The sequence below is a fragment of the Periophthalmus magnuspinnatus genome, chromosome 11 (assembly GCF_009829125.3).
Source record: "Periophthalmus magnuspinnatus isolate fPerMag1 chromosome 11, fPerMag1.2.pri, whole genome shotgun sequence".
NCBI classification, from domain to species: domain Eukaryota; kingdom Metazoa; phylum Chordata; class Actinopteri; order Gobiiformes; family Gobiidae; genus Periophthalmus; species Periophthalmus magnuspinnatus.
Window position 1 is genome coordinate 30559846 of NC_047136.2, and position 144179 is coordinate 30704024.

General features: G+C 42.0%; 2 protein-coding genes across 2 annotated transcripts; both read left to right on the plus strand.

The window, feature by feature from the left end:
• Nucleotides 1-2229: 2229 nt before the first annotated feature.
• hivep1 (HIVEP zinc finger 1) lies at nucleotides 2230-108851 on the plus strand. Its single transcript, XM_033991494.2, has 9 exons — nucleotides 2230-2339; nucleotides 5065-5196; nucleotides 66714-66767; nucleotides 76961-82518; nucleotides 86400-86533; nucleotides 88129-88304; nucleotides 99074-99175; nucleotides 104298-104830; nucleotides 107333-108851. The coding sequence occupies exons 2-9, from the start codon at nucleotides 5157-5159 to the stop codon at nucleotides 108335-108337; spliced, it is 7602 nt and encodes a 2533-aa protein (XP_033847385.1). The 5' UTR covers nucleotides 2230-2339; nucleotides 5065-5156; the 3' UTR covers nucleotides 108338-108851.
• A 7259-nt stretch (nucleotides 108852-116110) lies between these two features.
• edn1 (endothelin 1) lies at nucleotides 116111-125272 on the plus strand. The gene is made up of 5 exons (XM_055225352.1): nucleotides 116111-116284; nucleotides 117123-117276; nucleotides 118981-119130; nucleotides 120769-120888; nucleotides 124583-125272. The coding sequence occupies exons 1-5, from the start codon at nucleotides 116224-116226 to the stop codon at nucleotides 124689-124691; spliced, it is 594 nt and encodes a 197-aa protein (XP_055081327.1). The 5' UTR covers nucleotides 116111-116223; the 3' UTR covers nucleotides 124692-125272.
• The last annotated feature ends 18907 nt before the right edge of the window (nucleotides 125273-144179 follow it).

The window sequence follows — 144179 nt, forward strand, 5'->3', positions numbered from 1 at the left end:
AAACCTCGCATAAAAGCCGTTTAACTTTTCTGCTAGTTGTTTGTTGTCCACGGCGGGAGGGGCTTTGGGCCTGTAGTTGGTGATTGTGATTGCCTGTACAGCTGATTGTGTTGTGATACAAGGGAGACACGGAGAGCATGGGAAGGAACGAGAACGTCGAAAAAATATACTTATAATTTTCAAAACAATAAAAAGTAAAGTGATCTAAACATGTTATGTGTTAGCAATAAATACCTAAGAGGCGATCAGATAGTTGTAATGTTTATAACATTACTTTTCTAGTGAAATGTCAATCAACTAGATACATATGTTATTGGTATGCACAGAATGTTCCACAGTATGGCATTAACTATACAAACCAAGTGATGCTCCTCGGGCCGAGTTGCTGTTCAGATCTAAGGAGAGGCAAGCTCACTCACAGTAACAATACATGTTCTACAAAGTATTCTTTTAAAGAACTAAAACAAGGCACACTGATGAGCAATCTCACACCAAGAAGGTTCTCGATTTGACTTCCGTGTCCGTACATGCTAGATGAATTTAATTCCATACTATTCCAGGTAAAGCAATTAATAACATCTCCATGGAGAGAAACAGTGCAGACCGTCCGCCAAAAAGTTATATAGTGCTCCTTTAACTGTTCTGTGCAGTGTCATAGCATAATTTATAAAGCACTAAGTATTGCATGTTGCTATATTCATGTTATGTGTGTGTTGAGTTTGTACCATAGCGGAGTCTTATATTTGACTGTGTTCATTGTTCTGTTTTCATGGAGCTATTCTGAGCTGAGAGCAGGTAAGTCAGAGGACTCCCTCCTCACCAGAATTACTACAAAACTACAAGAAGATAAAGAGAGGCTAAAACATCAACTTAAAGGTCTTATATAAGGCAAAATTGACTCTTGTGATCTCTAAGCCATATTATAGTGGTGTTATCTCACCAAAAACATACCTGGAATTATTTTGTTCATTCACTCCCTCTCCTTCTCTCCCTCCCTCTCTCTCCCTCTCTTCCTCCCTGTCTCTCCCTCCCTCTCTCTCTCCTTCTCCCTCTCTCTTCCCTCCCTCTCTCTCAGAGAATCACAGAATGGACTAAATGTATCATGTATTTATTCAGTTTTTTGTGGTTAAAAATATCTTGGAAAAATATGCATTCTTATTGTGAGTGTGTGGCCTCTCCCCAGATCAGACCTGTAAATTGGCCTGGTGGTGTCACTGGCTTGTCTCTCTGGAGAATTATAGCCTAGTTGGCCTAAACGCTGTGGAATATTTTTGACCTCTCGCCCACTTTCAACTTTAGAAAAAACGTGCATACGAAAACACAACAGAACAGATCAGGCCCTTTAAACACGATATATTTTGTAAAAGTGAAATCAGAGAAGAATTGATGTCGTCCCACAGAGTTTGGCCCGTGTACCCGCGGAAAGCGCTCCTGCTGCGGCTGTAAACGCGGGGAAGCCCAGGCTCTCTGCTGAGGGCCACAATGTGACCTGAACCAGGAACCTCCGGGAAAACCGTCAGCACAGAGCCGAGAGGAGAGGGAGGCGAGGGGGGAGAGCGACAGGCGGAGAGAAGGGAAACGGAGCAGCGACAAGAAGAAACGTGTGCTCATGTGAATGGTCTGTTCTGGGTATGATTATGTGATCATATGAAACATCTTTGCATATGTTAGTAGTACTCAGTTACATTTATTTGAGTATACTTTGGATAGAAATTGTACTTTCCAGAGTACGTTTCTAGCAGTATACTTTTACTTCTACTTGAGTAATGTTTGTATTGAAGTAACAGTACTCTTAGTTGAGTAAATGTTCCGGTATTACCACTGTGAGTTAGTCTACACACTTGTAGATTACTCACAGTTTTAAGTCTTGAGTAATTTCTTGGAGCACTACTTTGTACTTCTAATTGTGTAATATTAATTTGAAGGTACGTTACTCTTACAGTACTTGTGTAGTTTTGGCTACTCTACCAACCTCTGGTTACAACACAGATCTCTTTGGCATCCACCTTGACACACGTTTAGTTATTTCCTGTTAGTGAATCTGATCAAATGTGCGGATGTAATGCTTAGTTTACCTTCTCAACAGTAATAACATTATTATGAGCGGTGTAAGGTTGTTGACCTCAGAGTCACTCTATGGTCGTTTGTCGCGCTCCCCCCTTTCTACACTGTGGCCGCTGTAGCTGGAGGCGGAGACGGGACCCCCGCTGACGTCAGTGACTGTTTCCTGCAATAGAAAGTGAGGCAGCGCAAAACAACGAGAGAAAACCCAGAGCTCCGAGCACGTCCTGGGCACAAATACGGCCTTTAAACCCCTGGCAGCGGATCAAAGTGCACCCGTGAGTACCAAAAACACGCATTTACGTCTTTAAGCACGGGATTACCTGTCTGTTTCCGTCATTTTGCGTCAGTGTGGCTGCAGCGGACGTGCGTGAGCCGTCGTGTGCTCGCCCTGCACTTTTAGCTCGCTCTAAACTTCCCTTTCGTCAGAGGTGAGAGCTATTTTCACACAAACACACGGCTCAGCTCGCTTGGGTTCGCCCTCTTCTCTCCCACTCGCCTCTCCCGCAGCCAGTAGGGCTAAAGCCTAACTCGGTGTGACCCTGGCGTGTTTAGTGCGGAATGACATTGCTAACAGTGTGGTAAATAAACAGCGGACCGTAGGAGGAGACTAGAAACACATCTCTATGCTTTCAGAATAGACTTGAGTCAGACCACAGCTATTGCAGCGACTGAGGGGTTTTCCCTGGCTCCTCCCTCGGTGATTCGCAGGGCGTTCACGTGTAGCAACAGGCTCAAAATACGCTATTCCCATATTATTCCCGTATTGTTTTTGTTGCTTTTAACTAGCTTTTGTTAATCCTAATTACGCATGTCTGTTTATTACATTCGAACTATTATGAGCATAATTTTAACACGTTTGCATACCATTACCATTAAGAGTAAACGTCCAACACCCTACACTTTTTACATAATATCCAGTTTCAGCGACATCTACAGCTATTTGGCAATTTTCCACGTTTGGATGCGCTCTCACTCCATTGGCACGCTGTTTAAGGCAGGGTGTTTCCTCAAAAAGCGCTTGGCATCTTGACTGAGGACCTGTACGTAGCCAATTCTTTTCTTTTCCTGTTGCTTCTGCGCCTCAATAGAACCTAAATCACCTAAACGAGCCTGGTGAGACCGTCTTTACGCATACGTCTTGGTGCACGTTGCCAAATTTCGCGTCGCTAATTTTGTTTTTGTGGAAAATATGAGCCGTGGGGATGATGTCATTGCTGTAGCACCACGGGAGAGTGTCCACGACCAAGCAGTTGTAGTAAGAGTTATGTAATATTGGAAAAGAGGGAACAATGATTGCCCATTAAGGCATTCACAGTACGTTAATGTGTACATACGATGCGTTATTATGCGTGTGTCTGGTGGCTACGATTTTATGATGCAACGGTAAGAAAGAAAGAAAGAAAGAAAGGATTTTTTTTTTTAATTATTATTTTTTTTTTTTATCAATGAACAGTGGTGCATGCGTAATTTGCTGTTGTCTATTTTCACGCAAAGTGAACTAGGGCTTTTGTCTCTCTGTTGTAGCGTTTCCCAAACAATCATTTGCATGTTTGGCTGGTAAATATTAACAAAAACCACAAACAGAAATCCCCACAGAAGTTGTGTGGTCTTATTAGCATGTAGTTTCGGATCTGCTTGTGACTTGGGCGTAAAGGGATAGTTGTGGTTATGTGAAGGGGAGACAGAGCAGCGTTAACCCGGTAACATTGCGCTTATTGTCGGGGAAGGAGCGATAACATCAGCATTCAGGACCAGGTCACAGCTTCTGCAGCAGTAACACATGCAGCATCTATCATTCTGCTCAAAAAGCAACATTTTCTTTTAGATATGACATATTTTTCATACAGATTTTGCTTACATAATCCAAATTGAATGATAATAAATACATACATACATAAATACAAAATCTATAGTGCAGCTCTCATGGTTAATAACAGCTCCATGACACGTTTATTGATTAGAATGTTGTTTGTTTACACTTTGTTCTCTACCTTTGTTGTGTAGTAGTGAAATTCAAATGCATTGTTCCTGGTGACTATACCTGCGGTGGGGTTGGATACAATCTGGACAATGGACTCTCTATCGTTCATTCACTATTTGGCATTTAGAATCTGTGCTTAGCTTGTGACCACTCTGCCACAGTAACACTGGGAGGACATGCACATTCTACTCAGAGAGATTAGGAGTCTAACCCCCGGCCTCCTCACTGAGAGGAGGAGTCAGGATAACCACTCTGCCACAGTAGAGTCAAGAACAGCTGGGAGGTTTCATAATGAGTAAAGGGGAATACTGCTGCTCTTATGTCTGGACATGTTTCTTTTACATTTAAAACTATGATGAAATTAAGCAATTGTGTGTTTCCAGTGTAAAATATATGGTATTATCACCTCTGTTAAAGGTCCTATATTACACTGACTCTTGTAGCTTTAAGCCATGTTCTAATGCTGTTACCTCATCAAAAACAGACCTGGAGTTGTGTTTTGTTTCATTCACACATGTTTGCGTAACTCTTAATCACTAGTCTGTCTACATCTCTAAAGCTCAAAATGCTCTGTTCCACCTTGTGATGTCATTTAGTGGTAGTTTTCAAGTTAACAGCTACTTTTTACCTTTTGTTCAGAAGAAATGGGTAAATCCAGGGCTAAAATCATACAAATGATTCTAGTGACATTGTACGGACTTTAAAAACACAGTGGAGCACTTCATGTATTACCACATGACATCACAAGGTGGGACAGAGTGTTTTCTGTTTGAGAGAAGAACTTAGCCTAAATATGCAGGGTTTGTGTGTTAAAAATGCGTGAACAAAACACAGCTCAAGGTAAGCTTTTGATAAGGAAACAACATTATAACATAGATCAGAAAATTGCTTAGCATGGGTCCTTTAAATGATATAACTGTCTGCCTAACTGTGGCTAAGTGGTTATCCTTTCTTCTCCTCTCAGTAAGGAGGTTGTGGGTTAGATTTCCTGTATTACTCACTGATTTTCCCTGCTACAGATGTTTCCTGACTTGAGTCCAGGACTGAACTTGATGCGAGGCCCTTCCTATAACTTTCCTATGATGCACCTGTGAACCAGAGGGGCAGAAAGATGCCGCGAACCAAGCAAAACAACCCCAAAAATCTCAAAGGTAAGAGACACTTTCCATTATGGCTGCACCATATAGAAAAGATTGTACTATATTGTGCAGCACAATATTTGTATTTTTTTTTTTTTTTACTGTTTATTTTCATAGCTTTCACAATAAAGAATAAATACATACATGCATACATATATTAATAATAAAACAAATATAGTAACGAAAGAGAAAATAGAACAAATATATATATATACATACATATATATATATATATATATATATATATATATATATATATATATATATATATATATATATATATATATATATATATATATATATATATATATATACATACAAGTAAATGCATCTACACATATAGAGACACATAAATGCACATATCCACATGTTAAGAAAACAGACCAAAAAAAAACAAAACACAGACACACACACAAGGGGGACGCTGTCATTACCAAACAGGAGCCAAAAATTAGTGACACATTAATAATCAATTACGTGGGCTGCTCATTGATGGAGAGCTACGTTTGAGAGAGGAGTATAGTTTATACCATCATTTTTACCATAAAATTGCTGTACTTTCATAGGACAGACAAGTAACAAATTATGGAGTTACAAGAGGCACTATACTGTATTATTGCACCATTATTTTACTTATTAACATAATTGATAATCTGGTACACTTCACATTTGCTTCACAAAACCACAGGAGATATGTTGGGTGTTTACTTTTTAGTTCATACCTATCTGTGATATTGTCTGCCATTCTGGGCTGAAAAAGTCACTTAGGGGTGACCAGGCTTTAACAAAAGAGTCCAAGTTTCCTTCAATCACACTGTAGGCAAAATTGGATCCACACATGGAGTATAGTGAGATGTGCAGCATACTTAATAATGTTGAGTGTTTTTGTTTTTCGAGTATGGTTGTTTATATCTAATATACAAGCCTTAGAGTCCATTGGTAGTTTTTGTCCAAGCTATTTTTCAGCTTCCTGAAGACCAGAATGAAAGAATAACTGGACATGACCACATTAGATTAAAATAGATTCCTTCTTCTTTTTTTTTACATTTTAGACAGAATTTAGTGCATGTGTCATATTTGCTTCAAGTTACAGTACAATATTTGTATTAATGCAATATTTCAGATTTAGTTAAATCTATAGTATGCAACTTTCTGGAGATGTAATATCACCTGCATGATTTCATAGAATATTCTCCATGAAGATAGATTGGTTTTATGCCAAACACAATTTCCATAGAAACAAGGAGGAGGAGGCCCTTCTCCAAACCAAATAAGAGTCAGGTTTGTGGAGATGCAAGTCGTTTGTGGAGATGCAAGTCCTCTCCGAGTAAGGACATATGTTTTTTTCAATGTTTGTTGGTGCAATAAACACCATTATTCGTCATTATTGAGGCAGGCATAATAAATAAGTAAAATAAACATGAACAGAATCAATAATAAGGCCATTTTAGCACTTAAAATAATCAATCAAATCTGCCTATAGTCACAGATCCACTTGTCTGTCTGGTGGAAAACCTTGGTGCTATTGTGATATTTGTTTTGTTTTGATATCAGTTAGGCCTGTCATGATAACACATTTTGAAGCACATATATTGGTACAGAGATATACTGTGATAAATGATATTATGATTATATAATATTGAAACTACTTAATAACACTGACACAACACCAGTAATACAGGTTAATCCCAGTAAACCAATTTTAAATAGACAGTATCATTAAAAGGCCTGAGCTGCTTCTAGTAAATAACAGGTCTAACTATTATTGGTCAATAATTAGCCATACACATATCAAATGCAATTAAAGACACAACATGAATATACTTAAATTTCCACCACACTTTCTCCCTTTTGATTATTCATTAATCATACTTCATAAACAATCATCACAAACAGGACATGCACAGAAACATTCATTGTTGGAGATGAAGTCAGTTCCATTATTGTTGACTGAGATGGAGGGAAATTCAACAGTTCATTGTTATGTTCAGTTCAGTCTGTCCTTATCCAACATGATTTGTAGTCAGAACAATGAATGCTGTTTTAACATGATGGTGGCGGTGTTCAGTTAAATCTTTCCCTTTGCCTGCCCTCTGTCCCTTTGTCCTCCCTCTGACCACACATGACTGTACTCTCCGTCCGCACGCAGCTTGGCATCTCTCTGGCCACATCTCGTCTCTGGAGTTGTCCTTCAGCCCATGTGTCGATTTCAGGGCTGTGGTTGGGAACACGAGGATCAGGTTTAGTTCTTTTGAGTCACATGAAAAGAAGTGAATGGCTAAACTTTTCTGAAGTTTTCCTCCAGTGACAGTTGAAACAGAAGGGTGGATTTAATGATGCAGGTCTGGTTCTATCCAGGAGAAGACCATGTGTCCTCCTGCTGCAAGAGAACACTTAAATTGCTGTTCTGAAAGAAACATTTTGTGAAGCCCAAAACTGTTATTGGTTAGTTGTTAGTGTTGTTAGTGTTGTTAGTGTGTGATTATTTCATAGGAATGTAAAGAAAAAGAAGAGAAATTATGCAGCATCCACATCTCCTGTAACAAAAAAATTAACAAAATCGCAGGCGCTTAGTCATCAAGGATGGTCAAGTCAGCTTGGATTTGTGATCACTACTAGCTTTGATTAGGCCTTCATTTTGTTTTTAAGAGAGCTCTTTACAATTTTTGGGAATTCGTGGAAGAATTCGGTTTCTTCTTTCTACAATTGAGGAGGGTTTTTTGGTACCAGCTGGACTTTTCTTAGGACATGTTTGTCATTAAATTCACTGCAGTAATGAAGCAAAAAAACACAAAATGTTTCAAAAAAGAAATGTAAAGAAACAAAGAAATGTAGAAAATGAGTGGATCAGTTGAAACTGCACCCTGTCATTTTCTTGTTGATACGGTTTACAATGGTTTAGCTGTTACACACACTTTCTTATGTTGCATAATTCACACCACACAGTTTGGCTGATCAGGTCTAAGGACACACTTCTTGTGTCACGCGCTGTACTTAACCATTTTCTTTCTTTTTTTTCAGATTTTTTTTTCAGTTTTTGTTTTGTTTTTAATTTTTTTTAAACTTTTTTTTCCTCTTTACTGTTTTTTTTCACACTCAACATTGTGAGTGAATTAGAGTATAGTGTTTACATATGTAAATTTACATTTGTCTTCTATTTGTCTAGAATTTGTCATTCTATTGTCTCATATACATATACAAAACAAAGTACATTAAATACATCTTTTAAATGATACCGATAAACAGAAAGCTGAAACCCATTATCATATGAGCCAGTGCACTCTATCCTTTCACTTCATTTTTTATCACTCTTGTTCTGGTTTTAGTCCTGGTTTTAGTCCTGGTTTTAGTGCTGGTTTTAGTTCCAGTTTTAGTTGCAGTTTTGGTATCAGTTTTAGTCCCGGTTTTGGTCCCAATTTTGGTCCTGGTTTTGGTCCTGGTTTTAGTCCTTGTTTTAGTCCTGGTTTTAGTCCTGGTTTTAGTTTTGGATTTAGTTTTTGGATTTAGTTTTGGAATAGTCTTGTTATAATCCCAGTATAGTCCTCACTCCTTTAGGTGGTAGTTCAGTAGTGATTTAAGTAGTGATTTAAGTCCAGATTTATTAGTGGTATAAGTCCTGGTTTAGTAGTGGTTTAATGCTGGTTTAGTCCTGGTTTAATCTTGGTTTAGCCCTGGCTCAGTCTTTGTGTAGAAAGCTGAAACCCATTATCATATGAGCCAGTGCACTCTATCCTTTCACTTCATTTTTTACCACTCTTGTCCTGGTTTTAGTCCTGGTTTTAGTCCTGGTTTTAGTCCTGGTTTTAGTCCTGGTTTTAGTGCTGGTTTTAGTTCCGGTTTTAGTTGCAGTTTTGGTATCAGTTTTAGTCCCGGTTTTGGTCCCAATTTTGGTCCTGGTTTTGGTCCTGGTTTTACTCCTGGTTTTAGTTTTGGATTTAGTTTTTGGATTTAGTTTTGGAATAGTCTTGTTATAACCCCAGTATAGTCCTCACTCCTTTAGGTGGTAGTTTAGTAGTGATTTAAGTAGTGATTTAAGTCCAGATTTATTAGTGGTATAAGTCCTGGTTTAGTAGTGGTTTAATGCTGGTTTAGTCCTGGTTTAATCTTGGTTTAGCCCTGGCTCAGTCTTTGTGTAGCCTTGGTTTATTTAAAAACCTTGCCATTATTACGAAACACACATTGAGGCTCGAGAGCGAGCACCTGGTGGCCGGGCCTTCCCAGCCCAAGGGAGCGACGTGGGGCTGTCCTCCACCCGTAGGAGGATCCGTAAGGGGCCAGTGCAGAGAAATCTGGGCAGCAATCGAAGGCGGGGGCCTCGACGACTGGATCTCCGGAGATCTCCGGAGTACTATCAAGCCTTGTTGGCTTGTGGAACTCCTGAGGCAGCTAATGAGTACTGGTGGGCCAAGAGTGGCCTCATGTGGTCACGGAGGCAAAAACTCAGGGTTGGGAGGAGTTCAGGGAGGCCTTGGAGAAGGGCTATTCCACAGCTTCAATGAAATTCTGACAAACCGTCCGACGCCTCAGGAGGGGGAAGCAGTGCTTCACCAACACTGTTTACACTGCGGGAGGAGAGCTGCTGACCTCGACTGGGGATGTTGTCGCGCGGTGGAAGGAATACTTTGAGGATCTCCTCAATCCCACTCTCACGTGTCCGGTCCCTTTATGACCAGAGGAGAAGCTGTGTTCGCATAACTGGCAGTAAGTCAGATCTTTTCCCAGTGCATGTTGGACTCCTTCAAGGCAGCCCTTTGTCACTGGTTCTGTTCATTATACTTATGGACAGAATTTCTAGGGGCAGCCAGGGGTCGGAGGGGGTCTGGTTTGGGAACCATAGGATCTCATCTCTGCTGTTTGCAGATGATGTTGTCCTGATGGCTTCATTGAGTCATGATCTGCAGGAGGCACTGGGGTTGTTTGCAGCCGAATGTGGAGCGGCTGAGATGAGAATCAGCTCCTCCAAATCAGAGGCCATAGTTCTCGACCAGAAAAAGGTGGCTTGCCCTCTCCGGGTGGGTGGTGAGTCTCTGCCTCAAGTGGAGGCATACAAGTATTTTGGGGTCTTGTCCATGAGTGAGGAAAAGATGGAGTGTGAGATTGACAGGCAGATTGATGCAGCGTCTGCAGTGATGCGGTTGCTGTATCGGTCTGTAGTGGTAAAAAAGAAGCTGAGCCGAAAGGCAAAGCTCTCAATTTACTGGTCAAGCTACGTTCCTACCTTCACCTATGGTCATGAGCGCTGGGTCATGACCGAAAGGACAAGTTCGTGGATACAAGTGGCCAAAATGGGTTTCCTCCGCAGGGTGGCTGGGCGGTCCCATAGGGATAGGGTGAGGAGCTTGGTCACTTTGGAGGAGCTTAGAGTGGAGCGGCTGCTCCTACACGTCAATAGGAGTCAGCTGAGGTGGCTTGGGCATCTGCTCAGGATGCCTCGTGGATGCCTCCCTAGGGAGGTGTTCCGGGCATGTCCCACCAGAAGGAGGCCCCCGGGGAAGACCCAGGACACGCTGGAGGGACTATGTCTCTCAACTGGCCTTCGAACGGCTTGGGATCCCACCAGAGGAGCTGGAGGACGTGTGTGGGGTGAGCAAAGTCTGGGAGTCCCTGCTTAGACTGCTGTCCCTGCGACCCAACCCCGGATAAGCAGAAGAAAATGGATGGATGGAGATTGAGGTTTTGTACATCATATCTTGAATAATTTTCCTGTATCAGTCAGGTTTATTATGTGTCTGTCTTGACTTATGTATTTCATTTTGACATTTCGCATAGAATGGAGTTGTTAAATAGCTAAATAGTTTTTCATATTTGGCAGCCAGAGACTTGTGAAAGCTTTGACAACAGGAACACTTCCACCTCCATTTTCGACTGGTTGATGCTTAACTTTCCACTCTCTCCTCTGCTCCTGTAGTGTTCCTGTAATTAATCTTTTGTGAATGAACAATATGTGTGTGGACAGCTGTTGTTTGGGTATCGACACTGGAAAGACATTTACTAGACATCTAAAATATAAAAGAGAGGTTTTGGAATATCTAATTGTGATTTTTTTTGTATTTCAACTGTGATTGTGATGGTTTTTGTTTTTTGCACATTTTTACCCGTCCCATGCCTTTCAGAACATTGTCTAAACTACAGGCTTAGCTGCGTGGGAGGACATCTGACACACAGGGAAGGCATCCTACACAGAGAGACACTTCAGGACATTCAGTTTGTAGAGGTTTAAACTACAGGGTTAGCAGCTTTTACACAGAATAATGTTACATAAATATGTTTTTGTGAATTGCCAATTGTAACCATTAGAAGGTCTAAGACTATAATGGGTAATACCACAACTATTGAGTATTGAGTACATTGCTTAAGAAAAATATTGAAATACTCAGAAAAAGAATCAATAATAATTCATCAATAATTATAATTAAAACAAACAAACAAACAAAAGAAAAACACAAAACTTTTAATACATAAAAATACTTACAGTGCAATCTTTGAACATGTTTATAAGATATTTCAGTTGTTTTTAAAGTGGATTTGACAGATATGATCTGTTGTGTTCAATAAATTTTTCTAATCATTTCTTGGTTTGGTGGGATGGTGCCTGTGTTAAAAAAAAAAAAAAGAAAAAAAAAAAAAATATATATATATATATATATATATATATATATATATATATATATATATATATATATATATATATATATATATATATAATCATAATTTGTTATCAATTAAGTCGCAGTTTGTGAAGAAAAGTAGCAAACAAAAAGTTGGAAAATACATGAAGTAATGCTAAGATCTCAAACTGAATTCCTCTGCATTTTTATGGAATTGATGACATAGGCAGAGACAATTTAAAGAAAAATGCCATCCAACAGATTAAACACTGATTCAGCAAAATTCAGGTCTTTTCAGGTTTGTATTTATCAAATCATAACCATTGTGTAATTTAAGCTAGTTTTGGTCCTTGTGACAGGTATGTTACCTAGCAATCATAATGTAATAAGTAAATTATAAGTAAATAACTAAATAAAGTAAATTATAACTTTCACCAAAATTACAAAACTAGAAAAGACTAGGCGAGACGTTTTTGTAAAATCATATATCTAAGGATGGTACCGTATTTTCCGGATTATAAGTCGAACTTTTTTCATAGTTTGGCTGGGGGTGCAACTTATACTCAGGTGCAAATTATTAAAATATATACACATGTGGACAAATTTGTTGGTAACCATCAGTTAATGAAATAAAAACTCACAATGGTCACAGAAATAACTTGAATCTGACAAAAGAAAAAAAAAAAATCTATGAAATTTAACCACTGAAAGTCAGACATTGCTTTTTAAATATACTTCAACAGAATTATTTAAAAAAATAAACTCCTGAAACAGGCCTGGACAGAAATGATGGTATCCTTAACTTAATATTTTGTTGCACAACTTTTTGAGGCAATCACTGCAATCAGACGATTCCTGTAACTGTCAATGAGACATCTGCACCTCTGAGCAGGTATTTTGGCCCATTCCTCATGAGCAAACTGCTCCAGTTGTCTCAGGTTTGAAGGGTGCCTTTTTCAGACGGCATGTTTCAGCTCCTCCCAAAGATGCTCAATAGGATTTAGGTCAGGGTTCATAGAAGGCCACTTTAGAATAGTCCAAAGTTTTCCTCTTAGCCATTCTTGGGTGTTTTTAGCTGTGTCTTTTGGGTCATTGTCCTGTTGCAAGACCCATGACCTGCAACTGAGACCAAGCTTTCTGACACTAGCCATCACATTTCTCTCTAGAATCCATTGATAGTCTTGAGATTTCATTGTACCCTGCACAGATTCAAGACACCCTGTGCCAGATGCAGCAACGCAACCCCAGATCAGTCTCCTCCATGTTTCACAGTAGGGGCAGTGTTCTTTTCTTGATATGCTTCATTTTTCTATCTGTGAACATAGAGCTGATGTGTTCCATTTTTGTCTCATCTATCCATAGGACATTCTCCCAGAAGCTTTGTGGCTTGTCAACATGTAGTTTGGCAAATTCCAATCTGGCTTTTTTATGATTTGTTTTCAATAATGGTGTCCTCCTTGGTCGTCTCCCGTTAAGTCCACTTTGGCTCAAACAACGGATGGTGTGATCTGACACTGATGTTCCTTGAGTTTGACGTTCACCTTTAATGTCTTTAGAAGTTTTTCTGGCCTCTTTTGTCACCATTCGTATTATCCATCTCTTTGATCTGCCATCAATTTTCCTCCTGCAGCCATGTCCAGGGAGGTTGGCTACAGTTCCATGGATCTTAAATTTCTGAATATGTGCAACTGTAGTCACAGGAACATCAAGCTGCTTGGAGATGGTCTTATAGCCTTTACCTTTAACATGCTTGTCTATAGTTTTCTTTCTAATCTCCTGAGACAACTCTTTCCTTTGCTTCCTCTGGTCCATGTTGAGTGTGGTGCACACCATGTCACCAAACAGCACAGTGACGACCTGTAACCCTATATATAGGCCCACTGACTGATTACAAGACTGTAGACACCCGTGATGCTAATTAGTGGACAAACCTTGGATTAACATGTCCCTTTGGTCACATTATTTTCAGTCTTTTCTAGGGGTACCATCATTTTTGTCCAGGCCTGTTTCATGAGGTTTTTTGTTTTGTTTTATTCTGTTGAAGCATGGTTGAAAAGCAATGACTTTCACAGGTTAAATTTCATAGAATTTTTATTTATTATTTCTTTTGTCAGATCTAAGTTATTACTGTGACCATTGTGAGTTTTTCTTTCATTAACTGAGGGGTACCAACAATTTTGTCCACGTGTGTAATTTCACCTCTTCATTATTGTCACACTGACATCTGTGCGAGGGGACTCTAGGCTTGTGTACCAGTATCTACTATTCCTGTACCATTGAACATTTAAAATTTCAAAATTACGGTAATTTAAAAGACATCTTAGAAAGACTGAACAAAAATGCCTCTAAAAGAAAATGGTATTCTGCTGAGTCTGATGACAGCCACGCAGAAGAGGAAGCGGTGCTTCCTTTATCTCCGGAGTTGGTGGAGTTGTTTAGAAGCGACACCAAGGATGAAGAATTCAATGGATTTAGTGATTTGGAGTGAGATCCAGAGTAAACTTGTTAGCTTGTTTTTTATGCTTTAGTTATCTGATTAACTGTTAGTATCTTATGTTAATGTATCAGACACGCATGTATTCAGTTCGCTGTCTGAGTCTTTGCTGAATAAATATAAATGTGTTATGTTAGTGTGCTGTACTGCTATTCAGCCTGTTGTTCTCTATTTTATTGTTATCATTATAACTTGCCTTTAAAGATAAAATGTCTGTTCAGTGGGACTTGTATATGTTTTTTTCTTCGTTTTTATCATTCATTTTTTGGCTGGTGTGACTTATATTGTGGAGCGACGTAGTCCAGAAACAAAGGTAACTATTTTTTAGAGAAATTAGTAATCTGATCTGTCACATGCATTTTAATTTGAACCCCAACAGAAGCAAGCATGTTTTAGCACATGTCTGATGAACTTATCTACCAAATTTTGTCATTGTTGCCTTAAGATCCATCTTGGAGCAACTGGACAAATTAAGTCTTAACTTGGTGTAAATTAGACTTTGCTAGGCTTAGGTTGGCACAGGCTAACTTGACCTAACCCAAGTTCAGAGCTGAGGACATGACTTTAGAAACCACTAATCTAACACAAGCATCACAGTGACCTTTTTTTTTTTTTTTTTTTTTTATAGTTCAGCCATTTCTTCTTTGTCTCGATTCCATCTTACTATATGAGTCAACAACTTTGAAAATAAATCTACTTCCAGAATTTGAGACATTGCAGTTGTGAATAGATCTGCGATTGTTTTTAGGTCAGCGGCTTTTATGCAGAATAACACCCGATGGGGACACAGGGACGGCATCTGACACACAGGGACTTCAGAAGGCTTGTAGCTGTCTAAACTACAGGATTAGCAGCTTTTACTCAGAATAAGACCCATGGAGAGACAGGGAGGGCATCTCTAACATACAAGGCTGGGATCTGACACACAGGGACATCTCTGAACATGTTTGTAGAGGTCTGAACTTATCTATTATCCGGTTTTATTCTGTGTAAAAGTGTATATATATATATATATATATATATATATATATATATAAATAAATAAATAAATATATATATATATATTTATTTATTTATTTATTTATTTATTTATTTATTTATTTATTTATTTATTTATTTATTTATTTATTTATTTATTTATTTATTTATTTATTTATTTATTTATTTATTTATTTATTTAGATGAAATTATGATTGCAGATTGTGATTTGCAAATTGCAACTTATTCTGTTTTATGAGCATTTGAGCGGTCTGAACAAAATCATCTTGTGTCTCTGTTTTAAGCTTTCCAGTTTATTCAAATGTCCCAAATCCATTTATGGCAACTGAAAAATAAAGATGTAAATATGTAAACTTGAAGTGAGCAGCGTATATACAAAACTGACCAGGACAGCGCAAAGTCATAGATTGTGTTGACATTTAATGTGTGTGGGTCTGAGCAGGTGCAGCTTTGTGGTTTTCAAGCCAAACTGCATATGTTCCTTTATATGTCTCCATCAGATTTCACCTAAAGGTTTATGTTTGGTATAGTGCTGTCACAATATGAAGGAATTGGCTTGATACTCACTTCCGATTCTGATACCACGACAATAAATAAAAAATGCTCTTTCTTTAGACAGTAGAATGTGATTTTTAACAGTAAATCTTTCTTTTATTTTGCCATGGGGTCTCATGGGTTACTTTATCCCTCTGTCATCCAGGTAGATTCAATAGTGGTCCATGGGCGTATACCATAGACTGTGTAATAGGAGTAGACTATGGCAGTGTGACATAACCCGTAGCGTTTGGTAGCAACCAAATGAATCTCGGGACTCATCCTGGTGTGTTCCATGTCAGTCAAGGCTACTTTATTTTCTTGGGAGTGAGTTTATTTCATGAGCAGTAGATGTGATTAGAGCTAATATTAAAGCAGACCTATTCAGCAAAATTGACTTTTTGAGCTTTTAAACATGCTTTACTTTCTTCCCCTCACCATGTACTCACCTGAAGTTGTATTTGAAGTGATTCATGCATGTTTGAGCAATCTTTAATCACTTATCTTCAAGTAGCCATATTTCCAATAATCTAATTTTCACCGCCACCAGTACACACCCACTGCTCTCTGCTTACTGATTACTTCGACCTCCAAGTTTATTTTTGTAACCTGTGATACACATAGTATACACTCACCTAAAGGATTATTAGGAACACCTGTTCAATTTCTCCTTAATGCAATTATCTAATCAACCAATCACATGGCAGTTGCTTCAATGCATTTAGGGGTGTGGTCCTGGTCAAGACAATCTCCTGAACTCCAAACTGAATGTCAGAATGGGAAAGAAAGGTGATTTAAGCAATTTTGAGCGTGGCATGGTTATTGGTGCCAGACGGGCCGGTCTGAGTATTTCACAATCTGCTCAGTTACTGGGATTTTCATGCACAACCATTTCTAGGGTTTACAAAGAATGGTGTGAAAAGGGAAAAACATCCAGTATGTAGCAGTCGTGTGTGCGAAAATGCCTTGTTGATGCTAGAGGTCAGAGGAGAATGGGCCGAGTGATTCAAGCTGATAGAAGGGCAACGTTATCTGAAATAACCACTCGTTACAACCAAGGAATGCAGCAAATCTGCAACAACACGCACAACTTTGAGGCGGATGGGCTACAACAGCAGAAGACCCCACCGGGTACCACTCATCTCCACTACAAATAGGACAAAGAGGCTACAGTTTGCACAAGCTCACCAAAATTGGACAGTTGAAGACTGGAAAAATTTTGCCTGGTCTGATGAGTCTCGATTTCTGTTGAGGCATTCAAATGGTAGAGTCAGAATTTGGCATAAACAGAATGAGAACATGGATCCATCATGCCTTGTTACCACTGTGCAGGCTGGTAGTGGTGGTGTAATGGTGTGGGGGATGTTTTCTTGGCGCACTTTAGGTCCCTTAGTGCCAATTGGGCATTGTTTAAATGCCACAGGCTACGTGAACATTGTTTCTGACCATGTCCATCCCTTCATGACCACCATGTACCCATCCTCTGATGGCTACTTCCAGCAGGATAATGCACCATGTCATAAAGCTCGAATCATTTCAAATTGGTTTCTTGAACATGACAATGAGTTCACTGTACTACAATGGCCCCCACAGTCACCAGATCTCAACCCGATAGAGCATCTTTGGGATGTGTGGAACGGGAGCTTCGTGCCCTGGATGTGCATTCCACAAATCTCCATCAACTGCAAGATGCTATCCTATCAATATGGGCCAACATTTCTAAAGAATGCTTTCAGCACCTCGTTGAATCAATGCCATGTAGAATTAAGGCAGTTCTGAAGAAAACTGTGAGCTTTTATGGAGTTCCTATTGACCTCATGGAGACTAGCAGTTATAGCAGCTAATCTGGAAATCCTAGCGTGAAACCAAAGACCCAGTTAGGAGTGAGTCTGTGGAAGGTGCATGCCACCAGTGGCTTTGGGACAGGCGTTTAGCAACAAGGCTGTTAATCAAGATGCTGATAACGTAAGTGGGAGTGACCTCAGGAAAGAAGGGGCCTGACTGGGGTTTTATTAACGTTCAAATCTTAATCTAGGGACAAAATAGTGAACAAAAAATACCACGATCATGTAGAGAGGGTTTATATGAACGTTGTAAGGTCAGAATGGCGAACCTGACAACAGCAGTTACAGAGAGATGGGCGACATTTTGTGGAGTGAAATGGAGCCAGAGTTGATGGAGCCGAAAGCCCACTCATGCTTCCTATTTGAAACACGGTGGCTGGCAGGTTAGCTATGTCCATTTATATCTATGTTGTATACCGTTGAAACCAGAAGTTTACATACACTACATAAAAAGACACATGCGCTTTTTTGTCTGACATGAAACATGAACTTTTCCTGTTTCAGGTCAATTAGGAAATAATAAAAAAAAAAAAAAAAATATCTATATTTGCTAAATACTAGAATAATGAATGAGAATGATTTCTTTTTTTTTGACAATTTTTCATTACTTTCTTCAACGTCTACTTTACATATAGCAAGATTACTACGACTTTTAACAATTTGGGAACACCCAAATGATGATGTCAAGGCTTTGGAAGCTTCTGGTTTATTGACAACATTTGAGTTAATTAGAGACACACCTGTGGATGTATTTGAAGGCACACCTGAAACACACTGCTTCTTTGTGTAACATCATGCGAAAGTCAAAAGAAATCTGCCAAGATATCAGGAAGAGAATTGTGGCACAAATCTGGTGCAATTTCCAAATGCCTGAAGGTGTCACATTCATCTGTTCAGTATAAACACCATGGGAATGTCCAGCCATCATACTGCTCAGGAAAGAAACAGGTTCTGTGTCCCAGAGAGGAACGAGCTCTGGTCTGAAACAAAGAACAAAAGGAAAAGGCCTTGTGAAGATGCTGCTGAAGCTGGTAAGAATGTGTCATTATCCACAGAGTACTGTACCGACATGGACTGTAAGGCCACTCTGCAGGAAGAAGCCATTACTCCAAAAGAAACATAAAAAACCCAGATTACAATTTTTAAATGCACACAGGGACAAACCTGACAGACCTTAATTTTTGGAGACATGTCTTGCGGTCTGATGAAACTAAAAACTGAACTGTTTGGCCATAATGAGCATTGTTAGGTTTGGAGGGAAAAAAATGGAAGCTTGCAAGCCTAAAAACACCATCCCAACTGTGAAATATGGGGTGGCATCATCACTTGGTGGTTTTGCTGCAGGAAGGACTGGTCCACTTCACAAAATAAATGGCGTTATGAGGAAAGAACATTATGTGGAAATACTGAAGCAACATCTCAAGACATCAGCCAGGAAGTTAAAGCTTGGGTTCAAATGGGTCTTCTATTTGAGCCCAAGCTCAATGGACAGTGACCCGAAGCATACTGCCAAACTGGTTACAAAGTGGCTTAAGGATAACAAAGTCAATGTTTTGGACTGGCCATCGCAAAGTCCTGATCTCAGTCCTATTGAAAATGTATGGGCAGACCTGAAAAAGCCTGTGCGAGCCAGGTGGCCTACAAAAATGGCAGGAATTTTGGCCCATTTCTCCTGACGCAACTGGTGTAACTGAGCCAACTATTGTGAGAAGCTTGTGGAATGATATCCAGAACGTTTGACCCTAGTCATACATTTAAAGGCAATGGTACAAAATACTAATGAAATGTACTGTATGTAGACTTCTGACTTTGAAGAGAGTCATGAAAAACTGTTTAAAAAAATGTATTCTCATTACTCTGGCATTTCCTGTCTAACCTAAAACAGGAAAAGTTTAGCCTGATTTCATGTCATACAGTGAGAAAAAAAAGCGTATATGTCTTTTTATATAGTGTATGTAAACTTCTGGTTTCAACTGTACTAGTACTGTGGTCTTATACTTGTTCTGATACAGCTTAAGTTCTTTCTAAAGCTATTCAGGAAAGATTCATTTCTGTCCTATGACTGCGACTTTTTTAAGTATCACCCCAGAAACAATTTAATAGTTTTAATATTTGTGGCAGGAGTGATCATGTGACCCATCGTTTAAAATATCATCTTATGTTTAATGACCCTCTTTAACCCTCGCCCCCTCTTCCTCTCTCCGCTCTCTCTTTTTCTTCTCACCTTTCTCCACACTCTCACTCACAGGATTATAAATGTAGCCTGCTGTTTCCAGAAGAGTCTGAATGAAACACCACCTTTTTAGTTTTTCATTCATAAAACCCTCAGTCCAGTTTAATGTTTTACAAATTACATTAAACTCAGTATTTCTGGCTGTTCCTTTATAAACATAAAAAGGGACTCCTCTCTCATCCTGTCCCCTCTCCTTCCCTCCCTCTCACACTCTCTCCTCCCACTGTGGCTCTGTCTTCTGCCTTTGTAAACACATAGGGAACTACTTGCTTCCTCTCCCTCCTTTCTCTCTCCCTCTCTCTCTCTGTCACTCCCTCCCTCTCTCCTTTCCCTCTCTCTTTCCGGCTCTTCCCATGTAAACACAGAGAGGGGAACTTCTGTGGCATCAGGCTCTGGTTCAGCCCTTTAGCTTTGAGCAACAGTTGCTACAACAAACCACATGTTCAAACCGATCCTAAGGCTAATGCTCACCTCACCCTCTGCAAAGTAGTTTTGGCTCTCCAGTTTGAGTAATTTATTTAAATTGGATCAATTGAAATTGGATCAGTCTTCAGCTTGACCATATATATTTATCTTAAATGCCAGAGTCTACGGTTGCAGTCTTAATTTTCCGTTTATTTAATTCATCCATACATTTTCTTCTGCTTTATCCGGGGCCGGGTCACAGAGGCATCAGTTTCAGCAGGGAGGCCCTGACTTCCCGGATCTCCACACACACTTCCTCCATCTCTTCCGGGAGGATCCTGAGGCATTCCCAGGCCATCCGAGAGACATATTATCTCCAGTGTGTCCTGGGTCTTCCCTGGGGCCTCCTCCCGGTGGGACGTGCCCAGAACACCTCCCTAGGGAGACGTCCAGGAGGCATCTGGAATAGATGCCCGAGCCATCTCAACTGGCTCCTCTTGACGTGAAGGAGCATTGGCTCTACTCCGAGCTCCTCCCATGTGACTGAGCTCCTCACCATATCTCTAAGGAAGCGCCCAGCCACCCTGTGGAGGAAACTTATTCCGACCGCTTGTATCTGCGATCTTGTCCTTTCGGTCATTATCCAGAGCTTATGACCATAGGTGAGGGTAGGAACATAGATTGACCAGTAAATCGAGAGCTTGCCTTTTGACTCAGGTCCTTCTTTACCACAACGGTCTGATACAGTGAACGGATCACTGCGGAAGCTGCACTGATCCGCTTGTCAATCTCACACTCCATCCGTCCCTCACTTGTGAACAAGACCCTGAGATACTTGAACTTTTCTACTTGAGGCAAGGATTTTCCACCCACCCGGAGAGAGCAAACCACCTTTTTCCGGTCGAGAACCATGGCCTCGGATTTGGAGGAGCTGATTCTCATCCCAGCCGCTTCACACTCGGCTGCAAACCGCCCCAGTGCCTGCTGCAGGTCCTGGCTCGAAGAAGCCATCAGGACAACATCATCTGCAAACAGCAGAGATGAAATCCTGTGGTTCCCAAACCAGGCCCCCTCCGGCCCCTGGCTGCGCCTAGAAATTCTGTCCATAAATATAATGAACAGAACCGGTGACAAAGGGCAGCCCTGGCGGAGTCCAACATGCACCGGGAACAGGTCTGATTTACTGCCGGCAATGCGAACACAGCTCCTGCTCCGGTCATACAGGGACCGGACGGCCCTTAGCAAAGAGCCCCGGACCCCATACTCCCAGAGCACCCCCCAAAGGACACCACGAGGGACACGGTCGAATGCCTTCTCCAGATCCACAAAACACATGTGGACTGGTTGGGCATACTCCCATGAGCCCTCGAGGACCCGATGAAGAGTATAGAGCTGGTCCAGTGTTCCACGACCAGGACGAAAACCACACTGCTCCTCCTGAATCCGAGGTTCGACTATCGGTCGGATTCTCCTCTCCAGTACCCTGGAATAGACCTTACCAGGAAGGCTGAGGAGTGTGATTCCCCTGTAATTGGAACACACCCTCCGGTCCCCCTTCTTATACAGAGGGACCACCACCCCGGTCTGCCATTCCACAGGCACTGTCCCCGATATATATATATATATATATATATATATATATATATATATATATATATATATATATATATATATATATATATATATATATATATATATATATATATATATATATATATATCTCCTTTGTACTGTACAGGTGATGTATTTGTGGCACAACTTTTTGTGGGTGTGGAAAACCTGACCAGAAGGAAATCTAACTTTATGAATGGACTATAAAAAAAAAAAAAAAAAAAAGGAAAATCTTCTACAGTAAAGTGCTGGACAGGTGAGGGTGCCGTTTGCAGCCAAGTTGCCATAGAAACAGGAGAAAGAAGTTTACACTGGGGTTTAATGGTGCTGAGATTTTTCAAGTGCATATGACAGGTTTTTATGTTTTTTCTAATTCTGACTTGGTTTGTTGGGATAGTGCCTGTGCTAAATTTTTTTTGACAAAGTTTAAAGTATACTTTATTTTCGACTCACTATCCAACAGACATTACACAGAGGACTGAGATTGCGCTCCACCTGACTCCAAATGTGCAATTTAACTAAAAACACACACGTGCGCACACATACACACTCATGACATAAAGTGTACACATTCATCAACAGTAAATAGACGTGAACAAACAGGCAAGCATATACAAGAAGGAAGCTTGAGGTAGATAATATGCCATATAAAAGGTGCAAAAGTTATTGAGGTAGAATAAGATGTGCAATATGTAAATGCAAAAAATGAAAGTGCAATTGCAATTGTAAAGTGCAAGAGTGCTGAGCTGCCTGAAGATTATTGTATGTGAGATTGATTTGGATATCACTAACAATAACAAATGTTCATGTTATCTTCTTCAGTGTGTTGATCAGCCTGATGGCTTGTGGAAAGAAGCTGTTTCTGAGTCTTTTTGTGTGGCACCACATGCTGCAGTACCACTTGCCGGATGGTAGGAGGGAGAACAGTTTGTGTGCTGGATGGGTGGTGTCCTTGATGATGCTGATGGCTCTCTTGGAGCAGTGTGATGCATATAAGTCCTGGATGGCTGGTAGAGGTGATCTGATGATTCAATGAAAAGTACAAAACTCAGCGTTATAGGAAGTAACGCTGAGTTGTAAACCCTGCGTCCCTCTGCGTCTGTCATCAATTTACACACAAGACATTTTTCTGATAATTTAAAGCTACATTTAACTAAATAAATATGATTATACTAATAAGTAAATGTAAACATAACTATTTAATTTAGACAAGCTTTTGATCCCTTAACATTAAAGTTGCTAGGTAACATTTAGAATTACCTCTGTGAATGGCGTACCTGCTGTCTGTTTCCAACCAAGAAGTCAATTAATAAACTTCACCAGATTTGAAAGAAAAAAAAAAAAAAAAAAAAACACAACTAGACAAAATGGGAGTAATTTTAAGTATGTTTTAGTGAAAAAATTATCTGGCCTGTTATATGCATTTTCAAGTCTTGTTTGAGTCCAGATTACATTAAAATTTCCCATGTTGCAGTGCTGTAGAATCGTCTTTTTTGCTTTTCATACTATAAGAATTTCTTTTGCATATTTACATATATAATTTATTTATTATTTATATAATAAATAATAATAATTTGTCTCCCCAGACACCTGCATGCTCCTGCTCCCTAATCCTCCTCTTCTTTTCCTCCTCCTCCTCGCTGTCTCTCTCTCTTCCTCTCTCTCTTCCCCCTCTCCTCTCAGTGACGTCTCTGGCTGTTTTTCTGCAGATGTAAAAATGTTGTGGGCACATTCAGCTTAAAAAAAAAACTCCCTCTGTGGGCTCTTCTCTCTTTCCCTCACTTTCTCTCCCCTTTCATTCTTCTCTCTATTTCTCTAACCTCTTACCTCTCTTCCTCGTCCTCCTACCCCTTTCTCTCTTCTTTCCCTCCTTCACTCTCCCACTATCTCCTTTTCCCTGTTTTCATACTCAGCTTCCATCCTTGTCTCTCCTTCTCTCCTGCCCCATCCCTCCTCCTTTCTCTCTCTCTTTCTCTCCTTTCATCCTCTTCTCTCATTTCTAGCCTTATCAACCTTGCTCTCAACACCCATCCGTCTCCTCTCTCTCACTCTCTCTTTCTCTCCTGTCTTTCATTCCTTCTCCCTCTCTCCTCCTTGCTCTCTCACCTCTCTCTCTCCCTCCCTCCTCCTCTCTTCTTTGCGTGGGCTGCATGCTTCCATCACAGCTCAGACCACCCAATCAGTGCTCCCCGTCGCCTCCTGTTGTACCAAACCGTCCAATGAGCTTGTGTCTTTGGGGTCACATGACTTTGGGGGTGAGGATGACTAAAGCTGCTCACCACGACGCAGAGCAGGCTTCCCTTTGCCACTATTTATAACAGTCTTGGAGTCCACGTGCGGTGATGTCAGAAGGGACAGTCTGCATTATACGAAGAACCAATAAGAACACTAATAAAACTAAATATTTTACAAACAATGGTATAAAGAGTAGAGCAGCACAGTTTTGGAAAATATTGTCATTAGATATTCAATACAAGTTTAAAAAGTAAGTTTCTGTTAAACATGCACAACACCAGGAGCATTAAAGGCCCCATATATCTGATACCCCCCATATATTTCAGCAAAATGTGTCTTACCTCAGTACAGATACACTGCCTGGCCAAAAAAATAGTCACCACCTGGATTTAACTAAGCAAATACATACAAGCCTATAGGTATGAGTCAGATCTAGGTTCAGCAACAGTATATGCTCAAAGAATGAGGCCAGCTGACTACCTGAATATACTGAACGACCAGGCTATTCCATCAATGGATTTTTTTCTTCCCTATGGCACGGGCATATTCCAAGATGACAATGTCAGGATTCATCGGGCTCAAATTGTGAAAGAGTGGTTCAGGGAGCATGAGACATAATTTTCACACATGGATTGGCCACCACAGAGTCCAGACCTTTACCCTATTGAGAATCTTTGGGATGTGCTGAAGAAGGCTTTGTGCAGCGGTCAGACTCTACCGTCATCAATGCAAGATCTTGGTGAAAAAAATTATGCGACACTGGATGGAAATAAATCTTGTGACATTGCAGAAACAATGCCACAGCAAATGCTTGCCGTAATCAAAGCTAAAGGTGGTCCAACGAAATATTAGTGTGTGTGACCCTTTTTTTTCTGTGGCGACTTTTTTTGGCCAGGCAGTGTATATTGTATACACAGATCTTGTGGTCAAAATAACACATCTGTGTACTGCATCTAATTATTGTCAGAGAATCAGAACTTTGGCAGTTAGCATGCCAGTTATTGTTAGCTTTACCGTCCTAGGAAAACTGCTCTAGCCTCAGAAAGTTGTGAAAAGTGCTTATAAAGTCAAGATCAATCCTTAGGATGGTCAGAATGAATAAGGTGAGAAGTAACTTTAAGAATGCTTTAAATTAACAAGTTCTGTTTTTCACATTTTCAAGACAATAAAGATCGGGTACAGTTGAACATTTGAGAGAAGACTGAAATATGACTTGATAACCTAATACAAGAATCCAATGTATTTCAGAGCACGTCTGTAAAAATCGAAACTACAGATACAGCAAGATTTTGTCAATAAAAAAGGAAGTAACGAAGGGAGCAAGACAGAGGAGGGTGAGAGGAGAGTGAGGGGGAATAGAAAGAGAAGATACAGAAATAAATGATAGTGAGAGAAAGAAAAGAGAGGGAGACTGTTGCATAAGAGTGGGTACTTCTGCCTCTGTTGCGATGGGAAATGGGAATTGCAGGAGAGACCTAAACTGGTGAGATAATAGTTAACTTAAATTATACAGGGAGGGCCTTTGTTACACGAGGAGGGCATCTGATACACAAGAACATTTCAGAACATATTTTTAGAGGTCTAAACTACACAGGGAAACACACAGAGGGTTAGTTCTCAAAGAGAACACTATAAAAACTGGAACCTTTGTGAATTGCTCATTGTAATAATAATAATAATAAAAAAAAAAAAAATACAATTTCAAATCTTGCCTCTGAAATTTCCCATAAATTTCAAATCTTGCCTCTGTAATTCCCCATAAAAGAACTGTGTGTAACCTGTGCTCTATGAACTGAACCAGGTTTGCCAGTGCCATAACTTGCAGCTAGAGGACATATTTAGGTTTAAACCAGCTGGATTTCAGCATTGAAACTAGCAACCCAAATTAGAGGCTCACGTCAAGCTCATTCTGCTTTCTGATTAGTCTTGTCACGATACAAAATTTCAATATCAATTTTCTGACAAAAGTAATAATAAATAAAAATGATATGAAATTTAACCAATGAAAGACAGACTTTGCTTTTCAAACATACTTCAACAGAATTATAAAAAAAATAAATAAACCAAACAGGTCTGGACAGAAATGATGGTACCCTTAACTTAATATTTTGTTGCACATCCTTTTGAGGCAATCACTGCAATCAAACGATTCTTGTAACTGTCAATGAGACTTCTGCACCTCTCAGTAGGTATTTTGGCCCACTCCTCATGAGCAAACTGCTCTAGTTGTCTAAGGTCTGAACAGTGCCTTTTCCAGACGGCATGTTTCAGTTCCTTCCAAAGATGCTCAATAGGATTTAGGTCAGGGCTCATAGAAGGCCACTTTAGAATAGTCCAAAGTTTTCCTCTTAACCATTCTTGGGTGTTTTTAGCTGTGTGTTTTGGGTCATTGTCCTGTTGCAAGACCCTTGACCTGCAACTGAGACCAAGCTTTCTGACACGGGCCATCACATTTCTCTCTAGAATCTCTTGATAGTCTTGAGATTTCATTTTACCCTGCACAGATTCAAGACACTCTGTTCCAGATGCAGCACAGCAGCCCCAGAACATAACAGAGCCTCCTCTATGTTTCACAGTAGGGACAGTGTGCTGTTCTTGATATGCTTCATTTTTCCATCTGTGAATGTAGAGCTTGGTGCCTTGGTTCCATTTTTGTCTTATCTGTCCGTAGGATATTCTCCCAGAAGCTTTGTGGCTTGTCAACATGTAGTTTGGCAAATTCCAATCTGGCTTTTTTATGATTTGTCTTCAACAATGGTGTCCTCCTTGGTCATCTCCCATTAAGTCCACTTTGGCTCAAATAACAACAGATGATGGGATCTGACACTGTGTTGTAATGCAGGCAGAGTGCACCAAGAGATGGAGGACTCGGGGAAAGGTTTACATTGTTTATTTACAATAAGTAATAAATTGAACAATAATGCGTCTATTCGTCTATGCGTCTATGCGTCTATGAGTCTATGCGCGTCGCCATCTTCGATGGCGGCGCGCATAGATGCAGCGGCCCGGAGCTCCTATTGTTTTGCACTTTTTGTGGTGCTGTGTATCATCTCACACAGTCTTGGCATACTTCAGTACAGCAGAGATGAGCTACTACATCTGAGCTATGGAGATCTTCAACTGACACCCGAGTATCGTCAAGCAACCCCCGGGGCTACCCGCAGCAGCAGGCCGGAGGAGGAAGCGCTGTGAGCGGAGGCAGAAGAGAGGCAAACGGGGGGGCGTGTGGGCTCGGCTAAAGGCTAGCCCCTTCAAACCACCGCTTCCGACCATATTTCTCTCCAATGCTCGTTCAATCCGTCATAAACTGGATGAAATAAGACTGCAGATCGCTACTCGACGGACTTTTAACACCTGTTCGTGTATGATTTTCTCCGAAACCTGGCTGGACAGCTCCATTCCCGAAGCGGCTATTGAGCTAGCGGGCCGCACCGCCTACAGAGCCGACAGGACCGCGGACTCTGGTAAGAAGAACGGCGGGGGACTGTGCATCTATATTAACAACTCCTGGTGCACGAACACAACGGTAATGGATAAACTGTGTAGTACAGAGACAGAACTGTTGCTGTTAAAGTGCCGTCCATTCTATCTCCTTCGGGAATTCTCTTGCGTTTACATCTGCGCTGTTTACATTCCACCAGATGCTAATGCTAAGTTGGTGTTAGCACAAGTGAGCAGCAGCATCAACAACAGCCTGGTAGCACACCCGGACAGTGTTTTTATTGTGGCTGGGGACTTCAACCATGCGGACTTAAAATCTGTACTGCACAAATTCCACCGAAATGTGAAGTGTGCTACCAGAGGAGATAGAACTTTGGACCAGGTGTATACTAATGTTGCGGACGCATACAGAGCCCAGGCCTATCCCCACCTGGGTCTGTCAGACCATCTCTCTATTTTGCTGCACCCAAGGTATACACCAAAGATCAAGAGCACCGGGACTACAATCAGAACCGTGAGAATATGGCCGCAGGATGCTATTCCTATGCTCCAAGACTGCTTCCACCACACAGACTGGGAAGTATTCAAAGAGCAGGACACCGTCAATCGTGTTGCACTGGACAGTTTCACCTCCACTGTCTTGGATTACATATGTTTCTGTGTGGACAATATAACAAGCTGGAAACAATTCCGTGTGTTTCCCAATACTCCACCCTGGATGACACACGGAGTTCAACAACTCATCCGAGCTAGGAATATTGCTTTCAAATCCGGGGACCAGGAGGCATATAGGGCTGCCAGGACTAACTTGAGGAGTGGCATCAACACTGCCAAACGACATCACAGAAGGCGCATCGAGGCCAGGTTTGAGAACACCACAAACCCAAGGCAGGTTTGGGAGGGCATCAGGGCTATTACAGACTACAAGAGGAAACCACCACCACCCTCAGCTGACAGTCCTACTCTGGCTGAGGGCTTAAACCTCTTATGCCCGTTTTGACAGGAATAACACCGACCCTGTCCTGTCCCCTCTCCCCTCGACTGACCCTGCTCCAGTCCTGAGCACTCATGAGGTGAGACGTGTGTTCCGCAGCATCAACACCAGGAAGGCGGCCGGGCCAGATGGAGTACTGGGCCGGGTGCTAAAAGACTGTGACCTCACTGTCCTGTTCTCTGGTTCCAGCCTGTTTCAAAGCAGCAACCATTGTCCCCATCCCAAAACAGTCAAATGTCACATGTCTGAACGACTACAGACCTGTGGCACTCACCTTCCATTACCGCCAAATGCCTGGAGAGACTGGTCATAAAACACATCAAAGCTGTTTTGCCACCATCCCTGGATCCATACCAGTTCGCATACAGAGAGAATCGGTCAACCGAGGACGCCATAGCCATGGTGCTGCACACACTACTGGAGCACCTGGAGCACAAGAACACCTACGCTCGGCTCCTCTTTGTAGACTACAGTTCGGCTTTTAACACCATCCGGCCATACAAACTTCGGTCCAAACTCCACCAACTGGGACTCAACTCCTCTCTGTGCAACTGGACTGTGGATTTTCTGAGTAATCGTACACAGAGTGTTAGAGTGGGCAAGAACACCTCCCCCAGCCTTGTTGTCAACACCGGGGCCCCTCAAGGATGTGTTCTGAGCCCTCTGCTATACACTCTCTTCACCCATGACTGTCTTTCCTCCTCCGCGTCCAACCTCATCGTTAAGTTCGCTGATGACACCACAGTGCTCGGCCTCATATCCAACAATGATGAGGTTAACTACAGGAGGGAGGTGCAACACCTAGAGTCATGGTGCCACCACAATAACCTGCTTTTAAACACTAAAAAGACCAAGGAGATTGTTGTGGATTTCCGCAGGAGAAGTCACAACAACCACCTACTCTCCTCATTGGCTCCGAAGTGGTGGAGAGGGTGAGCAGTTTTAAATTTCTGGGGGTAACCGTGACTGAGGACCTGTCCTGGGGTGATCACATCACCACAGCTGTACGGAAGGCCCAACAGCGCCTCTACTACCTGAGGAAACTGAGGAGTGCCCACATTCCCAGACCTCTGATGTTGAACTTTTATAACTGTGCCATCAGTAGTGTTCTGACATGTGGATTTTTAGTGTGGTTCTCCAGCTGCACTAAGGCCGACCAGCAGGCACTCCAGCAGGTGGTGAAAGCAGCCGGCAGAATCATCGGAACCACCCTTCCAGAAATCAGCACCATCTACTCCACTCGCTGTCTGAGAAGGGTGCACAACATCCTGCGGGATCAACATCACCTTGCGGGATCAACATCTTTTTCACCTGCTGCCCTCAGGGAGAAGGTACAGGTCCATACAAGCCAGAACATCCAGACTGGCCAACAGTCTGTATCCACAGGCTGTGAGGCTCCTGAACTCTGCCCCTCTCCCCTCTCCCCTCTCGGCCCCTCTCTGCCCCCGTCTCACGGACAAAAAACACATTCATCTCTCAATAACACTGAACTGGTTGCATTGTTGCATTTTGTCATTATTCTCAAGTCCCTGTCTGTATGTCCCTGTTTCTATGCACCTTATTGACACCATCATGCTGCTACAAGACTCATGTTGTACTGTCTCATGTTGTACTGAAGCCACACTGGGTCAATGTTACACTGGGGTTTAAGGGTATTTATTTTATTTTTCTTATGGATTGCACTTTATGGGATGCTCCAAACACAATTTCGTTGTTCTTTTTGTGACAATGACTACAATAAACTGAATTGAATTGAATTGAATTGAATGAAGGTAGATCTGGCGATGAGCGGTGGGCGAGGTGCAGGCCAGGATCCTGGGGCGGAACGTGGAGTGGGAAGGAGACGACGGTGCGGACAGTACAGGAGCAGGGAGCAGAGTGCGAGCCAGGGTCCGGGGTTGTGGAGTGCAGGGCCGGAAACAAGGCGAGCAGAGCCAGAACGAGGAGCAGGGTGAGAGGCATGGTCCAGTGACGTGGAGTGCAGAGGCGAGACAAGACAGACTGTACCAGGGCTGGGTAGCAGGATCGAAGCAGAGCCTGGAGCGAGGGCGCTGGGACGGTCCAGGGAGCAAGATCTGTAGGGTAGCACAAAATCCAATAAGCGAGGTAACAGCGAGCAAAAACACAAAAAGCAAGGACAAGCAAGATAATCACGTTGACACACGGACGATCTGGCTGGTCCTGGCTCCTCTTGTCCCGTGGCAGGTGGCGTTGATTGCGCTGATGACTTACAGGTGTGCACGGGAGGAGCCAGGAGCTCCGCCCAGCTCCAGCTCAGCCAGCAACACAGGAGGCAAAACAGGGTGCAGGAATAACATGGCTCATGACACACTGATGTTCCTTGAGCTTGAAGTCCACCTTTAATCTCTTTAGAAGTTTTTCTGGGCTCTTTTGTCACCATTCGTATTATCCGTCTCTTTGATTTGTCATATGTTTTCCTCCTGCGGCCACATCCAGGGAGGTTGGCTACAGTCCCATGGATCTTAAATTTCTGAATAATATGTGCAAGTGCAGTCACAGGAACATCAAGCTACTTGGAGATGGTCTTATAGCCTTTACCTTTAACATGCTTGTCTATAATTTTCTTTCTAATCTCCTAAAACAATTCTTTCCTTTGCTTCCTCTGGTCCATGTTGAATGTGGTACACACCATGTCACCAAACAGCACAGTGACGACCTATAACCCTATATATAGACCCATGGACTGATTACACGATTGTAGACACCTGTGATGCTAATTAGTGGACACACCTTGGATTAACATGTCCCTTTGGTCACATTATTTTCAGTCTTTTCTAGGGGTACCATCATTTTTGTCCGGGCCTGTTTCATGAGTTTAATAATTCTGTTGAAGGATGGCTGAAAAGCAATATCTGACTTTCACTGGTTAAATTTCATATATTTTTTTATTTATTATTACTTTTGTCAGATTCAAGTTGTTTCTGTGACCATTGTGAGTTTTTCTTTCATTAACCAACGGGTACCAACAATTTTGTCCACATGTGTATGGCCTTCCCCATCATCCCTGTACAGCAGAATCTGTTTATACAACCTGTCGCGACCCACACCCTCAATCACTAAATACACTATAAAAATACATCAATATATGCAGCTTTATTTTAGCAAAAATATGCTTGAAAACAGACATGAGAGTGAATCATTTAGCTTCATTTTAGTATGGATTGGTATTTGATTTTCAATGCGTTTGACAATATATTTCTGATTGAATAATCGTCTTGAGAACGGAAAAAAACAAATTCTAACAAAAATAAATGTTAAATCCTGTCCAATGTTTTTGTAATAAAGAATAAACCAGCATTGCAATAGTTATCAGAAGCCAAATAAGTGAAGCGGTGGGAACTTTTGTGTCGGTTTGAGCGAGTCAGTCTCATAAACTAGGTTTAGTTTTGAGCCCGGCTGTTTGACGTCTGAGTAATTCACAGGTGTGTTCAGGTGTGTTCAGGTGTCTGTCTCATGCATTAAAAAAAAAAAAAAAAAAACATGCACCACTGTTATCTGTTATTCATCAGTTATTCCTGAATGTTCCGTAGAAAACACTGTGTCGGTCTGCATGATTAAGGTTTGGTTTGTCCCATCTCTGTTTTCCATCTCTTTTTCTCACGCTACTGATGCTGATATAAATGTTAGAAATGTGTTACTGCAACATTCAAAGTGTCTACTGATGTGCCTCGAGCAAGGCAAAGTCTTTCTCATGTCTGCAATCAAGCATCAGGCATTCTTGGACCTCATTGGACCTGTCCTATTACATAATTCTCCTTCCTCTATCTCCCTCTCTCTCTCCTTCCCTCCCCCTTTCTCTCCCTATCTTACTGTCTCCTTCTCTTCTATCTATCTCTTTCTCCCTTCCCTCTTGACGTCCCTTTCTCCTTCTCTCCTGCTCCCTCTTACCCCCTCATCTTTGTCTCTCTCTGTCACCCTCATCCTCCGTCATCTCTCCCCTTCCCTCCCCCTTTATCTCATTCTCTTTCTTTTTGTAACTCCCCCCATTGCCTCCCTGTCACTGCTGTCGTTCTGTCTTACACTGTACCATTATTAGCATGACAATTTGCTTGTGCGCCAGATAGGATCACTGACAATGCTAACGGACGGAGGGATATTTTTAGCTCATGTTACAAGTAGGTTAGCCACTAATCTGGCCTGCTGACGCTACCTTCTTTAATGGTGGAACGTACGTTAGAGGAATGGGGGTGTGGGGTGGGGTTTCCCTGAGTTCAAAATGGGAGGAGGCATAAACCAGGAGGGAGAGGAGGAGGAGATGAGGAGGAGGCGAATGCTTGCTTACAGTACAGAAGTGAAATTAGCTCGCACAGTGAAAGACGTCTAGGGTTGTATGTTGTTTTGAATGTAGTTTAGTGACTGAGGAGAAGTTGAACGTAGGTAGGCGGTAGGAAACAAAGCTAGGACCTAGGAAAGGAGACATTTCTTGGATAAGTATTCTCCGGGGGATATTTATTGAACAACCAAACCAGATCAGCTTGGAGAGATAGAACTGTGAATGGTGAGGACAATTCTTTTAATTTTTTACCAAGTTACCTTTGTAAGAACATTTTCACGCCATCGCAGTGATTGATTTTGATTACAGTTATTTTTATATCAATGTTTTTACTACATTACATTGTTGCATGCTAGAACTGGTTGGATAAAATTTTCAAATATATATAATTTTTTTTACTTTATACCATCGCATCAAATTCTTGTGACTAATTCTAATTATTACAAAAAAAACAACTTTGTATAATGTTTTTTTTTTTTTTTTTTTGGGGGGGGGGGCATTGTAGATTTAATGTGAATATATATATATATATATATATATATATATATATATATATATATATATATATATATATATATATATATATAAATTCTTAGGAATTGAAAATCATCAGTCGGTGCTCCATGTGGATATTACAGTTGGGTGAAGTGTCTTGCACAACCACAGTGTGCGCAGTATGTTTGAGTTGGAATCGAGCCACTGACTTTTGCCTTGCCTCGAAAGGTCCCTGGTATGGCATTTAGCTTTTCTAAAAAAAAAAATACTGTTTTTATTGCTCAAAAATGCATTGAAAAACATGCATTCTTACTGTGTGGTCATGTCTCCATAGATCTGGTCTGTAACTTGGCTTTATGGCATTGTCATCTCAGTGGAGATGGATAATTTGACTGTCCTTCTGTGTAACATTCCCTGCAAAGCTATGACATCTCCGTGGTGACGGGCAAGTGTAAGTAAATTTGCTCATTGCTCTTTTAAGTTTTTCTGTTAAGTCCAGACTAATATCCCTGTGTATTTTTTACACAGAAGGATATCAGTCTGGTCACCACTCCCTCTGTCACGTCTTGAGCCAGAACCAAACATGATTCAATCAGCTTTGTTTACTTCAGTGACACATGTGAAACAAATCACTTCAGGTTAAAGAAGACATATTGTTCTTGTGTCTGCTGTATACTTGTAAACTACGACCCCCATATATCATTATGTTATAATTTGCACATTTTACATCACCATATTCATCTGAAACAACTTAATAAATTTAACGAGTCTGCTGACTTACAAATCTTCAAGAGGGTAAATGAGAAGGAAGCAACTATAACATGGTGAAAAGACTCTGAAAAGTCCATTTTGCAGAATAGGTCTGATTTAAGGTGTCTTAGATGGGTTTTGCTTACCCTAATTTTCCAGTTTCCTCTTTGGAAAATCCTCTACTTTTCTGAAAGCTCCTCTGGTTCCACTCGCTGTGAATGGACTAATTTGGAAATAACAAGATTTGGAATCATTTTTGAGTTTGTGTGAATGAAAGGTGGAGCTGCAGATGGAAAAGTCAGGTGGAGACAGAGGTAAAGCTTGTATTGTCTTTTGTGGTGGGTCAGAGAGAAGATAGAGGACATTTTGGATGTGGAGACGGATATATATGCTTATATTTGTTTTTTGGTGTGTTAGGGAGATGATCGACATCTTGGGTGGAGACAGCGGGCATATGTTTGCATATTCTGGGGGGGTGTTAGAAATTGAATAGTGGACATTTTAGGCAGGTGGAGGTGTCTGTATATTTGTATTTTCTGCTGTGGTGCGTTAGACAGAGTATATTGAACATTCTGGGCTGGTGGAGACATTGTATTGAGCTTGTATTATGTAAAGCGCCCACAGCCGTTGGTGGAGGGACTGCAGAGAAGCTGAGGGGGCGGCAACCAAGCAAACTCAATTTCAAACAGAGACACAGTCACTACTGCATCCAATTGTTAGGCCGTACTTACAATATTTATTATGACTTGTGCTTTCACAAAACAAAAATTTCAAACTTGATTTTGATTCTAAGGAATAGACTCAATACTTAACACCAATTGCAGTACCTCAATGATGAAATGAAAAAAATAACAAAACAAAAAAAAACACTCTTTCTTTAGACAATGGAATGTGGTTTTCAACATTAAATGGTAGTACTTTTTTTTCTATTCCCATGTGTCTTTTATGTGTGTAATCCTTCAGTGTCCGGTAGTTTCATAGGGGTCCATGAGTGTATACTTGTCTATGTGTCTTATACTTGTGAAAGATACAGCTCAAGATCATATAAAGATATTCAGGAAAGGTTCATTTGTTTCCCATGAATGTGACTTTTTTGTATCAATACCTACTCGAATAAGTATCTAGTTTTGATACTAGTTTTAGTATCAATTAGTATTTGATTTTCAATACTTTCAATAACCCTACTATAAGAGAAACAGGTTTGCTCAAACATGCATGAATCACTCAAAAATATAACTTTGGGTAAAGCTAATGATGAGGGATAACCATTATAACGTATTATTATAAATTTCAATAGTAGGATTACCTTATAGAAAAACAGAAGTGTCCACTCTCACCTTTTTTGCTGAAAATCAAACTCCTAAACAGGACTATGCACATTCACATCGTTCACAGGCTCTTGAAAATGTTTAAATTTCTTTAGTATTATTTCTTGAGTTCTTAAAAATTTTTGCTAGTGTTTGCTAGTGTGTGCATTGTCTCCCCATGGTAAATGCTGAACATTCCACCTTAGAGATAGATACAGAACTCCCCCAGTGTGATGTCACTGCAAAGTAGCAACATATTCTACAATTCTACTTTAAACCAGTGATTGTTCAATATTTTAACTTTTTTAGCTTTTGTCTTTAAAGATGTAAAAAAATGTATAAAATGATTGTTTGTCATGGATAGACTCCACACATTTACATTATAAAGGTAACTTTTCTGGAGAGGGATCCATCACCTGCTTTTTTCCAAGGTATTTTGTTGCCTGGAAATAAATTGAGAAGAAAAGTACAAAAACACAGGAAGTAGCAGTGAGTTCGGGAAAATGGAGTACAGCTAATTATGTCATCAACTGTCATCAATTCTACCCAAAATGTAAAGACAATTTACGCACAAAGAAAGCATTTTCTGTGTACACACAGTGTAAACCTTCATTTAACAAAATAAAGATGCTGTTGTTAAATCGTATTAGTCTAGTCAAAACAATTCTGTAATTTAGACAAGTTTTGACCCTTGTTTACATTATGGTTGCTTGGTAACAGTTTTGGATTTACCTCCACATATGTCATATTTGCTGCTAATGTCCAAACAGGAAGTCAAAATATAAACTTCACCAAAAAACTAGGCCAGATTTTAAGCAAAATCATGAATGTAACTATGTTAAATATCCTATATTATGCAAAATTTACTCTTGAGGTTTAAACTATTTTATAATGTTAATGTTGTCAAAACCAGACCTGGAGTTGTGGTTTGTTTCATTCCCATGTTTTAGTAACCCTTTAGTATTAGTCTGTCTGTACACCTCTAAATCTCAAAATGATCCGTTCTACCTTGTGATGTCATGTAGTGGTAGTTACCTTTTACCTTTAGTTCAGTAGAGATTGGCAATTATGGGCAATTACGGAATCATCCAAATGATTCTAGTGAAGGTGTATGGAGTTTAAAAACACAGTGGGGCACTTCCTGTATTACCACGTGATAACAGCACAAGGTGGAACAGAGTGTTTTCTGTTTAAGAGAAGAACTCATCTATGTGTGAGTCAGTTAGATTAAAACTGCAGAGGACCCATAAATTAACCAGGCTTAGTTAAGCCAGGCTGTTGTAGTCGGAGTAGTTAGCTGTGTTCAGCGTCGCGCTGCTATCTCAGTGCATAATTACAGGTTGTGGCTCGCTAATATGTGGAGGACGTGCACATTGGGTTCTGTTGACTCATTCAGCTCTTTTTAAAAAAAAAGTGTGTTTGACTATAGAACACGCTGTCGTCACCTTCAAAATACAGTGGCTTGCAAAAGTATTCATACCCCTGGAACTTTTTCAAATTTTGTCAAGTCACAACCACAAATGTATTTATTTATTTTTTTATTTGCATTTTATGCGAATAACTAGCACAAATGGTACATAAGTCTGAAATAGTGTCATGAAGCCCGTATGTTCTGTCTCCCTGTGTGCTCTCCCCCTCCCCTACCTGTCTGAATCCGGAGCTGGGCGGAGTTCCTACTCCTCCCGTGCACACCTGGAGTGCATTAGCACAATCATCACCACCTGCTGTCGAGTATATGAGGGTTCGGCAGATGACACTCGGAGCCAGACCATCCGCGTGTAAACATTCCTGCTCCCTCGCTCGCTCCTGCTCCTGACCCTGCGCTCCAGCTCTGGTACAGTCCACCCCTCGTCTTCGCCTCCTGTCCTGTCTTGGTCTCCGGCCTGCTTCTCGTCTCCTGCCCTGGTCCTCGCTCTCTGGATTACTCCTACTTGGTTCCCCCTGGTCTCGTCTCCGGTCCTGTCCCGCTCCGGCCCTGGCTGTCTCCGTGTCTGCTCCAGACTTGGCTTGGCTAGCTCTGTTCCTGAGTCCGATCCTGTCTTCGTCTGGTCCTGGTGTTCCTCGTTTCTGCTCAACACTCCGCACGCCTGGTTCGCCTCCCGTGTGTTTGATGAACTATTGACTCATATTATTTCACAAACTGTTAATAAACACTGTAAAATTGCCCTGAGTCTGCAATCCTTGGTCCGCTCCTGTACCTGCCGTTACGACAAATAGAAAGAAAATTATACATAATTTCTTGATTTAAAAAAATAAAAAAACAACTGAAAAGTGCAGCGTGGATAGCGGGGATGGCGTGTGAGTAGTGTTTTGCTTTTAGGCCAAAAAGTTAGATTTTGGTCTCATCAGACCAGAGCACCTTCTGCCACATGTTTGCTTTGTCCTCCAAATAACTTCTAATGAACTGTAAATGAGACTTCTTATGGATGGTTTCCAACAATGTCTTTCTTCTTGCCACTCTTCTATAAAGACCAGATTTGTGTAGTGCATGACTAATAGTTGTCCTGTGAACAGATTCCCCCACCTGAGCTGTGGATCTCTGCAGCTCTTCCAGAGTCACCATGAGCCTCCTGGCTTCATCTCTGATCAGTGCTCTTCTTGTTCGTTCTGTAAGTTTTGGTGGACGACGATGTCTGGGTAGGTTTGCAGTTGTGCCATACTCTTTCCATTTCTGGATGATGGATTGAACAGTGCTCACTGAGATGTTCAACGCTTGACAAATCTTTTTACATCCAAGCCCCGCTTTAAACTTCACCACAACTTTTTCTCTGGCCTGTTTGGGGTGCTCCTTTGACTTAATTTTGTGGTTTGCTCCCCAACACTCTCTTAACAAGCTTCTGTGGCTTTTTAGTCATTAGATCAACATTCAATCTTTCCAAAATCATCAGGCAACTTCTGAAATCAATTGTTTGCATTCAAGAAAAAGGGGGCTGAATGCTTTTGCATGCTGCTCTTTTAAGTTTTTTTATTTTTTAAATTGGAAATCTTGTAAATATTTCCTTCCACTTCAAACTTAAAATGCTAAGAAAATGTATTTGAATTTGTGGTTGTGATGTGACAATATGTGAAAAAGTTCCAGGGGTATGAATACTTTTGCAAGCCATTGTACATCCAGTCCTCTGCCATCAACATACACCCAATTTTATGAGTACAGTGGTCCCTGGTTTATGGCGGGTGTTGCATTCCAAAAATAACCCGCAACAGGTGAAATCCGTGAAGTAATCGGCTATATTTTTTACAATTATTATATGTTTTAAGGCTGTAAAACCCCTCACCACACACTTTATACACTTTTCTCAGACAGGCATTGACATTTTCTAACATTTCTCTCTTGTAATTAATAGTGACTCACAGTTATTTCACAGTTCCTCTGACCGTGCCTTGTCGTCCTGGTGTAGTGTTGATCGAACATTTATGTAAATTTGACTCAAAACATTCTGTGCGGGTTGAAGCCTGGTTTTGTGTTGTCCATTGCTGTTACTCGTGTATTTTTATTGAAGAGAAAATAACTTCCACTGGACTCCGATGTAAAAACAGAGTTACAAAATTTAAATTCAGTGTTTCAAAATCCTTTTTTACAGAGGTAATCAAACCAAGTCATTCTCAAAAATAAACAATACTACAGTAAGAAAACCATTTGACTTCGTCTTTATGCGCTGCCTCAACTCTTTCCTCGTATGTGCTATCGCTCTTAAAGTGATGGTAACATTTTTACGTAAAACTTAAATAATAAAAGTTCTAAGATATTTTAACATCAACATTGACACAATAAAATAAATGTAGCTTATGTATATAAATCAAATATCAAATCTTTCAAGATGAAATTATTCATATAACAATAAAACAGCATTTTTAACAAAATATCAACAAAAATTTACATGCTTTATTATATATAAATTAAACTTGGCTCCCACGCATTCTGTGCTGTGCAGGAGGGGCGGCACGGAGGAGATTGACGGTGGTCTGCAGTCGGCCGGCTGGGACGCAGAGCACCATGCACATTCATACACAGGAAAAAAGCGTGTAGAATTGCACTGGAAAAATCCATGAAACAGCGAGATCGCGAAGGGTGAACCACAATATAGCAAGAGACCACTGTACACCCAATTTTATGAGTATATCCAAGTATTTGACGGGTTAAAATGAAAATCATAATTTAAATTCAAATGTTAGTCCTACTTAGGCCCGAGCCTGGGACTCCGTCCCGGCAAGGGACTCATTAAAACCGCGTCCGGAGCATGGAAAATGGCAAAAATCAAGTAGTAAACACGCCCCGACATGGCAGTGAGTGGTGTCAAAAATTAGAACTTGACGAGCTCTAATTGTCACAAAAGACCCCGAGAAATAATAATGAAACTCAAACTTTGATTTTGAAATGACGAATAATACAAAGGATATAAAAAAACTGAAGACGGATCAGAAAGATCTCTCTATTAAAGTTGAAAATGTGTCAAAAACACTAATTGACAAGTACAGCATCCTCGAAGAGGCGATTGCTCTCCAAGAAGACAGAAGTAGGAGAGATAATATACGAATTAAAAACTTACCCGAATCACAGGGAGAAGTTAACGTGCTGTCCTACATGTGCGCCACTCTGCCCAAATGGTTCCCTTCACTTGCCGATGAGAGGATTGAGATAATGTGAGCCCACAGAATTGGTCCCGAACGCTCTCCTGGTGCCCCCCCGCGTACGGTCATCATGAAATTTCTCCGCTTCACGGACCGGGACAAGATCCTCAAAGCTGTACGGGAATCTCCAGTGACGGTGAATGGAAAAAGCATCCGTTTTAGGGCGGACTACAGTAGTTTCACTGCGAAACGAAGACGTGCATTCGCTGGAATCATGGAAGAAGCCAAAAAACAAGGTTTCAATGCTTTCCTCCTTTATCCGGCTAACTTAAAATTATCTAAAGGATCTGAGTCCGTTTTCTTCACAAACATCAAAGATGCGGAGAAATACTTGGCCTCTTAACTTCTACTATGGGACATTGGAACTGAACAAGGAACAGTGTTTTTTCACCACGGATGGACATGAAAATGGACCTTAAAGTGAAGGTACTAGATTTAATTTTGATCTTTAGATGGACAAACATATATATATAAATATATTATTTATTTATTTTTATTTATTTATTTATTTTTTTAGAAAAAGGAAGATATGTAAATATACTAATAGTAACGGGAATGGGGCGGATTTCCTTATGTAGCCACCTTCTCACATAATCAGGTGAATATATTAGTTTAGGGAGGGGAACCCACGTTACGTGAGGTTTCAGCTTTTTTCTTTTCTTTTTCTTTGATGTTTTTCTATTCTTTTGAGCTCATGGTGATACAGGGCGGGAGTTTTGGGATTTCCATATGTTATGATTACTATGTATTTTTATTGCATGTTAAAGAACAAACTGAAATAACATGACAACTTGTGTTAATATATGTACTTGGAATACTAAAGGTTTAAATGCCCCTATCAAACGTACAGCATGTTTAGATCACCTTTTAAGACAGTGTTGACATCGCCTTTATACAAGAATCCCATTTGCAAAAGGCAGATGTTAATAGATTCTCAAATCAACACTATTTTATTGCTGCATCTTCTTCATCAGAATCAAAAACCTGTGGAACATTGATAGTAATTAAACGTAATCTAAATTTAACAATTACAAATAGTTATGGCAGCTCTGATGGGCGTATTGCATATATAAAGGCTAATATTTTAGGACGAGATTATGCCTTAATCTCAATATACGCACCAAACCATTATGATCCAAATTTTTATGGGAAAATAATAGAAATTTTATCAGGTTTACAAGAATATGCAGTAATTATTGGTGCTGATATGAATGCTGTTTTAGATGTAACCCTTGATAGTTCAAGGGGATAGTTCGCTCACAGTACGCACAAAAAATGGCATCTAATGCTTTTGGCAACTTGTTATCTGATTTTTCTTTACAAGATTTATATCGTTTATTTAACCCAAATTTAAGACAATATACCTTTTTCTCAAATAGGCATAAAACGTATTCTAGAATAGATTATTTATTAGCTAATCCTTCTTCCTTTTTGAAAATACACAAGGTTCAAATCATTCCAAATGGCCTATCTGACCATTCAATGGTCATTGCCAAATTGTCTCCAAATAATATTCCATTAAAAGCCACTAGATGGCGTCTCAATATCACTTTACTTAAAAACTTAGATTATTGTGATTACATAAGAATACAAATTAAACAATTTTTATTTTTTAATTCAGCCCCTGAAGTTGACCCACGGACATTATGGTACGCTCTTAAGGGTTGCATTCGTAATGCCACGATTTCTTACTCATCATATATTAATAAGATAAAGTTAGAAAAAATAAAACGATATGAGCACATTTTACAAGTATTAGAACAAAAACAACATCGAGTGGGATTCTCTGATAACAGAGCAGAAATTATTGAGGTTGTTAAATCAAAGTTATACACACTTCTTCGAGCCAGAGCTGAATTTGACATTCATAGAGCTAGACAAAACCATTTTTTTAACGGTACCAGAAATAATTCACTTCTTGCTATGAAATTGAATAAATCCATAAAACACAGTAATATAACCACTATTAAAGCAAACAATGAAACATTAACAAATCCTAAAGATATAAATAATGAGTTCTACTCTTTTTATCAAACACTATATTCATCCACAATTGAGTTAAATAAAGCAGGATGTAAAAAATTTCTACATGACTTAAGATTAACCTCATTATCACAAAAAGAAAATACAAATCTTAATAGTAAAATTTCATTGAATGAGCTTCATGCTGCTCTAAATAGCATGAAACAAGGTAAATCTCCAGGTTGGGATGGTATCCCTCCAGAATTTTATCTTACATTTTGGAATGATTTAGGACTTTTGTTCTTAAAAATGATTTGGACCTCAATTGAGAAAGGTTCCTTCATTAATGATGCGAATCAAGCAATAACCACTCTTTTACCTAAACCAAATAAAGATCAAACTCTATGTAGTAATTATAGGCCTTTATCACTTCTTAATACTGATGTTAAAGTTTATGCCCGAATCGCATTGACCCATATATGTCAAAATTGATTAATTGTGACCAAACTGGTTTTATCAAAAATCGATTGGCATCTGATAACATAAGACGATTACTTCATATTATCCACGCCGCCACTGATTTCCCATCTGACTGTGTTATTTTATCTCTTGATGCTGAAAAAGCTTTTGATCATCTTGAATGGGAGTATCTCTGGATGGTTATGGATTATTTTAAATTAGGACATACTTTCATCAATATGGTAAAATTACTATACACGGATCCTTCAGCTGTGCTGATAAGTGGAAGTATTACGTCATCTTCTCTTCGTATATCTCGATCATGTCGTCAAGGGTGCCCTTTAAGTCCTTTTCTTTTTGCCTTGTCTTTAGAACCCTTAGCTCAAAAAATAAGACAAAATAACTTTATCTGTCCTATAAGTTTTAATAATACTAATCATTACATCTCTCTATATTGTGACATTTTATTATATATAGATAAAGCATCGACCTCTATCCCACATATACTTGAGACATTTAAAGAGTTTGTTTCACATTCTGGATATAAGATAAATTGGTTAAAATCGGCTTTACTTCCTCTTAATTCATATTCCAAACTTGTATCACTTCCGTCTATAATTCCGAGAGTGGAGCATTTCAAATATTTGGGTGTGGAAATCTATCCATCACTAAATGTAATTGCTTCTACAAACTTTATAAATATTTTAAACCAGGTAACTCTTGACTTACAACGATGGGATAATTTCCCATCGAATTTCTATTATTAAAACAGATATATTACCACGTATACTTTTTTATTTTGCAATGCTTCCCCTCTCTCCACCGCCCAGGTATTTTGAAAGGCTTCACTCTCTGATTTCAAAATATCTATGGAAAGGAAATCGACCACGTGTCTCTTTACCTACGTTACAGCGGCACAAATCTTCAGGAGGCCTTTCAGTGCCCAATTTCAAATACTATTACTGGTCTTTTGTTTTACGTCCACTGTCTTCATGGTTCTGCCCAACGAGTAACACTGCATGGAAATGCATAGAAGAAAATCTAGTTCACCCTCATAGATTAAAGGACCTAATTTACTCTGCTATCCCACTTAAACGAGCAAAGACTCGTTTTGGCCCAATAATTACTAATTTACTAGCAGTCTGGAGATACGTGGAAAAATAATCTAAAAGCATACAAAAATGGCATAAGAACAGTCCACTTTTCCACAACTATTCATTACTATCTGGGGCCAAACCATTTGCTTTTTCACAATGGGAAGAGAAAGGGATTCATGTATTAGGAGACATGTTTGGTGATTCTGGGCTTTTCCCTTTTAGTGATCTACGTGCCGGCTTTAACCTGCCAGCATCTTCTTTTTTTGTGTACCTGCAGTTGAGATCCTCCATGAAAGCCTATGGGGTTCCATGGACTGAACCCCTTACCACACACAAATTACACCATATATTAAATAGAAAAAAGAGCTTTGTTACACAAATATATAATTTATTATTGATTGCAAATTATAAACCATTGAAAATTGAAACGTGTGGAGTAAGGATTTGGATGCAGCAATGGAGAATGACAACTGAAAAAGAATATGGAATACAGTTACTTACTCATCAAAAAATCCAAACCATTAGGTACTACACTTCAATTTTTTACATAGAACTTATTTAACCCCTAAAAAGAGACACCTGATGAAGCTCACTTCTTCTCCATATTGTGATAAATGTTCAGAGAATGTGATTGGTACTTTTATCCACATGTTTTGGGATTGTAAAGACGTCAATATTTTTTGGAAAACTGTACATTCCTATTTAGTTAAAATGTTAAACAAAGATTTTTGTTTTACCCCACTTATCTTTTTGATTAATGATTTTTTGAAGTTATCAAATTGGTCCTTTTTTCACAAAAAGATTTTACTGGCAGGGTTGACAGCAGCGAAAAAACTGCTGGCCCTTCGCTGGCAAACATCTAACAACTTGACTCTTAGTCACTGGATCAATACCTTTCGCTATATCATCAACATGGAACTATCAGTAGCTAAAATGCATGGAGCCAAAACAAAAACTATCTCATTATGGAGTAAAACCTTATTGGAGCTGGATAATCTTAAATAATCTTAAATAATCAAGACTGTGTAGGATATCACCATGAGCTCGGGATGTTTTGTTTTTGTTTTTGTTTTTTTTTTGGGGGGGGGGGGGGATATTGTGTTCTTGTTGTTATTATGTAAACAATAAAAAAAAAAATTGATCACAAAAAAAACTTTGATTTTCATGGGGCCAATGGGAGCCCGACTTGGAAAAAAGTCAACGTAAAAATCTGAAACTCACATCAAAAATAGGACATGTCGAGACATGACAAAAATGATATTATGGCCCCGCCCTAAAATCTACAGGAAGTCGGCCATATTGGATCAAACCCGGGAATGACAAAAGTGCATACCCTCGCATTCAGGACATTTTACGCACAGTTTTCATCACAAACACTTCAAATTTTGCCAAATCCCTCTAAACCCATGTGTGATTAAAGATTATCAATTACATTTTGATTATGACTTTGGGTGTGGTCAGGGTGAATTTTCAACAAAATCGCAAATTTTGGAATAATTAAAAAAAAAAATTTCTCTTTCACACATTTTTTCTTGGGAAAACGCTAATACAGCGTTTATGCACATTTGGGAGCTGAACGCAATGATATGCAAATAAAGGCACTCTCTTACAAAATTGCTCTCTAGCGCCCTCTTCAATTTTCATTTTCAAAAATTCATAGAAGACAATCGATTTGTTTTGGTGTTTTGAAAAAAATTCACAGGGGCCTTATTTGTGATGAGGCACAATGTGAGAAAGTCACATAACTGTAGCTGTTATGGTTTAGGAGAAAAATAATGGGTGGAAAAAAAATGTCTATTATTATTATTATACGTGCCGGATTGAAGCCACTTTTGACCCCCTGAACGTTAACGAAAAGTAAATTTTTTTAGACCCAAAATTCAAGGTTGGTGAAAAATGTATTATTTTGATATTCAAAAAAATTTATGTTTCAAAATGACTGAATAGCGATCCAATATGGCCGAGTTCCTGTACATTTTAGGGCGGGGCCATAATATCATTTTTGTCATGTCCCGACATGTACTGTTTTTTGATGTGAGTTTCGGATTTTTATGTCGACTTTTTTCCGAGTCGGGCTCCCATTGGCCCCATGAAAATCAAAGTTTGAGGTGGCGCTACCAAGTCGTCTTTCGTTATTTTTTCTCGGGGTCTTTTGTGACAATTAGAGCTCGTCGAGTTCTAATTTTTGACACCACTCACTGCCATGTCGGGGCGTGTTTACTACTTGATTTTTGCCATTTTCCATGCTCCGGACGCGGTTTTAATGAGTCCCTTGCCGGGACGGAGTCCCAGGCTCGGGCCTAATTATAATAATAATAATTACCTTACAGCGCCTTCTCTGTTTTATCCAAATTATTTTATTTTATAACAAGTATTCCTAAGTTTAGTATCCATTTTTATAAACATATATTTATTTTAAAAAAGTCAGCTAGAGAGAAGCCCGACCCGACCCGACCCGAACGTAATGATTGACATTTTAGGCCCGAACCGGCCCGAAATTCGGGTCGGGCTCTGACTCGGGCTTGGGCTTAAGATCTTACCTCTACTTCACATCAAATGCAACTTGACCTCTGACAACATGCCTAAGATCCACCCTGAGACCAAAGCGTTAATTATCAAGAGGCTGAAGACCAGATGCACTGCTGAGGTGGCTGACGCCTTCAATGTGTCTCAGCGTGAAGTACAAAGAATAAGAAAAAGATCTGAAAAGACTGGAGATGTTTTTGACAAGTCCGGCAAACCCCCCGGCAGACACCTCGGGGGGACCGTCTGTTGATTCGAAAATCCGAGACCAGCCCCTTTTCCACTGCAGCAGAGCTCCACCAGGCCTGGTCACCTCAAGTCCCTGTGTCAACCAGAACAGTTTGTAGAATTCTGTCTCGAAATGGCCTCCATGGTCGATTCAGTTCACAGAAACCAGCACTAAACAAAAGGCAATTAAAAAACCGTGTGGCATTTGCCAAGGCCCACAGCCTGCTAAAAGGATGGACACTGGAAAATTGGCAGAAGGTGGATTTCTCAGATGAATCCACGGTTGAATTACATCACAGCCGCCGCAAATATTGTAGGAGACCTACTGGAGCGCGCATGGATCCAAGATTCACCCAGAAAACAGTTAAATTTGGTGGCGGAAAAACCATCGTCTGGGGTTACATCCAGTATGGGGGTGTGCGAGACATTTGCAGGGTGAAGGCAATATCAATAGCCTAAAATATCAAGAAGTACCTCTTACATTCCCAACCATAAAAGGGGTCAAATTTTGCAGCCGGATGGTGCTCCATCGCATACTTCTATCTCTACATCAAAGTTCCTCAAGGCAAAGAAGATCAAGGTGCTCCAGGACTGGCCAGCCGAGTCACCAGACATGAACATCATTGAGCATGTCTGGGGTAGAATGAAAGTGGAAGCATGGAAGGCAAAACCAAAGAATCTTGATGAACTCTGGGGGGCATGTAAGACTGCTTACTTTGCTATTCCTGATGACTTCATCAACAAATTGTATGAATCATTGTCGAACCGTGTGGATGCAGTCCTTCAAGCTCATGGAAGTCATAAAAGATATTAAATATGGATCTCACAGCACCACTACTTAATTCACTGACATTATGCAACATATTTTTGTATTTGAAGTAAATTATTTGTTCAATTTTCTGTAGGCGACAAAACGTTTGTCTTGCCAAAATCTGACCTTTCTGTGTTCATTAAATGATCAAAGACCAATCGATTAATTTAAAGTCAGGTTATAAGCTTTTGTTTCTACAAAATGGATAAGCGACAAGACTTTTGTCAGAGACTGTCTGGAACCTACCTGGATGACTGAGGGATTACACAGGTATAAGACCACATGGGAATATAACACACTTTATTATTGTCTAAATAAAGAGTGTTTTATTATTATTTTGGCATCAGAATTGTATTGAGTATCGACTCTGTTTTTTAGTATTGAAATTGAGTTTGTAATTAGTATTATCACAATACAAAATTGCTTTTAATGTTTGATTTTATGTTGTAAATTTTGTGATATTTTATTCTTGTATGTATTGTGAAGCGTCTGAGTATCTTGAAAAGCGCTATATAAATACAATTTATTATTATTCTTTTTTTTTTTTATCTGGTCCACTTTCTTAATGTTATACGTTGAAAAATACATGCATTTTTACTGTGAGTCAGCTCACCCCTACAGATCTGAGTTAAAACTAGACCTGGTGATTGGTCATGAGATGAGATGGATACATTTAATGCCATACTTTGGAACATTCTAGACAACGTGAAAGGTGAATCTTTAAAGTCTGTAGTAAATGATGATGTAAAAGCTGCTAACCCTGTAGTTTAGACCTCTACAAACATGTTCTGAAATCTCCCTGTGTGTCAGATGCCCTCTTTGTATCAGATGTCCTCCTTTTGTGTCAGATGCCTTCCCTGTGTGTGTCAGATGCCCTCCCTGTGTGTCAGATGCCCTCCCTGTGTGTCAGATGCCCTCCCTGTGTTTGTCAGATGTCCTCTCTGTGTGTCAGATGCCCTCCCAGTGTGTGTCACATGTCCTTCCTGTGTCTGTCAGATGCCCTCCTTGTGAGTCAGATGCCATCTCTGTGTGTCAGATGCCCTCCCTGTGTGTCTCTATGGGGTCTTATGCTGTGTAAAAGCAGAAGCATTAACATTTGAATGAAGACAATGTGTGAACTATAAACTGAACTGGTATTTTTAAAAAACAGAACCACAAATGTATGTGTGAGGCAGGTGTGGGCTCACTTTAGGTTTTGATTTTGATACATTTCCTGTAAATTTATGTTGCAGTGCCACCTTGTGTGATTGGCCAATCAACCATGCCTTTGTGAATACTGTTTGCAGTTGAGATATGTTTTGGAAATAGTTTAGACCTGGTTTAGACCTGGTTTAGTCCTGGTTTAGTCCTAGTTTAGTCCTGGTATAGACCTGGCTTAGGCCTCGTTTAATACAGGTCTTTTTGGGTATTCCCTGACTACAGTAGAATTGTAGCTGAGGTGCTTCATTACTGGTTTAGTCTTGGGGTTAGTACTGTTAGTTCTGGCTTAGACCTGATTTTGACCTGGCTTAGTCCTGGATTTGTCTTGGGGTAGACCTGGTTAAGACTTGGTTTGGTCTTGGTTTAGGTTTGGTTTAGTCCTGGTTTATTGCAGGACTTGTCGGGTGGTCTCTGGTTTTAGTCTGTATCAGATATGCTTTAGTCCTGGTTTAGTTCTGGTTCAGACCTGGTTCAGACCTGGTTCAGACCTGGTTCAGACCTGGCTCAGACCTGGTTCAGACCCGGTTCAGACCCAGTTCAGACCTGGTTCAGACCTGGTTCAGACCTGGTTCAGACCTGGTTCAGACCTGGTTCAGACCTGGTTCAGACCTGGTTCAATGCTTGATTAGCTCCAGTTTTATTTTAGTGATTTACACTGACACCTGTTGTGTTTCCTATGTTGTGCTGCAGTCTCCTACCTCCTCTCCCTCCCTCTCTTCTCTCTCCTCCACAGCACTCTTACTGTTGTGTCCTTTCCTCCCTCTTTCTCTCTCCGGTTCTGTTCCCCTCCCTTTTTTCTCTGCTCTGCAGCACCCTTCCCGTATTCATTCTTCACTCATCTCCCACGCAGAGCCATAATCACTGTCCTCCATGGCTGCCGCTCTGCATACTGCCTCCTGTCTCTCTCTCTCCTCTCTGTGACTCTATCAAGTCCCTCTCTCTCTGTGTGTCTCTGTTTCTCTCTGTCTCTCTCTGTGTCTCTGTTTCTCTCTCTCTGTCTCTCTCTCTCCCACCTCTCCGTCTCTCTCTGTCACCTCTTTGTCTTTCTCTCTCCCACCTATCTCTCTCTCTGTCTCCTTCTCCCACCTCTCTCTCTCTCTCTTTCCCACCTCTCTCTCTATCTCTCTCTCTTTGTCTCTCTCTCTCTCACACACGTTTCTGTCTCTCTCTTTCTCCCTTCTCTCTCTCTCTCAAACTACAAGATAATATATATTATAATAATATGTATAATATATATCCAATACATGGAACGGTGCATAGATTTTAGCGAAAAAATACACTAAAATCACATGGTTGTATTTATTGCATTGAAAAATATGTGTCCTTCCTGTGAGTGGGCCTGCAATCTGCACAAAGTACAAACAGCACCTTTAAAACCCACTGCATAGGAATTCATGGCAAAAAAATGAACAAAACTAAAAACTTTACTGTGTTTTTTTTTATTACACTAAAATATCTTGATGGATGTGTCCTTGATGTGAGCGGACCTCCCTCTACACAGGTCTGACTCATAAATTGGCCGTGTGGAGGGAATGCCACCTGTTTGGTTCCATGGAAATGTTCTTACATTACTGGATCCTTTCACAGAATGGCACAAAATGTATCTATCTCCAGACTGAACTTTCTGTCTAAAATCTTGCACACGCATTAAGTATTTGATGATAAACAAATGAATAAATACATCAGTAAATACATAAGTTGTTATGGCCATGCTCAGTATTTGAAATAACTATACAAAAATTAAAGGGCCGATATTATGGTATTTTTGATCTCTCTCAACAAAAACAGACGTGGAGTTGTGTTTTGTTTCATTCACATGTTTAACACACAAACCCTGCAGATTTAGGCTGAGTTCTTCTCTCAAACTGAAAACACGCTGTACCACATTTTTATTGCAAACAGGAAGTGCTCCACTGTGTTTTTTTACTCCATACACCTTCACAAGAATAATTTGGATAATTTCAGCCCTAGAATACCCAATCTCTATTGAACAAAAGGTAAAAGGAGCTGTTAACCTGAAAAGCACTGCTTCATGATATCACAAGGTAGAACAGATCATTTTAACTTTGGAGACATAGATAGACTAATAATCCAGTATATGTGAATGAACACATTAACACAACTCCAGGTCTGTTTTTAATGAGGTAACAACATGGGTGACAAGAATACCATCCATCCATCCATTTTCTTCCGCTTATCTGGGGCCGGGTCGCGGGGGCAGCAGTCTAAGCAGGGACTCCCTGACTTCCCTCACCCCGGACACGTCCTCCAGCTCTTCCAGTGGGACCCCAAGGCGAGAGATATCGTCCCTTCAGCGTGTCCTGGGTTTTCCCTGGGGCCTCCTCCCGGTGGGACATGCCCCTAGGGAGGCATCCAGGGGGCATCCTGAGCAGATGCCCGAGCCACCTCAACTGGTTCCTCGCGACGTGTAGGAGCAGCGGCTCTACTCCGAGCTCCTCCCGTGTGACCAAGCTTCACCCTATCCCTAAGGGTGCGCCCGGCCACCCTACGGAGGAAACCCATTTCAGCCGCTTGTATCTGCGACCTTGTCCTTTTGGTCATTACCCAGAGCTCATGACCATAGGTGAGGGTAGGAACGTAGATTGGCCGGTAAATCGAGAGCTTTGCCTTTAGACTCAGCTCCTTCTTTACCACAACGGACCGATACAGCGACCGCATCACTGCAGACGCTGCACCGATCCGCCTGTCAATCTCACGCTCCATCCTTCCCTAACTCGTGAACAACACCCCGAGATACTTAAACTCCTCCACTTGAGGCAGAGACTCGCCACCCACCTGGAGATGGCAAACCACCTTTTTCCGGTCGAGAACCATGGCCTCGGATTTGGAGGAGCTGATTCTCATCCCAGCTGCTTCACACTCGGCTGCAAACCGCCCCAGTGCCTGCTGCAGGTCCTGGCTCGAAGAAGCCGTCAGGATATCATCATCTGCAAAAAGCAAAGATGAAATCCTGTAGTTCCCAAACCAGACCCCTCCAGCCCTTGGCTGCGCCTAGAAATTCTGTCCATAAATATAATGAACAGAATCGGTGACAAAGGGCAGCCCTGGCGGAGTCCAACATGCACCGGGAACAGGTCTGACTTACTGCCGGCAATGTGAACACAGCTCCTGCTCCGGTCATACAGGGACCGGACAGCCCTTAGCAAAGAGCCCCGGACCCCATACTCCCAGAGCACCCCTCAAAGGACACCATGAGGGACACAGTCGAATGCCTTCTCCAGATCCACAAAACACATGTGGACTGGTTGGGCAAACTCCCATGAACCCTCGAGGACCCGATGGAGAGTATAGAGCTGGTCCAGTGTTCCGTGACCAGGACGAAAACCACACTGCTCCTCTTGAATCCGAGGTTCGACTATCGGTCGGATTCTCCTGGAGTAGACCTTACCGGGAAGGCTGAGGAGTGTGATTCCCCTGTAATTGGAACACACCCTCCTGTCCCCCTTCTTATAAAGAGGGACCACCACCCCGGTCTGCCATTCCACAGGCACTGTCCCCGACCGCCATGCGATGTTGCAGAGACATGTCAACCAAGACAGCCCAACAACATCTGGAGACTTGAGGTACTCAGGACGGATCTCGTCCACCCTGGAGCTTGCCAACCACCTCGGTGACTTCAGCCAAGGTGATGGACGAGCCCCAGTTTCTGCTTCCTCCTCAGAAGATGTGACAGTGGGATTGAGGAGAACCTCAAAGTATTCCTTCCACCGCCCGACAACATCTCCAGTCGAGGTCAGCAGCTCTCCACCCGCACTTTAAACAGTGTTGGTGAAGAACTGCTTCCCCCTCCTGAGGCGTCAGACGGTTTGCCAGAATCTCTTTGAGGCCGTCCGATTGTCCTCCTCCATGGCCTCCCTGAACTCCTCCCAACCCCGAGTTTTTGCCTCTGTGACTGCCCGAGCCGCGGCACGCTTGGCCCGCCGGTACTCATCAGCTGCCTCAGGAGTCCCACGAGCCAACAAGGCTCGATAGGACTCCTTCTTCAGCCTGACGCCCACCACCGGGTTCGGGGATTGCCGCCGCGACAAGCACCGCAGAGCTTACGACCACAACTACGAGCAGCCGCATCGACAATAGAGGTGGAGAACATGGCCCACTCAGAGTCCATGTCCCCAGCCTCCCCCGGGATCAGGGAGAAGTTCTCCCGGAGGTGTGAGTTGAAGACCCCTATGATAGAGGGCTCCGCCAGACGTTCCCAGCAGACCCTCACGATGCGCTTGGGCCTGCCAGGTCTGTCCGGCTTCCTCCTCCGCCAGTGGATCCAACTCACCACCAAGTGGTGATCAGTTGACAGCTCAGCCCCTCTCTTCACCCGAGTGTCCAAGATCGATCATCGACCTTTGACCTAGAGAGTCCTGGTGCCACGTGCACCAATGGACACCCTTGTGCTCGAACATGGTGTTTGTTATGGACTAGCACAGAAGTCCAATAACAGAACACCGCTCGGGTTCAAATCGGGGAGGCCATTCCTCCCAATCATGCCCCTCCAAGTGTCACTGTCATTACCCACATGGGCATTGAAGTCCCCCAGGAGAACAACGGAGACCCCGGTTGGTGCACTGTCTAGTACCCCTCCCAGGGACTCTCGGTAACGCCAGTCCTGTTTGCCATGGGTGACCCTACCAGGGGCATGAAGCCCCCGACAACATAGCTCCCAGGATCATTCGGGTGCTCAAACCCATCCACCACGTTAAGGTGGCGGTTCGGGGAGGGGTGACAAGAATACTTTTTTTTTTTTTTTTTTGTAATATAGGACCGTTATGCAGTCCTTTTAAAACCAGGAATTGATTGTCCTTGTTATCTTGATGTGACAACAATTGAAAGAAAAGTTAAACTGAGATGATGTTGTTGTTAGCTAAACCCAGCCTGTTGCTAACTGCTAGCAGTCCTCTCCATCTGAAGCAGTGATGAGCTGCATATGTCCCATTACCAAACTGCTACCGTCGTCCGTTTGGGCTCAAGCCGGACGCAGTGGGATTGTGGGAAATGTGTTAGTGTAGTGGTGGCTAACAGTTTGACAGATTTAGTGCCGGCGTGTAGCTAGTGTTGTATCCACAGGCAGATGGTTCAGTGACAGGAGCCAAAATGGCCACCGCATTGCCTCTGTTGTAATAATATAGATAATAATATAATAATATAGACTGTTAAGATTTGGGGTTTCTTAAAGGGTCCATATCATACTATTTTGTGTACCATGTTGTTTCCTCATTACAAACAGACCTGGAGTTGTGTTTTGTTTCATTCACACACATATTTGGGCTGATTTCTTCTCTCAAATAGAAAACACTCTCCATAGACCTGGGATTGCCAAGGTGTCCCTGGGATTGACAATCTCTACTGAACTAAAGGTAAAAGGAGCTGTTATCTTGAAAACTACTACTTCATGACATCACAAGGTGGAACAGAGCATTTTGAGCTTTGGAGTTGTAGATGGACTAATATTTCAGGATTACTTAAACATGTGTGAATGAAACAAAACACACATTAGTTTACACTTGTTTTTATTTGATTGTAAGCAAAGGACACATCAGTTTATATCTGCTTATATCCAGGCCAATCAATTAATCGAGACACAATGGAGAGTCAGTGATGAGCTGGGGTGTTTTTAAATGAGATACAATGAAATGCATTTTTTTTTTAACATTCCACAGTTACTCACAGCAATCATTGCTCATTTCATCCATAGACTGTATAAAAAAGTGGACTAAGTGAGCGTTGTCGTGACTAAGCAGTTTTGGACCCAAGGAAATAGACTGAAGGCAAAATGAAAAATAGATTGAGTTTATTGTCCCAAGGCGAGGAGGATTGGAAGGTTTCCAGGTGAGGTAGCCACCAGCTGAAATACCAGACTCTTCACCACAGGAGCGTCTAATTGAAAATCTGGCAGTGTCTGTTAGGAGAGCTGGGTCTTTATAGTCAGCTTGATTGCAGACGTGAGTGTAGATGCTTACAATATGTCCACACACCCACCAAGTTATAGGGGCAAATTTGAAACTGTTCTATATTTGGAGTTCTGACCGCAAGTATAATAACAATTTAAGAGCCAATCCAGAGCGTGGCTATTGAAGGTAAAGGCCTTTTCCTCTGGTTTAGCAGGGAAGTGGGAGCTTAGTCACAGTGCCAATGAAACCTGTTGCTAACCCTAGCAGGAGCAACCTCTGGGAAAGAAGGTGCCGAATATGTCTGATATTAATGTTCATATCTTGAGTTACAGTTGAGTTACAATAGTGAAATAAAAATACCACAAACATATAGAGTGAGTTAATATCAACATTTGGGATGCAGCGACTATCAGGTTAGCTATCTCCATTTATATATACAGTCTATGATTTCAACCTAGGACATTAGTAGAGGTTTACGAAAAAGGTAAACATGCATTTGTAGTTTAGACTACTGTAACGACCTGCTCACTGGCCTCTCCAAACAAGCATTAAGACAGCTGCAGTACATCCAGAGCACTGCTGCTCATGTGCAGACTAGAACCAGGAAGTACTTCACACATGCCCTGTGCTCAGGTCTCTACACTGGCTCCTGTGGTTCAGAGAATAGACTTTAAAGCAGCTCTGCTTGTGATCACATCACAGTACATCTCTGACATGTTAAAGCCATATGAACCATCTCACACCTTGAGGACTTAACCTTGGAAGGTGCACTTCCAATGTGTTTTGACTTGTTTGGTGACAAGTGCAGCCCAAAGCTGCAATACAATAGGGACAAGTGGCGCATTAGCGCCACCCACAGGGAGTGCCGGGTCGGCCGAGTGCGAAGCACGGCCTGCGAGGGCCGTTCGATGCTGCTTGCGGCTTTAATTGTTCTTGCTATTCATGGGAATAATATTAGTTTCATGGAATAATGTGAAATTTGGCACCATGACTCTTCATGTCATCCTGATCAAAAAAGTCAATCAGACCAAAGTCATATTTTTCACTGGGTTGCCATGGCGATGCGCGAAAGCGCCCATGTTATCCTAATGGGAAAATTTCCAAATTTTCGTACATTTCAAAGTCTTATAATGACCTATTACCGTCAACGACGAACATAAAATTTTGCACGGTGATTCTTCAGGTCATCCCCATCAAAAAAGTCCTAGGGGCCAAGTTTGTATTTTGCACGGTGTTGCCATGGCGATGCCTGGAAAACCCATGTTTTTGCATTTTGTGCATCAGCACTTCCAGTCTGTTTTGACTTGTTTGGTGACAAGTGCAGCCCAATGCCGCAATACAAAAGGGACAAGTGGCGCGTTAGCGCCACCCACAGGGAGTGCGGGGTTGGCCGAGTGCGAAGCACGGCCCGCGAGGGCCGTTCAATGCCGCTTGCGGCTTTAATTTTTTTATTCTTTCTTCTGCGCTTTGAGCAGGAATTTGACCCCCTGAACATATTCAAAAACTCACCAAATTTTGCCCAAAATTCAGGTCTGCCGAAAAATGTATTTTTTTATGTGGTGCATCATTGGGCATAAAAAAATGACAGCGCCCCCTTCAAAAGTCAAAATACATTGCGTCAATGGGAGACGTCCCGACGTCAACTTTGACGTAGAGCTACGAAATTCGGTACACAGATTCTTCAAGTGATGCCAAACAAAAAATATTATTATGGCCACGCCCTCTGACACACCGGAAGTCGGCCATCTTGGATTGAAAATTCCAAAATGCCGAGTCAGCGTTTTCGCTGACCTTGCATTTTCGTCAACTCCTCTGAAGGCGCTTCACCTGCAGAGCTGAAATTCACTGTACATCATCTAGACAAGTGGGGCATCAAAAGTTATCCAATTGATTATGATCCCTTTCACGGTTTCCGTGCGGCTAAGCCGCAAAATTCCATCAGAAGTTTTGCAATTTTCAAAAGTCAAAATTTGCTCCCGTTTGCGCAAGCAAAGTCCGATTTGGCTCAAATTCGAATCAGTTGTAAAACTTTCCGGCCTAAAGCTATTCATTATGATAGAAACTAAATTGGCGCGATAGCGCCCCCTACAGAACATCTAATTTATTTGTGTTAGTTCTTTTTTGTTGTAGTTTAAATTGGAAGATTATTATGATCTTAAAATAAAATTATATTTTCTTATTTTTCGTTGCTCAAAATAAGCGTCACACTCGCGGAACAATGTTCAAAACAAACACCGCTCACGTCTCACAGACACAGACACAGACACAGCTCACTGTCCTGCGTAAAGAGCCCTGATTTTCAGACGCTGTGCGCACAGGGGTCAGGAGCAACTTTGGCCCGTCCCTAATGACGCACTAATAAGCTCGTCCATAGATGTATCATGAAAATCCTGCTGGAAATCGCCACAGAAATCTATTTGATGTAGTAGCAAGTTTATTATCTGCTCTTGTCTCCGCGGTGACGTATCACGTATAACACATCAGACACGACGCACAAAAGTAGAGCCACAAGCGAGTGAAAATGAGCCAAAACAAAAGTCTTTGGAGAGCTTTTAACAAAGGGGAAAAGGACAACTGAGGAGCCAGAAGAGGAGACTACACCTCCAAGAAAAAGAAAGATAAATTTAACAGACAATGCCTACTTAAAACCTGGGTTTGTCGCTGCAGGTGACTCACGCGCACAGTCCGCTCTGCGTAACATACGGGAAAAGCAAATAAGGCAATGAAACCTTCAAAACTGCTTTGGCATATGGAGAATAAGCACCTGGGATTAAACGATACGCCTTTAGAGTTTTTGAAAGAAACTGCGGAGCAGAGTAGACATAATCACATAATCAGCGCAGGGCTTCCTCTGATGCAGCGGTTTGGTGAGTTGTATTTTTTTAATGCACTTAAGTTGTTTTTGCCATATTTATCTGCCACGTGTAGAAGGCTTGTCCGTGAAAATAAAACCCAGGGGCCGTTATCCAGTAAAAAATCCATAAATAAGCCGCACTGCTGTACAAGCCGCAGGGTTCAAAGCGTGGAAAAAAAGTAGCGGCTTATAATCCGAAATTTACGGTAATAAATTTGTATGGAAGGCTGAAAATTTAGTTTTGCCAAATGTTACCAAATTTGACACAAAAATCCATTGGGTCATCCCAATCAATAAAGTCAATTAGACCTATGTCCTTTTTTGTACCGTGTTGCCATGGCAATGCGCCAAACTGCCAATGTTATCCTAAAGGGAAAGCTCCCAATTTTTCCCATTCATGGGAAAAATATTATTTTTATGGAATAATGTGAAATTTGGCACCATGACTCCTCATGTCTTCCTGATCAAAAAACTCAATCAGACCCAAGTCATATTTTTCACTGGGTTGCCATGGCGAAGCGCGAAAGCGCCCATGTTATCCTAATGGGAAAATTTCCAAAATTTCATGCATTTCAAAGTCTTATAACGACTTATTCGCTTCATTGAGGAATGTGAAATTTGGCACAGTGATTCTTCAGGTCGTCCCCGTCAAAAAAGTCCAGGGGCCAAGTTTGTATTTTGCACGGTGTTGCCATGGCGATGCCTGGAAAACCCATGTTTTTGCATTTTGTGCATCAGCACTTCCAATGTGTTTTGACTTGTTTGGTGACAAGTGCAGCCCAAAGCCGCAATAAAAAAGGGACAAGTGGCGCGTTAGCGCCATCCACTGGGAGTGCCGGGTTGGCCGAGTGCGAAGCACGGCCCGCGAGGGCCATTCGATGCCGCTTGTGGCTTTAATCAGCATTGTTTTTAGTTAAAATATTTCTAATTGTAGTTATATTTCGCAGGTGAAAGTATGTGGTTTTACAAGCTAGGTTTATATCGGCTGTGAATGAGACATTTTGATCAAGTAGGACTCCAAGATTTTTTTTCAGTAGGGCTAGAAGCTATACTCACATCGTCGAGTGAGATTATCTGGTACGACAGAATCTCTTTGACATTTGGGAACAACAACAATGACCTCTGTTTTTTCAGGATTTAAGAGCAGGTAATTCAAGGTCATCCAGGTTGTGATGTCCTTCACACAGGCACTGAGTTTATCTATTTGATCAGTCTGATTTGGTTTCATTGATAAGTACAGCCGAATGTCATCAGCATAGCAGTGAAAATTAATGCCATGTTTTCTGATAATGTTACCCAATAGCAACATATACAGAGTAAATAGGATTGGACCAAGCACAGATCCTTGTGGAACACCACAGGCTACTTTAGAACAGGGAGAGGTGCACTGGTTTATACTAACAAACTGGTACCTATTTGATAGATAGGATTTAAACCATTTAAGGGCAGTCCCTCTGATTCCAATGTCACATTCTAACCTCTGCAGTAGAATGTTGGGATCAATGGTGTCAAACGCTGCACTGAGGTCCAGTAGAACCAGGACTGAAGCCAGCCCGTTATCAGCAGCTAGTAGTAAGTCATTTGTTACTTTAAGCAGTAACTTTTAATTAATTTTATGATGATTATTTGTGATTATTTATGTTTTGATTTGTTGTATTGTACTACATTTCTATTGTAATTATAATAAACTGTATGGAAGAGTTTTATCCTATATGGCGCTCTGCAAATTCCAAATCCATATTAACCTTATCTTTATATAAAAGTAAGATATTGATAGAGGAATAGCACTACTCTAACAGCTCGAGGCGCGATTTCTCTGTATCTACAACAGGTTATCTGGTCAGAATTCTCACTTTGGTCTAGACATTGTCACAATTTAAAAAAAAAAATTGAAAATTCTGGTCAGATTCCTGTATGCAATAACATTTTATCAATATCGTCCTATTAAATCATTAAAGCTAGTGTAAAAAGACATCTGATTACCGATCTCCATGTTGTAAATTACTGTATTTCTCATGTGTCAGACCTCTTAATCCCCTTTCTGCAGAGAAACTGATAAGACGAGAGAAAGAAGGGAGATGAAGAGGATAGAAAAAGAGGGGAATGAGAGGAGAGAGAGGGAGAGAGTTGGAAAAATAGTGTGAAAGAGGTAGAGAAAGCAGGGAGTGGAAGAAGAGATGGTCTGGAGATAGGTGGAATAGAGGAGAGAGTGATACAGATAGAGGGAAAATGGAAAGGAGGAGAAAGAAAGAGAGAGGAGATGGGTGGTTGCCATGACAGTCAGGGGAGCGGGTGCGAGACTTAGCCCACGTAAAGATGCTTCTACTTGGAATGCAATGCCCACACGGCTCCCTCCTCCTTGTGGGTCTCAGTGCAGAGGACAGAGACCAGGTCTGTGCAGACACAAGGCTTTCAGATACAAGTGCATGGTAGAGGAAAAATAAAATTATTCATTTTTACTTTAGCAAGTATCACCCCAGAACAGCTCCAGTACTGGACTGCCAACACCCCTGATATGTGGGTGTTGACCACCTTATCATGGGGATACCGCCTACAGTTCCGACGCCGACCTCCTGTGTTTGGTCAGGTCCAAATGACAACCATCTCGGACCCAGAAAAGTCCAAGGCACTCAATCAAGAAATAAAGGCTGGAAAAGGGTGCAATTGTACATGTAGACCCTCGACAGGATCCAATTTTCTTGTCCTGAAGAAAACCAGCAACCTACGTCCAGTTTTAGACCTGCGAGGTCTCAGTGTGTTTTTAAAAGTCATGGCGTTTCACATGTTACTTGCCTCTGAGGCGCTTCAAACACTTTCTCCAGGCGAATGGTTCACAACCATACATCTAAAGGATGCTTATTTTCATGTACCGATCGCACACAATCATTGGAAGTTAATTTGCTTTGCTTTTCAGGGGAGACATTTTCAGTTCAGGGTCCTCCTGTTTGGGCTGTCCCTATCACCCAGGGTGTTCATTGAAGATTCTACCTGACCTCAACAGCTGGTTGATTTGTGCACCCAGCCGCGACCAGGCCATTCGCAACACAGAGCTTGTACTTGATCACGTAAGCCGTTTCAGTCTGTTTGTGAATGTGGGTAAGAGCAATCTGGTCCTGACACAGGACAGTGTTTTTTTGGGATGGCCTTAAACACACTGTCACCATGGTTGCTTGCCCTTCGCCCACGAGGGTCGACAACATCATGGGGATGCTGGGTGCATTCCAAGCGGGAGAGGCTCTGCCGTTCCTGCAATATCTCCAGCTTCTGGGCAGGATTATAGCAGCCTTCAGTCTTTCTTTGGTCCTGGAGGCTCTGTGGGCTCATCCATTTGATCCTATTGCCCAGGCAGACATTAAGTGGCTGTCATTTAAGACTGCATTTCTCCTCATCATTGCCCTTCAGGTAAGCGTGTGGGTGAACTGCAAGCTCTATCTGTCAATGAGTCCTGCTGTAGATGACATGCTGATGGCTCAGGCATAACTCTCTGGCCTAATATCTCTTTCCTTCCTAAGGTGTTATCTTCTACAGGTAATGCCCAACCGCTCCAGTTGGCAAGGTTTGGCACGGAATCTACCATAGAACCTTTACACCCTGTTCCCTCATTGGAGGCTTACATACAGGTTACGGCAGGTATGCGACGGTCAGAAAGTCTGTGTGTTATGCCGGTCCACGTAAGTCTTTCTACACAGCGCCTTTTTCCGCGCTGTGTAGAAAGACTTACGTGGATTCAAATAATGCATTTGAATGTATTGTAACTCCTGGATACTGAGTTTTTATCTTTTTGGTCAATTTGGATTGTCACACACACAGTAAGAGCATGTCTTTGTGTAAATGAAGCACTGTTCGATGTTTGACTCTTTATGTAAAAAGTGACCTGGCATGGTTGATTGATATGTATATCACTCTGATTTCACTTGTACACATTTATCTGGAGCTGCTCTCCCTGAAAGTAATTAAGAAAAGGCAGAATGTTTGGACAAATACTTGAATCTGATTGGTTCGTTTGGGTGCTTCACCTTTGGCTATGCCCCAAATCACAACGCTGCACTGTGAATGGTCTGAACCTTTCTGACATCAGAAATAGCAGATCATACTTTCAAGCAAAGGATTTTTAAAGTAAAATAAAATAAGTTAATTAAATTAGTTAAATAAACTAAATAATTAAATTAAATACAATTAAAAATATATTCATGGGGTTAAGCTCCCTACGATATGCAACATGTTGAGATTTATTTATTTATTCCCATTTAGAAGATATCATTTTTTTCACCATGACACCTTTTATTGTTTTGAATCTACTACATTTTCCCAAAACAACATATTAACTTTTTCACTTTTGTTTTTGATGCTGTGACTATCCTTTGCTCTCCATGCTAAATACACCTTCACCACACAATCAGCTGCATCCCACTAATGAAACTAGCACACATCACATCAGGTTTGTGAAGTTGTACTTTATTGTTTTGCATCTCTTTATGGAGAATAGTGATGTGGGAGTATGGGTGACAAAGGCAGTTCTTGTTTTTGATGAGGGAACAATGTTATAAAAGCTCCAAAAAGTCTTTAAAACTGTAAAACCATCGCTATGACAATGGTCCTATTGTTTCCTATTCTTTGGTACTATTGTTTCATGAACAGCGTTTTCCCACACTTTACTATAAGCTGACACCGATATCCAACATTTGTCTTGCTGTTGTGACCGATAATCTATATTTGCCGATACCAATATTAAGCTATTAATCTGCTCAAAAATACAACTCTGATGTACTGAGGACAAACTGGAAAAGACACATGGGTACACACAGATCAGTGTCAAACATCAGCAACATTTATATCATCAGTGTTTTATATCAGCCCAGGACCGAAATCTGGTGAAATCCTCTGATATTTACCAACCATCTCCAATTACACAAACAACTGCACAACTACAAGAGCACTTAATGTCCAACAACCTGTATGAACCATTTCAGTCCGGTTTCCGTCAAAAGCACAGCACAGAAACAGCACTACTCAAGGTAACAAACGATCTTCTCCTCTCCTCCGACTCAGGCCAACTCTCCATCCTCATTTTCTTGGATCTCACTACCGCCTTTGATACCATCAGTCACACCATCCTCCTCTCTCGCCTCAAGACCACCATCAACATCACCGGTTCTGCTCTGTCCTGGCACCAGTCATACCTCACCAACCGACAGCAATACATCATTATTAATAACTGCTCCTCTTCCACTGTTCCACTGTCTCAAGATGTTCCCCAAGGTTCGATGCTTGGTCCCCTCCTGTTCATCTTGTACATTCTCCCTCTTGGTAGTATCATTCATCGCCATGGCCTTTATTTTCACTGCTACGCCGACGACATACAGCTCTACATCTCCACTTCATCCATAACACAACAACTCACTCCTCTCTCACACAGTGTCTGTATGACATCAAAACCTGGATGACACTCAATCTACTCAAACTAAACAGTGACAAAACCGATATCATAATAATTGGCCCTAAAACACTCACTAAGTCAGGGGTGCTCAGACTTTTTCAGTATGTGAGCTACTTTTAAAATGATCGTGTCTGAAAGATCTACCACCTAATACAAACATGTTAAACATATATTTATTTGTAAATGTATTATGAATTCTTACATGTACAGTGCATTTTGATGTACCTTGCACGTCATGAGATAATACTGACAACACAATTGAACTTCTTACATGTTCATAATTACTTGAATGATGATTACTGCTCTGATGACTTGCACTGAATGGAATCAGTGAGGGATGCATAGTTTGAGCAGTAGCTTCTGACAGCCAGCCAGGAGTAAAATAGCATTTTTCGTTTAAAGCGATAACAGAGCTAATCATGTTGATTACGGTTTTGTTATTTTTTATAGCCATAAAAATCATGTTAAACGAAGTATCAGAATTTACTGCATTTTTTCACACAACTACTTCTATTTTACACATCCATCCGTATTTTTTCTTTTACGCATCGAATAAATGACTGGGAAAAGCCCCGCAGCCCCCGCGCTCTCATTCGTCACCTTCAAGGGACAACAGAGGCATATTACCGTAATGATGGTAAAATATTTAGATAGCCCCATTTCTCCGCTTTGAGATGCCGTTTGAATTTACATGAGAGCACGACTGAGCGCGGAGTTACGCTGCTGGAAAGTCCACAACCGCGCTCTATCCGCAACGACAGGATCCAACGCTATAGGGTTAAGCTAACTCGCGCTCGTTTATGCGTGTGCAGCGTCCATGATGTGACCTAGAGTCAGGTGTAATCTGACTGGTTGTCCTGTATATTAGTCATGTGACTGGATGGATGACGGGACGCGATCTACCCAAAATGCCTTCGCGGTCGACGTAATGAACACTCCTGCATTAAGTCCTCCTCAAACTTCTGTCTAAACTTTGATAATTCCACACTCACTCCATCCCCACTCATCCGAAATCTTGGTATTCTCATTGACCAAAACCTCTCATTTGAATCCCATATAAAGCAAATAACCCGGACTGCCTTTTTCCATCTCTAAAATATTGCACGCCTTCGCCCATCACTCACCTTTTCAGCTGCAGAAACTTTAATCCATGCATTCATCACATCCAGAATTGATTACTGCAATAGCATCCTATACGGCACACCCTCAATAACACTTAATAAACTGCAATACATACAAAACTCTGCTGCTCGCCTCCTCACACGCACCCGTCTGTGTGAACACATCACCCCGGTCCCCCAAAACCTCCATTGGCTCCCCATTTCTCAGCGAATTCAGTTCAAAGTTCTTCTTATCACTTTCAAAGCTCTCCACAACCTGGCCCCCTCCTACCTCACAGATCTGCTCCATCACCACATTCCCTCTCGCTCCCTCCGCTCCTCAACGCAAACCTCCTCTCCCTCCCCTGTGGGACCAAGCTCCGAACCTGGGGAGACAGAGCCTTCTCCAACGCTGCCTCCACCCTCTGGAACACTCTACCACAACAACTCCAAAACTGCACTGACCTCACCATCTTCAAAAAACACCTAAAGACTCACGTGTTTAAAGCTGCTTTTAATCTTTAATTATTATAAGTATTGATTTTAAATGTTTGTATCGTTGTACTTTTTTAAATTGTTCTTCTATGTAAAGTGTCTTTGAGTGTCTTGAAAAGCACTATATAAATAAAATGTATTATTATTATTATTTAACAGATTCTTTTGACAATACATCATGCCTGTTTCCAGTCCAAATTATGAATTGTACTTTTATGCATTTTAGTCTTTTTTATCTTTAATTAAATGTTTAGTCACATTTCTAATTAAGGATATCTTCCTGTTGGGCATAGAGCTCACAGGCATTTACAGGACTTCAGTTTGTCGAGTGATGCATTTAAACTGCTGGAGTTTCCATGTCAGCTTCCTCTTTGTGTTATTACGTGATGGAGACAAGAGGGAGACAGGAGAAAGACGGAAAGAGAGGGAAAGAGACGGAAACAAGAGGGAGAGAGGAGAGGGAAAGAGATGGAGGCAAGAGGGAGAGGAGAGGGAGAGAGAGAATCAGAATCAGAATCAGAAGACTTTTATTGCCATAGTCTGTGAACACAGTTCACAAACTAGGAACTTGATACGGTGAAAAAGTGCAACATAAACACACTGAATAAATACAAGTACAAATACAAATAAGGGCATGCACAAAGTTAAAAAGATATGCTTAAAAAAAATCAAATGAAATACTTAAAGGGAGAAAATATGTACAATAGCAGCATCAGAACAGTGCAAAGTGGCTTATTAAAGTGACCGGTGTTATAAAGTGTCCAGTATAGTGCAGATATTATGAAGTGTTCATGAGACAAACTGCAGAGGGGAAGAAACTGTTCTTATGGCGAGAGGTTCTGGTCCCAATGGACCGTAGCCTCCTGCCAGAGGGAAGTGGCTCAAATAGTCCATGTCCAGGGTGAGAGGTGTCAGCTGCTATACGGCCTGCTCGCCCCCGAGTCCTGGAGACGTACAGGTCCTGTATAGATGGAAGGCTGCAGCCAATCACCTTCTCAGCAGAGCGCACAATGCGCTGCAGTCTCTGTCTGTCCCTGGCAGTGGCCCCAGCGAACCACACAGTGATGGAGGAGGTGAGGATGGACTCAATGATGGAAGTGTAAAACTGCACCATCATCTGGACTGGCAGCTTGCGTTTCCTCAGCTGCCGCAGGTGGAACATCCTCTGCTGGGCTTTCTTGATGAGGGAGCTGATGGTCGGCTCCCACTTGAGATCCTGGGTGATGCAGGTGCCCAGGAAGCGGAAAGAGTCCACAGTGGTGATGGGGGAGTCCGTCAGGGTGAGGGGAGGCAGGGGGGCTGTGACTTTCCTGAAGTCCACGATCATCTCCACTGTCTTCTGGGCGTTGAGCTCCAGGTTGTTGCTGCTGCACCAGGACACCAGCCGGTCCACCTCCCTCCTGTAGGCAGACTCATCGCTGTCCGAGATGAGTCCGATGAGGGTGGTGTCATCCGCAAACTTAACCAGTTTGACGGAGTCGTGGCTGGAGGTGCAGCAGTTGGTGTACAGGGAGAAGAGCAGGGGAGAAAGTACACAGCCCTGTGGAGATCCTGTGCTGATAGTCCGAGTGTCCGAGACATTCTTCCCCAGCCGCACGCGCTGTCTCCTGCATGCGCTGTCGAGAGCGATAAAGAGAGGAGAAGGAAAGAGATGGAGGCAAGAGGGAGAGAGGGGAGGGAAAGAGAGAGGGAAAGAAAGAAGAGATGGGGCAAGAGAGAGAGGGGAGAGGGAAAGACATGGAGGCAAGAGAGAAAAAATGGAAAGAGAGAGGGAAAGAGAGAGCCACAGAAAGAAAGAAAAATAGTTGGAGGCAAGAGGGAGAGAGGAGAGGGAAAGAGATGGAGGTAAGAGGGAGAGAGGAGAGGGAAAGAGAGAGAGGGAAAGAAAGAAAAAGAGATGGAGGCAAGAGGGAGAGAGGAGAGGGAAAGAGATGGAGGCAAGAGAGGAGAGGGAGAGGAGAGGGAAAGAGAGCGAGAGGGAAAGAAAGAAAAAGATGGAGGCAAGAGGGAGAGAGGAGAGGGAAAGAGATCGAGTTAGAAGGAGAAGAGGAGTGGGATGAGAGAGAGAGAGAGAGGGAAAGAAAGAAAAAGAGAAGGAGGCAAGAGGGAGAGTGAAAGAGATGGAGGTAAGAGGCAGAGACGAGAGGGAAAGAGATGGAGGTAAGAGGGAGAGAGAAGAGGGAGAGAGAGCGATAAAGAGAGAAGGAAAGAGATGGAGGCAAGAGGGAGAGAGGAGAGGGAAAGAGAGAAAAAGAGATGGAGGCAAGAGGGAGAAAGGAGAGGGAAAGAGACAAAAGAGAAAGAGGGAAAGAGATGGAGGCAAGAGGGAAAGAGCGAGAAAGAGAGAAAGAGGGACAGAGATGGAGAAATGGGAGGGGGGGGAGAGAGAGATTCTGACCCAGCTCTCCTATCTCCCTGTCTGTTGCTGTCTATACAGACTTTTAACAATTTCTCATTCACAATTTCCTGATAAAGTGAATGAATTCCTCTGTACAAGCGTGAGCTGTGCTTTCTCTGGGGACTGTGGTGTTCAGCAGACGTGGACTCTATTTTTAAACTGTATTGTTCTCTTTTTCTTTTGTTTCAGATAAAATTGAAGAAGCACAAAAGGAGCTGAAAGAACCCAAGAGCTCTCAGAAAGGTAAGAGCTTTGACTTTACCAAGCAGTAAATTCAACCAAATTCATTAAAGGTGCACTGTGTAACTTTTTTGGTTGTGGCCACTAAGTGTTTGTCTCCAAGGAAACATCATTGGTTTGTCAAGAATGTCTACAGCTAGTATTGTATTAAACTTATCTGTTGTATTGAAGCTGAATACAGGTGGCAGAACCAGGCCAAGTTATAGGTCAGTTCTATGGAAAGGCAACTCCACTCACAGTACAAATGTACTTACATGCAACTTGGGTCCATGGTGGCTCCATTGATATATGCATGGATATATATACCAGTCAAAAGTTTGGACACACGTTTTCATGCATGGTTCTTCTTTATTTTCATAATTATTTACATTGTAAATTCTCATTGAAGGCATCAAAACTATAAAGGACACATATGGAACATAAGTAAGCAAAAATACACTCAAAATAACTCTAAACTTGAGTTATTTCTTTGTTACGTAATTTGACATATCTTCCTTCATATATTTGATGACTTCCATGTGTGTATAAAATGTAGAAAGAGGTAAAGTTAAAGAAAAAATACATTGAAAAAGAAGGCGTGATTAAACTCTTGACTGGTGCGTGAGACAAATTGATAAACAGATGATACAGCAATTGTTTTATTGTACAACATTTTTATATTGATTATATCTACGATTCAAATCTATTAAAAAGACTGCAAAATGACAGTTTGAAAATGAAAATAAAATAAACCTGCAATGTAATCCTACAGACAATCATATCAGATATTTCTACACATTTGTTGATAAATATAAATATTTTGTGATACTTGAACTTCATCCAACAGATTTACAGGGACATTTTAGCACAGTTTCGATGTACTGCTATATTTTCTGAATGCCTGCATAAGGATTTAAAAAAATAAATAAATCCAGCTATTTCAGCTATTCATTAGTGTCAAAATTCACAAATATAATACCGTAAATTTCGGATTATAAGCCGCTACTTTTTTTCCACACTTTGAACCTTGCGGCCTATACAGCAGTGCGGCTTATTTATGGAATTTTTACTGGATCGCCCCTGGGGGGCGCTCTCTAGCTGTAAACGTAAAAGTGAGACAGACGTGGGGAAAGATTCTGCTCTGAAGAATTCACTAGTTTTGATTTTGAACCATCATTTTGCGCATCATGAAATGGATATGATGCAGTTTCTAAGATAAAGAAGGAAATAGAGCAGGGGTCGGCAACCTGTAACACGCAAAGAGCCATTTGGACCCACTTTCCACGTAAAATAAAACACTGGGAGCCGCAAATACTTTTTGACATCTAAAATGAAGATAACACTGTGTATAATAATAATAATGTAACGGAATAATGTAGGTTTTATTTTCACGGACAAGCCTTCTACACATGGCAGATAAATATGGCAAAAATAACTTAAGTGCATAAAAAAATACAACTCACCAAACCGCTGCATCAGTGTGAGCTCTGCGCTGATTATGTGATTATGTCTACTCTGCTCCGCAGTTTCTTTAAAAAAAAAAAAAAAAAAAAAAACAACAACTCTAAAAGCGTATCGTTTAATCCCAGGTGCTTATTCTCCATGTGCCAATCAGTTGTGAAGGTTTCATTGCCTCATTTGCTTTTCCCGCATATTACGCAGAGCGGACTCTGCGCGTGAGAGTCACCTGTAGCGACAAATCCAGATTTTAAGTAGGTATTGTCTGTTAAATTTATCTTTGTTTTTCTTGGAGGTCGTAGTCTCCTCTTCTGGCTCCTCAGTTGTCATTTTCCCCTTTGTTAAAAGCTCTCCAAAGACTTTTGTTTTGGCTCATTTTCACTCGGTTGTGGCTCTACTTTTGGGCGACGTGTCTGATGTGTTATACGTGAAACGTCATCGCGGAGACAAGAGCAGATAATATACTTGCTACTACATCAAATAGATATCTGTAGCGATTTCCAGCAGGATTTTCATGATACATCTACGGACGAGCTTATTAGTGTGTCATTAGGGACGGGCGAAAGTTGCTCCTGACCCCTGTGCGCACAGCATCTGAAAATCAGGGCTCTTTACGCAGGACTGTGATCTCTGTCTGTGTCTGTGAGACGTGAGACGTGAGCGGTGTTGGATTTGAACATTGTTCCGCAAGTGTGACGCTTATTTTGAGCAACGAAAAATAAGAAAATATAATTTTATTTTAATAATCTTCCAATTTAAACTACAACAAAAAAGAGCTAACACAAATAAAATACCATCCATCCATCCATCCATCCATCTTCTTCCGCTTATCCGGGGCCGGGTCGCGGGGGCAGCAGTCTAAGCAGGGACTCCCAGACTTCCCTCACCCCGGACACGTCCTCCAGCTCCTCCGGTGGGACCCCAAGGCGTTCCCAGGCCAGCCGAGAGACATAGTCCCTCCAGCGTGTCCTGGGTCTTCCTCGGGGCCTCCTCCCGGTGGGACATGCCCAGAACACCTCCCTAGGGAGGCGTCCAGGAGGCATCCTGAGCAGATGCCCGAGCCACCTCAGCTGGTTCCTCTCAACGTGTAGGAGCAGCGGCTCTTCTCCGAGCTCCTCCCGTGTGACCGAGCTCCTCACCCTATCCCTAAGGGTGCGCCCGGCCACTCTGCGGAGGAAGCCCATTTCAGCCGCTTGTATCCGCGATCTTGTCCTTTCGGTCATTACCCAGAGCTCATGACCATAGGTGAGGGTAGGAACGTAGATTGACCGGTAAATCGAGAGCTTCGCCTTCCGGCTCAGCTCCTTCTTTACCACAACGGACCGATACAGCGACCGCATCACTGCAGACGCTGCACCGATCCGCCTGTCAATCTCCCACTCCATCCTTCCCTCACTCGTGAACAAGACCCCGAGATACTTGAACTCCTCCACTTGGGGCAGAGACTCACCACCCACCCGGAGAGAGCAAACCACCTTTTTCCGGTCGAGAACCATGGCCTCGGATTTGGAGGAGCTGATTCTCATCCCAGCCGCTTCACACTCGGCTGCAAACCGCCCCAGTGCCTGCTGCAGGTCCTGGCTCGAAGAAGCCATCAGGACAACATCATCTACAAACAGCAGAGATGAAATCCTGTGGTTCCCAAACCAGGCCCCCTCCGGCCCCTGGCTGCGCCTAGAAATTCTGTCCATAAATATAATGAACAGAACCGGTGACAAAGGGCAGCCCTGGCGGAGTCCAACATGCACCGGGAACAGGTCTGACTTACTGCCGGCAATGCGAACACAGCTCCTGCTCCGGTCATACAGGGACCGGACAGCCCTTAGCAAAGAGCCCCGGACCCCATACTCCCAGAGCACCCCCCAAAGGACACCACGAGGGACACGGTCGAATGCCTTCTCCAGATCCACAAAACACATGTGGACTGGTTGGGCATACTCCCATGAGCCCTCGAGGACCTGATGAAGAGTATAGAGCTGGTCCAGTGTTCCACGACCAGGACGAAAATCACACTGCTCCTCCTGAATCCGAGGTTCGACTATCGGTCGGATTCTCCTCTCCAGTACCCTGGAATAGACCTTACCGGGAAGGCTGAGGAGTGTGATTCCCCTGTAATTGGAACACACCCTCCGGTCCCCCTTCTTATACAGAGGGACCACCACCCCGGTCTGCCATTCCACAGGCACTGTCCCCGACCGCCACGCGATGTTGCAGAGACGTGTCAGCCAAGACAGCCCCACAACATCCAGAGACTTGAGATACTCAGGACGGATCTCATCCACCCCCGGACAAATAAAATACACTTCAATTAAATACTTAAAATTTATTTTCCCAAGCCACGCAGAGTCGTAGTATAAGGCTGAAAGAGGCGCACGCGGCTCCGGAGCCGCAGGTTGCCGATCCCTGAAATAGAGCCTGCACGTAAGCTCGGCATCAATGAATCCAAATTGGTCAATGTAAAAAGACGACAAAAGTTTTCAGAGGAAATAAAAGCAGATTTTCCGTGTTGGTGCAGTTTTATTTTCTAAACCTGCAGATGTGTTCATCCCGTGTTGATGTCGTGTTGGTGCCAATTTTCAGGCAGTTTAAAAAAAAGCATGTCGGTGCACCGTCTTTCTGTGTAAATATCTCATGTTACAATATGAAAACCTGCGGCTTATATTCAGGTGCGGCTTATATATGTACAAAATTGATTTTCTCTTCAAATTTAGTTGGCTTATATTCAGGTGCGCACTGTAGTCTGAAATTTACGGTAACTCAAATCTGTCTTTATGCCTAACCAAGTAACTCCTAAACCCCCAGTCCCAAAGCCTCAGGCTGTTATGTAAACTGCTCTAATACAGTTGTCTAATTATCTGTCCCTGGCTCACCTTGTCACTGTCCATTTAAAGACACATTCATCGTGGGACAGGAGCTTAAAGGGTTAGCACAGAGAGATCAGGAGTCTAACCCGCAACCTCCTCACTGAGAGGAGGAGACAGGATAACCACGCAGAAAGAAAGAGCATGGGAAAGTTCATTATAGTACATTTTAAATGCTTCCAGAAAAATTGATAAAAAGACTGAAATCTGAACTGACAAACTAATACATGAAGAGAAAAGCCAAAAATTAAATCTGTAAACTGGACAAAAAGTTGTAGGAGTGACGACGTTTCGCTGCTCATCCGAGCCACTTCTCCAGTTCAGGCCTGCACTACTGAGGGATTACACTAATACAAGAATTGCATAAAGGGTTAGCAGTTTTTATGCATAAAAAGAAAAGAGACTTTGTTGTTTGTGGAGGAAGTTATGGTACTTTTTTGCAGCATTTGTAGTTTGTAATTGCGTCCATTCAAATTGCAAATTCGACTGTGATTTATCATGCAGTCCTAGTTACAATAGTCGAGGATATATATATATACACACACACACACACACCCCCACACACACACACACACACACACACACACACACACATATATATATATATATATATATATATATATATATATATATATATATATATATATATATGTAATTATAAATTTGTATGTGTCTCCCACCAAAATGCTATGTAGTGCAGAATGTGTTCAGTATGACTTGCTCTTGTCCTTCCCCTGTGTCAGTCCCAGTGGGTGTGCTTGTTTACAGTAGGATCAGAGTTATGTAAAGTCTGGGGCGTTCCTGCTCTCATTCTGCGGCTCAGAGGGAATTCTGAGCTCTGGGAAACACCTCCTGTCAACTAGAAATGCTGACAGGGCAGGGCTTATGCAAAGCTCTATACCTCCCTCCCCATTTCTCTCTTTTCTTCTCTCTTTCTCGCTTTTCCCCCTCCTTCTCATTTCTCTTTTGTGATTTCTCCCTCCTCTCTCTCTTTCTCTCTACTTCACTCCCTCCCCTCCCTTCTTCACTTTCCTCTCCCCAATTTATCTCTCACTCTCTTCATCTCTCTCTCTTTCTCTCTCTGTCTCCTCTTCCCTTTCTTTTTCCCTTTCCCTTTCTTTTCCCTCTCTTCCTGTTTCCCTTCCACTCTTCCTTCCCTCCCTCCCCCTCTCTCTCCTCTCCCCACTTTCCCTCTCTTTCTCTTTCTCTCCTCTCCCCACTTTCCCTCTCTTTCTCCTTCTCTCCCTCCCCTCTCTCCTCTACCCACTTTCCCTCTCTATCTCCTTCTCTCCCTCCCCCTCCCCACACTCTTTGTAGGAGGTCATGGGTGTGCCGGGGTCAGAGGTTTCGCTGTGGTTGAGAAAAGGCAAAACTCAGAATGCAAACTGTGCACAAATGAAAACTGCAGTTTGAACAGAAATATGGTGTTTTTAACTTGACCTGAAAGATCTATATTGCAAGAGCAGGGCTGCACCCATTAATCTGAATAATTGTACCTTGTTAAAATAAAGTTTAATTCTATGGCACTTTCCAACAGCTTAACGATGCACAGGGTGTTTTACAGAATACAAACAAATATGCAATAAGAGCAGTTATAAAAATACCAAGAGCGGCGTGAGCACCATAAAACTGTGTCAAAGGTTAGCCTGAATAAGTGTGTCTTAACATGAGTTGGCTCTCAACAACTTATTTCTTTGCAGTTCTGACTGGATTTTAAGATTGAAGTTGTCGTAACCAGCGGGGCATAAGGACCAAAGTTGCGGGACTCACGAAGTCTTACAATGTCTTTATTCACAATAAGTGTTCATAGAAACCAAAGTTCATACAAGTGTTCATAGAAACCAGAGTTCATAGATCCACATGGCCAGGAAAACGAGGCAGCTTCATAACATAGCGTCTGGTATACACAGTTCATTAATCCAACGTAGCTGGGGAGCGTGGGTGCGGGTCCGTGAGCGCAGAGAGACACAGTGCACGGCAGTGAAGACACAAGATGTACCAGGGCGGAGGTGCGGGTGCTGGGGTAGTCCGGAGCAGGTTCTGGGGCGGAGATCTGGAGCAGGACAAAAAGGTTCCAATGAGACACAGAAGACGAGCATGAATCAAAGTACTAAGCCAAGAGTATAATCACGTGAAACACGCGGACGTTCCGGCACCGAGTGACTCGTCCGAACCCCTCTTATCCACGGCAGGTGGCGTTGATTGCGCTGATGGGGAGCAGGTGCGCGTGGGAGGAGTCCGGATTCCGCCCAGCTCCGGAGACAGACAGGTGAGGGAGGGGGGAAGACGAGGGCACAGGGAGAACAGAACAGGAATCGTGACAGGGCAGAACAGGGATCATGACAGAAGTAAGCAATGCAATAAAAAGATATCACTGAACTAATTCTAGCTTTTGTCTTGTGTTGGCAGTGTAATACAAAACTGCAGTACAGAGGGGAAAAATATTATTATAATGGTGTATAATTCTGCAACAGCCCATAGCAGAATACATATATACATACACACGTGGACAAAATTGTTAGTACCGTCGGTTAATGAAAGAAAAACTCACAATGGTCACAGAAATAACTTGAATCTGACAAAAGTTAAATGAAATAAAAACTCATGATACAGACCTGGACAAAAATGATGGTACCCTTAACTTAATATTTTATTGCACAACCTTTTGAGGCAATCACTGCAATCAAACAATCCCTGTAACTGTCAATAAGACTTCTACACCTCTCAGCAGGTACAGTGAGGCAAATAAGTATTTAAAAACCCTGTGATTTTGCAAGTTCTCCCTCTTAGAAATCATGGAGGGGTCTGAAATTTTGATCTTTGGTGCATGTCCACTGTGAGAGACATAATTAAAAAAAATCTGGAAATCACATTGTATGATTTTTTAAAAATAATTTATTTGTATGTTACTGCTGTCTATCAGCTAGAATTCTGACACTCAAAGACCAGTTAGTCCACCTTTAAAAAATCAACCTCCACTCCACTTATTATCCTAAATTAGAAGCACCTATTTGAGGCCATTAGCTGCATAAAGACACCTGTCCACCCCATACAATCAGTAAGACTCCAACTACTAACATGGCCAAGACCAAAGAACTGTCAAAATGCACACGAGACAAAATTGTAGACCTCCACAAGGCTGGAAAGGGCTACGGGGCAATTGCCAAGCAGCTTGACAAAGCTGAAAAAGAGCTGAGACCACCGTTTCCAAGGTTACTGTTAGTAATACACTAAGATGTCATGGTTTAAAATCATGCATGCCACGGAAGGTTCCTCTGCTTAAACCAGCAAATGTCCAGGCCCGTCTTAAGTTTGCCAATGACCATTTGGATGATCCAGAGGAGTCATGGGAGAAAGTCATATGGTCAGATGAGACCAAAATAGATCTTTTTGGTCTTAATTCCACTCGCCGTGTTTGGAGGAAGAAGAATGATGAGAACCATCCAAAGAACACCATCCCTACTGTGAGGCTTGGAGTGGTATCATCATGCTTTGGGGGTGTTTTTCTGCACGTGTGTGTTTAAAATACTTATTTGCAGCAGTAACATACAAATAATTGCAAAATCACATGGTGTTCAAATACTTATTTGCCTCAGTGTATTTTGGCCCACTCCTCATCAGCAAACTGCTCCAGTTGTCTCAGGTTTGAAGGGTGCCTTTTCCAGATGGCATGTTTCAGCTCCTTACAACGATGCTCAACAGGGTTTATTCGGAGCTCATAGAAGACTTTAGAATAGTCCAATGTTTTCCTCTTCTTGGGTGTTTTAGCTGTGTGTTGTGGGTCATTGTCCTGTTGCAAGACCCATGACCTGTGACTGAGACCAAGCTCTCTGATACTGACCAGCACATTTCTCTCTAGAATCCATTGATAGTCTTGAGATTTCATTGTACCCTGCACAGATTCAAGATACCCTTTGCCAGATGCAGCAAAGCACTCCCATTACATAACAGAGCCTCCTCCATGTTTCACAGTAGGGACAGTGTTCTTTTCTTGATATGCTTAATTTTTCCATCTGTGAACATAGAGCTGATGTGCCCTGGCAGAAAGTTCCATTTTTGTCTCATCTGTTAATAGGACATTCTCCCAGAAGCTTTGTGGCTTGTCAACATGTAGTTTGGCAAATTCCAATCTGGCTTTTTTATTATTTGTTTTCAACAATGGTGTCCTCCTTGGTCATCTCCCATTAAGTCCACTTTGGCTCAAACAACGGCGGATGGTGCACACTGATGTTCCTTGAGTTTGAAGTTCACCTTTAATCTCTTTAGAAGTCTTTCTAGGCTCTTTTGTTACCATTCATATTATTCGTCTCTTTGATTCGTCATCAATTTTCCTCCTGCGGCCATGTCCAGGGAGGTTGACTACAGTCCCATGGATCTTAAATTTCTGAATAATATGTGCAACTGTAGTCACAGGAACATCAAGCTGCTTGGAGATGGTCTTATAGCCTTAACCTTTTAACATGCTTGTCTATAATTTTCTTTCTAATCTCCTGAGACAACTCTTTCCTTTGCTTCCTCTGGTCCATGTTGAGTGTGGTACACACCATGTCACCAAACAACACAGTGACGACCTGTAACCCTATATGTAGGCACACTGGCTGTTTACAAGATTGTAGACACCTGTGATGTTAATTAGTGGACACACCTTGGATTAACATGTCCCTTTGGTCACATTATTTTCAGTCTTTTCTAGGGGTACCATCATTCATGTTTCATGAGTTAATTTTTTTTGTTTATAATTCTGTTGAAGCATGTTTGAAAAGCAATGTCTGACTTTCGTCTGTTAAATTTCATATATTTTTTATTTATTACTACTTTTGTCAGATTAAAGTTATTTCTGTGACCCTTGTGAGTTGTTTTTTTTTTTTTTTCATTAACCAACAATTTTGTCCACGTGTGTATATTTGAAAGAGAAATAGTAGTTAGATTTTATTGCCATGTTTTGCGACTAGATGAATGGGTGTTGGCTTGTTTCTTGTTGTCAGTGCCATAAATGTCCTTGGTTGGGTGGAGGCTTTACAGTGGCTTCGGTTGCCAAGTGAGTGAGTGAGTTATGGTCAGGTGCTGTAATGGTTTGTAATGCAATGATCATCAGAATCGTACTGTCTCAATTTATAAACTATTTCAATATTTGCATTAAGCAGTGTAAATTTTACATTTTTGATCCTCTAATAAGAATGGAATTATTAAAGTCACAACATGTAACTTTTTAGTCCAAAAATATGCGAAAATACTTATTTGTTTTTATAGTGAATTGTGATTGGGCTTGCATCTCCACAAACCCAACTCTCATTTGGCCTGAAGAAGGGATTCTTCCTGCTTGTCTCAGTTGAAATGTTGTTCCTTTGGCTATAATCTACAGTATGACATAAAGCATATCAGTCTCAATGGAAAATGTTATGAAGTATGGTTTTAACTTTATATTTCCATGGAATCATGCAGGTGACATTCCCTCTCCAGAAAGCTAATGTACTTGTCTTAAACATTGACTTCTAAATGTGAAGTTTCATTAATTAAACAAAGACGACATTTTCTTTTTATTTTATTTTACGTTTATTACCAAAACCATTTATATTTTTAATGGTTAAAGCAGACTATAGAGATCTGCATTGTGTCATCACACCTCGTAGAATTTTCAGTTCCTAATGTTAAATGTAGTTTTTAATATGCTAAATAATAAACTTGGAGTGTATATATATATATATATATATATATATATATATATATATATATATATATATATATATACACACTTGGTGTGTGTGTGTATGTATATATATATATGTGTGTGTGTGTGTGTGTGGGGGGGGGGTGTGTGTGTGTGTATATATATGTTGTTGTTTTTTTTTGGGGGGGGGGGTTCTGACTAACATGACCTCTCTATCTATCTCTCCTCAGGTGTGTCTGAAAGCACCCGCCAAAATGTCGACAAGTCCCAGAGCCTGAAGAGGAAGAAGGTTGTCGCGGGGAGCCAGCTCAAAAAAATCCCCAAATCTCCAGTAAAAAAACCTTTACAGTCAAAGCCATGCGACTCTGCTGTCCAAGAAACGCTAACAGACAAAACTACTCCACTGTCCTCCTCCTCCTCATCAAATACTCACATCCACCAGTCTACAGTGCCAGCTAGAGGACAAACAGAGATCCAAAATGTTCAAGCAACTGCAAAATCAGCAAAAGAAGGGATTCTGGAGCAAGATCAGATAATAAAGGCACCAATATCACCAAAACCATTTAAAGTTGAGAAGGCATCTTTAGATACGTCTCAACCAACTCTAACTGAAACTAGCAAAACGCAATCTCCCGAACACGAAGAAGAACCTTACCACAGTAGTGCACCGTTAGATGTTTTGCTAAAAGCTATGGAGCCAGATTTTAGCACGTTAGCGGAAAGGAAAAATCAGCCAGTTTCGAAAGTTAGCACGCAAACTACCATCGGAGAAGTTCAAGCTGTGCCTACACTTAATATTGGAATACAGTCTTCACATATGCAAACATATTACATTGACAAACAAGGGAATTTTATTGGGATAGCAGCGCCAATACAAGGAACAGTGCAAGCAGGGACACAAACTTTGCAAAGTGGGACTCATTTCATACCAGTTGCAAATCCTGAAAAGCCTAGATTGCAAATGAGTTTTAACCCAGGACCAGTGGCCATAACCCATGGGTCAAATGCGTTACCGCAAAGCCAACCACCAATAGTCCAAACTTGCCAGTCTTTATCTGCAACTGTTCCTAGTTCTATTCAGGTTCCAGTAACTCCAGGAAGCAACCAAGTTCAAATGGCAACTGTAATGAGTTTCGGAGATCAGATTTCCAAAGACCAAAAACCGAAGAAGCAAGGAAAATACGTTTGCGAATATTGTAACAGAGCATGTGCCAAACCAAGCGTGCTGCTAAAACATATCAGATCCCATACAGGTGAACGGCCATATCCGTGTGTGACCTGTGGATTCTCGTTCAAAACAAAAAGCAATTTGTACAAACACAAAAAATCCCATGCACATGCAATTAAACTAGGTTTGATGGCAAGATCGGAGTCAGGAGGTGGTTCATTATCCCAAGAATCAGAAAAAGGAGGAGGGACTCATTCAGAGACAGAAGATACGGGAGAGAGTGAAGAAGAAGGAAGTAATCATGAGCTAGAACAAGATTTAGCACCAAGTAATATTGTAGCAGTTTCAGAAAGTAGTTTGCAAAGTTTAAACCAAGCTTGTCAAAGTGAAGTTGATCAACTGAATGGGGTTGATTCTTGCAAAATTCAAACTCCGAAATCTTACGAGCCAAAAGTCACAGCTGCGCTTCCAAAAGTTGTTGTCTATCCAGTTAATGTTTCACCACTGAGAGCGGACAGCCCAAGAGTTACCATGGCAGCCCCGGAGCAAGCAGCAGCACGTCAACGGGAATTCCAATCAGCAAGTTTGAGATCAAGCATCACAGTTTTGTCATCGCTGAAAGAGGTTGACGGTACAAATGTGTCAATAGATGTAAGTGAGGATGAGAATCAACAGTGCAAGTCCCCATTACTGGGAGGGCACGCACAGCTCCAACGACAACAAGCAACCGATTTCTCCCAACAACAACAACCAAAATACTTGCTTAGTCCAAGGAGCTTGGGTAGCACAGATTCAGGCTATTTCTCCAGATCAGAAAGTGCAGATCAAGCCATGAGTCCACCAAGTCCATTCGTAAAAATAACTCCACCTCTAGAAATTGACAAAAATGTTCTTCCAAGTATGCCACCAATTGCTGCAACTGTAATGCATATGCAACCTGAGCAAAAAACAAGACCAATAGAAGGGCAGATGAGACCACCACTAGAACCGAAAGCACTGTCATTAGAAGAACGTATTTCCAAACTGATTTCTGACAATGAAGCGGTCGTTGATAATAAACAACTGGATAGCGTCAAACCAAGGAGGACTTCTCTGTCAAGGCGAGGTAGCATAGACTCACCCAAATCATATATTTTCAAAGATTCTTTTCAATTCGATCTCAAACCAATCGGGAGAAGGTCCAGTTCTAGTTCGGACATCCCAAAATCGCCATTCACGCCCACAGATAAGTCAAAACCAGTGTTCTTGCTATCTGTACCTTCGCAATATCCTCCAATGGACTGTTTGCCAATAACTAGAAGTAACTCAATGCCAACTACTCCGGGACACTCAGTGTTGCCAGTCAATGTACCTCTGCTCCCGCACCCATTACGAGTTTGCCAGTCTTTTGATGAGAAAATTAGCACACTTAGTGATGATGTCTTCTCTTCTGCACCTCCAACCCCAAATCCGGCAATGCACACAAGAACATTGGTCAGACAAGTAGCTGTAGAAGATTTTTCCACAAGCCACGACGGACATGGTCTTCCAACTGTGAGGTCTATGGACGAGGGTTATCAAGGACTGCCAAGTAATCTGTCAGAACTGATGCATCGCAGCAGATCATTCGAACACAACCAAGAAAAAAACAGGAAACCACTGCAAAACAAAGGTACAATGTATGAATGTGAAACCTGTCGGAATCGGTACAGGAAGTTGGAAAATTTTGAAACTCACAAGAAGTTTTATTGCTCAGAATTGCATGGTCCAAAAAACAAACCAGTTAAAGAGATTGAGCCAGAGGTTTTCCATGTACATATGCAACAGCCAATAACCTCAAGGTCAGCATCTGGTTTGGGAAATACTGATCAACAAACATCTTTCAGGAAACGTAGAATGAAAATGAAAAGTGTTGGAGATGAGGATGATCAATCGCCAACGGATACGGTCCCGCCTTGTTCGGTTAGTTTGGATTCAGAACAGTTGACAACAGCCAGTCGGACGTTTTCTCCCCATGCAGTTATCGTAGACGTACAACTGGAAAACAGCCAAGCTAAGCTACCTCAAATTCAACTTGTAGCAAGAGGTACATCCGATGCAAGACTTGCACCGATACAGGAAATGAAAATTGCAAATCAAGGGGAGCTACAAAGACAAGGAAGTGGGACATCAGTTATAAGGCATACTAATTCGTTAAGTAGACCGAATTCGTTTGAGACAGAATCCATGGACAGAGCATCTCCAGTGGAAAATATAGAAAAAGATCTCGGGAACAAGTCCAAAGCCAACCAAGTAGCAAATATTACAAAAGATACATGCCATGAAAATAAATCTAAAACAGGGGATTTTGGGAAAGCAAGAGCAACGCAGTACAGTGAAGGAAATGTTAAAATTCCGACTACTCCCGTGCATCAGTCCCGACTTGTTCGCCAAAACAACATCCAAGTTCCTGAAATACTTGTAACAGAAGAACCAGATAGAGATTCTGACTCACAAAATACAGATTCAAAAGAAAAGTCAACCGATCAATTTAACTGGCCGCAAAGAAGCGAAAGTCTGTCAAAATTACCTGCGGAAAAGTTACCACCAAAAAAGAAAAGAATCCGATTAGCACAGATGGATCAATCTTCTGGAGAATCCAGTTTTGAGTCAAGTTTGTCCCGAAGTCTAAGCAGAGATAGTAGTTTGTCTCGTGGGTCTAGTATTTCGGCATCTTTTGACAGAGAAGAATCTTTGAGATCAGAAAGTCCATCTAGGGTGGATTATGTCAACAAAAATTCAGATTTACAAGGCTTGCCTGCAGCTTTTAACACTTTAAATGTCCCAGGAACTATGCGTCGTGCCGCTTCTGAACAAATTACATGCACGCAACCATCCGTGGAGGTTTCAACTGAGCATCGAAGTAAGTCTTTTGATTGTGGAAATGTATCACCAAGCAGTTCTCCATCTCCAGTCGGTTTGCCAAAAAGTGCATCCCAAGTACCGCTTATTGAAAGAAGGCGTGGCCCACTGGTACGGCAAATGTCATTAAAAATTGGTCCCGAAAGCCAGCAACCTGTTCGTAAAAGTGTCATGCCACTAGAAAAAGTAGCTAATGTTTACTCTCTAACGCAAACCAAGCCGCAGCAAATTCATATTGCCAGTAGGAATACAATGAGTCACCCTTTTGTACTGCAGATAGGAGAGAGGCCTTTGCAAAAGAATGAACAGCTTGTGCAAAGTATAAACCTGGGTAGTCCAACGTTACAACCGCAAATTTACGGGCTTCCTCATCCCTGGCACCAGACATCAAGAGTTCAAATCTGCCAAAAAGCTCAACAACCTCTCAATCAGATCCTAGTTTGCCCGGAAAATTTGGAAAACAAGTCAACAGAAAAAGACAAGGCCAATTTTGTTCCCAAGTATCAACTTCCCTGCTCGACTTTTAGGGGTAACCAAACTTTTACATTCTCAAACATGCGAGGAACTCAAATTGCTCTGCCAATTTTAACCATACCCATTGCCAATCCTATTTTGGGTATTTCAAAATCTTCAGAATTAATGCAAAATGTCGCACCACAAGCTAGCCAGCAAGCTAGTGAACCTCAATCGCAAGCTAATGCCATACCGCTTCCACAAATTTTGATAACTCACGAACAAATTAACCAAGCTCCAACACACAAAAACATAGTATTGCCAACTCAGTCTATTCAAAATGATGCAAAGAAAGAAAATCCACCAATCCAACCAGCCAACAGTCCGAGTAGCAACATAGAGCTAACATCTTCAATTGGCCCAATACGATGCACACAAAAGCTAGCATCTGTATCGCTGTGCCCGCAACAAGAGCAAACTGCATCAAGTAAACGCATGCTATCTCCAGCAAACAGTTTAGATATTTATATGGAGAAGCATCAAAAGCGTGCTAAAGATGAACACGGGGTGGCTTGCCTCACAGATGGAAGATCGATAAATTATTTGAATTCAAAAATGTCTGAAGTTACTAGACAAAGAAAGCTAATGCTAGTTAGACAAACTTGCACAACCGAACCAACGGATAGCCCAATAGAAACAGAAGCACCTCCTTTGTCACCACTAAAATCTGAAACTGTGAAGGAGGGAGAAGCTAGCGAGGATGACGTTAAACCAATGTCACCTGATAGCGCTGGAATTGAAAAAGAAACATGTACAGTTATACCTGAAGAGACTGGTACAAATACTGGAAGCCAATCTATGCCAATTACAAAGACGCAAGACAAGATTGAGGAGCAAACATGGCTACTGGCTAAATCCCCGATAAGACCTTCCAGTTTTAGTAGCGGACAAGTCAAGTTAACAACATCAGTATCAGTTGTAAATACTAAAGATAGCCATCGCTTGTCATTCCCGAGTCTCAAAACCACAACAACATACACGTGGTGCTTTCTGATGAAGAGGAAATCAATCCACGTACAGCAGACTGATTTGAAAACTTCAGCCTATTTGACATGGTCAGTTTTGCCCAATAATCCAAACCCACTGGGGCTGGCGACCAAGGTGGTGATGTCGCTGTTTGATTCGAAACAAAGCTCAAAGAAAATCATCTACACGTCGGCCATAAAGACGAGTGGGGTCAAAGATATACTGTCCTACTCTGGGAAACTGAAGGACATCATGCCCAAGGTGAGTAAAAACAGTGGTAGAAGATTTATAGATGCAACTGTTCATAATAATGTAATGTATAGAGGTTTTTCACTGTCCATCATCCATCCATTTTCTTCTGCTTATCCGGGGCCGGATTGCGGGGGCAGCAGTCTAAGCAGGGACTCCCAGATTTCCCTCACTCCAAACACGTCCTCCAGCTCCTCCGGTGGGACCCCAAGGCATTCCCAGGCCAGCCGAGAGACATAGTCCGTCCAGCGTGTCCTGGGTCTTCCCTGGGGCCTCCTCCCGGTGGGACATGCCCAGAACACCTCCCTAGGGAGGCGTCCAGGAGGCATCCAGAGCAGATGGCCGAGCCACCTCAGCTGGCTCCTCTTGATGTGTAGGAGCAGCGGCTCTACACTGAGCTCCTCCCGTGTGACTGAACTCCCCAGCCTCTCCCTAAGGTTGCACCCATTTTGGCCACTTGTATCCGCGATCTTGTCCTTTCAGTCATCTCCCAGAGCTCATGACCATAGGTGAGGGTAGAAGCCTAATTGACCGGTAAATTGAGAGCTTTGCCTTCCGGCCCAGCTCCGTCTTCACCACAACGGACCGATACAGCGACCGCATCACTGCAGACGCTGCACCAATCCACCTGTCAATCTCACGCTCCATCCTTCCCTCACTGGTTAACAAGACTCCGAGATACTTGAACTCCGCCACTTGAGGCAATGCTCTCCACCCACCCAGAGAGGGCAAACCACCTTTTTCCGGTCGAGAACCATGACCCTGGATTTAGAGGAGCTGATTCTCATCTCAGCCACTTCACACTCGGCTGCAAGCCACCCCAGTGACTGTTGCAGGTCCTGGGTCGAAGAAGCCATCAGGACAACATCATCTGCAAACAGTAGAGATGAGATCCTGTGGTTCCCGAACCAGACCCCCTCTGGCCCCTGGCTGCGCCTAGAAATTCTGTCCATAGGTATAATGAACAGAACCTGTGACAAAGGGCAGCCCTGGCGGAATCCAGCATGCACTGGGAACAGGTCTGACTTACTGCCGGCAATGCAAACACATCTCCTGCTCTGGTCATACAGGGACCGTACAGCCCTTAGCAAAGAGCCCCGGACCCCATACTCCCAGAGCACCCCCCAAAGGACACCACGAGGGACATGGACGAATGTCGTCTCGAGGTCCACAAACCACATGTGGACTGGTTGGGTAAACTCCCATGAACCCTCGAGGACCCGTTGGAGAGTATAGAGCTGGTCCAGTGTTCTACAAACAGAACGAAAACCACACTGCTCCTCCTGGATCCGAGGTTCGACTATCGGTCAGATTCTCCTTTCCAGTACCCTGGAGTAGACCTTACCGGGAAGGCTGAGGAGTGTGATTCCCCTGTAATTGGAACACACCCTCCCGTCCTCCTTGTTATACAAAGGGACCACCACCGGGGTCTTCCAGTCCAATGGTACTGTCCCTGACCGCCACGCGATGTTGCAGAGACATGTCATCCAAGACAGTCCCACAACATCCAGAGATTTGAGGTACTCGGGACGGAGCTGCCTTGTTAGCTGATGGGACTCCTGAGCCAGCCGATGAGTACCAGTGGGCCAAGCGTGCCGTGGCTCGTGCGGTCACGGGGGCAAAAACTCGGGATTGGGAGGAGTTCGAGGAGGCAATGGAGGAGGACTATCGGACGGCCTCAAAGAAATTCTAGCAAACCGTCCAACGCCTCAGGAGAGGGAAGCAGTGCTTCACCAACACTGTTTACAGTGCGGGTGGAGAGCTGCAGACCTTGACTGGGGATGTTGTTGGGCGGTGGAAGGAATATTTTGAGGATCTCCTCAATCCCCTCATGTCCTCTGAGGAGGAAGCAGAAACTGGGGATCCGGAGGCGGACTCGACCATCACCCTGATATGGCTGAAGTTATCGAGGTGGTTGGCAAGCTCCTTCTTGGCAAGGCTCCGGGGGTGGACGAGATCCGTCCCGAGTAACTTGGATGTCTCTGGATGTTGCGAAAGCTGTCTTGGTAGACACGTTACTGCAACATTGCGTGGTGGTCAGGGACAGTACCGCTGGACTGGCAGACCGGGCTGGTGGTGGAAGGGGAACTGAAGGTTGTGTTCCAATTACCGGAGAATCACACTCCTCAGCCTTCTCAGTATGATCTATTCCACAGACCGGAGAGAAGAACCCGACCGATAGCCAAACCTCAGATTCAGGAGGAGCAGTGCCATTTTCGTCCTGGTCGCGAAACACTGGACCACTAGAGGGTTCATGAGAATTTGCCCAACCAGTCCAGATTTTTGTGGATCTGGGGAAGGCATTTGACCATTATCTTTCATGGTACCCTTTGAGGGATGCTCCGGGACCAGGGCCCTTTGCTAAGGGCTGTCCGATCCCAGTATTTCCGGAGCAGGCACTGTGTTCGCATTCCCGGCAGTAAATCAAACCTGTTGCCCGTGCATGTTGGACTCCACCAGGGCTGCTCTTTGTCAACGGTTCTGTTCATTCTATTTATGGACAGAATTTCTAGGCGCAGCCAGGGGCTGGAGGGCGTCCGGGAACCACACACGCTTCATCTCTGCTGTTTGCAGAACAGATGTTGTCCTGATGGCTTCATCGAGTTAGGACCTGCAGCAGGCACTGGGGTGGTTTCCAGCCAAGTGTGAAGCAGCTGGGATGAGAATCAGCACCTCCAAATTCAAGGCCATTGTCAAGTATCTCAGAATCTTGTTCACGAGTGAGGGGAGGATGGAACGTGAGATTGACAAGCTGATCGGTGCAGCATCCGCAGTGTCACCAGTAAGTCAGACCTGCGGTCGCTGTATCGGACTGATTATTGTGCTGTATGTCCCTACCCTCGCCTATGGTCATGAGCTTTAGGTAATGACCAAAAGGAAAAGATCTGGATCGGTTTTCTCCGCAGGGTGGCTGGGCACTCTCTTAGGGATGGGATAAGGAGCTTGGTCACATGGGAGTAGCTAGGAGTAGAGTCGCTGCTCCTCCACATCGAGAGGAGCCAGCTGACGTGGCTCGGGCATCTGTTCAGGATGCCTCCTGGACGCCTCCCTAGGGAGGTGTTTTAGGCATGTCCCACCAGGAGGAGGCCCCAGGCAAGACCCAGGACACTCTGGAGGGACTTTGTCACTCGGCTGGCCAGGAAGTACCTTGGGAGAAGCTGGAGAATGTATCTGGGGTGAGGGAAGTCTGGGAGCCCCTGCTTAGACTGCTGCTATTGCGACCCGGCTGTGGATATGCGGAAGAAAATAGATCGATGGCAAAAATAAGAAAATATTTGAAGTTGAATAAATCCTTAAAAACAATTTTTTATTTTATTAGCATTCTAGTTGACATAACTTTTATTATTGCAAGTTTTTATCCACGAGACAGTGGTGCACTATGTAACTTTTCTAGTGGAGGGAATGCCATCTGCTTGTCTCCATGAAAATGTTATTGCTTTGCCTCAAATATTCCACAGTATGGCATTAAAGTATCTCTTAGGCCTCGGTGATATGGGAGAAAAAAGAATAGATTTTCGTTTTGATCTTCTTCCCTCCTGTTGAAAACAGACTGGTGGAGGAGAAATCCACATGTAAAATTTGGAATTAGTTTGTATATTAAGCCTAAAAGCATGCAAGCGTCATCGCTAGCAACAGAAACATGTGCACAATCACACTACCGATATCCGTGCACTAAATTAGGTCTTAAGTTTCACTCATGAATGGTGAGAAAATGGTCATTTACTTAACACAAAAGTCAAATACTTACTTGGTTTGGCAAACTTCAAAAAAATGTATTAAAGTATGGATAGTGCTAGTAATGTAACAAAATACATGTACTATTTTGTGCATTATGTCAACTTGTCATTACTTCCCTCTTCGATCATAACTCGTCTATTTGCTCCTATGTACAGGTGCCATTGCCTCAGAAGTGTAAGTCTGCTGTTGGGAGACCCAAAGCTCAGCCAGAGCTTCAGAGCAGCCTTGAGTCAGACAAAGAGCTGTCCACCAAGAGTGAACCACGACGGGTCAAAATATTTGACGGAGGGTATGTATTTACAATCTCATATATTTAATGTATATTAAATCTAAAATGACAGAGAAAGCCACTATTATAAACAGTCTGTATTCACAATATAGAATTTGATTATCATCATTTCAGATGGAGGGCAGGGGCCTAAAAACTCTATCCGAGTATAACTTTAAAAGAAATATCCAAACTTATGATCCACAGCCTTATCATGATTTGTTTGATTTCCACAAACTTGTAATATAAATTTCAGTTTAATCTCTCCTGATATAAATACTTATTTTTTCCATAAATTGTTTTTGCATTAGTCCCATCCAGTCTCGCAAGTGCACTTGGAATTGGATACAGAGAGATAAATAGTAGAGTTTTTAACATGCCCCCTTTTTAGGTGACTAATCGATCAGCAGGAGATGTCTTTATTTAGTCAACTGTCGTAATGCGGGCAAATAGGACCAAGAAGTGCAGTACTCGGGGAATATTTACAGTGTTTATTTACAGAAGTGACAAAATAGTACAGTACGAGGGTTTATCTGGCGGTGAGCAGGAGGCAAGGTGCAGCCAGGATCCAGGAGCGGAACGTGGAGCGCAGCAGAGACAATGATGTGGGCAGCACCAGGGCAGGGAGCAGAGTGCAAGCCAGGGTCCGGGGGCGTGGAGTGCAGAGACAAGACAAGACAGTAGGGTCGAAGCAGGGTCGGAGCAGAGCGGGGAGCGCTGGAGCTGGGACGGTCCAGCAAGCAGGATGTTGACACGCGTACGATCCGGCACTAAACAGGATGAAGATACGCAGACGATCTGGGAACGTGTGTCTGTTCCTGGCTCCTCTTATCCACAGCAGGTGGTGGTGATTGCGCAGGTGCGCACGGGAGGAGCCAGGAGCTCCGCCCAGCTCCGGCAGGTGAGGGAGGGGAAGATCAGGATAGGAGGCAAAACATGGGGGAGGAATGGTGCGGATCGTGACAGTACCCCCCCCAAAGAGACACCTCCAGGTGGACCACCAGACTGATCTGGGTGGGCAGAGGGGGACCGGCTGGAGGGAAAAATGTCACTGGTGCGGACCGGCTAAATTTGAGAAACGTGGAAGACTGTCCAGTAGAGCAGCAACTGGCCTGATGAGGGGCAGAAGACACAAGCAGGTCCCTGGACAGAAGACGGTGTCCAGCGGAGCTGCGATGGTCCTTACAAGGGGCAGAGAACACGAGGAGATCCCTGGTCGGAAGATGGTGTCCAGCGGAGCTACAACGTTCCAGGCGAGGGGCAGAAGACACAACGAGGTCCCTGGACAGAAGACGGTGACCAGCGGAGCTGCAAAGGTCCTTACGAGGGGCAGAGGACAGAGGATGTCCCTGGACGGAAGATGGTGTCCAGCGGAGCTACAATGGTCCTGAGCAGGAGAGAACAGGTCAGGACAGGACGGCGAGCAGGGAGCAGGCCCGTGAGCAGGAGACAGAGCCGACAGGAGGCAAAACATGGGGCAGGAATGGTGCGGATCGTGACAGTCAACTATAGATAATTGTAATGTTTTCTGTTGATGTTATATGTCAAATGAGCTCTGGGTTTCCTCTCAAGAGACAATACAATGTCTAAGTCTAAAGTGTATATCATGTCCACAGGTACAAGTCAAATGAGGAGTACGTGTATGTGCGGGGTCGTGGCAGAGGGAAGTACATCTGTGAGGAGTGTGGCATCCGCTGTAAAAAACCCAGTATGCTCCGAAAACACATCAGGACCCACTCAGATGTGAGGCCCTACCACTGCAACCATTGCAACTTCTCCTTCAAGACCAAAGGTAGTTTATTTAAAGGAGGGGTATTACACTTCTACAGGGTATTAAGCTCTAACACATTACATATTTAGATCACCATGTTACCTTTTATTGTTTTAAAAATGCTATATGCACCGAAAACAACGTATCGAGGTCACTCCCCCTTCAGAATGATATCATAACTCTCACAACAACCCGCTCACAAAACATCACATCAGGTTTGTGAAGTTGTAGTGTGTGAATTGTAGTTTTATATCATGCTTTTGTGTATTTATGAAAAATGACCAGGCAGGAGCATGGGTGATGTAGGCTTGTGGAAGGAGCCTTGTACAGGCTTGTATTAAAACACAAGCAAACTAAAACGGTGTGTGTGTGTAGTTTTTAGAGATAATTTAGTCTCTCACAGGTTGTTATTTGGGGTGTTTTCATCTTTTGAGTATGCTTTCTTTAAAATGGAGCTAAAACAATCACCGGCCATACTCTACTTAGTCATATACAAACCTCCTCAACACTGTGTAAATTTTATTGATGGTTTTACTGAGATGCTCATCAGTCATATGCACCGACTTTGATGGTTTACTCATTTGGATAATGTGTTTGACAGAAACGCTAAAGAGTTCAGTCCTGTCCTTGACCTTTGGTCTGACTCAGCATGTCAGCGAGCCCACCCACTACAGAGATGACACTCTGGACCTGCTCATTACAAAAGGGCTAAATATTTCAAATGTCAGTGTGGTGGGTGTTGCTCTGTCTGATCCTTTAAGTGTCTTCTTTGACCTGTCATTCCCAAACCAGTGGCTGGTTCTGCAGTTGTTTGAAGAAGACACAGAAATGATAACACAGGTGCACTGTTCATGGAAATGATAGACTTTGAAAACATGTTCTACATGTTCTAATGTTGATAATTTGTTGAACTCTGTGACTTTAAGTGTTTTGAATTTACCCCAATGAAGGTTAAAATGATTAAAGATGAGCAGAAAGCACCATGGAGGAATGATGACAGAAAAAGGGAGTGCAGAGCGGGAATGGCACAAGTCAAAGCCCCAGTGTCATAATGGCTGGTGTAGGGCGGAACAAAGAGTGCAGAACTCGGGGATTTACAGTGTTTATTTACAGTTTGTGCAATAAATAACATAAGTTCATTAAACCATGAACTTGCGTTGCGTTGTGAAGAGCGGAGACGGGAACAGGGAACAACCAGGACCGAAGTGAGGACAGGATTGGGGACAGGTCGCTGGTGTGGATGGGCTTGACCTGGGAGACATGGAAAGTCAGGTGGATGCGGAGAGATGGGGGCAATTGCAACTGAATGGCGGACGGATTTATGATCTTGGTGATCTTGAACGGACCAAGAAAACGGGGGGGACAGTTTGCGGGAGTCGGTCTTCGGGGGATGGTCTTGGATGAGAGCCACACCATCTGGCCAGGTTGGTACTCGGGAGCCGGGACGCGGTGACGATCGGCTGCTGCCTTGGTGAGTGCCCCCACTCGGAGGAGGGCGGTCCTGGTTTTACCCCAGACCCTGCGGCAGCGCTGGAGGTGATGCTGGACGAATGGGACTGCTAGGTCCCTCTCTTCTGTGGGGAAGAGCGGGGGCTGATAGCCGAGGGACGCTTGGAACGGAGATATACCCGTGGCCGAGCTCACTAGGGAATTATGGGTAAGCTCCTGGAGCTCCTACTTGCTCACCAGGGCAAGTAGGAGCTCCAGACCACGGGGTTTGTGGAGACTACACACCGTAAGGCCGATTCAAGGTCCTGGTTGGCCCGCTCAGTCTGCCCATTGGACTGCGGGTGAAAACCGGACGTGAGGCTGACCGTGGCACCTAGACCCTCGCAGAAGGCGCGCCACACCTGGGACGTGAACTGGGTGCCTCGGTCCGACACGATGTCCACAGGGATGCCATGTAGACGGAAGACATGGTTGGTAAGTTGATCAGAGGTTTCTCTGGCAGTCGGAAGCTCAGGCAGAGCAATAAAGTGGGCGGCCTTCGAGAAGTGTTCCACCACGGTGAGGATTACTGTATTCCCCTGGGAGGGAGGAAGGCCAGTGACGAAGTCCACCTCCACATGGGACCAAGGCCGCCTTGGGACTGCGAGAGGGATTAAAAGACCAGAGGGTCGTGAGTGGGAAGCTTTAGCCCGGGCACATACCTGGCAGGCCGACACGTAGGCCAGGGTGTCCCTGTCCATGGTGCGCCACCATAAGTGTCGTTTAAGCAGGGAGAGGGAACGACTGACACCGGGATGGCAGGCAAATTTGAAGCCGTGGACCCACTCAAGCACCTGAGAACGGACAGAGTTGGGGACAAAAAGTTTGCCAGGTGGGCCGTTACCTGGGTCGGGGTCGTTGGCCTGGGCCTCCCGGACCGTGTCCTCTATCTCCCAATGTAGGGCAGCTGGAGGGAATTATGGTTTCGGCGGAGGCCGAGCTCTCCTCCGACGTGAACTGGTGTGAAAGTGCAACGGGCTTGACATTCCGGGATCCGGGACGGTAAGTGAGGGTGAAATTAAAGCGACTAAAGAACAGGGACCAGCGGGCTTGACGGGAGTTGAGGCGTTTAGCGGATTGTATATACTCCAGATTCTTGTGATCTGTCCACACCACGAATTGCTGTTCCGCCCCCTCAAGCCAGTGGCGCCACTCCTCTAAGGCGAGTTTGACTGCTAAGAGCTCCCAGTCCCCCACATCGTAGTTGGCCTCGGCCGGGGACGAACAACGGGAGAAGAAGGCACAGGGGAAAAGGCGATTATGGGGGTCAAAGCTTTGGGACAAGATGGCCCCCACCCCCGTGTCCGATGCATCCACCTCCACGATGAATTGGCGCAAGGGGTTGGGTTGGTGAAGGATGGGGGCGGAAGTGAACAGGCTCTTAAGTTTGTCAAAGGCGGATTGCGCTTCAGGGGACCAGGTGAACTGTAACAAAGGAGAGGTCAGTTTAGTAAGAGGCGAGATGACGCGACTAAAATCTCGTATGAACCGTCTGCAGAAGTTAGCGAAGCCAATAAACCGCTGGAGCTGCTTGCGATTGACGGGGGCCGGCCAATCCGTGACTGCCTGGATCTTTTCCGGATCTGCCTTCACCTGGCCCCGCCCCACAATGAAACCCAAAAAACTGACCTCTTCAGTGTGGAATTCGCACTTCTCTGCCTTTACGTAAGGTCTGTTCTCCAGGAGGCGTTGCAAGACCTGACGTACATGGTGGTGATGCTCCTGCGGGGACTGGGAAAATATCAAGATGTCGTCAAGGTACACAAAGACAAAACGATTCAGAAAATCACGAAGAACATCATTAATAAGAGCCTGGAACCTGGTTTTGAAAATATGGTGTCCCCCTGGAGAGGAGTGAAGGCGGAATCAAGAAGGGGTAGAGTGTATTTGTTTTTCACAGTAATGTTGTTAAGGCCCCGGTAATCGATGCAGGGACGCAAGGACTTGTCCTTCTTGGCCACAAAGAAGAATCCCGCGCCCACGGGGGAGGAAGACAGACGAATGATACCGGTGGTCAGGGAATCTTGGATATACTCCTCCATGGTTTCTCGTTTGGGCTTGGACAGATTATAGAGCTGACTAGAGGGTAAGGGGGCGCCTGGCAGTACTGGGGTACTCCGCCGGGACAGAAGAGAGGTTCGGGATATCCGGAGATGGGTCGAGAGTGGAGCTGGCTTCCCCCGCGGGAGTCAAGGTGGACTGGGCGTGGCACGTGGGGCTCCACCCTGACACCTTTCCCCGGGCCCAATCAAAGACAGGGTTATGAGTCCGTAACCAGGGGTAGCCTAAAACCAACGGAGAGGAGGAGGTGGAGAGGCCATGGAAATGTCGGGCCTCACGATGGTTACCGGATAAAACCAACGTAACGGGTTCCGTAATGTGCATCACCCGAGCCAGGAAACATCCATTGAGGGCCTGGGCATTGAGAGGGTGTTCCAGGACCTCAAGCTTGATGCTGAGTTGTTCTGCTAACTGCACGTCAATAAAATCCTCCTCCGCCCCGGAATCGACGAGGGCCAAGACGGGTAAGGTATCCGAGCATACACACAGGGTGGCGTCCAGCCACAGTCTATTATTCCTGTCTGGGATGCGAGAATCACCCACCAGTACTCCCAGTGCTACTTGTGGGTGCCCCCTTTTGGCCGAGCCGGGCAGGTGGCCACAAAATGTCCCTGTTCGCCACAATAGAGGCACGCCCCCGCTAGGCGGCGCCACCGTCGACGCTCCTCGGCCGACAGGAGGGTCCGGTCAAGCTGCATAGGCTCCTCAGAGGGCGGTGGGGCGGAGCGGGTCTCATGCCGGACTGGAGACCGCCGTTTCTCCCTCCGGTGCGCCCGTAGCCGGTTATCAATCCTGTTTGTTAAAGTAATGAGGGCGCTTAAATTGGAGGGCTCGTCACGGGACACCAGCTCGTCCTTTAAGTGTTCATTGAGCCCTCGTTAAAAGGCAGCCCGCAGCGCTCTATCGGTCCAGTCCACCTCCGCGGCATGTGTCCAGAACTCGATAGTATTGTCCGCTACTGACCTGGACCCCTGGTCGAGGCTTAACAAACGGGAGGCGGCATGCTGTTGGTCAAATACAAATTTAAAAGCTGAAACAAAGTCATTAAAGTCCAAATCCACAGGTGTGTTCGCGAGTCGTGTTTCTGCCCACTGGAGAGCCCTTCCCCCGGAGTAATCCACAGATGTAGCGTATCTTAGCGGCCTCAGAATTAAAACGGCTGGGGCACTGCTGAAACACGAACATACATTGAAACAAAAAACCCCGACAAAGGCTGAGCTGACCTGAATACGGCTCGGGATCCGTGCCCCTCGACTCCGGAGGGTGCGGCGGCACACAGGCACCGAAGGTGGGGCAGCGAGCAGCGCGGCGACTTGATTAGTGAGCTGGGACACTTGTTGAGTCACAGTCTGGTTATGATCTAGCAGAGCCGGGATAGATCGATCATGCTGCCCGATGATAACTCCATGATGGGAGAACACCTGACGCAGCGACTGGTCCGGTCCCAAGTCTGCTTGCTCCATGTTGGCCAGATCGTTCTGTCGTAATGGCTGGTGTAGGGCGGACCAAAGAGTGCAGAACTCGGGGCAGATTTACAGTGTTTATTTACAGTCTGTGCAATAAATAACAAAAGTTCATTAAACCAGCAAGGGATGCGAGTCAGAGTCCGAGGATGCGTTGTGAAGAGCGGAGACGGGAACAGGGAACAACCAGGACTTTTGAGCGAGGACAGGATCGGGATGGAGCGAGAGAAGACTGAGCAGTAGCAGTCTGAAGAACGGGAGCCAGGGCTGGAGACGTGGAGCAAGCCGAGGTCCAGGACGAGACAAGGAGGTGAAGACAAGGAGTAGACTGTACCGGAGCCGGAGCGCGGGGTCAGGAGCTGGGACGAGCGAGGGATCAGGGATGTTAGACACGCGGACCATCTGGCACCAAATGTCTTGAGCTGGTCCATCTTATACCCAGCAGCAGGTGGAGGTAATTGCGCTGATGGGCTGCAGGTGTGCACGGGAGGAGCCAGGGGCTCCGCCCAGCTCCAGACTCAGACAGGGGGAGGGGAAGGCACACAGGGAGACAACACAGGAGGCAGATAATGCGTGCATCATGACATCCAGGTTCATTATTAGATGAAAATTTCAGACCCCTCCATGATTTCTAAGTGGGAGAACTTGCAAAATCACAGGGTGTTCAAATACTTATTTGCGTCACTGTACATGTACAGTTTATGTAGAACAAGGGAGAGGCATTTTTCGGACATTATTTGACGTTGCAGTAATAACTCTTGCATCCTATTTGCAACAGTAATCAGGTTAACAAACCCTCCGCTGCCATTAGAATTAATTTCCACATCTAAGTGCAATGAGTTTGCAGTATTCTTGAATAACAAGGTTCAGGTCATTAAAAATTCCATCAATTCCAGAACACAAATAACACCCCTGTAGCCACCTAGACACTTAGAACTGACTCACTGTGCACCTGTAACTGACAAAACTGTCCAAGAGTTCATCAACATGCTGCCTCAATGTATTACCCACTGCTGAGGAACTGGCTCCTGTCTTCATGGACATTTTTAACACTTCCCTGGAGTCATGTCACGTCCCAGCCTGCTTCAAGCTGTCCACTATCGTGCCCGTCCCCAAGAAGCCCAGGATCACTGGACTTAATGACTACAGACCTGTGGCGCTGACGTCCATAGTCATGAAGTCATTTGAGCGCCTGGTCCTGCACCACCTCAAGTCCTTCACCTCCCCCCTCCTGGACCCTCTGCAGTTTGCCTACAGAGCCAATCGTTCTGTAGACGACGCCATTAACCTGGCCCTTCACTTCACTTGGACATTTTTAACACTTCCCTGGAGTCATGTCACGTCCCAGCCTGCTTCAAGCTGTCCACTATCGTGCCCGTCCCCAAGAAGCCCAGGATCACTGGACTTAATGACTACAGACCTGTGGCGCTGACGTCCATAGTCATGAAGTCATTTGAGCGCCTGGTCCTGCACCACCTCAAGTCCTTCACCTCCCTCCTCCTGGACCCTCTGCAGTTTGCCTACAGAGCCAATCGTTCTGTAGACGACGCCATTAACCTGGCCCTTCACTTCATCCTCCAGCATCTGGACTCTTTCTACTGTCTAAAGAACATTGTAAAAATCAAAGTTATATTGTCAAAACTAAGAGAGAGACTAATCTAACGGCCTACTCACTGACCTCTCCAAATGAGCTTTAAGACAGCTGCAGTACATCCAGAAAACTGCTGCTTGGGTCCTGACTAGAACCAGGATGTACTTCACACATGCGTCCTCTGCTCAGGTCTCTGCACTGGCTCCTGTGGTTCAGAGAATAGACTTTAAAGCAATTCTGCTTGTGAACAAAGTCTCTCCATGGACCAGCACCAAAGTACATCTCCCACATGTTAAAGCCATATGAACCACACACTCTGAGGATTTCAGGGACCAGCCTCCCGCTGGTGGCCAGAGTCAGGACTAAACATGGAGATTCAGCGTTTCAGTTTTATGCAGCTGAAACCTGGAAAGTCTTCCTGAAGATGTGAGACAAGCCTCTACTTTGACAATGTTTATATCCAGGCTCAAAACAGTTTTGTTTAACTGTACATATGACCAAAATGTTTTTACTCTGCACTGTTTTCTTTTAATGTTAATTTTATTATGCTAATTTTATATAGTTGTGGTCGTAAGGTCTGCGGTGCTTGTCGTGGCGGCAATCCCCGAACCCGGTGGTGGACACCGGAAGTAAGGGATGCCGTCAAGCTGAAGAAGGAGTCCTATCGAGCTTTGTTGGCTCGTGGGACTCCTGAGGCAGCTGATGAGTACCGGTGGGCCAAGCGTGCCGTGGCTCGTGCAGTCACAGAGGCAAAAACTCGGGGTTGGGAGGAGTTCGGGGAGGCCATGGAGGAGGACTATCGGACGGCCTCAAAGAAATTCTGGCAAACCGTCCGACGCCTCAGGAGGGGGAAGCAGTGCTTCACCAACACTGTTTACAGTGCGGATGGAGAGCTGCTGACTTCGACTGGGGATGTTGTCGGGCGGTGGAAGGAATACTTTGAGGATCTCCTCAATCCCACTGTCACATCTTCCGAGGAGGAAGCAGAGACTGGGGACCCGGAGGCGGACCCGTCCATCACCCTGGCTGAAGTCACTGAGGTGGTTGGCAAGCTCCTTGGTGGCAAGGCTCCGGGGGTGGATGAGATCCGTCCTGAGTACCTCAAGTCTCTGGATGTTGTGGGGCTGTCTTGGCTGACATGTCTCTGCAACATCGCGTGGCGGTCGGGGACAGTACCTGTGGAATGGCAGACCGGGGTGGTGGTCCCTCTGTATAAGAAGGGGGACCAGAGGGTGTGTTCCAATTACAGGGGAATCACACTCCTCAGCCTTCCCGGTAAGGTCTATTCCAGGGTACTGGAGAGGAGAATCCGACCGATAGTCGAACCTCGGATTCAGGAGGAGCAGTGTGGTTTTCGTCCTGGTCGTGGAACACTGGACCAGCTCTATACTTTCCATCGGCTCCTTGAGGGTTCATGGGAGTTTGCCCAACCAGTCCACATGTGTTTTGTGGATCTGGAGAAGGCATTCGACCGTGTCCCTCGCAGTGTCCTTTGGGGGTGCTCTGGGAGTATGGGGTCTGGGGCTCTTTGCTAAGGGCTGTCTGGTCCCTGTATGCCCGGAGCAGGAGCTGTGTTCGCATTGCCGGCAGTAAGTCAGACCTGTTCCCGGTGCATGTTGGACTCCGCCAGGGCTACCCTTTGTCACAGGTTCTGTTCATTATACTTATGGACAGAATTTCTAGGCGTAGCCAGAGGTCGGAGGGTGTCTGGTTTGGGAACCACAGGATTTCATCTCTGCTGTTTGCAGATGATGTTGTCCTGATGGCTTCTTCGAGCCAGGACCTGCAGCAGGCACTGGGGCGGTTTGCAGCCGAGTGTGAAGCAGCTGGGATGAGAATCAGCTCCTCCAAATCCGAGGCCATGGTTCTCGACCGGAAAAAGGTGGCTTGCCCTGGGTGGTGAGTCTCTGCCCCAAGTGGAGGAGTTCAAGTATCTCGGGGTCTTGTTCAAGAGTGAGGGAAGGATGGAGCGTGAGATTGACAGGCGGATCGGTGCAGCATCTGCAGTGATGCGGTCACTGTATCGGTCCGTTGTGGTAAAGAAGGAGCTGAGCCGGAAGGCAAAGCTCTCGATTTACCGGTCAATCTACATTCCTACCCTCACCTATTGTGTACAAATTATGCTATACAAATAAACATGCTTTGCCTTGTTTGAGTAGGGAACAGGACAGATTGCTAGACTGCTTAAACATGCATGGATGACATATAAAACCTCTTTAGGCATTTTTTTTTTTTTTTGTGAAGTTTTTCTGGTTAAGTTTATAAATTTACTTCGTCGCACAAAATTTCATAATTAAAGAGTATTGTCATATTGTTTGTAATAATTTTTTACCGTGTTTTCTCTAGTTACTTACAAATCTATATCTCTTCTTGTCATTACTATGCTGTTCCAAAGCCTATGTCTGATCTGTATTTCCAAATTTATCAATGTGCTGTTGTTTATAGTGATTGGTCCATTTTTAGCCAATCAGCAGCTTCTGCTCTTAGCAACTAGTGTCTCCTCATTTCCTCTGTTTAAGATTATAACAGTTTTTTTGTTTTGTTTTTTTTTTTGTTTAAAAGAGGCGATATTATGCAGTCTATTTTTTGGCGCTTTTTAACATGTTATAAATTTGTTTCCTCATCAAAAACATGGCTGAAGAGGTTTTAGATGTCATCCAGCATTTTTGAGTATTTTAGCAATCTCTGCTGTGCACTATTCGCAACCTTCTTACAGTTAACTGTAAGAATCTGTACAATGCTCAACCCACATGCCTATGTCATCCATGCTCCCACACAACAATTCTCCATAAAAATACAAAAGCATAAAAAACTGTACACAGCAATTTGACAAACCTGATGTGATATGTAACAGTTTCATTACCGGGATGCACATTGTTTGCATTGTGATAGCGCTCAATTCAGTTCAATTCATTTTATTTTTGTAACGCCCAAAATCACAACAACAGTTGTCTCGAAGGGCGTTCATGTTTTGGTTGATGGGGGAAACCAGAGTACCCGGAGGAAACCCATCCAGACACGGAGAGAAACATGCAAAACTCCACAGAAAGGCCTTGCCCCATATAGCATTTTCACTAATAAAATTAACATGATCTAAATCTGTTATGTATTAGCAGTTAATTCCCCATATAAGTAAAATATCCCCTCTTGAACAGAAAGAGGCAATTCATAAAATTTTATTGTTGAGATTTTACTGTACTGAATACAACTATAAATTAATTTAAACACAAATACATACCAAATGGAAACCGCATCTTTAAAGTTGCACTATGTAACTTTTCCTGTGATCTGCAACCTGCCTGTCTCCATGCTGATGTTATTGCTTTGCCTTATCTGTCTTGCCTTTATGAAATTACAGTATTTTGAACAACTTGAAAAACATGTATTCTTACTGTGAGTGGGCTCACCTCTCCAAAGATTTGACCTGTAACTTGGCCTGGTCTCGCCACCTGCTTATCCCCATGGAGAGAAATTAGTTTAATGCCATACTGTGAAAAGGTTACATGGTGGACCTTTACAAATGTTACAAATGATACCTTGAAGAAAACTGTCTGAAAAAAGAATGAAGTGAAAATTGGCACATTACTTATAGCGGACATTGTGTTTTTGTAGTGCTGCAGCTGCCAACAGAAATAAACCATAGTGGTTAGGCATTTTTGTGCATATATAATAGGGCTAAAGCCTAGGAGGAGGAGTGCATGCAGAGATGGGATGCAGAGGAGCAGGAGAGGTTGATCTGAATGTGGGCTCTGCCAATCTGATCTGACACGTGGGCTCCAGCAGTGAATCATAGAAACACGGAGCACAAACCACCATAAACCTCTACTCTGCTGCTGCAGGAGGCAATAGGGAAGAATTTAAGGGAGAATAACCAAGAAAAAGTCCTAATCTTACAATACATATTACAATACATTACAATATATGATTATGTAGTTAATAGGTGTGGACTTTTTCAACATAATTTTAGGCTTGTTTAAACATGCTTATTCTACTTTCAAGGAAAATCCCAATGGAATAAGACAGATTTGTTTTAATGTATAATGTAAGCCTAAAATTATGTTGAAAAAGTCCTGGGCTATTAACTACATCATCATAATTCGACTCTGGTCCACTATTAATTGTAAACTTTATAATTGACTGATTAACTGATGCATAAACTAATCCAAAATGTATTTGTTTTGTCTTAGGGAACTTGACAAAGCACATGAAGTCCAAGGGTCACAGTAAGAGGTGTTTAGAGATGGGGGTCCCCGAAGGGCCACTCGATGACCTGGACGCAGATGACTCTGGTGAGAAATCATGTTATTATTATTATCATCATGGGGCATTATTAAGGCTACTGACCTTAATCAACCTGTAAAGACTGAGGCAGACACAAAAGAAAGGTATTAGTAGGCATTGCGATGAAGGGCGTTCCAATTAGATGATGTTTAAGAGATGTCTCCCCCTGTGGCCTTGACCCCAGAGGTGATCAAGGTGAGGCTGAGGTCAGTGAAGGGACGATGAGAAGATACAGGGCTGAGGGGGAGTAGTACTAGTTAGTTTATTCAGACACACACAGACAAATAAATAAAACATTGTCACAGTCACATACATAGAATTTGTTCATTGTGACTGAAAAGCATAGGCTGAAGCTAAGCTTATTTATGCCTGCCTAATTCCACATATAAAGAATAATATACAGTATACAATACAGAAGAAATACATTTGTTTTTATATTCTTACGGTTACCTCTGGATTTATATTTGTATATATAATAATCATTAGTAGTCCTTTTTTATCATGATCATAGGTGTTATTTTTAATCATCAACATATCATTATTACTATTTTGTTTTCTTATTACATAATTCATATTATGTTGTAGACAAAGTTTATACTATATTCTTAAATGTTCAGTTCAGTTGTCATAGTAATAGTTATACTATTGCTCTATATTTTTCTAGAATTTTTTATTTATACATTTTCTTAAATACTTTGATTGATGTGCAGCTTTTTAATTCATTGTCCAAACAATTCCATAAATTAACCCCTGTAACTGAGATGCACATAGATTTTTTTGTAGTTCTTGCCATAATTTTTTGGAAGATGCCAGTTCCCCTCAGATTATAGCGACTCTCTCTAGGTCTAAACAGCTCCTGGATAGTTTTAATGTTTTTAGTTTAATAAAGAGTGGGTTAGTGGATGCATAATATTCTGCCTGATTGACAATCCTAATCGCTTTCTTTTGAAGTAAAAATAGAGGATTCATGTTGGATTTATAATTGTTCCCCCATATTTCCACACAATAATTAAGGTATGGAAGGAAAAGAGAAGAATATAATATAAACAGTGGTTTTTGGTTTTAAAAAGTTTTCATTTTACAAATTATAGCAATAGTTTTTGATATTTTTGTTTTTACATTATTTATATGTAATTTCTAGCTTATTTTACTATCGATGGTGATACCTAAAAATTTAGTTTCATACACTTCTTTCTATTTCTATATCATTAATTTTAATTTTAATTTGTGTAGAAATTTGTCTATTCCCAAAGAGTATATATTTGGTTTTACTTAAGTTAAGTGATAGTTTGTTAATATCAAACCATTTCTTTATTATTTTGAGCTCATTTTCCACTGTATCCAGAAGTTGATCTAAGTCTCTTCCTGAGCAGTACAGACTGGTATCATCTGCAAACAAAATACACTTTAGGTTTTTCAATATGTCACATACATCATTTATATACATAATGAACAATTTTGGTCCCAAAATGGAACCTTGTGGAAATCCATGTGTAATCGTCTTTTTATCTGAATCAAAATTGTTCATATGCACATACTGATGTCGGTTACTAAGAAAACCAGGCGAGTGCAGTGCCTCTGACACCATACCTTTCCATTTTTTTCAAGAGTATTTCTATTTCTATATTTCTATATATTTCTTGGTCAATGGTGTCAAAGGCCTTGCTTAAGTCTATGAAAACTCCAACTGTGTATTGTTTATTGTCTGTTGCTGTTACTATCTCTTCAACTAGTTCCATGACTGCCATCGAAGTGTTCCTGTTTGATCGAAACCCATACTGATGGTTACTTAATTAATTATTTTTCTTAATAAAGCTATCAAGCCTTACTGCAAACAGTTTTTCTAATATTTTTGAAATTTGCGAGAATAATGAGAGGGGGTCCTGGCGAGGTGGTGGGGCGCAGCAGGAACTGAAGAATGCATCCGTGATACGGGTTTAAATAGGGCAGACTGGGTGCTGGTTGGATGAAGAGGAGGTGTGATGAGCAGTAGTGAGAAGTAAAGGAGTGAAATGATGAAGGAAACTTTAGAGAAGTGGTGAGTAGATGGGAGCGGACTTAGGTCTTTCAGGCTGAATTTATGCTAGCTCCATTACTACCATAATCACACTTTCTCTTTGGTAGCACCAGTTAAGCAGGAATCCCATTCATTACAGTGGTGAATTTGAGAAAATGTTTTGCCACTAAAATCTGTTATGCGGCCTGGCCAAAAAAGTAGCCACAGAAAAAAAAGGTCACACGCTAATATTTGGTTGGAGGGCTTTTAGCTTTGATTACGGCACGCATTCGTTGTGGCATTGTTTCGATAAGCTTCTGCAATGTCACAAGATTTCTTTCTATCCAGTGCCACATACATTTTTCACCAAGATCTTGCATTGGTGATGGTAGAGTCTGACCGCTGCACAAAGCCTTCTCCAGCACATCCCAAAGATTCTCAGTGGGGTTAAGGCCTGGACTCTGTGGTGGACAATCCATGTGTGAAAATGATGTCTCATGCTCCCTGAACCACTCTTTCACAATTTGAGCCCGATGAATCCTGGTATTGTCATCTTGGAATATGCCCGTGCCATCAGGGAAGAAAAAATCCACTGATGGAATAACCTGGTCATTCAGTATATTCAGTATATACTCATTCTTTGAGCACATAACCTGAACCTAGACCTGACCAACTGGAGGAGGCTCGTACTGATTTGCTTAGGTAAATCCAGGTGGTGACTTTTTTTGGCCAGGCAGTGTATAAAGTAGGTTGATTTGTGTCAAATGTTCTATATGACCACAAGTCAACAATGCAGCATTTTTCTTGGAGGGCGTAAAACAGCTGCGTGGTCCATAGAACTATAAAACTCTTTTGCTGTCAAGATTGGCAGGTCCATAAAAAATAATACAACCCCAGCCATAACTGTGCTGGGGCAGACTGACAGAAAGTGGCTGCCCATCTCTGACCTCTATCAAACGTAGTGTTAAACAAAATATTAACACTGGCAACAAGGGAGAAGCTTCTTGCCCATGGATACAACAGTTGTATGTAATGCTAGTAGCCAGGATTGAGACACACTATTGCAGTAATTGGTGAATGAATGTAGGCTAGGTATTTTCAAGGTATTTCTATTTTAGTGCTACCTGACCTTAATGATACAGTATGTAACTTTATGGAGGTGGCTTATTACCTGCATGAGCCCATAGAAATACTTCAGAGCCTTCTCCATAGACATAGAAGAATTTATGCCATACTATGGAATATTATAGCTAGAGGATCAAAAAGAAGAACACTTCCATGGAAACAAACAGGAAGAGACCCTCCTCCAGGCCAAATAAAAGTCTGGTTTGCAGAGATGCAAGTCCACTCACAGTAATGATGGATGTATTTTCAGTGCAATAAATATATCCAAACTGAAAAAATGTTTTTATTTTAGCCTGTTTTTGTCTTAAAGTGACAAACTTTACTTGACTTTAAATACAGTTTTCAGTGGATTGCTGTCTAAACTGGTGCACACCATTTGTCAAGTTTAAACCAACTAAACAAACGGCAGTCAGGTCTGTGCTGTGGCGTCAAGAGGGATTTTTGTGTAACTCTTCTCTCTGTAACTCATTCATCATTAATTTCCATGTCACATTTTCACGTAAATTTTCCCTAATCCCCAAGTCTTTTCCGTGTTTGTCAGAATTTCTTCTCGAGGTTTTCCTCCCAGTGTGAAAGCCCTGACCTCCCTCCTCTTTTCCTTTTTTGTGTTTGTTTTTTTCTAAATTTAGCCTCTGCAGTTTCCTCGGTGCGCTGCTGTTAGCCGCCCACGCTAGCTGCAGAGTTGGCGCTGAAGAGTTAGCATTAGTGCTGCATTTAGAAAGTCCACTTAGAGCCGTGAACATGGCAACACATCCACAGCCTGTTTAGAGGAGGGTCTGAAAGAAATGTGAGAAATATACAAACACCATGTTAACCTGGTGGATTGGAGGAATAAGGGGATGGAGGTTTTTAATGGCCACAGAATGTAAAGATTGATATTTTTGAAGTTAGATTGACAGTCAATTATTTTCTGATTAGTCAATCAGTCAAAATATTATTTCACATATGCATTTTTTACACGCTTATAATACAATTAAAGCCCCAGTATGTAACTTTTTAGCCAAATCATAGACTAAAATAATAGCATGTTGTTTTGTTTTTTGTTTTCATTTTTGTTCTGTTTATTCCAGAGAAAAATATGTGTCCTTACTTTGCGTGTGCTTGTATCTTCATAAAGCTGACACTTATTTGGCTTGCTTTCTTCCAGTTTTCCATGGGAATGTGGCATAAAAACTCTCTCTCTCTCATTCTGTTTCTCTCTCTGTGTCTCTCTCCCTTTCTTTCTTTCTCTCTCTCTATTTATGTCTCCCTCACTCTGTCTCTCTCTTTGTGTGTGTTTGTCTCTCTTTCTCTCTGTGTGTGTCTGTCAGTCTCTCTGTCTGTCTCTCTCTCTCTGTGTCTCTTTCACTCTCTCTCTCTCTCTCTCTCTCTCTCTCTCTCTCTCTCTCTCTCTCTCTCTCTGTCAACACATCCAAATGCGTTAACAAAGGACTGAAATATGTAGTGACATACTAATTCAACAACTAAAACCACATCTACAGGGTGAGCGGTTTTGTTGCAGTATACGACAGGAGATTTTGTTATTTATGGAAGAAATCATGGTACTTGCAGTATTAGTAATTTGCTAATGTGTTCATTTAAATGATGATTTTTATTTAATTTGGATTAATTAATTGCAGCGCTACTTGCCTTGACATGTGTATGACATATTTGTGTAGTGTAGCAGTTGCTTGAGTTTTTGTAAAGTTTATTGATATTTTGCAGTGTTATCACCACTACCATCGTGATACAATGCACACATTCACAAGATGGTCTGAAAAATAAAGAACAAATACAAAATGTATTTAAACAGCACATTTTCAGGAGCCTGTGATCATTCTGGTCAAAGCTCAGTTTAAAGTCAGACAGAGCAGAGCCTTCAGTTAGCATTGCGCCCCCGGGAATGTTGGTGACATCAGCTGCAAAGTATCAATAATGTCCCAGTCCACTCCCACACCCCTGACCCTTTGTATGTGTGTCTGAATAATCTGATGCCGTAACATTCTCTCTGTTTTCTGTTTGTCCTACAGGAGACCGAAGCCACGTGAGCAGTGTCGACCGCCCCGACTCAGACGGGGATGATTCGGATGAAGACGATGAAAATGAAGAAGAGGAGGAGGACAGTCAGGCTGAATCTGGACTGTCCACCAACCCGTCTGTGTCTGCCAGCCCTCAGCACTTCCCCTGCAAAGAGTCAGATGCCCCACCAAGTGCCCTGCTCGCTCAAATGTCCATCAGCTCCGTATTACCTCTGTGCCAACCACAGCAGCTCACCGAATCCAGCATTTCAGACTCAGATTTGGTCCCCATGTTAAGCCCAAAGCAGCTAACGGGTAGTGGAGGTGTTAGCGGTGATGTTAGCGCAGCACTGGGAGTCACAGATGTGCAGAAGTTGCCCTCAGCAGCAATAGTGCCCCCTTCAGGAGTGGCAGAGGTATCAGATATAGAGTCAGTTCATATGATGAGTCCTGTGTCACCCTGCAGACAGATGTCCATAGACTTCCCAGACTTCGAAGGTCCACTAAGTCCCCCAGCCCCCGGAAACCTGGCTAAAACTGGACAGGTACACAATGTTATAACTAAAATATTCAAATTATGAATGCTTTTTGAGTCTCTTGATGGTCTAATATTTGTGCAAGATGGGGCTGTGCGATATTGATCAATCACTGTTTAAAAACTATTAAATATGGCTTTTCAAAATTTGAAGAATTTTACATAATTGTCAAATTCATCACTCCAATCATGCATATTACAACATTGTTAATTCCAAGATTGTAATACAGTGGTCCCTAGTTTATCACGGGGGTTACGTTCCAAAAATAACCCACAATAGGCGAAATCCACGAAGTAGGTCAGCTTTATTTTTTTTACAGTTATTATATATGTTTTAAGGCTGTAAAAACCCTCACCACACACTTTATATACTTTTCTCAGACAGGCATTAACATTTTCTCACATGTGTAATTAATTAAAAGTGACTCATGTGTATTTCAAAGTTCCTCTGACCGTGGCTCTTCGTCCTGGCGCTGCTCCACTGTAGTGTTGATCTAACATTTATGTAAATTTGGCTGAACACCTGTGCGGGTTGAGGCCTGGTTTTGTGTTGTCCATTGCTGTTACTTGTGTATTATTATTGAAGAGAAAATAACTTCCACTGAACTCCAATGTAAAAAGAGAGTTACAAAATTTTAATTCACAGCTTTGCAAAATCCTTTTTTATAGAAGTAATCAAACCAAGTCATTCTCAAAAATAAAAAAATACTACGGGAAGAAAACCATTTGGTTCCATTTTGGCTTTGTGCGCTGCCCCAACTCAGCACGTTTCCCAAGCGTGTGCTCTTTTCCTCGCGTGGCCTCATTTCCAGGCACTCCTCCCACACATTGGTATCGATATGTGGATGACAACTGGACTAAAATCAAAATTCAAGATCTGGAGCCTTTTATTGTACATATCAATGCGGTGGATCCAAACATCAAGTTCACACGGGAAGAAGCCAAAGAGAACAAACTGGCCTTCATAGATTGTGCAGTTACAATAGGAGAGGACCGGCGACTCCAGGTAGAAGTCTTCAGGAAGCCCCCTCACACTAACCAATACCTCCTGTTTGATTCACACCATCCACTGCAAGTTATCCGTACTCTACAACACAGAGCTCAAGTGGGGCCCACAAACACAGAGGGAAAAGTGAAGGAGGAACTACACATGGAGAAAGCCCTGTCTGCTTGTGGATATCCAAAATGGGCCTTCAATCGATCTAAAGGGGCTAAAAAACAGGACGACAGGGAATCTGAACCCAGAAGGAAAGGTGTTGCCATTCCTTACACAGCGGGTGTGTCGGAAACACTTCAGAGCATTTTCAGACAGTATGAGATTGATGTCTTCTTCAAACCCACTAACACTTTAAGACAAAAACTGGTTCACCCTAAGGACAAAACCCCAAACCATAAACAAAGTAATGTAGTCTACTCCATTTGGTGTAGTGAAGAGTGCAGTGAGTGTTACATTGGAGAAACTAAACAGCTACTCCATAAGAGAATGTACCAACACCAGAGTGAGAGTTCCTCTGGACCCCAGTCTGCTGTAGATCTCCATTTCACTAACCACTCCTTTGAAGATAGTGAAGTTCAGATCTTAGCCAGAGAAAATTAATGGTTTAAGAGGGGAGTTAAAGAAGCTATTTTTGTTAAGAAAGAGAATCCTTTCTTAAACAGGTATGGGGGGCCTGAGACATAATCTTTCCCCCATCTATAACTCCATCCTCAGACCCAGAACAATGAGAACAATAGCAGGGTCGTTAAGGGCTGAATAGTGTAGTCTCAGCTGAAACTGGAAACAATAGCTGTTTACAGTTTCAGTGTAGTCAGCCCCTCCCCTTGATAGATATAAGGCAGTGGCCACCAGCATTCTGACCAGAACTGAAGAAGCGGCTTGGATGAACAACAAAACGTCTTAATGCTTACAATGATTTGTTCAGATGACAGATGTAACTTTGTATTTTGCTATGGATCAGACCTGGACGACTGAGGGTTTACACAGTAAACAGTGACAGTAACATATTCATGTAGAACTTAAATAATAACAGTTCTAATTTTAACATCAGCATTGATGCAATAAAATAAGTGTAGCTTAAGTATATAAATCAAATATTAAATCTTCAATATGAAATTATTCATGTAAACATAAATGAATTTAGTTTTGATTAAAATTTGATTAATTGCACGACCCTTATGCAATCTTAAAGAGATATATCCCTGTACATGTCTTGGTTGAGGACCGTCTTGTCACATAAAAGCAAATTACTAACAAAAAAACTAAACGAAACACAAATGGCACAGAAACCTTATTTTCTTGTTTGGAATGTAGTTTTTATTTGGTTACAGTTGAGGTATTCTTTATTGTCCCTGTGGGGAAATTTCTCAGTATATACACAATTTCAATGTTATCTTGTATGTAGACAGTCTATCATCCCCCTCTATTAGGGTGTACTATAGTTTAATTTATTTAAGGAAATCACTTTTTAAACCACAAGCAATAATAATATTTCCTGTTCCCTTCTCTCCACAGGACTCTCCATCACCCTCTTCTGTCAAGGCGTCAGAGCTGTCTCTCCCGGTTGACCGCGGGACTCAGACTTCCATCTTCCCCTGTCACACTCCTCTCCTCTTCCCCCAAAACCCTGCGCCTGCTCCTCCCTCTGCTCTGCCCATGAATGGAGAGACCCACCTCTTCAGCCACCTGCCCCTCCACTCCCAACAACCCCCACGTTCCAGCTACAACATGCTGCCAGTAGGGGGCATCCAACTGGTTCCCGCTGGGTTAGCCGCTTATTCCACATTCGTGCCAATCCAAGCCGGGCAAGTTCAGCTTACCATACCTGCTGTTGGGGTCATTCATCGTAATACAAGTCTGCTACCAGCTCCAAAAATGTCTCCGCAAGCAGGGGAGGAAATCCAGAGTAATCCTGTTTTGGTGCAAGACCCGAGTAGCGTAGTTCCTTGCTTCCCTGTAGCACAAACGCTACAACCGCTCAACTTAGAGACGCTAAACATCATGGGAATTGCTAATACCGGGCTAGCGTCAACGCAGCTACTTCAACAACAAGGCTTGACACTAAATGCAACGCTAGGTTTGCAAGTGTTAGCGGCTAGCCCAACATCACAAAGTAGCACACAAGTACCAGGGTTGCAAATAGTTAATATAGCGTTACCAGCGATTATACCATCAGTTAGTCCAATCCCAGTGCTGAGTCCACTTACAGCGGGAATGGACAGGCAAGAAAGCCCAGAACCGCAACACGAAGGTGGGCAAAGTCCAGGGAAGATGCCAGTATCGCCTGCTCCGGTGGTGGCTAGCAGTCCTCCAGTGTTAAGCGCTATCCCTGCAAATACTAGCAGCAATTCAAAATCAGCAAATGCAGTTAAACAGGAAGTAAGCGCATCCATAGAGCAAAAATTATCATCAGTCCTTGAAAACCAGATTACAAAACCGACAAAAACATGGCAGAAGTCGATGGAGGATTACAACGAAGCTTCCAGCGATGATGAGGATCGACTGGTTATTGCCACCTAAACAAAGACATTACATTTTTGTAATTTTTATCACTCTTAACACGTTTATAAACACATATTCAGGGGTTTGTGTGTTTGCAAAACGCTGTCAAAAAGCACAGATGCTGACATTCGTAACAACAGTGCAATCTTATCACTTATTATTATGACCAATCATTTTTGCTTTTTGTCACTTTTTGTTTTTTTTTCTTTTTGTAAATGTTGTATAGACAACTGTGCCTTTATGGAGTAACTTGTAGATATTTTCTTTACGTAGTGGCTTATGGATTTTGAGAAGTTTTTTTGTTTTTTTGTTTTTTTTCGTAAATTGGATGGATTGTTATAAGTAATTGTACATTTTTCTGGATGAGAGCAGTGTCTGTACAGATGTGATGCTATATATTTATTCTGCTCCTCCGAGTGGTGTTTCAGTCCATAGGATCATGTGCATTATGATGGTAGCTCTACATGGTTGTATCAATATTCTTAAATGTATCAGTAAATATTTGGTAATAAAATACAAGTGATGTCACAGACTTTGTCTCAAATTGACTGTTTTTGAAAACATTTTCATACTATTATATAATGTGATAAAGGTACAGTATATAATTTATCTGGTGGAGGGAATATTTAATCGTGTGGCTTTAAACTCTATTGAGACAAGTAGGTGACACGACAAGGCCAAGGTACATTCAGGTGTGTGGAGAGGCCGCTATGCTAATAGTGAGAATGCTTGTTTCCCAAGTCATTTTTGAACAATAAAAACGCATTTAAATGAATAAATCTAAAATTGAGAAGTTAAACGCATACTCAGGAACATGCCATGCAAAGCAATAGCATCTCCATGTAGACAAGAAAGTGGCGGGATGTGGTGGTTGATTGGGATCTTGTTTATATGATGTAGTATTTACATAGTTCACTGTAAAATTACCATAATTGCTATACAGTGGTTCCTCATTTATCGTGGGGGTTACGTTCATAAAATAACCCACAATAGGCGAAATCTGCTAAGTACGGTAGTCAGCTTAATTTTTATACAATTATCATATATGTTTTAAGTCTGTAAAACCCCTCACCACACACTTTATACACTTTTCTCAGACAGGCATTAACATTTTCTTACATTCCTTTCTTGTTTAAATGCTCTCAAAGTTCAAACCTTCATAGGTGCCTTTGTCGGTGCAGAACATTTCATCGACATTGTGGGTTTTGTCGGGGAGAAAACTTGCAAGCATACAGCACTTCAGAGTCACACAATGATCCAACATTTATGTAAATTTGGCTGAAAGCATTCAGTACTGTACAGGAGACAAGGCACAAAGGAGACTGATTGACAATGGTCTACAGTCCCTTAGCCAATCAGGATGCAGAACACAATGCATGTTCATACACTGAAAAAAGCATGTAGAATTGCACACAAAAAATAAATAAAGAAACAACGAGGCCGCGAAAGGTGAACAGCAATATAGCGAGAGACCACTGTATAGCAATTAACGATTCCCAACTACATACCCAATGGCTATGGCTAATTAAATGGTCAACAATTCTCAAAATGTCACCTTAAAAGGTCCTATATCACACAAAATGGACTTGGACTCTTAACATTATAACACACATCAGAAAATAGTGTAACTTAGGCCCTATAAACAATGAGCTGAAAACCCATGAATGCATTCCATGTAGCACTTCTTTGATGCTGGAAATCCTTTGCAGGTTGGTCAGCTTCTTATAGCTATAGCTGCCCCAGGGCCACCACCAACAGTCACACACACAGATTTAACAGGCAACAAACAGATGATGGTACATCTGTCAATAGAAAAAAATCAAAAGGAGTAAAGACGAAAGTTTCAAACATGACATTTTAAAACAGTTTGTAAAATAAGTAAGAAAGTAAGATACAGAAAAATACTTGTGGTGGAAGCAACAGCAGAAGAAAACCATGACTGGACAAAATGATCGATACGTAACACTCAAGCTACATTTAAAATGTCTATGTAAAGAAAAGCTATTTTTAGATTTGCCCAGGCTCAGTGCTGTATCATTTTTATAACTGTTTTGTATTATGTTCCTCATTTACTAACACAGTAAGTAGCAGTAGCAGTAGCAGTAGTAGTAGCAGCAGCAGTAGCAGCAGCAGTAGTAGTTGTAGTAGTAGTAATAGTAGTAGTAGCAGTAGCAGTAGCAGAAGCAGAAGTAATTAAGTAATTGTTGTAGTAGTGCTAGTCCTAAGTATTTTTAGTAGTATTTATGAAGAATAGTGGTAATTGTGTAGCTGCCTTCTGAAAAATGGTTATTTATTTATTTATTTTTTAGAGATATAGAAAATCTTTGGTCACTCAATTGTAATGGCTAAAAAACAAAATTATCCTAGCATGCTGACAACTTGAAATAAAATTATTTCTAACATACAATGCAAGAGTTTGATCCCTATAGCAGGAATTTCCATTAAGTGAAAATAAATACAATCATTAAATCATTCAAATAGTATTCACAGATGAGTAAACCGAGTCTGTCCTGCTGTTTATATTCCACGTTTGGAGATTTCCGTCCCTCACACATCCACGGGGCACGAACTCAGGACTCATACAGCATCCACGAGACACGAACCACAGCGCCGCTCTTAGGACATGGTTGGAACTGCAGCGGGAATGACAGCCAAGGAGGCAGAGACACCTGCTGGTCACTGTCAAACAGTGCAATTAAATGGGGGCCAACGTGGGATACTGTTTTAACAGTTTATATTAATCTAACTATATACAATGTTTGAATTTGTACTTATTTATTTGCTTGTTTATTTTGGGGGTAACTGCATAATGGAAAGTGCAAAGTGATTTCACTGGTGAAATCTTAAAGGGCTCATATTACGTTTCATCATCAAAAACATACAAACCCTCCTTGTGATGTCATGTGGTAATACAGGAAGTGCTCCACTGTGTTTTTAAACTCCATACACCTTCACTCATCTGAATAATTTCAACTCTAGATCTGCCAATCTCTACAAACAAAACAAACAGGAGCTGTTAACTTGAAAACTACAGCTCTGCAACTAATGCTCTGTTCCACCTTGTGATGTCATGAGACATCACAAGGTGGAACAGAGCATTTTGAGCTATGGAGATGTAGACAGACATAAAATGAGTGAAATAAAGTGTTACTCAAACATGTGTGAATGGAACAAAACACAACTCCAGGTCTATTTTTTGAATAGTTTTATGTTAAATCTTTAAGATTAACATTAATCCTATCTTATCTTATGTTATCTTATCTTCAGAAGAATTCCTATACATTTGAGTACAGGGTATTAGAGTATGGCCCAAAGTATGAACAAAAGTGCAGTCTGTGAAGTCTAAGTGAAAACCCACAACTCCACATTTCAGAATTCATATCAAATATATGGGTTCAATCCGAAAGCATCAATATTAAAACAAAAAAAAATCTGTTAATAATAAATTACACATATGGACTTTCCACATAATGAGTAAGACAAATCAAATGGGCTTGTATAGTTTGTTACTGCAAGGGAGGCTTTGGCTCATTTTTTCCCCCTATAGTCTTTGGTAGGGTTGTTAAAAGGATCAAAGATCAGACACTAATCGATACTAAAACTGGTATCAAACATAGAAGATAGATACTCATTTGAGCAGGTATAAATCCTTAAAAAGTCCCATCACTGGACAGTAATGAACCTTTCCTCAATATTTATAATGATGTCTCTCTGTATGTTTCACAAGTTTCACAAGACACATAGACTAGTATACACCCATGGACCACAATGAAACTACTGGACACTGAGGAATTACACAGATGTAACACGCAGGGGAATAGAAGTATCATTTAATGTTGAAAATCGCATTGTGTCCTCTAAATAAAGAGTTGTATTGAAATCGGTAGTGAGTAGCAAGTTTATTCCGTAGTAAGCAAGGCAAGGCAAGTTTGTTTGTATGGCACAATTCGTCCACAAAGTAATTCAAAGGGTTTTACAGAATAAGAATAATCATCATAAAATTTAGATGAGAGTGCGGAAGAGTGCAGAATAAAAACATTCAGTCATATGCACAGCTAAACAAAACTGTTTTGAGCCTGGGTTTAAACATTGTCAAAATAGAAGCCTGTCTCACATCTTCAGGAAGACTGTCCCAGGTTTTAGCTTCATAAAACTGAAACACTCATTCTCTATGTTTAGTCCTGACTCTGGGCACCAGCAGGAGGCCGGTCCCTAAAGTCCTCATAGTGTGAGATGGTTCATATGGCACTAACATGTCAGAGATGTACTTCGATGCTGGTCCATGGAGAGACTTGTACACAAGCAGAGCTGCTTTAAAGTCTATTCTCTGAACCACAGGAGCCAGTGCAGAGACCTGAGCACAGGACGCATGTGTGAAGTACTTCCTGGTTCTAGTCAGGACTCAAGCAGCAGTTTTCTGGATGTACTGCAGCCGTCTTAATGCTCATTTGGAGAGGCCAGTGATTAGGCCGTTTGAGTAGTCAAACCTACTGGAGATAAATGCATGGATAAGTCTCTCCTAGTCTTGTTTTGACAATATACCTTTGATTTTTGCAATATTTTTAGATAGTAAAAAGCAGCAGATATTATTGAATTGATGTGGCTGTTAAAGTTCAAATCTGAGTCCTTTATTACCCCTACATTTCTAGTCTTTGAATGATTTAGAGAGAGAGAGAGAGAGAGATATTGGAGGTGACTGCTGACACGTTTCTCTATGTTTCTATGGGCCAAAGACTATGACTTCAGTCTTGTCTGAGTTTAGCTGGAGAAAGTTGTTTTGCATCCACACACTGATCTGTTAGATGCAGAGGCAAATATTCACCTGCTGTCAGTGAGACATAGATCTGAGTAGTTGTGGTAGGACACATTATTGCTGTGTATTAACTGGCAGCATGTAGAGATTGAACAACACCCCACAGGTCAAGGTCATTTTATCTGAGACACATTTTCCAATTTAGAAGAAGAAGAAGAAGAAGAAGAAGAAGAAGAAGAAGAAGAAGAAGAAGAAGAAGAAGCAGAAATAGCAACAGGTGTCGTGAGAATGAGAATGTATATGCGACAGAATTACAGATAAAGGTGTTTACTTTTGCAGGAATGCTAGGTGTAGTTTGGACTATTCTTAGACACAGCTGCACAGCACAAGGTGTTCACCAACAACTGTGAGACATACATTCTACAAAACAACTGTGAGACATACAAAAATAAGCTTAAGGTTATGGAGGTTTACACTTTAAACTATGTCTAATGCATTTGACCTGAATGCACATCACTGAGCTTGTTCACAGTACAATCCCTGCTTTTGACCATTGCATATTATTGCTGTGTCCTTGGGCAAAACACTCCCCTCAATTTGGGTATGTATCTATGATTTGTTTGAGTGATTAGTAACAGAATTCTGCTCAGCCATCTTAGGGTAAAGTAGTTTATTATTGGTGGTTTTCAGACATCATCACGTTTCTTGAACGTGATGATGCCATACTCCCAGATGGGACAGAAGTCAGTTTTCTCTATTGATACTTTGCAGATGATGTTATTAACATTACCTTGGGATGTGATGCTAAATGGAGGCACTGCTCTGTCTGAACCTTTTTTACTCAAGCTAGACTTTAATCTGAGCTTTGTTTTAACACAATCTGACAACAAAGAACTGATTTAGCTGGAACTACAACAGGTGAGCTGATTTGTGCAGTCCCTCTGAAATAACTTTACAGCCACAAGCTAGCTAGCATTAGCCAACAGTTGTTCAATGAGTTTTCAGACAATGTTAAAACTTTTTTGCCATTGTTTGCTGATGTGTGCATTGTGTCTCAGTGGAAACTACTGAACATTCCACCATAGACATACATGTAGATCACCCACAGCATGATGTAACTGCAAAATATCAGTAAATTACATTGTACTTTACCATGAAATATCCAAAACGTAAATTTGCAAATGCTCTCTAGACCAGGGGTGGGAAAACTTTTTGATACATGGCCACAATGGGTTCTAAAATTTGACAGAGGGGCTGGGCCAGGAAGGATGGATAGATGTGTTTTAGAGTAGGCGTGTCAAAGACATTTTCACCCAGGGCCACATCAGCAAAATGGCTGCTTTCAAAGGGCCAGACATAAAATACATAACTAATTTTTAATCTTGTTAATTAACTGTTTCTGTATTTATTGCTTATTCAAGTTACAAATAGTCCATATGCATTTGCCTAGATGTAAAAATATGGCTGTGTAACTGCATATCTCCTGGGAAAAATTACATTTTAAGTCCATCATATCTTTTAATTTACCCTGTTGAGGGCCACAGAAAATTATGTGGAGGGCCACATTAGGCCCACGGGCCTTGAGTTTGACACATGTGTTTTAGGCCTGTAACATCTAGTAAGGCATGAATATGCAAGGCTCATTCAGTTTTATCAAGTGTCAAAAGTTCAACAACTTGTTGAAAAGATAAATTGAACAAGGTTTACCCTTACCTATTTTAAACATGTGTGAATGAAACAAAACCCAACTTCAGGTTTGTTTTTGAGGAGGGAATAGCATTAGAACTTGGCTTAAAGCTCACAAGAGTCAGTTTTGTAAATGTCATGATCCGCACTGTCCACTCCTGGTTTTCCTCCTGTCCTGCTCCTTCCCTCCCTCACCTGCCAGATCTGGGCTGGGCTCCTGGCTCCTCCCACGCACACCTGCAGCCCATCAGTGCAATCAACTCACCTGCTGTGCATAAAAGGAGCTGGGAGAAGGGACTCAGCGCGGGATCATTGTCGTGTTCACTTCATCCTGTCGTGTCTCTGCATTCCTGTCTGTTCCTGCGTTCCTGCGTTCCTGCGTTCCCGTGTTCCCGTGTTCCCGTGTTCCGGCCCTGGACGTCTCCTGCCTGCTCTGCCCTACGCCCGTCTGGTCTGCCTGTCGTCCTTCATGTCCCCGGTCTCTGTGTTTCCTGTGTTCCTGCTCACCTGCTCACCTCCGGATCACCCGCTGTTTGTACTTGTCCTATTCTACAATAAACACTGTAAATCTGCCCCGAGTCTGCATCCCTTGGTCCGCTACACACACCCGTTACGACAGTAAAATACAGAACCTTTCAGTACATTTTTTTAGGTATCTGTTCTTTACTTTAATAAATGTTACAGTAGCCTTGCTTTGCTGCATTTGAGAACAGCGGGCCGGATCAATAAACCTTTTAGGCTTATTAATCGGCCCACCGAACGTGAGTAACGTTCAGTAACACTTTATTATTAGTCATAGCCAAAGCTCAAAATGAGTATTGTATCAGTAGAGATAGGCAATTCCAGGGCTGAAATTATCCAAATAATTCTAGTGAAGGAGTTTAAAAACAGTGTATTACCACATGACATCACAAGATGGAACAGAGTGTTTTCCATTTGAGAGAGCTCAGCCTAAATATGCAGGATTTGTGTGTTAAACATGTGAAAAAACCTCCAGGAAACATTATAACATAGATCATAAAATAGAGTAATATGAACCCTTGACATACAGAATCTTTAACTCTTTACTTTGTTTGCAGAAAATTTATGACACTTGATCCAAGAATCGTGTTAAATACATAGATTTTCTTCGGCATTACCCCCGTCCCAATTCAGCAAATATAACTGTAATATGCATGTTGTCAGTCACGCAGCCGGAAAACTGCCACCGGCCAGAGGAACAAGAACACACGAAAATATTGAGAGAAAGAAAGAGATGGAGAGAAAGAGAGAGGGAGTGGAGGAGAGGGGAGGGACCTGTGTATAAAACCAGGAGCGCACGTGTGGAGACACAAACTGAACCAAGACTCGCTCTAGACACTTTTACGCACGACAAGACGCACGGCTGGAGGTGCGCACGGATCTGAGGATTATAATTTAACCATCGCTTGTGGATTATACAGGACTTCTGGACTCTTGTACTAAAATGGATTTGTACCTTTTGCTCTTCGCGCTGTTTGGGACGTTCTCTTTCATTTTGAGCGCAGGTGCGTAGCGCGTATTTTTACGAAAATAACATTTTTATGCTTCGCATCGCAATTCACTTTTGCTTGCTCATAAATCCTTGAAGCATTTGTGTATGTGTTTAGTCCATATTTTTACACCAATCCTAATCTTTGTATAGTATTTCTGTATTGGTATAGCATTTTTCTTACCAATGTTACAAAGTGATTCATAATGCAATTAAAACCTCAGTCGAGACCCCACATATTGAAGAAAAAGATGAAAAAAGACTAAAGAGTAAAAACGGATCATGATTCAATAGCTAATTGAAAACCTCTTAAAAATAAACGTGCTTTAGTTTCTTAAAGTGCCAAGGTAATAAACGTCTGACATCAGCAAGCAGAGAGTTCCAGAGAATTATATCATACCATTATCTGCGTTGCTTACCAAATAAATACCACTTTCATCGTAAAAGGTTCCTTTTGAGTTTAATAGTTAATTCAAATTGCTCCACATTTGAGTTCGTTACGTATCTCATGATGCCTTCACACTTGTTGCTATTATTTGGTGATAACCTGAGCATGTTTTAGGACTTGGGTTGGCCCTGATCTAGTCCTGGTTTAGGTCTAGTCCAGGTTTAGTTTTGATGTGGTGAATGTGCGCACTTTACCCAAATTGGCACATATTTTGCTTAACTTTGTTACTTGTCACGGCGCACGCTTATCTGCTTATTTGGGATCTGGTTAAGCCCCGCGATGTGACTGTTGTGATTTTAGGTACACTCAAAAATACAATGAGTTGAATAAGCCCAATTTTACGCACGCACATATTCACATAACATTATCAGAGCCGTGTTTTGATCGCGCGTTTTGATACTTTCAGGTCTAGCAGCACCCACGGCGCACCCACTCGGCCTCCTCACACCCCACAGCAACAGTGGGCACGTGCGGACCAAGCGCTGCTCGTGCGCCACTTTCCTGGACAAAGAGTGCGTGTACTTCTGCCATTTGGACATCATCTGGGTCAACACGCCCGAGTAAGTCTGCCTTGGGTTTCGGAGTGGTGGAAAATTAAGTTCGGTGTCATAGCGATTAACAGTTTAAATAAAGTATGATTCTTTTGAATAAGTATGACGGAGTATAAGGGTCACTTAAATAAAATAAATTATGCGGGCGCTAGTTGTAGTAGTAATTTTACGAGAATAAAGTCGAAGCCTGAAAAAGTCATAATATTACGAGAAAAAAGCCGTAACATTACGAGAATAAACTCATTCACGCACAGCAGCCTATATTCTCATAAAATTACGTCTTTATTCTCGTAATATTACGACTTTATTCTCGTAGTACTATGACTTTATTCTCATAAAATTACGTCTTTATTCTCGTAATATTACGACTTTATTCTCGTAGTACTATGACTTTATTCTCGTAAAATTACGTCTTTAATGTCGAAATGCTACGACTTTATTCTCGTAGCGCCTGCATAATTTATTTTATTTAACTGACCCTTATACTCCGTCGTAAATAAGAATATTAAGATAAGAAATCCTCGATTTGTTATAAGACATTAGAATGTGGTACGAAGCCAACATGTGTATTAATTATACACCGCACTCACAAACAAGGGCAAGGGTCAACCACCATTTGCAATATGTGGATTTCGTTTAAAAAAAAAACCCAAAAAAAAAAAACCTTAAAAATAAAAATTGTTCATTACAAATAAAAATAAAACAATAATCATTAGAGAACACATGGCAAGTATATCTACATGTCTGTTCAACTGGCTTCATGACTCTGTTTTGGTTACGTAAATATACACATTTTACTTTAAACTGTAATGCATAAAAAGAGCAAGCAAGGCCGGAACCAGAACTCAACCTGGTCTGAACAAGAACTCAACCATACTAAACCAGGTCTAAACCAGTACTAAACCAGATCTAAACCAGTACTAAACCAGGTCTAAACCAAGTCTAAACCAGGTCTAAACCTGTACTAAACCGGGACTAAACCAGGTCTAAACTATGTCTAATTCAGAACTAAAACAGGACTAAACAAGATCTAAATCAGGTCTAAACCACATCTAAACCAGTACAAAATCAGGACAAAACCAGGACTAAACCAGGTGTAAACCAGGTCTAAACCAGGTCAAAAGTAGGTCTAATCCAGGTCTAAACCAGGTCTAAACCAAATATAAACCAGGTTTAAATCAGTACTAAACCAGGTCTACACCAGTACTAAACCAGATATAAACCAGATAAAAACTGGGTCTAAACCAGGTCTAAACCAGGTCTAAACCAGATATAAACCAGATAAAAACTGGGACTAAACCAGGTCTAAACCAGGTCTAAACCAGGACTAAACCAGGTCTAAACCAGGTCTAAATCAGGAATAAACCAGGTCTAAACCAGATCTAAACCAGTTCTAAACTAGGACTAATCCAGGTCTACACCAAGTCTAACCCAGTACTAAACCAGGTATAAACCAGGTCTAAACCAGTTCTAAACAAGGACTAATCCACGTCTACACCAGGTCTAAACCAGGTCTAAACCAGGACTAAACCAGGTTTATACTGGGTCTAAACCAAATCCAAACCAGGACTAATTCTGGTCTACACCAGATCTAAATCAGGAGTAAACCAAATCTAAACCAAGACTAAATTAAGGGAAAACTTTGGGTTAAGATTTATTCAGTTCAATAAGTCTGTCCCATGTAAAGTAAATGCTTCACTCTACCCTCCACAGGAGGGTGGTGTCGTACGGCCTGGGTAATGCTCCTAGGACCAAGCGCTCTGTCCTGGGGTCAGAGAGGAGGACGAGCTCCCGATGCATGTGTCTCAAGAGGGAGGACCAAATCTGTGACAACTTCTGTCAACCTCAAATACAACAACACAGGTACGTACAGTTTGAATACTTCAATTCAAGAGAACTGATATGATGCAACATTAGGCCTATTATGAACATTCAAACAACACATTTGGCAGTCTCTGTTCTACTACTGATAACGAATTATCAAAAATTCATTATCAGTAGTAGAACTTAAATTCTCAGTTCATTAGTTATCTAATACTGTTTCTGATCATAAACAACTGAAATGAATAGCTGAAACAGTATAAAGGGGGTTAGACTTGGGTTATTCCTGGTTTATACCTGATTCTGTCCTGGTTTAGACCTATATTATTAGCTCTGGTTTACGCCCAGTTTACACCTAGTTTAGACCTGGTTTAGACCTAGTTCAGACCTGGTTTAGATCTGGTTAAGACCTTGTTTAGACCTGATTTAGACCTGGTTTTGACCTGGTTTAGACCTGGTTTAGAGCTGGTTTAGATCTGGTTTAGATCTGGTTTAGTCTTGGTTTAGACCTGGTTTAGTCCTGGTTTAGACCTGGTTTAGTCCTGTTTTAGGCCTGGTTTAGACCTGACAAAAACATACAAATAAAAGACAACTGGACAAAATTCATCACGAAATCACCGTACCTTTAAAGACCTACAAATATGCACAAAATCATTTTACTTTTTACTCTAGTAAACATATAGTACAGTACAGTAAGTACATATTTAAACCTTATATATTTTTAAATTACAACATGAAATTAAGATTAAAGAGAAAGTTGTAAAGTGGAATAATAAGGTTGAAATCAGAACTAAAGCAGGTCTAAACCAAGACTAAATTAGGACTAAACCAGGTCTGAACCAGGTCTAAATTAGAATTAAATTGGGACTAAACCAGACCTAAACCAGATCTAAACCACGCCTAAACCAGATCTAAACCAGGTCTAAACCAAGCCTAAAGCAGAACTAAATTAGGACTAAACCAGGTCTATACCAGATCTAAACCAGGTCTCAACCAGGTCTAAACCAGGTCTAAACCAGGTCTAAACAAGTCTAAACCAGAGCTAAACCAGAACTAAACCAAGTCTAAACCAGGTCTAAACCAGGTATAAAGCAGGTCTGAATCAGGAATTAACCAGGTCTCTACCAGGTCTAAACCAAATCCAAACCAGGACTAAATTTGGTCTACTCCAGGTCTAAATCAGGACTAAACCAGATCAAAACCAGGACTAAACCATTTCTAAACTCGGTCTAAATCAGGACTAAATTAGGACAAAACCAGGTCTCAACCAGATCTAAAGAAGGTCTAAATCAGGGCAAAATCAGGACTAAACCAGATCTAAACCAGATCTAATCCAGGTTTAATCCATGTCTAAACCAGATCTAAACCAGGACCAAACCAGGTCTAAGCCAGGTCTAAATCAGAACTAAATTGTTTCTAAACCAGGTCTAAACCAGATCTAAACCAGGTCTAAACCAAGTCTAAAGGTGGTCTAATCCAAGACTAGACTTAGAACTTTAGAACTGGTTTAAACTACGTCTAAACTGGTTCTAAACCAAGACTAAATCTGGTTTACATCAGAATGTAGATCAATTCTGTTTAAATTTTTTTTTCTCCTCTGTTCACTTGTTCACTTATCGTAATTATTTAATTTGATGAGTCATTTTAAATCTCCTAAAACCATTTTTGTGTCTGCCTCAGGGAGAAGTTGGAAAAGATCCCATCTGTCCATTGCCAAGAATGTTCTAGCAGCGAATGTTCTAGCAGCGAATGTTCCAGCGGCGAATGTCAACTAAATTTGCCACTTAACTCTGCTCAGAGGTGAGGACACCTCTCCTTTAGGCCTGATTTGGTCTTGGTTTAGACCGGATAATGTAGTCTTTGTTTAGTTGATGATCAGCCCTAGTCTTGACCTGGTTTGGTTCTGGTTTAGACCGGGCAATGTAGTCTTTGTTTAGTCCCAGTTCAGCCCTAGTTTAGACCTGGTTTGGTCCTGGTTTAGGCCGAGTAATGTAGTCTTTGTTTAGTCCAAGGTCAGCCATAGTTTGGACCTGGTTTGGTCCTTGTTTAGGCCGGGTAACGTTGTATTTGTTTAGTCATACGTCAGCCCCAGTCTAGACCTGGTTTGGTCCTGGTTTAGACTGGGTAATGCAGTCTTTGTTTAGTCCCTGGTCAGCCCTAGTTTAGATCTGGTTTGGTCCTGATTTAGACCAGGTAATGTAGTCTTTGTTTAGTCCCAGGTCAGACCTAGTTTAGACCTGGATTGGTCCTAGTTTAGACTGGGTAATGTAGTCTTTGTTTAGTCGAAGGTCAGCCCTAGTTTGGACCTGGTTTTGTTCATTTAAGGTGGTACTTGTAAAAAATACTGTGGTATCATATTGTTTGAGCAAAGCAAAGTACTTCCTTAAATAATTGCCCAAACAAACTTGCCAGTGACTCCTTGCATAAGTACAGTTTTTGGATCTATGTTAGATCTGTGTTAGCTCTGTGTTAGATCCATTTTAGATCCATGTTAGAACAGTGTTACATCCATGTTAGATCTGTGGTAGAATTTGTTAGATCCATGTTAGATCCACATTTGATCTGTGTTAGATCTGTTTGATCCATGTTAGATCTGTTTTAGATCTGTGTTAGATCCATGTTAGATCCGTGTTAGATGTGTGTTAAATCTGAGTTTGATCCACATTAGATCTGTTTTAGATCTGTGTTAGATCCATGTTAGATCCGTGTTAGATGTGTGTTAAATCTGAGTTTGATCCACATTAGATCTGTTTTAGATCTGTGTTAGATCCATGTTAGATCCATGTTAGATCTGTGTGAGATCTCTGTTAGATCCACATTAGATCCACATTAGATCCACATTTGATATGTGTTAGATCTGTGATAGATCCGTGTTAGCTCCGTGTTATATCTATGTTAGATCCTTTTTAGATCCGTGTTAGATCATTGTTGGATCTGTGTTAGATTTGTGGTTAGATCCATGTTAGATCTATGTTAGATCTGTTTTAGATCCATGTTAGAGCCACATTAGATCTGTGTTAGAATTTGTTAGATACCTCTAAGATCTATGCTAGATCTGTGTTAGATTCATCTTAGATCTGTGTTAAATCCACATTAGATCCTTATTAGATCTGTGTTAGATTTGTGTTGGATCTGTGTTATATCTGTTAGATCCATGTTAGATCTATGTTAGATCCATGTTAGATCCATGTTAGATCCATGTTAGATCTGTGTTAGATCCATGTTAGATCTGTGTTAGATCTGTGTTAGATCCATGTTAGATCTGTGTTAGATCCATGTTAGATCAACATTAGATGTGTGTTAGATCCATGTTAGATCCAGGTTAGATTAACATTAGATGTGTGTTAGATCCATGTTAGATCCATGTTAGGTCTGCTTTTTGATCTGTGTTAGATCTACATTAGATCCGCGTTAGATATGCGTTAGATCCGTGTTAGATATGTGTTAGATCCACGTTAGATATGTGATAGATCCATGTTATATCTGGTTAGATCTGTTTTAGATCCATGTTAGATCCACATTAGATCCATGTTAGAACTATCTTAGATCCGTGTTAGATCTTTGTTAGATCCATGTTAGATCCATGTTGGATCCACATTAGATATCTGTTAGATCTGTCTTAGAACCATGTAAAATTCATGTTAGGTTAGATCCATATTAGATCCACATTAGATCTGTATGTTACAAGCGTGGGAAAGCCGTGGGCAAAAACTCAAAGAATTTCAAATTACTTTGTCGGTCAAAACGTGTGGTGTCATGAAAAGAGAAGGGAATGAAAATTTGAAACAATTCCTGTGTCAGATGCCCTCCCATTTTCTTTTATCACTGTGCGTCAGATGTCCTCCTACCCTTCTATCCCTGTGGTGTTAGATGATCTCACTCCCCGTATCCAGTATGTCACTCATCCTTTATTCATTTGTTCTATCCTCCTGAGTCCCTGTGTGTCAGATGCCCCCCCATCCTCCCGCTGTATGTCCCTGTGTGTTAGATGCCCTCCCATCCTCCCTCTGTATGTCTCTGTGTGTCAGATGCCCTCCCGTACTCCCACTGTATGTCCCTGTGTGTTAGATGCCCTCCCGTCCTCCCTCTGTATGTCTCTGTGTGTCAGATGCCCTCCCGTACTCCCACTGTATGTCCCTGTGTGTTAGATGCCCTCCCGTCCTCCCTCTGTATGTCTCTGTGTGTCAGATGCCCTCCCGTACTCCCACTGTATGTCCCTGTGTGTTAGATGCCCTCCCGTCCTCCCTCTGTATGTCTCTGTGTGTTAGATGCCCTCCCGTCCTCCCACTGTATGTCCCTGTGTGTCAGATACTCTGCTTCCCTCCAACCAAAATCAACCACTATAGAATCAAAGCAGTGAAAGATAGCAAGGCAAAGTATTATTTGTACATGAAAACAAGTTTGGAATCGCTCAGAATCCTTGCCAAGTTCTGATTCACCTGAGGGCACACATTAAGGCGAGGACTAGCTCTTAGACTAATTACACTGAAGAATGTTTGTGTCTGTTATAAAGTCCGCTGGAGGTTTAAAGGCACTCTACCTGACTTTAGTTTGTTAAAAATATGGGAAAACAGAGCTAGATCATTTTAAAACTTTTGTAGTGGTTCAAATTTATTCCTCACTTAACTTATGCATTCTGACCATCCTAATTACTCACCACGATGATCTTCCATGAAGAGCTTTTCACAGCTTTCAGAGGCCAGAGTGGAACTACTCGCATGCTAACAGCACACATCTTGATTTTCAGACAATACTTTGTAATTAGACAACACTTTATAATCAGATGTAGACAGTACACAGCTGACTTAATTTGGCCTCAAGAGCTGCTCATACAAAATATCCGTACTGGGGCCATTTTTGCTCAGATACATGGGGAAAACAGCCATTTACCTTTCTACTTGTTCTTATTTCATATCTTGGAGTGGCTCACTACTTTTGTACTTGAGTAATATTGTTTAAATGAGCCCATATTACACTTTTTTCTGATCTATTTTATAATGATGTTTCCTCATCACAAACATACCTCATGTTTAGCACAAAAATGCTTCACATTTTGCACTGAGTTCTTAGCTCAAACAGAAAACACTCTGTTCTACCTTGTGATGTCATCATCTGATAATACAATAAGTGCTCCACTGTGTTTTTAAACTCCACACACCTTTATTTCTAGAATCATTTGGGTCATTTCAGTCCTGCAATTGTCAATCTCTACTTAACTAAACGTAAAAAGGTATCTGTTAATTTGAAAACTGCCGCTTAACATCACAACGTGGAACAGAGCATTTTGAGCTTCGGAGATGTAGACAGACTATATAAAGTGTAAAGTGCTATACAAACATGTGCGAATGAAACAAAACACAACTCCAGGTCTGTTTCTGAAGAGGAAACAGCATGATCTTCAGTACAATCTTTGGTTACTCCATCCACTTCTCTTGCTTTATGTAGAAATAAAATCCATATTTTCTGTTTATAATATTTTTGTTTCTTCCCCCAGTGGCCCAGAGCTGAGAGCCGTGGTAAGAAGTCAGACAATTTTGGAGAAGTGGAGGACGAGGAGAAGAGACAGGAGCAGACACCAAAAGTTGAACCTGCTAAAAACATGAACACTTTTCAACTTTTCCATCTTAAAGTTAAATATCTGGATGGAGCTTCTCTGCCTCTGGGCCAACCAAAAGTGAAGAAACAAGGAGGAATGTTGGTTTGAATACAGATTTTTATGTTGGACTGTGGCTGGTGATGATGAAGAGCTTGGGAGGAACAGAGGACTCCAGATGAACTATAGACTCCACCATGGAACTTTCTGGCCAAAAATAGGTTCCGTTCACATTTTAGTATCTGATGATGTCTTAGTTTCAGATGTAGGGTGGAGCCTATATTTACAGTTTTTGAAAGAAATGTCCAAATGTATGATCCACAAATGTTGAACCTTCTCATTATTTGTTCGGGGTTTGCTCCACAAACTCATCACATTAATCTTATGGTTTAAAGTCCTTTCAACTGACAATTTTTTTGGGGGGGCTGAATAATGGCACCACTTTCTAAAGCTCTCGTAAAAAAAACCCTAATTTCACATTTGTTAATTTATACTGGCCGAGAAAACATTGAACTTTGTGGCAGTTTTTATTTCATGTAGATATACATCCATTTTCTTCCGCTTATCCGGGGGCGTGCCACTTAGAGAGAGTTACACACCAATTCAGAGTTCACTGTCTAATGTTTAATGCCTGTGTAAAACCAAAATGATTTCACAAAACACTGGATGAATGTTAATGCATTTATTCTGCTGTCGTATACTGCAGAAACACATCTAGATGAGTTGAAATGAGTTAAAATTTTTGAGTTAAAGAGGAGGTATTATACTATGTTATATTTTTGTTTTCTCATTAAAAACATGCCTGAAGATGGTTTCAGGCATGTTTGAGTAATTTAGTGATCTCTCTTGGCCCCTAAATAATGCACAATTAACACCCCATACACATGTACAGTGGTCCCTGGTTTATCACGGGGGTTACGTTCTAAAAATAACCCGCAATAGGTGATCCTACACCACTCCTCACCACACACTTTATACACTTTTCTAAGACAGGCATTAACATTTACTTACATTTCTCTCGTAATAGTGACTCAATCTGTTTTACAGTTCCTCTGACCATCGAACATTTACGGAAATTTGGCTGAACACATTCTGTACTGTACAGAAGACACGGCACAGAGGAGATTGATTGACAATGGTCTACAGTCCCTTAGCCAATGCATGTTCATACACTGTAAAAAAGCATGTAGAATTGCACTAGACCGTGAAAGATGAACTGCGATATAGCGAGGGACCACTATACTTACCCTTTAACTTGTTTAGTTTTATTAGCTTTATTAAAAAATAAAATAAAATAAATAAATAAATACAAAATTCACAATCACAGTGGTGTTTCTTTGAGGCTGATGTATTTGGCCTGTATCAAACCACGGTCTTCACATTGACCAGGGGAGGCCTGTTGCATGATGTTTTTCTGTGGGAGAAAAACAGGGAGAACATGCAAATTTCACCCGGGAGTCAAACCTTGGAGATTCTGGGATTCTGAAGCACTAATCACTGTGTCACTGTGTCACCTATCTTTGTTTTTTTATTTGGAAAACATATACTGAAACCAGTCTGTGAGATCTTCAGGTGAAAAACTGTAAAAAACTGGTAAAATATTTATAAATACCAAAATGACTCAAATCCAGATGAATATTTTTAATAGTAAAATATTTCCTTTTTGCAGTGTGGGCATAACCTGAACTCAATGTTGTCACTGAATTATAACTGAAATTCACTGTTATCATGTTGTAAATCATCATTATTTATGTTGTTAATATGTTTTGTAATATTGTTTTGTCTATTATTTATTCATTTTATTCATAGTCGGCCATATTGGTCCTTCATCTCATTTCTGTGAAATGTCTAAAAAACTAACCGCCAAATTGTGCAAATGGAATAAATTTATGTATACATTTTTAAACATCTTTGGCCTTTATTTGAAAATACCTTTATTACTCACACAGTTATATCATTACTATAACTACTAATATAGTCATGATATGACATGATACTACTGATACTACATCTGCTGCTACAACTACTACTGCTATTATTACTACTACTACTACTGCCACTACTACTAGTGCTACTACTACTATTGTTACTACTTCTTCTACCTCTACTGCTACAACTGCTGCTGCTACTACTACTACTGCTATTGCTACTACTACTAGTACTACAACTGCTGCTAAATCTATTACTGTTACTACTACTACTACTGTTGCTACTAGTGCTATTATGAAGTACATATTTTTCTCTGTTTACGGCACAGTTGCAGTCTCACAGTCTAAACTCGGGACTCAGCGCTTCTATGACTCATATCAAACCTTTACCCTTTTACAATTTATATTCCCATAACACTCAGAGCTCACCTGTAAGAACTCACCTGTCAGAGCTCACCTGTCAGAGCTCATCTGTCAGAGCTCACCTGCCAGATTTCACCTGTCAGAACTCACCTGTCAGAGCTCACCTGTCAGAACTCACCTGTCAGAGCTCATCTGCCAGAGCTCAAATGTCAGAGTTCACCTGTCAGATTTCACCTGTCAGAATTCACCTGTCAGAGCTCACCTGTCTTTTTGGAAGAGACGCATACCAAGCATATTTGAGTCTAAGTAGTCTAGGTCACGATATGATGACATCACAGGACAAGCCCTGGTTTACACATCTCATTCGTACCACAGGAATGACACAGAGGAGATTAAAGAAGCACTGTGTCATTTTTCTGGTGAGGGGTCAATGGAGACTTTGTCTTTGTCTGGAATGTTTAACAGCATGACATTAAAAACACATCTTGCATTTATTCAATTACAAGTGTTTTCATTGCTCAAAAGTATCTTGAAGAACATTGTGCATCCTGACTGCGAGTGAAGTCGCTTTTCCACAGATCTGACATGTAACGACAATGAATAAACAATTCATTGTCGTCTTTGCAGCCCTGCACAACAGGGGTCCCACAAGGGTCCATTTTGGGGCCCCTGTTGTTCAGCCTTTATATCAATGACCTCCCAGATGTGTGCAAAGATGTACACATCATCATGTATGCAGATGATGCTGTCATCTACGTACATGGAAGGGATGCGCAGAAAGTGGCCACCACATTATCCTCAGCTATGGACAGAATTGATAATTGGCTCCAATCTTCATGTCTGACATTAAACATTAATAAAACAGTTGGTATGTATTTCTCCAAAACTAATAGAATTAAAGACAGGCGTAACATCTTTGTCAATGGAATAAAACTAAACATTGTAACAGATACAAAGTATCTGGGGGTTCATTTGGACCAGACTTTCAAAAAGCATATAAAAAAAAGTACGCAATTCAATCCGCTACAACATCTCTTCCCTTAGACACATGAGGAACAGCCTGACAGTAGAGGCTGCTTTTACATATTTTAATGCCATGATTATTCCACACCTGACCTACTGTGTCTCCTGCTGGTCTCAGGCCAATGAGAGCGCTTTAAAACCTCTCAGATCCACCTATAATCAGGCAGTAAAGGCACTCGATAAAAAAACCCTCCATTATCACCACTGTAACATCTTAAGTAAATATAAAATGTTCAGTTTCAATAATTTAATTTTGTATTCAAATCTAAGAAAATTATTCAAAATTATTAATAATGTAGCTTCACCTACATTAAAAAAATTTACTATCCTTTGTTCTGAACAAACTACCCGATCCACTCGTTCCTCCGTAAACCGAAATTGCATAGTTCCAAAAAGATCCTCAGCCTTTGCTCAATCGGCTTTTTCTTATCAAACCATTAGGCAGTGGAATCAGCTTCCAGACAGTCTGTGTGTGTGTGGATTTTAATAGTTTTACTAGAAATTTGAAAAAGTACATTTTAAATAATCAAATGTGTCCACATCAGTCTGGTTAGTTGGTGCTGCTCTGTCCTCAGTGTATAAACCTGCACATAATGATTTTTATATTAGTCTGGACTGGGGGGGGACATACTGTACTGGACATGGGCTCATTTTTTTTTAATTGTATTTAATTGTTATTGTTGTATGGCAAATTGGTAGTCGTATATTGTAATTGTTAATTGATATGTGTTTTTTAATGTGTGTTCACCTGTGAGGGACTGCAGATGGAAAGTAGCAGGAGCTAAATCTGGTACAAATCCTCTTTTCCTTGTAAGATTAATGAATTTGTACATGGTCCCTTTCAAATAAAGAAAGAAAGAAAGAACTTGGTCTTCATGGAGCTAGAAAAGTTTAATGCTGTATTGTGGAATTATCCGGGCAAAGTGATATGGGGCTCAACAGTGACCCTGGTTCCGGAAATACATTTCTCATTCATTTTTCCCATAGATTTCCCGAAAAAATAAATAAATATATAAATTATATATATATATATATATATATATATATATATATATATATATATATATATATATATATATATATATATATATATATATATATATATATATATATATATATATATATATCAGCTGGCTCCTCTCAACGTGTAGGAGCAGTGGCTCTACTCCGAGCTCCTCCCGTGTGACCGAGCTCCTCACCCTATCCCTAAGGGTGCGCCCGGCCACCATACGGAGGAAACCCATTTCAGCCGCTTGTATCCGCGACCTTGTCCTTTCGGTCATTACCCAGAGCTCATGACCATAGGTGAGGGTAGGAACGTAAGGATACCACGAGGGACACGGTTGAATGCCTTCTCCAGATCCACAAAACACATGTGGACTGGTTGGGAAAACTCCCAAGAACCCTCAAGGAGCCGATGGAGAGTATAGAGCTGGTCCAGTGTTCCGCGACCAGGACGAAAACCACACTGCTCCTCCTGAATCCGAGGTTCGACTATCGGTCGGATTCTCCTCTCCAGTACCCTGGAATAGACCTTACCGGGAAGGCTGAGGAGTGTGATTCCCCTGTAATTGGAACACACCCTCCGGTCCCCCTTCTTATACAGAGGGACCACCACCCCGGTCTGCCATTCCACAGGTACTGTCCCCGACCGCCACGCGATGTTGCAGGGACGTGTCAGCCAAGACAGCCCCACAACATCCAGAGACCCAAGGTACTCAGGACGGATCAGAGTCTCTTTGAGGCCGTCCGATAGTCTTCCTCCATGGCCTCCCCGAACTCCTCCCAACCCCGAGTTTGCCTCTGTGACTGCCCGAGCCATGGCACACTTGGCCCGCCGGTACTCATCAGCTGCCTCAGGAGTCCCACGAGCCAACAAGGCTCGGTAGGACTCCTTTTTCAGCTTGACGGCATCCCTTACTTCCGGTGTCCACCACCGGGTTCGAGGATTGCCACTGCAACAAGCACCGCAGACCTTACGACCACAACTATGAGCAGCCGCATTGACAATAGAGGTGGAGAACATGGCCCACTCAGAGTCCATGTCCCCAGCCTCCCCCGGGATCCGGGAGAGCTTCTCCCGGATCCCGGGGTGGGAGTTGAAGACCCCTCTGACAGAGGGCTCCGCCAGACGTTCCCAGCAGACCCTCCCGATGCGCTTGGGCCTGCCAGGTCTGTCCGGCTTCCTCCTCTGCCAGCGGATCCAACTCACCAACAGGTGGTAATCAGTTGACAGCTCAGCCCCTCTCTTCAACCGAGTGTCCAAGGTCGGAGGTCAGATGACACGACAACAAAGTCGATCATCGACCTCCGACCTAGAGTGTCCTGGTGCCACGTGCACCGATGGACACCCTTGTGCTCAAACATGGTGTTTGTTATGGACAAACTGTGACTAGCACAGAAGTCCAATAACGAAACACCACTCGGGTTCAGATCAGGGAGGCCATTCCTCCCAATCACGCCCCTCCAAGTGTCACTGTCATTACCCACATGGGCATTGAAGTCCCACAGGAGAACAACAGAGTCCCCGATTGGTGCGCTGTCTAGAACCCCTCCCAGGGACTCCAAGAAGGCCAGGTACTCCACACTGCTGTTTGGCCCGTAGGCCGACACAACAGTGAGAGACCTGTCCCCGACCCGAAGGCGCAGGGACGCGACCCTCTCGTTCACCGGGGTGTACTCCAACACGTGGCGGCTGAGCTGTGGGGCAATGAGCAAGCCCACACCACCTCGCCGCCGCTCCCCGCGGGCAACGCCAGAGAAATAGAGAGTCCAACCCCTCTCAAGAAGTTGGGTTCCAGAGCCCAAGCTGTGTGTGGAGGTGAGGCCGACTATATCTAGCCAGTAACGCTCAACCTCCCGCGCAAGCTCAGGCTCCTTCCCCCCCAGCGAGGTGACATTCCATGTCCCCAGAGCTAGTCTCCATGTCCGGAGATCCGGTCGTCGAGGTCCCCGCCTTCGACTGCCGCCCAGATCTCTCTGCACCCGCCCCTCATGGCTCCTTTCACAGGTGGTGGGTCCACGGGAGGACGGCCCCATGTCGTTCCTTCGGGCTGGGTCCGGCCAGGCCCCGTGGGGAAAGGCCACCAGGCGCTCGCTGCCGAGCACCCAACCCAGGCCTGGCTCCAGGGTGGGGCCCTGGTAACGCCAGTCCGGGCGACGTAAACGGCCTTGATGTATTTTTCTTCATGAAGGGCTTCTGAACCGCTCTTACCCGTCTCCCAGGACCTGTTTGCCATGGGTGACCCTACCAGGGGCATGAAGCCCCCGACAACATAGCTCCCAGGATCATTCGGGTGCTCAAACCCCTCCACCACATTAAGGTGGCGGTTCGGGGGAGGGGATATATATATATATATATATATATATATATATATATATATATAGATAGATAGATAGATAGATAGATAGACAGATAGATATAGATATGCATATATATATCTATATATATGTGTATATAGATATACACATATATACATACTGTGTATACACTTTACTTTACATATAAACTGTTATTAAAGTTATTTAAACATTTGATAGAATCGTGTTTTAAATGTGCTTTTTGGACTTAAAACAACTGCACTATGGATATGGTGTGGTTAGCACATAGGTGGTTTGCCTCAGTAACATATTTGGATTTTTAGAAAAGTCTAAGCGAAAATGAATGGAAAATGTACTCTTGGAAGCAGGAGGGACTTCGAAGTGGGTGGAGCTGTTGAGGGTAGTTGCAAACAGAAAAGTTACACAGTGCATCTTTAAAAATACAAAAAATAAATAAATAAAATAAATAAATAAAAATAGTAATAAATAATAATAATAATAAAAAAAATTAATAAACTAAAATAAACACTAAAATGAAACAACAGTGCATAGTTGGACTTTCAGAGCTCACCTGTCAGAACTCAACTGTCAGAGCTCACCTGTCAGAGCTCACCTGTCAGAACTCAACTGTCAGAGCTCACCTGTCAGAGCTCAACTGTCAGAGCTCACCTGTCAAAGCTCAACTGTCAGAGCTCAACTATCAGAGCTCACCTGTCAGAGCTCACCTGTCAGAACTCAACTGTCAGAGCTCACCTGTCAGAACTCAACTGTCAGAGCTCACCTGTCACAGCTCACCTGTCAGAACTTAACTGTTAGAGCTCACCTGTCAGAGCTCACCTATCAAAGCTCAACTGCCAGAGCTCACCTGTCAAAGCTCAACTGTCAGACCTCACCTGCCAGTCAGGTCTCACCTGTCAGAGATCAACTGTCAGAGCTCACCTGTCACAGCTCACCTGTCAGTCAGAGCTCACCTGCCAGAGCTCACCTGTCAGTCAGAGCTCACCTGTCAGAGCTCATCTGTCAGTCAGAACCCACCTGTCAGAGCTCACCTGTCAAAGCTCACCTGTCAGAGCTCAACTGTCACTGTATTGGTTTCAACTGTTCATTTCAAACAGTTTCAAATGATCCAAAGATGTTTCTCACTTACCTTAGGCATTCAGAGCATCCTAATTATTCACCCCAATGAGTTTATAAGCACTTTTCACAAGGGAGTTTGACCGTAACAACAACTAACATGCTAACATGCACACAAAACACTTTACATTTTACAATTAGATGCAGACAGTACACAGCAGACTTATTTTGACCTCTAGAGCTGCTTAGACGATATATTTGCACTAGGGCAAGACAAGTTTTGCTCAATTACATGTAGAAAAAATCTGCTTCAGGGCCTTTAATTAATCTTACATTCATGAGTTTGGGTTTGCAGATGACATTTTGAGGACTTTTGACCATTCAAAAGACTATGCCTACATTTTTCATCACTCTGAAGCCATGGATAAATATTCCAAAAGCTTAGAGGAAGTCAGATCATAGAAATAACTGGGTAGGTTTATCGAAAAGTTAGAAATTAAGTGGCATTAAACTTAACAAAAATTATTAGTTAGTTTATCTGGCCAGATGTTAAAAAAGGGGGGGTAAAAATGTAAAATTTATAGCGTGCAGTAATGTTAAACGTGTATGGGGTAACTTTTCTCATCTCCATGGAGCTGTTATTGCGCTGCCTGAAATGTTCCACAGTATGGCATTAAATTTTGTGTTCACTCTGCAATACTTTAGCATATGTCTGTTGCTCTGTACTGCTCTCTAATTTTTTTTTTTCTTAATCGGTGATGCACAGGATTCGGTGTGTCATGTAATCATTTTGGCACAAACATATAGACGTGCAATGCAATTTAAAATGTGCAAACTATAACAGATTGATCCACGGCTGTCATACATTATAACTATAGAGCGACACAAGCACAATATATCTGACACAAGCACAATATATCTGATGTGCAACTGAAACAAAACTTTTGATGAGGAAACAATTATAATAATAAATAATTATTAAATAAATAAATCAAAACAAGCTGTGAAGTGACATGGGACCAGTCCAGTGACCCTCCAGGTCTGGTGCTACATCGGTGTGGTACATGATGTGGTTTTACATTATCCCATCACTCAGCACAGTGCTCCTAAACATGTCAAAACCAAAGCATCTCTCCACACTCCGTCTAACAAAAAGACTTTAGCCCACAGCGTTGAGGCTACGACTGAAGTGACGTCATCTTTTCCACTGCTTCAAAACAATTGGCAAAGCTGTCTTCAACATGATACAGAAACAAGATTTCAGATGCACATGGGAAAAAGTACTGAATAACTCTTTGGGTGTAATATTTAAGTTAGGATTTTAAATTAAAGGTGCACCATGTAACTTTTCTGATGACTCCACCACTTGTGCTTGTCTCCATGGAGATGTCAAAGTTCTGCACAGTAAGACAATAAATCTATCTGTCTTACATTTATTTAAGGCAAAACACTGCAGGTGTATAAGAAACAAATATTACATTTAGATTTATCAATTTAAAACTTATTTTGTAGTTTACTTTCAAAATGTAAGAAAAAACACATATAACATGTTTTACAATGTGCAATGTTTTTATATAAAAATAAGGCATACTATGTGTGAAAGGTGACAAATTATTACGTTGTTAAGAAACCAAATTGACCAGAAAACACTGAATTGAAAAAAAAAGAGTTTTGCTCATACTGTCTCCCCTTGATTACAAATGATTCCTTCAAAAACATGCATTCTTATTGTGAGTGGAGTCACCTCTGCACAGATCTGACCTGTATCTTGGTCTGTTGAAGTCACTTGCTTGTATCCATGGAGAGACAAATTACCTAGTGCACCTTTAATTAGTTAGCCAAAATAAAATGTTATGACCTAAATCAACTTTCAGAGATGACAGGAGTCTAACCCACAACCTCACTGAGGGGAGGACAAAAGATAGCCACTCTGCTGCAGTAACATTCCACTTTGTCATGATTTTAGTGCTGGTTCCATTGTGGGTGGGTGTTCCCTTTGATATCAATTTATATCTTTTCCATTGTATTAACTCCGGGAGCATTTATTAATGTTTTATCATCCATGGGAATCAAGGGAATCTTATTTTGTTTTGAAGTTGTTGCTAAGCAGCGTCAGTTTAAGCATTTTGTTTTCGTGTGTTCAGAAGCTGGTATGAGCTGTGATTGACACATTGGCTCTGTCAGGGAAACATAGTGTAAGCCTAGACCTACTGTATACTGTTACAGGAAGTACTGTTAAAATGTTATATCTTTGTTTAAACTGGCAGGACTTGTAACAGAATAGACACATAAGGTCACATTTGTTGCATTCAAACATTTAAAGGCCCATATTACACTTTTTTTTAAATGGCCCATATTACACTTCTATCATCTTCTTGTCTCCAGGGAGATTGTATTTATTTATTTTAATTAGGACAATGCATATTAATCAACATGTCAACAAACAGCATCAACGTAAATATGCCAGAATTCGCACAATAGCTAGTTTGCATCCGTTGTCCTAAGGCAGGTTAGAAACACACAGATGAGACAAAAATGCACATGGACATGACAGCAAGTTAACCACGATAGACCGTTCTCTGAGTTTAAGAGGCCCCAAGAAGAAGATAATCTACCTGTGTGGGCATTTTTGATTATTTTTCAACCAGTGTTTCAGAGTGTTCTTGAAGGTTGAAAAGGACCCACAGTTCCTGACATGGGCAGGTAATGTGAACTCATCTTATCTATCTAGCATTTATATTCATGCTTTTCAGCTGTTGTCATCAACATTCCTTTTGAGTGTAACTGTAAGCACTGCTCTGTCTTTGTTAGGTTTTAATCTGAGCTTTGTTTTAGCACAGTCTCACCATAAAGTGCTGACTTATCTGGAACTACAGCAGGGGAGCTGATTTGTGCTGTTAAACAAGTCTCTCTCAAATAACATTACTGTCACAAGCTAACTAGCATTAGGATTAGCCAACCATTTTCAGTGAGTCACTCTCAGCTTTTTGTGTAAAATCAAACTCCAGCATAGGACCATGAACACTCAGACTGATTACAAACTCCTGAAAATGTGCTGTTTAAATCCATCTTAAATTTTTTGTTTTCAAACTTGGATCTTAAAACCTCTTTGACAGTGCTAATGTGTGCTTTGTGTCACCAAGGAAACTGCTGAACATTCCATCATAGACATACATATAGAACACCCCCCTTGTATCTATCTTCACTGAGCCAAAATGATTATCCCATCAGAAAGCAGAGAGAGCTTCATATGAGTCTCTCATTTGGGTGCCGGTTTCAGCGCTGAAATCCAGTTGGTTCAATCTCAAACAAATAATGATGAGGCTTAAAGGGCCCATATTACACTGTTTTAAAGGGCCCATATTACGCTATTTTAATAAGGCCCATATTCACACATATATATACATATGTGAATGAAACAAAACACAACTCCAAGTCTGTTTTAGAGGAGGTAACAGCATTCGAAGATGACTTAAAACTCACAAGAGTCTAGTTTGTGGAATATAGGACCTTTAATGTTTGTGGATTGGATATTTCTTTCAAGAAACTACAAATGACTGATGACATAACCTGCTTTAAAGGTTTTGCCAGGCAGTTAGGCAAAAGATACATGTTCAAATTATCCATGCATGTTTAGATCTGTTTAAGGCAGGAAGTGCGGGTTAGCATTATCAGCGTTTAGTCATATTTAGGTGAGTGGAGTTGGATAGTGAGTGTCTTAATAGAGGAGTCAAAGCTTTTTTTTGTCTAAGCTACTAATTAACTTATAATTGGTCAAATGGATTCTTGTAAAACAGCACAGGTCATTAAACATAAAATGGTTTAAAGTGTTTTTTGGGCATGTCTAAGTATGTGCTTTTAAATATAATGGTTTTGGCCTCATTTTGTTATAGATATTTAAGGCTTACATGACTTTCTATTCAGTGCTACATAAATACATTAACATATTTTTCTAATTATGACTTAGTTTAGTGGGATAGTATTGTGCTAAATATTTATCATAGTTTTATACCGTTAAAGTTGAGAAGAAAACATAAGAAATAGAGCTGAGCTCTAAAAAAGAATCCCGCTGTCTATGACAACAACATGGAAAACTCCATCCAAAATGCAGAGACAATGAACACAAAAGAAAGACATGCCAGTGTTATATCTGACACTTTAAGGAAATAAAAGTGTTGTCATTTGTTTTTATTAGTTGCTAACAGTTATGGAATTACCTTCAGGTATGTCATATCTGCTGCCCATGTGCAACCCCAAACTGGAGAAGTCGCTACAGCAGATCCCAGGAAAAACATCAGACATCTCAGTCCAGAAAAGTGCAGTACTACGATCAGCAAAGATAATGCGCAGAACCCTCAAGCTCCCAGGCCTCGCAGAGAGTGAGACGTCACCCGGCCAAACAAGGCCTATCTATATCATATCTATCTATCTACCTCTCTCTCTCTCTCTCTCTCTCTCTCTCTCTCTCTCTCTCTCTATATATATATATATATATATATATATATATATATATATATATATATATATATATATATATATATATATATATATATATATATATATATATATATATATATATATAGGTTTAGACTCATCTAGACTTACTCAAATGTGACAAAACAGAACTGCTTCACTAAAATAATAATTATTCACCACCAGGAGTTTATAAGAAATCACAGCAGTGTTTTTACTGGGGCAAGGTGAATTTTGTTCAAATACATCAGACAAAAATTTAGTGCAGACCCTTTAACTGGGATCCGAGCAGAACACTAGCTCACGTCGCAGAGCTGTTTGAATCCAGAGAACGCCAGCTGTCACATAATCACATATTTATCAGACATTATAAGACATTCTTTTAACTTATAAATGTTCCTCTGTCATCACACTGACTTAGGCCTCAAGCACTTTCCATCACTTCTGTCTGTTTTTCCATTCACACACACAAGCACACACAGGCATACGCACACACACACAAGCACACACACAAGCACACCCCCGGCATACAGACATACACACAAGAACACACACACAGGCATACACACACACACACAAGAACACACCCACACAAGCACACGCAGGCATACACACAGGCACACACACAACCACACACAAGTACACACACACAAGCACACCCACGCACACACACACCCATACACATACAAGCACACACGCACAAGCGCACACCGGCATATGCACACACACACACGCGTGCGCACACCAGAGCACATGTTGAGTTTAAGGTTGCCAAAAGTATGAGTAAAAAATCAGATACTAATCAATACTTAAACTAGTATTAAAACTACAAACTAAAAAATTTTACGGTCTCGCTGTTTTGCAGATTTTTTTGTGTGAAATTTTGCATGCTTTTTTAAAAGTATATGAACGTACACTGTGTTCCTGATTGGCAAATCAATCAATCTCCTCCGTGCCGTGTCTCCTGTACAGTACAGAATGCGTTCACACAAATTTACATAAATGTTGGATCGCAGTGGAACTCTGAAGTGCTGTATGTTTGCAAGTTTTCTCCCCAACAAAACCCACAATATCGATGAAACGTTCTGCACCGAAGAATTTCAGAAACGGTTTGGAAGTGTTTCTCTGCACAGAGAGGCACCTCTGTGGATACCACTGGAGGAGAGGCATGTGAACAACACATTTGAAGTGATCAAGGAAGAGGTATATAACGTAGGAAGGTTTGAACTTTGAGAGTGTTTAAACAAGAGAGAAATGTGAGAAAATGTTAATGCCTGTCTATGAAAAGTATATAAAGTGTGTGGTGAGGGATTTTACAGCCTTAAAACATATATAATAATTGTAAAAAATATAGCTGACTACCTCGCGGATTTCGTCTATTGCGGGTTATTTTTAGAACGCAACCCCTGCGATAAACCAGGGATCACTGTATCTAAAAAGTAAATTCCCAATTTCAAATAGAGTCCAAGAACTCGCTGTATTATATACATCTACATTTTAACTATATCAATTTTTGCTGCCTCCATTTGTATTAAACATTATTGGCCTATAGAAGATGTCTATGTGAATCTATTGGATTTTCAGATGTCATCTGAAATCCAATAGATTTAAATACACATAACAAATTATTTCACCCTTTTAAATGATGTTAAATTAAACCATGCATTTTGAATAGATCAACATTTGAATTCTTTGCTTTGAATCAAATTAAAATGATAACATTGAAAGAGGTGACATAGGGTAAACTTTTTTTTTTTTTTGAGAGAAGTGTCTTAACCAAACTCGATGAGCCAGTTCTATCCCACTATATTCAGATATTCAGATACATATGCATAAAACTATCCGGAGCATGCATGTTACAGCTCTATAGCTCTCGCTGAGCTCTTGGACTTCCTTGACGTCACTTGTGTTTAATTTAAGCCTCATAGTTCCAGTTTGGTTTTGCTTTAGACATCTTCACTCTACAGAGATTAGCTCAACAATAGAGTTAACCTGTGAGGAATGTCCTACAGAGGAGACTTCCTGGACTGGTTCAGTCCTACAGCACACACACATGGCCACAGGAGAGAGGGGCTAGGTTTGCACAACAAAATTCTGGAGTTATCAGATTATTGAAATGTCATGTAAACATTTGTTTCATCTGATGTGAATAATACTGATTTCTCTTTGATTGTTCACATCTGTACAAGTTCTGACAAGTAAAATAATGCAAAGACAAAAATAAAAGAGGACATGTTAACAACTGAAAGAGTTCTTTTAAAATCTATTGTAGTTTCTCCTCCAAATACACTAACAAAAGTCACCACCTGGATTTAACTATACAAATAGGTAGGAGCCTCCTCCAGTTGGTTAGGTCTAGGTTCAACAACAGTATGTGTAGTCAGCTGACTACCTGAATATGCTGAATGACCAGGTTATTCCATCAATGGATTTTTTTCTTCCCTGATGGCATATTCCAAGATGACAATGCCAGGATTCATCAGGTTTTTTTGGGGGGGTGACTTTTTTTTTGGCCAGGTAGCGTATAACAGATACACTGATGAACTGACATATGTCACGTAACCTGGCTCACACTATATGTGCACACGATATGTGCAGCACTCGAAGCGGCTTGGATGAGCAGCGAAACATCTTCACTATTACTACAATATGTCCAATTGACAGATTTGAACTTTGTCGTTTGCTATGGATCAGACCTGGATGACTGAGGGTCTACACAGACACTCTGCACATTTATCAATCTGGGATGGCTCTTGGTCGAAGGGATGGGGAAAAGCTGGAACGTCATGACAAATACTTGGATCTGTTTGGTAGAAGCAAAATAATCTGAACTTGAATTAAATCCAGTTGAGAGCACAGACATCTAAACAGTCTGAATTTCTGTTAAAAAAGGCTCAAGTAGGTCTGTCAGCATCACTATGCTTGTTTTGATTCACGTCGATGCTTTCAATGTTGCTCTGTGATTAGTCCACTCACCCAGTCATCCTTAGCAGATAACTCAAAACTATTGCAAGAATCCATCTTGCTGTGGAACCTGGTATTTTTGATGATCCATTTAAACACACACCAATAATCAGATCTAATTAGTTATCTAATTGAGTTATCTGATCATTCTAGTTATCTGACTTTTTCCTCGTGTAATATACTCAGTAGTACATTATAAAATCACACTTAAATTTATTACACTTGATTAAGTCATTGACACAGATTCTGACAGACAATGATGAAAGCTCTCTGTCTCTCAGACTAGAATCCTCTTTGTGGGTTAGACCTGGTTTAGAACTGGGTAATCCTGTGTTAGACCTGGTTTAGTCCTGGTTTAGTACTGGGTTAGACCTGGTTTTGTCCTGATTTCATTCTGGTTTAGTCCTGGTTAAATCCTGGTTTAGTCCTGGTTTAATCCTGGTTTAGTCCTGGTTTCGTCCTGGTTTAGTTGTGGTTTAGTCCTGGTTTAAGATAAGATAAGCCTTTATTAGTCCCACAGTGGGGAAATTCCAGTATTCCACCGCACAGTTAAAGAACAGAAGGAAAATGGTACATGCAATAAAGCAAGATAATAGATAAATACCTTAAAATAATTTAAAAAATAGACTTAAAAATAAACTAAAAATAGACTCTAATATAACATCTTTGTAAAGTGACTAGAGTATTGCACATAGGTATGGTTGAATGACACATGCTCAGTGTTAACAGTGTTCATTGTACAGTCTGACAGCAGCAGGAAGGAAAGACCTACGAAACCTCCCCTTCACACAGGGAGGGTGAATCAGTCTGTCACTGAAGCTGCTCTCCAGGGCAGACAGAGCGTCGTGCAGGGGGTGAGACTCATGGCCCAGCATAGAAATTACCTTAGCCAGGACCCTCCTGTTCCCCACCTCCTGCACTGAATCCAGAGGACAGCCCAGGATGGAGCTGGACTTCTTGATGCCCTTGTCCAGCTTCTTCCTCTCCCTCTCTGTGATGCTGCTGTTCCAGCAGACCACACCGTACAGGATGGAGAGTCATAGAAGGTTTTCAAGAGTGGCCCTCTCACTCCAAAAGACCTGAGTCTCCTCAGGAGATAGAGCCTGCTCTGGCCCTTCCTGTCTGTGTTGTGAGTCCAGTCCAGTTTGTTGTTCAGATGAACACCCAGGTACTTGTATGAGTCCACTCTCTCAATGTCCTTTCCCTGGATGTTCACTGAGGGGGCAGTAGAGTGGCGTCTGCGGAAGTCCACCACCATCTCTTTGGTCTTCTTTGAATTGATGATGAGGTAGTTCTGCTGACACCAGTCCACAAAGTCCTGTATTAGTCCCATATCGTCATCATCCTTGATGAGGCCAATGATGTCAGAGTCATCAGAGAACGTCTGCGGGACGCAGCTGTCTGTGTTGTGTCTGAAGTCTGCAGTGTAACGGGTGAAAAGAAAGGGCGCAAGGACAGTGCCCTGGGGCGCCCCCACACTGCAGGTCATGAGGTCAGTTCTTGGCTCTCACAAACTGGGGCCGGTTTGTGAGATAGTCCAGGATCTAGTCTGCCAGGTCACAGTCCACCCCAGCGGTCTCCAGCTTGTCCCTCAGGACCAGTGGCTGGATGGTGTTGAAAGCACTGGAGAAGTCAAAGAAGAGAATCCTCACAGTGCTGCCGGGGTTCTCCAGGTGAGACAGTGAGCGGTGCAGCAGGTAGATGACGGCATCCTCCACTCAGATGCCAGGCCGGTATGCAAATTGCAGCGGGTCCATCGCTGAGCTCACAGTGGAGCAGAGGTGGCCAAGGACCAGTCTCTCCAGTGTCTTCATCAGGTGAGATGTTAGAGCCACCGGCCTATAGCTGCTGAGCTCCTTGGCCTGTGGTGTCTTGGGCATGGGTACTACGCAGGAGGTCTTCCAGAGTTGTGGTACCACCCTCAGCTTTAGGCTCATGTTGAAGACATGCTCCATAACTCCGCACAGTTCATCTGCACAGGACTTAAGGAGCCTGGAGCTGATGCCGTCTGGTCCTGCTGCCTTCCTGGGTCTGATCTTCTTGAGCTCCAGTCTCACCTGGGCTGTAAAAAATGACAGTGGCAGGCTGGGGGGATGGGTGAGTCCATGTGTATTTGTGGGCTGAAGAGCAGAGGCAGAGGTGTGAAGACGTGCAGGAGTTCCCCATTGTCCAGCCGGGGAGAGGAGAGCAGGCAGCTGGGTGGGGGGAGGGGTGGGCGATTGAACAAATCTCAGGAAGTGAGAATTGAGGTCGTTCACCCACAGCAGGTCCCCCTCCGTCTGGGCAGGAAGTGCTCTGAAGCCTGAGATAGTCTTTAGACTTCTCCACACCCCCTGGATGTTCTTCTCCTGTAGCTGTTGCTCCATCCTTCTCTTATGGCTGGCTTGGCTTGTCCTGATTTTCCTCCTCAGCTTCTTCTGTACAGCCTTCAGCTCCTCCTTGGTCCCTGACCTAAAAACTCTCTTCTTCTCCTTCAGCAGAGCTTTTATGTCAGGGTTAATCCACGGCTTGTTGTTTGGAAAACACCGCACCGTCTGGGAGGGAATGATGTTTTCAAAAGAGAAGTTTATGTAGTCTGTGATGCAATCAGTCATTGAGTCCTGGTGAGGTTTGGTTTAGTCCTGGTTTAGTCCTGGTTTAGTTCTGGTTTAGTCCTGCATTCTTGAGTCTGATTGAGAATAATAGTCTGATTGAGAACAATAGTTTCTTTCATACTGGGAGGCTACCAGTCTGTGGCCAGGGCAGGCCTGGGCCCTGTCCTGTCTGTATCTGCTGCAACAAACAATAAACCTTTTTTTCCTGTATTGCAAAACTCACCGAGCTTCGTAAATGGATTACTTTTCATCTACAACTGTAATTTTTACATAACAATAATGGTGTCAGAAGAGTGGGATCCACGAGTGGTCGTCCAGAACACAGTGAAGATGGGATTTTGTCTTCCTTTTGGTTTCTGTCCTGATGCACGGATCTTTCGAACAGGAAAATGGACGGACATTGGTTTCTGTCCTGGATCACCACCGCTGGATTTGAACAAGGTCTACTTGGTGAGCTTTCCCAATACAGACTTCTTTCCATTTGAAAAGGAAATCTTCATCTACAAAGACTGGTAAATCAAAGGAGAACGTATTTTGGAAATGCAAAATGCTTAACTAAACATACCCAACGGCCATAGTTCTGATCCTATGCCATTTTTGATTAATCTCACAACTTTTCAGTCTTTTTGAGTCCAAAATCTCATGTGTGTAACACCATGCTGCCCTAACAACGTGCTGCTAATACAATCCAAGCAACAATGGCCCTCCACCACTCCTGATTTCCTCACTTTTGGGACTACTGGAAGTTACGAGTGCTAAAACATCTAAAATGGGGAGCAAAACTTCAAGGGAGTATTCCCTTCCAGGACGTCCCATCGTTGATTTTATTAGAAGAAAACATGGAGATAAGAAGTCTTCAGAATTTGGTGCATTCAGTTTAAAAAATGTTCATGCATTGGAAAACAAATTATGTGAAATTGAAGTCGAAATGAGAGAAAAAATTACATTTTTGATAAAAAAAATTAGAAAACATTGAAAATTACAAGGAATGTTTAAAAATGTGGAAAGACGAAGCTGAAGTCAAAATCAGAAAAACTATGCACAAGCCTCTTCTCTTTGAAGATGCAACTGAAATGTGTGAGCTGAAACTGCCCCACTCGCAGAACTCTTTGTCTCAACAGTTGACTGTACTGAAGTTTGATCCAGATCTGAACAACCCCCATCCAACCTGTCTCTCTGATCCTTCACCAAATAACTCTACAATGCAGGATGTAATGGACACGTGTAGATACAGATGGAAACAAGCAAAGTGAGCTGTGCTGAAGAAGACACAATGTACACATTGCCAATGTTTGAAGTCTCTGGTCCACAAGGTTCAACATTAGTTTTCTGCCCTTGGATTTCTTCTGAAATATCTGCAGCATCCCAACATCTGCACAGCTATCACAAAAGCCTTTCCTGCCTCTATTGATACTGGCAAAATTCAATCCTGCAAACAAAGAGACACTGAGGACCCTGAAGAGTTTCTCACATGTTTAACAGAAGTATATAGCACCCACAGTGGATTTACAAGACCTGATCACATAGGTGTGACTCGTAATGTTTGGGAAAAAATATTTGTGTAACTATTTCATTAATGGACTAAAAACAGACATTTCTTCAGCTGTGAAGAAAACCTGCATTGGCTTGAATGCTGCTCGCCTAACTGAACTGAAAAGACACATGCATATGAACAGCTAAACAGAAAGAAAATAATGAAGCAAGAAAGAATGCAGAAAGAACTGCATATGGCAGCAGTGACTATGTACAATAAGACCC

Excerpts from the sequence above, each read along its gene's own strand:
- hivep1 (XM_033991494.2), top strand. The coding sequence starts at position 5,157 with ATGCCGCGAACCAAGCAAAACAACCCCAAAAATCTCAAAG. Across the intron at positions 5,197-66,713 it reads CAACCCCAAAAATCTCAAAG|ATAAAATTGAAGAAGCACAA; the intron begins GTAAGAGACACT and ends CTTTTGTTTCAG. Across the intron at positions 86,534-88,128 it reads GTCAAAATATTTGACGGAGG|GTACAAGTCAAATGAGGAGT; the intron begins GTATGTATTTAC and ends TCATGTCCACAG.
- edn1 (XM_055225352.1), top strand. The coding sequence starts at position 116,224 with ATGGATTTGTACCTTTTGCTCTTCGCGCTGTTTGGGACGTTCTCTTTC. Across the intron at positions 119,131-120,768 it reads CCTCAAATACAACAACACAG|GGAGAAGTTGGAAAAGATCC; the intron begins GTACGTACAGTT and ends TGTCTGCCTCAG. Across the intron at positions 120,889-124,582 it reads CCACTTAACTCTGCTCAGAG|TGGCCCAGAGCTGAGAGCCG; the intron begins GTGAGGACACCT and ends TTCTTCCCCCAG.